Source organism: Anastrepha obliqua, chromosome 3 (assembly GCF_027943255.1).
Source record: "Anastrepha obliqua isolate idAnaObli1 chromosome 3, idAnaObli1_1.0, whole genome shotgun sequence".
NCBI classification, from domain to species: Eukaryota; Metazoa; Arthropoda; class Insecta; order Diptera; family Tephritidae; genus Anastrepha; species Anastrepha obliqua.
In genome coordinates, this window is record NC_072894.1 from 129,016,109 (window position 1) to 129,160,287 (window position 144,179).

The 144,179-nt window shown below is 37.8% G+C and overlaps 1 protein-coding gene across 3 annotated transcripts; it reads left to right on the forward strand.

Annotated features, from left to right (window-relative positions):
- The first annotated feature begins 44,298 nt into the window (after positions 1 to 44,298).
- LOC129242687 (uncharacterized) lies at positions 44,299 to 88,912 on the forward strand. Of its 3 annotated transcripts, XM_054879478.1 has the most exons (3): positions 44,299 to 46,688; positions 85,784 to 86,023; positions 87,286 to 88,912. In XM_054879478.1, exons 1-3 carry the CDS (start codon positions 44,441 to 44,443, stop codon positions 87,402 to 87,404), a joined length of 2,607 nt encoding a protein of 868 aa, XP_054735453.1. In that variant the 5' UTR covers positions 44,299 to 44,440; the 3' UTR covers positions 87,405 to 88,912. The 3 variants fall into 3 exon arrangements, with proteins under 3 accessions (XP_054735453.1, XP_054735455.1, XP_054735454.1); XM_054879480.1 differs by lacking the exons at positions 85,784 to 86,023; positions 87,286 to 88,912 and adding an exon at positions 46,737 to 46,829 and having other exon boundaries at positions 44,303 to 46,688; XM_054879479.1 differs by lacking the exon at positions 85,784 to 86,023 and having other exon boundaries at positions 44,305 to 46,688.
- The last annotated feature ends 55,267 nt before the right edge of the window (positions 88,913 to 144,179 follow it).

Below are 144,179 nucleotides of genomic sequence, written 5' to 3' on the forward strand. Positions count from 1 at the left end.
TTTCCATAAACACACATGTTTTGTACATCAAAAATAATTTTCAAGGTTATTTAGTTGATAATTTTATTGGCTGTCGAGTGAATTTACTGTCGTACGCATAATATTTCTAAAAAAAAGATATATTCTTTTTTAGACGAAAAAATGGCTGCCACTCTCAGGGTGTTCGAGTTGGACCTTGGACCGCTACCTTTAAGTCTCTTGTGTGGTTGAAATTTGACACAGGATGTAACCTTAAGGGGGGGGGGGCGGGGGGGGGGGGGGGGTTCTAGGGTCACAAAATCGAAATTTTTTTCTTCACTCATCTTATAGTAAATCATTTCAGGAATGTTGTGTCAAAATTTTAAGTGGATCGGAGCAGAACTCTCAAAGTTATAGCCTTTGTAGGCACTCTACCTCGAATGCGGAGCATAGATAATTTTTCAGAGTCATTTTTTCAAACGCGTTTTTCCCGAAACGACTTCTTAAAAGTCGGTGCCAATCACAACTCCGAAACTATTCAACCGATTCTTTTCAAATTTGGCACACGTTTTCTAAATCAAAAATACCTCCCCCCCCCCACACTGTTTTTTTTTATTTTTTTTTTTAAGGTTGTTTTTCACTTACAAATATGGCGAAATTTTTCGCCAAAAATGCTCGTTTTACGTTTTTTTGCCACCAAAACTAATTACAAAAATGAAAAAAAAAATTGTATTCATGGGGGGGGGGGGGGAGCATTACGTCATACTTTAACTGAAAAATTGGACTTTTTTAGTTTCAGATGATTCTACGACGAATGCCGATTGGCACCGCAGAGCACCTCTCGAAAAACATATCTCCAAAAAAACTCTGTCATGGGCTTATTTGTCAATATTTTATTATTAATATTTTTTAAAAACTTATTGAAAAGATGTACAATAACATGCAACTGATTTTATTAAAGTATCTTAAGCCATATTTCTGTAAAAAATTAAAAAAAAAAGTGTTTTTTTAGCGCTAAACCCTACCACCCCCTTAAAGTCTTTGCAGTTGGTAACGAAACACCCTGTATATTTGCTCTATATTTTTTTTATGTACGTGAATAAATTCCTATAGTCAATGACAACTGCTATAATTAGTAATATTTGCTCACATTTTTTGAATCGAAAGTATTAGGGGCGCACACTTTTAAGCCGCATTTCCAGATTCGACAGGATTTGGTTAGAAGTTAGAGTGAAATTGCCCCTTAACGCTAGAAAGCTTTAACTCAGAGCGTTTTTGTCAGAGTATTATAGCCCCGCTCTCTTTCCTCGTCAGAAGTTGCAGGATTTATTTGTATTCCGAAGTTGGATTTTATTTAGACAAAAATTATGAAAATTATGAAACAATCAGTCGTGTTGCATTGGAAGCAGTAAAATTAGAAACAAAGAGTATTCAACATTATCTTGCATTTTTCTGCGCAAAATGCGTACGTAAATAACAAAATTTGTGATGGTCATTACCCTTACTTGCTTATGTTTTGCTAATAAAAAAAATTGTTTGTTGAGGCAAATGGTGGAACAGGTGATTTACTACTTTTGAACAGGCACGTAGTGTGGATATTTTGTGGAGAATGCACTCGGTCATAGAACCACTGAAAGTATAATCCACAAGATGCTAAGTAGCGAGGAAACGTGGGAGATGATCAGTATTTTCGCGGAAGGAATTCTGCGTATGAAAAAGCGGGACCTGGACGCAGGTATAGGTATAGACCTATGTAATGAGGAAGATGAAACAACACTCTGAAGTAATGCGAAAGCGGTTCCAGAATGGGCGACAGTTCCAAACGGTTCCAGCTTAGATGATGCATTAGAAATTTTAAGCCTCCTCATCCGCAAAAAAACACAATCTCTCCTCCTCTGCTGAGTTGACTCCCTTCCCGGGATTAGCCTTACTTCGGAAGGGCCCAGATCAACGTCCATGAAATGGGCCAGTTCTATTTGCCCACGTCTGGGTCCACCATACTTGTAGCCAGCTTCATGATATCTTGTCTTTTTATGTCTCTGTCGGTGAGACTGCGTTTATTGTACTGCGTAGAGGTCTACTTTTTTTTCTTTGTAATACACCTTCAAGATATCTTTTAACTTCATTCCAGATCACATTGGTCGGCGCGATGTTGCGGTATAAGTATTTCCGGTATTAGCCATGGCCCGAGAGGAACTGAGTCATGAAATAGCCCACCGCCTCGAAGTTCCTTTCAGTCCATTTGCTAAATGTAGGAATCAGTTGTCCATTTGCTACTCGATTCGGTGTTGCCACTGTTGCATGGATTGGCATTTCCGTTCCACGGCGTTAGTGGTGACGTATTTTTTCCTGGAACTCCACGCATTCACTCCATGTTCCAGGTCCATGAAGTCGATAGGTATCTTCCCGCTGATCACAAAAACTTCTGCGCCTAGCGTAATGTGCGGTAGCTGAAGCAATCCTGAGTACTGCTATTTTTGCACAGCCTCCAGTGCTTTGCGCTTAGTTTTGCAGTTTAGCACGTCTCGCCCAGAAAATTTAACTAACGGATGCTGATTAGAACTTAATACAACTGGGTTGTTAATCTTAAGGGAAAGCTGATACAAATTCTTTAATAAATGCTCAGACTGCAGCGTTATTTTTTATCACTACCTCTTTTCAATTGTCTGATAGAGTAATTTGGTTACTGGGCAACCATACAACAACTTTTCAGATTTACAGACTTAGCTCTAGTTGGTCAGCTTTACATTCAAGCGCCTTATCCATACATTTCGACTGGTATACGAGCAGTTACAGGCCCTCCCTACTGTTTAGCTGTTTCTTACGGATAACGGATGTGTTGTTAATAACAAAAGTGAAACCAAATTACGAGTATACTTCAAATTAAGTCGAATTTTTCATTTCATTTCTACAATAATGTATGTGATTCTTTTATAAATAAAGATACTCCGTTGAGACGCTGGAAATTTCATATTCGCAATTTTGAAATTCCCAATGGACGGGTGATAAATTGCCAATTAGAATAGCGTGAGAAGAACCAAATAAGCACTAAATTATTCATTTGGAACAAATGGAGAGAATATGAATTATTCAGAAAATAAACGCATGCATACATATATTATGTAGCACCAATGTGTACATACAAGTAAATACAAGCACACGTTTGCCCAAAAAATAGTTTGAAAAAGTTAATAAAAATGAATAAATAAACAATTATTCAAAATAGATACCTAAAGCAGCTGATTTTTATTTTAAGCCTCGTCGCCATGCTATAACAATATTTCTGCACTAAATAAATAATCGGGGCCTATATTTTCACTCAATGGAATTCGGTTGCTTGCATGCCAGTTGCCATTATTAATCTGCACTGTATTAAATTTATTTCGATAAAAACGTGATTTATTAAGCAAATTTTAATTACCACAGTACCTGAGCTGATTTAAAATTCAATCGAATGACGGAATTGGAGCTTGACATGCAAGTTGATAACTCACAATGGCAGAGCTTTTTTGGAGCAGCCGTTGGTGGCTACTAAGTGGAGTACGGTGGAGCAGTGATGTTTGCTGCTTTTTGCCTTTCACGTTCCGCATAATCCAAAAGAAATGTCTTTTAATCGCTGTTGGAGCAGACCTGAGCCAAAATGAGTTGCAGTGACTTGTAGAAGAGTTGACGGGTTTTTACTTGACATGAGAGTCAATTTTGTTATTTTTCGAAAAAATAATGCCTACAAACTGTTTTAAATGTTTCAATGTAGGTTCAAAAAAGGTGATCTCGCGAAATGCAGCAAACGGAGAGACATCACCCTTCTAAACATGGCGAACAAAGTAATCGCACATGCAATAAACAAACGTTTAGCTACGCACGTAAATATAAGGAAAGAACAGGCAGGTTTTAGACAGCACAAATCATGCGTGGATCATATGAATAGCATACGAATATCCGTTGAGCAATCAAATGAACGGCGATCCCCACTCTATCTTATGTATTGATTTCGAAAAAGCATTTGATTGCGTAGAACGCATTGAAATTTGGGAAGCGATGAGATGCAAAGGCGCACCACCAAAGCTAATAAAGTTAGTAAAGGCACTCTAAGCAGACGACAGCTGCAAAGCTCTAAGCAAAGGCGGATGACCAGTGAACGAATCCAAACTGAAAAAGGCGTACACCAGGGATGCGTACTTTCCCCCATACTATTTAAATGTGTATGCAAATCCAAAAAATCTGATGCTGTTGCAGTAAGAGGTTTATGTAGTTGACGCTAGAGTGTTTGGATTGGAACCGAGTACTTTTATTGTACTTTATGTTATCAATTTTAGTATTGAGGACACTTGCATGACCTCGGAGGATATTCCAGTCTTCACTAACCTAATTTCTGATTTCATAGCTTCCTTAATCCATCTCTGAAAAAAGCATGAACCAAATTAACTAACAAGCACAAATTTCTTCATCTCTACTGTGAAGCTTCAGCTTTTCAGTGATCGACCAATAAGTAGATCACAGTAAGGGGCTCCAAATTTTAATGTGGTCCGACGTGCTCTGCTTATTCCTATGTTAAAGATGAGTACATTGTATGATTGTTTGTGGAATTCTAAAGTCTCAGATACTTTTGAGGCCAATTGACACTGAGTTTATTATATGCGATCCATTTCTGGAAAGTCACATCATCACATCTTACGTTTCCTTATTTGATTAAAAAAGAACTCTCAAAAGCGCATTTGCCCTTAGTGAACATAGACAGCTTTTTTTTTTTTAATGGAAATACTTTATTTGCAATCTATCTTAGAATACAGATATTCAGCAAAAGAAATCTTATTACCTAATGACAGCATAGTATTTGCACTGGTGCAAAACTACATAGAAAGCTATAGAATTTTTTCTTTTTACAATTCTTATGCATATTTTATGTTATTAGATTTAATTTTTACTCGAAAATTGTATAACTTATATTAGAATTTTAAAATTGATTGGAGCATTTTAACAATTTCATATTTAGCTCTTTTTTTTTGTTTTTTTTTTTATTATTTTTATTAAATTGACAAATTTAAAGGAATGGCAAGTATAAGACATGATTGCGTTTTAATCGTCTAATTTCATTGGTTGTGTTCAACAAGTAAATAGCATTTGTGTTTACATGATTTGGCAATCGTTCAATGTATCTGTTAGAATATACTAAGATTTCTCTCTTAACAAATGGAATACTTAGATCCATGTGTATGGCTTCGTTTGTGATAAACCAAGGTGCATTAACAAGTGTTCGTAAGGTCTTTGACTGGTAGCGTTGCAAAATCTCCACATTGGACTTACTAGCACTTCCCCAAAGCTGTATACCGTAGGTCCATATAGGCTTCAATATAGCTTTATACAATCTAACCTTGTTTTCTAGACTAAGTTGAGATTTGCCACCAAGTAGCCGCCAGTACATTCTTTTGGTTTTATTTTTAAGCTGTTGATTTTTCCATGTGAGGCGTCTATCAAGATGCATTCCCAAGTACAGGGTGGCGCACGAATCGTGCTACAAAAACAAAACGTAATAACTTTGTTTCTGTGTGAGTAATCGGCTTTTTTTTATTTTGCAGATTAGTATTTAGATTTACAAAAAATGGAGGCTTGGGATACCGAAAAGAGGATTTGGATAGTGCAGCGGTACCATGCTTTGCAGTCCATCATTTCCGTCCAAAGGGAATTTAGGCGGGAGTTTGGCGGCACTCCCCCGAGCAGATGGACCATTATGAGGCTGGTGAACATGTTTGCTGAATCTGGAAGCATCGCACGCAGACCGTACCATCGAGATCCCCATGTTCGGGTCGAAGCCACAATCGCGGCTGTAGCATCGTCAATTCAGGCAAATCCAAGAGTTTCGACTCGTATCTTGTCGGCGCAAATTGGAGTTAGCAGACGGTCATTGCAGCGGATAGTTCATGATGACTTAAACTTGTTTCCGTACAAAGTTCAAATCACAAGCAAATTAAACCCTCTGGATTTGCCTATTCGCCTGGAATTTTGCCAAAAAATTATTGAAATGGCCGAAGAAGACAACAACTTCATAAATTGCTTGTTTATGTCTGATGAGGCCCATTTTGATCTAAACGGCAATGTAAACAAGCAAAATTGCCGTATATGGAGTCAATCAAATCCGCAAATACTCCATGAGATGGAACTGCACCCAGAACGAGTCACAGTGTGGTGCGCAGTTTCATCAAGGTGCATTGTCGGGCCATACTTCTTCGAAGAAAACGGTGTACCAGCGACTGTAAATGGGGACCGTTATTTAAACATGTTGAAGGAGTTTTTTTATCCAGAACTGCGGCGAAGACGTATCCCTTTTAACAGCATTTCGTTCCAGCAAGATGGAGCAACTGCACATATAGCCAGACCGGTTATGGAGGAGCTCCAACGAAAATTTAGAAATAAATTGATATCCAGAAATTCCACTTTCCGCTGGCCCCCAAGGTCACCTGACCTCGCTGCACCAGATTTTTTTTTATGGGGTTATCTCAAACAAGAGGTGTATAAAACAAAACCTAGTAATTTGGCTGAATTGAAGCAGTCCATCACAACAATAATTGAGGCGATCCCGACTTCAACCCTTCAGTGCGCAATGAACAATTTTCTCATCAGGTGTCGCATATGCGTGAATGAGCATGGAGGTCATTTACGTTCTATTATTTTCAAAACTAATATAATTAGTTGCATAAAATAAAATTGAATTATCTATACAATAAAAAAACAAAAAGTTAAATACATTGATTAGAAAAAAAGTTATTACGTTTTGTTTTTGTAGCACGATTCGTGCGCCACCCTGTACTTGACTGTGTCGCTAGTAGGAATTTGATGACCATTTAAATACACTGGAGGACATTGTTTTCTTCTTAGTGTAAATGTAACATGAATAGACTTTTCATGATTAATATTAGTTTTCCATTTATTGAGCCAAGTTTCCAAAGTGTGTAAGGGATTTTGTAGTAGGGAGGAGGCCTCTGCAGGGGACTCACTAGATGCGATGAAGGCTGTATCATCAGCAAAAGTCGCCACTTCTACCTTTTCTGTTGTCGGCATGTCGTAAGTAAATATCGTATACAAGACTGGGCCTAAAACGCTACCCTGAGGCATACCTGCGTTGATACTATAAATTTCAGATGACGCATCTTGGTGCTTTACATAAAAGTGCCTGTCGCTTAGATAAGATTTAAGCACTAAGTAAAAATGTGCTGGTAAAAGTTTTTTAATTTTAAAGAGTAGTCTCATATGCCAAACTCTGTCGAATGCTTGTTGTACGTCAAGAAAGGTTGCAGAACAGTATTCTTTTCTTTCAATCGCATCTGTAATAACATTCACAATTCAGTGGCATTGTTCTGGTGTGCCATGCTCAACTCTAAACCCAAACTGATGTTCAGGAATGATATTTTGATCCTCAATTACAGGTAACATTCTTTTCAAAAATATTCTTTCGAATATCTTCGAGAATGTTACGAGCAAACTAATGAGGAGGTAGGACTTGACGTTATTTTCAGGTTTGTTTGGTTTTGGGACCATTACTACGACAGCACACTTCCACTGTGTGGAGTAACGATTTACATTCAAGATACCATTATATATTTGTGTGAGTAACTTTATAGCATTTTGTCGTAAACCCTTCACAACTCTACTATCAATACAGTCATATCCAGGACTTTTACAGTTATTTAGTCGGGAAACTTCTTCAGTAACTTCGTCATCTGATATTTATGTGATCGGGAGGTCCATTTGGTCGGAGATTCGATGAAGTTTAGAGTATCTGTATTGTTATTATTCCTATTCGAAGTATTAGGCTGAAAAGTCAGATAGAGGTGTTTGGCAAAAGCCTCTGCTTTTGTTTCATCACTCCTACACCATAATCCATCAAGATTTTTAATGGCAACATTACCTTTCATCGGTCGTTTTAGATACTTAGTAGCTCTCCAAAGTTTGTGCTCATCATATTTTGTGGGCTCCAATTGTTTCAAAAATGAATTAAAAGACTGGTTTTTCAAGTCAGCTAGCTTCGATTTTAGTTCTTTTGTTGCTTTATTTAGAGCCCTTTTATTGTTTGAATATCTATTTTCCTGCCAGATTTTTCTTAGCCTTCTCTTGGTATTTATGAGCATTATTACATCAGCAGGGACGTGTATTTGATCGTTGGGAGGTGACTGCTCAGTCGAACTTGACATATAGGCGGCCTCGTGATTAAGGTTTGTTAATGATTCAACTGCTGCATCTATATCGGTGTCTGTATATATCGGCACATTTAAGTTAATATGATTTTCGATCCAGTTTTGAAAGGATTTGAGGTCAGTTTTTGTGTTTAGGACCTTGTACTTTTTGGAGGTATGGTGGACATTATCATCAAAAGTTACTATTAAAGGTGAGTGGTCGGAGCTAAGATCATTACTATGCTCTATGCTTAATTTGTGACTGGGGATACCAAAATATACTGCAAAATCAAGAAGATCTGGAATTTTTCTTAGGTCGCTAGGCCAATATGTCGGTGTGCCTGTCGATAAAATGGAGTAATTTTTTTGCGAAATGCATTTCTGCAGCTCTCTTCCTTTTGGGTTTATGAGCCTAGAGCCCCACCAAGGATGTTTTGCATTAAAATCGCCACCTACAATAAATTTCGATCCAAAACGTTTAAAAATATCGACGTATTGGTCAGCTTTTATGGTATAGACAGCTTAAAATTATTTCAATAATCTCCAGCAAAGAATCGTCCAATTTTTCACAAGCGTTGTTTTAGTCCCTTGTCAGGAATGTTGAAACTCACTGTAGCGGTCACTAAGAATCAACCAGTGCGGCTTTTTCTGTTTAAATTCTGAAAAGAACAATGAAGCCCAATCCCCCCCATTCAGATAGAAGAAGTCAGTCACAGAAGTTGAGTTGTCTATCTGTGAAAAAAAGCAATGTTTTCGCTTCAGAAAGGCAACGCAAGTGCCTATGAACTGGTTACTTCATGGTGCATAATTTACGTTTAATACTCGTATCCCTTTGACGCTGTGCCCCTCCCTCTCAGCTGCCATGGGGCTGTCAAAAATATGACTCTGTGACTGGGTAAAAAAGTACAATCGGCAAATCAACGTAACAAAAGTGCAAAAATGTATTAAACGACACCTTCCATTACACTAACAATAACAACAATAATGAGTATCTAAAGTGCGAATGCAAATACTACGCACATAGAGGAATCCCATTATGTAAATATATGCACTTAAAGTTATGTAAGTAAGTCTGCTCATAATACACACAAACACATGTGGCTAGATAATTTTTATAGTAGCAATAACAACAACATAAATTTGCTTCTGATATGAAATTATGTGGCAGGCGGCATAAAAAATCATAAATTATGGATTTTTATTAAGGCGCAAGAGTGCAAGCGCAACGGTGTGGCATGCCACAGCAGGGGGACACTCGTATGTATTTACTGCGAAGTGAGAATTGTGTAAAAGTGTTTAAAGCAAAGTGTGAACGGCATTCCAACTTACTTACTTACGTCATATAAGTGGAAGTACTTATTTATTTTGCACTCACATACAAACGCAAACACACAGCTATAGAGATTTGCATTGACTGTAGCACGAAGGGAAGTAGGTGCTGGTCTCTGTGCTGGAGCTGTAAGTTGTAAATTCGCATTAGTTAACAATTTAATGCGTTCGTGGAATTTCAATTGTTGTGCGCGTTTAGTTACGACAATTTGCTGCATTCAATGATTTTGATGAAACTTCTAAGCGATTTGCATGAAAACTGAAACGGTCAGAGGCCTGGGTGAGTTTAATATTTCTTCAATTAGCTTGAACAGCTACACAGTTTTACAAAACAGAAAACTTTCTATACCGTTTGGACATGGGGGTGAATAAATGAGTAAATTAATGCGGAAGATTAAAAACAAATGAAAATTTATGTAAAATGACATTTAATAATATTTTAAAAGCCTTCGTAACAACACAAATTCAAAAAGCATTTGCAGCCTTAACTACGCCATCTTTATGACGTCAATAAATAAATGGCGTACATTTTTTTATATTTCGGTTAGTCCCGCGTTCGTTTGATATTCAGCTGCCAATTACAAGCATCCGAGTGTGTTTCTATCAACCAAACTCTCATAAAATCCATTCACCACTTGAGTTGCTGACATAAAATAAAATTAGTTTTGGTATTTAATTAGAGACTTCAGCTTTTTAGCGGACACTTATCCACATTAATAAGGCTCCTGAAGTGACAAATATATATATTTTTTTAGATGTACACATCGATCTAAATTTGTAAAGGCTATAAGCTGCGCTCTCTCATACGCTCGCACGCCTAAGTGTAATCTGTTTTATAATTCTTTCATATGTATGGGTGTATGTGCAAGCATTTTAATCCTTGGCAGCTGCAGTTGCTCATGCCAACATCTCCCACAAGTCGCGCTTGTAGCTTCAACACTGCACTTCGAGGAAAATATATTTTTATTGCCGTAGGTGGGTACGCAAAGCAATTGAAAAATCATTTTAACACTTTGCCGCCTGTGCCCCTACCTTGGCTTACATCGCTTAGCATTTTGTCAGAGACAGAAGACTTGATATTTTCGTCAACATATTGCATAGGGAATTTTTTTGTCAAAATATGCCAACTTCAAGTGCTGGCGTCTGTTATTCGGCACGCCAACTGCTATCGGAGGTTCGTAGTGGGCGATTTACTCTGATAATTAACTAAAGTGACATTCATAACTGTGGCGCAGGTACTTAATGGCAAATTTTGAGAATTTATTTGTTTCTTTTAAGTATAAATAATTTTTGAATACAAATACAGTGCATGAATTCATCGAAATTTCAAACTTCTTAATCAGAACTTTTATACATATTTCGAGTATGCGGAGTTATAGTCGACTCAATTTTGAGATAATAAAGACCAAGTTTTAATAACTAAAAATCGCGCTGTAATTTTTATTTTGCAAATGGTATGGGGTGTTTTCTTACACGTAAAAATGTCGAAATTTCTAAATGTCTAAGTGGGAAATGCACAGTGTCCATGCTTAAACATCGGGAATGAGTAAACGGTCGATGTTTGATGCGTTCAGGGACCGCCGAGCACACTTACGTAGCGAACCGCTTGATTCAAGTCAGAGGTCCGCTCCAGCAACATCTAAAGTGATGCAACGGACGCTGAAGTTTTGAATGGTTTTTCCCCGATGTTTTCTTTCTAGGCGTGTTTGATGAGCGGTAGATATTTCATTTCTCTCCTACCACCTATATCTGGTAAGAATTCGCTATATACCTTCTGCGACGCGGCTTCTAGGACTTAGAGCTTCCCCCGAGTGGACTAGGATACCAGTAAGCGCTGTTTAAGTGGCTAAAAAATTCATTTGATTGATTCCCTCCTCTTTCGGCCTATACCATACTTTATTTTTCAAACGACTGGTCGTGACTGGTTCTAACGTTGAGCATGTAAGCTTTCTTGAACTGTGATATATATGTATATAAAGGGTCCGCCATATAACTTTACGGAATTAAAAATGCTATAAAAAAGAAACTACTTAATATTTTTCCAAACTGTTTGTTTTTTATTTTGAAGTACAATCGTTTCGGTTAATGGTAGAACACAACTTCATTCATATGCCTGCCTCGGCTAGTCATGCACCATTCCATACGATCGGTCAAATTTTTCAACACATTTTCGATTGTATGCGGCTGTATTTCAGCTATGACATCGCGTATGTTGGTCTTCAGTGCATCAATTGTTGCTGGTTTGTTGGTATAACACTGGTCTTTGACGGCACACCAAAGATAATAATCCAACGGCGTCAAATCGCAGCTCCGAGGCGGCCAAACGATATCAGAATTTCGGGTGATAATGCGATCTTCGAAGACAGTGCGCAAAAGATTGATCGTAGCATTCGCTGTGTGGCAAGTAGCGGCATCTTGTTGGAACCAAATGCCACCAATATCCTCCTCTTCAATTTCTCGGAACAAAAATTCGTTCAACATGGCCCGGTAACGCTCTCCATTGACGGTTACGGCCACTCCTCACTCATTTTCGAAGAAAAATGGACCAATGATGCCTCTCGACCAAAATCCGCACCAAACAGTGGCTCGTTGTGAATGCATCGGCTTTTCTTCGAGTATGTGCGGGTTTTCTGAGCCCCAAATGCGGCAATTTTGCTTGTTAACATACCCGCCGAGATGGAAACGAGCTTCATCCGAAAAGATGATTTTTCGGTAAAAGTCTTCATCTTCTTCAAGTCGATCCCAAGCCCATGAAGCGAAGCGAAGCGGTCCTTTGAGCGTATACACAACCATTTTCGTTCAGCGGAAGAATAAAACTAATTTTCTGTCAAATCAGATGACAGCTAAGTGTTACCATTCTTCAAATAATACCTAGTTCAAATCCGTAACGATAGATGGCGGGCCCTGCATAATTGGCCCTTTCTGGGTGTTTTGCCGAGCTCCTCCTCCTATTTGTGGCAGGCGTCTTGATGTTGTTCCACAAATAGGGGGACCTACAGTTTCAAGCCGATTCCGAACGGCAGATATTTTTATGAGGAGCTTTTTCATGGCAGAAATACACTCGGAGGCTTGCCATTGCCTGCCGAGGGGCGACCGCTATTAGAAAAATGTTTTTCTTAATTTTGGTATTTCGCCGAGATGCGAACCTACGTCCTCTCTGTGAATTCCGAATGGTAGTCACGCACCAATCCATTCGGCTACGGCGGCCGTCAAATTGAACTAATGAGCTTTTCATTTTGAAGTGGCATTAAAACAGACTTTTCTACCTGAAGGAACTGCAAAAACAGATTTACGTTTTCTCTGCTTTCCTTTCTGTCCCTTCTGGCCTCACACCAGCTATTCAGTGAGTTTAGTGGAATGACTGGTTGTAAATAAAAGCTGTTTTTTATATGATGCTGCTTACTCTATGGTGTTTTATAATTTCTTAACATGCTTTAAGGTAATGGTTGAAGCTGGTAAAAGATTGGAGGCAAAAGGTTGGAGGAAACATTGACTGCCTCTTAGTTATGGGAAGACCTCAAGCCATATAAAACCGTTTTATTTCGGTTATTTTACGTAATTTTTAAAAATTTGTATTTATAAACCGAAATTCTTACAAAATTATAATCAAATCATTGTAATTTAAAAAAAAGAATTTACCTGAAGACTAAACTTCTATACAAAAACGAAGTCCATCTAACTTTTACTTCCGAACTGCTAAGCATCTTCAGTCAATGCGCATGCATCCATACTGTTAATCCATTTATGCTTCGTTGCTTCTCTACTAAATCCATAAAATCTTCTTAATTTCGCTGCCATCCTCACTTCATAAATTCCACATATGGCTCAATCGCGTTCAGCGCCTATTCAGCTGGCAGAAGGTCCAACCCGCCGTCAACAGAATCTGCTGCCGCTGAGGGCACACACAAGCTGAGCAAGGTGTAAGATGTTGGGACGAGTTAGTTGGAGTGGCATAGCCGAACAGTGATGGGATGGGATGGACACATTGCAAAATTCATAAAGCGGTAAACGCCCATTAGCACTTTGGCACTCAATCGATCGTGTTTGGGGCATAAAATTTAAGATGTTGAATTACTATGTACAATAATAACAACAATCTTAATAGTTGCAACAGCAACACACCCAGATGGCAAAAGGAAACGACAACGACATGCCACAGTAGATGTGGTGAGAAAAGGAAGACCACAAGACAAGAGCCAAGCGCGAAGCAGGTTGACTTGGGAAGTGTTGCAGCAAATAGTGACTCACAACAAAAGCCACACGTAACTAACAATTTATTTAATGCGATGTACGTGCGCGCTTTGATGTTGCGGGCGAATGCGACAGACACCACGGCAGATGGCACACGGACAGTTAGCTACAGCGCAAAGCAAATGAGCTTCATTGGCGGAGAGGAGCAGTCCGATTTGAGTTATCACGAGGCTTTGCAGCCTCACGTGTCCTTCTGCGCTGGTCAGAAGGAAGGCGAACGGTCGCGCATGCGCAGACAGTGTGGCGAATTGCGTGCACAGACATTGTAGTGGATGCTGTTGCATGCAAGCGCACTGTTGCATTCGGTGTGCGGGTGTTTCAAAGCGTGTTTTCATAGCACTGCACTGGCGGAAAGCCGTTGCACTAATGAAGCCATAAAGACACGTTGTCGTCATCGGCGTTGCCAATGCCAAATAGTCAGTCTGTTAGCAGGCTAGCAGAGCGTGCGTCATTCTCTCGCGTACATCAAATTAAATAAAGCCGTGCAGTACCGCCCACATGAACGTACAGTGCCCAGGCGATTATTTGTCTATTCCAATGGGAGAGGATATGAGGACGTAGTTTTTTTAAATTCCGCTAATAAATGACGAGTGGAGTACACAAGCACATAAATGTAGACAAACTAGTCAAAACTATTACGCACTTATAATTAGTTGTAACTCCTAACTAAACCATTTGAGAGCTGAGGAAGTAGCAGCGTAAATTACATTCGAAAATTGCAATTTCTTGAAATTTAATTTCTACTTAAAATTGGTTATCTCTCACTTCTTATATATTTATTGCAATTACAAGTATTTCACAATTTATGAATGATAAATAATATCATCCTATAGGTGGATATTCACAGTAGGGTGGTTGGTTAGTTTAATAGCTGATTCACCAAGAAACCAATTTAGCACTACCGCACCATTTTGTTGCCACATCCTCGCTCCCAATAACTTATACGGGTTATTGCTAGACGACTTTATCCAGTCTGTGCGATTGAGAAACAACAGAGGTTGTTTATGTCTGTATTAGTCAGCTCTTCAAGGTTCTCAAAAAGCGGTTTGCCAAGGGTTAACACCCAGAGGAAGTGGAAGTAGTTGTCTTCGGTTGACTACAGCTACGACAGTATGAAATGTGAGGGATGCCCATTTTGGCTGCTTGCTCACCTATACGCCAAAAGTCAGTTATCGATACCGTGAATCTGTAGGCATCCCTTCGTTTCATATTTATTAATGTTGACGTTTGTTTGTGGTTGTAGTTGGACCATAATGTTCTGCTAACTGATCTCTCCATCTACAATCTGCGATTCGTAGGTAATTTGAGGTATTCACACTCAGTGGTGTGAATACCGATTCTGCAGATCCCCCAAGTCTGCCATGCGCTCGCTCTTGCCAGTGCGTCTGCTTTTTCGTTTCCTTCAATGTTGCGATGTCCTGGGACCCAGATTAAGGTAATGTTATGGTTTCGTGGCAAGGACATTCTTGCTTTGTTCCACCAGTTAAGGGGTTGTTTTAGGCAAATCCAGTGGCTGGATTGCAGCTTGACCATCCGAAAGAATACCGAGATTGTCCGTAAAAGAGAAGTCTGCTAATACTCACGCCTGGAAGTCAATGCAAGTATTAGGAGTGGAGTGGATTTTGTTTTATCGCTTTTCGCAGACTTGCAGAAAATTGGTTGCAATAAGATTGCAAAATATTATTTACCTCATCGTATTTTAAAAGCTGCCCCCAAAACCACTAATTTTTGCAAAAACATTCAACCTTTCCATTTTCGCTTCTCATATATATGTACGCACATTCACACACACAGCTGTATTCACTTTTGGTGGTTATTATTAATTTTTGGATTGATTTCAAAGTGTTTTTATGACCTTCTCAGGTAATTTCTAACGATATTTGGTATTACTAATGGATTTGATTCAGTGACGAGCCATATGGAAGATAATTTCTTACGGTTTTTACTATTAATTATTTGAATAATTTAAATAATTATTATTTTTTTTCTATACTGAAGTTAAAAACAAGTTTCAAACATACAACTTAAAATGTTTGATACATGAAATTTATTAGCAGCTGTGAAAAATTGCGTTTATTTTTCCAAATTTGATTTTGCTGGGGGCCTCTCAAAATGCTCTCCTAAGAACATTATTTCATTGATACACCAATAAAAAAATATATAAAAAAATTAAAAAATCTCATTCTATTATCTAAAATTTGCACTTATGTGTACTTGGACATCTTCTAGTTTAGGCAATTTAAAATTGAGAAAAAAATTTGCTGAAGTTTTCCAAATTTTGTATCAAATTTGAAAGTTTGATATATATAAAGCAAATAAAAAAAAATTCTTAACTCGTAAACCTTTGTAAATATGAAAAAAGATCATCATGCACTTTTGACGTGATAACGTCTTATAATTCGATTTAGCCGGCTGCACGCACGAAAAAATGTGTCGTTATCTTGCTCATTCGTCGTTATCTTGCTCATTCGTCGTTATCTTGCTCAATCGTCATTATCTTGCTCATGGTCGTTACCTTGCATGAACTGCAAGCGAAAGCGCGGAACGAACCACAAAGAGCACAACGTTCGGCAACGTTCGACATCTTGCTCTATCCTACTTAAGTGAGCATATGTATATACTATATGTATGTATATGCGCATTTGTATATAAATTCACATATTTGTATTTGCATATACCTTCTTCCTTTGTGCATGGTAATGAACTATTTCTCTGTTGAGAATAGGACGATGATAGGAAAAGTAGGAAATGAAAGGGAGTGTTTCGAATGTAAAGTGTCTTGAAAAAGGCAAATCGATGATGGTGTCTCTTAGTGTTGTTGACTTATTAACGTTTGATGCACAATCGAAATTGTACATATCTTTCATGAATTTGATAAATGTTTCGTCATTTTTCACGTTTGTGTAAATGTAACTTGACCTATTCCATTGCGATTCCATTTACCTTCTCCTCTATATCCATTAGGGCGTCCGTTATTTACCAATTTGATTATTTTTCTTGCGATGCCCCCTATACTTTTAGTTTTCCGTCAGCTCTTAATATTCAGAATAAACCTTGCCCCAAACACGATATATTTCCCATTTACATAACATGGGATTTTGCTACTTTTTGTCTACAAAAAAGATCTCTAATAATTTTTCGATAAATTGACTCCTTTAAAAGTTATTCGAAGTTAAAGTTGAACTGTTAAAATTTTGTTTTGAAAATTGCAACCATTACATCAGTATTTTTCTATGACGTTGTCACGTTAAACTATCGTCAGTAAACCGACTTTACAGACCACCTCTTTTTTCACAAAGTGAATACACATTTACATACATGCAAATAAAGCGCAAATGCAGCCATTCCATTTTTTTAACCACTTCACTCCTAAAGAGTGAGTGAGTTAGCCAGAAACATGATGGGGCCACCTATCAACACTACTACAAATTAAATAATCCCCGTGGAACTAATCCGATCTTCCCATCTGACTCTCCTTACAGAGGTATCAGAACTTTTGTGCGTCTAAGAATTGGACATTCAATTCCCTCTCTTAGTCATTTACTATATGGGCCCTTGAAGCCGCCATGCTCTTACTGCAATAGACCAGATTTATCAGTGCAACGTCTCCTTAACGAATGCCCTGGCATAAGCCAGCTCGGAACAACAGTTTTTGGTAGCAGCAAACCCTTTGACCATCTGAAATTAGTAGACTCAAATAATATTAAAGCTTTCCTTATATTTCAAGTCTTAGCTAAAATAAATATATACAACTATTGTTACTTTCATCCGACATATCACCAAGTTTTTTGTTTATACTTAATGTAAATTATCTCTAAAATAGGCTTATAAGAATCTCGATCCGAAGGCCTTAGTAGTCAGAGTTCTTGTTAAATTTTAGTGTATTGCTTATTTATAACTACTACTCTTACATATAAATGAATAAATAAATTTACATGCATACACACATACATTCTCTATGTGGTCGCTCTACTATACTCACATCCCTGCATATTCTATTCCACGCTCACCTAACGAGGTGTCAGTATCGGTGGATTTTAATCGCCGACACAATGGACCGACGCGGCCTTTTTTAGAAGCGCACAAACATAAGCTTTAGCGGATCACAGTAAATTTGTGCAAGACAAAGGCCAAAAGGAGCAGAAACCTAAAGGAAAAAAAAAAAGAAAGCGGAAAATTCAAAAAACAAATCAAAATAAAATCACCAAAGCAGCAAAAGAAGGATTCTTTTGGCGATCAGCGCGCAGTGATTAAAGTGCTCGCTCGAACTGACTAAATATAAGTACATACAACAACAAAGTAGTGCTCAAAATACCAATTCCGCTTTACGCATGCGTGCGCCTATGCGCGCTGCTCAGCGCGATCCGCCACGGCAAATTGCACTTTCCGCCAACTTTGTTGCTGCTTACTTCGCCGATTCGCTGATTTACTGCGATTCATTTGAGTTTTATGTGCGCATTGTGCAGGCTTTTTGTAGTTGTTGTTGTGATTTAAAAGCATTGATATTGACACCTTGTTAGGCTGCAGCGTTCAAAGTTTTGTGCATTGGAAAATTCTTGAGATGCTTTATTTTCGTTTGGTCGTTTGGTACTATTCTGCTGTTTTACTCTTTTCTGCTTTTCATTCTGCTCGTTTTTGGTTCTGCTTATGGAATCGCGTAAAAAGTGCAATTTCGTGATTTACGTTGAATGATAAAATGTTAGCGCGCACTTTTATGACTTTATTGAAAAAAGCTAAAGGTGAAAGTACTAAAATGCTTGCTGCCAGCCAATTGCATTGTTTCGCTGTGATTTTGCTGTGGGCTGTGCTAAGTCTATGGTTTGCTATATAATTTTTTGTGTGAAAGCCGCAAATTTGCAAGTGTAAAAAATGATTTTTGAAAGATCGCGGGACAGCGTAGAATTGCTCGCAGACATTCTTTTGATGACTTCCTTATGAATATGAACAGAGTTTTTTAGAGTCATTATACTGAAAGAGTGGATTTGTGAGTAGATTTATTTAGGAAAAATTGTTATTTTGTGAAACGCGATTCTTTAGTCTAATGGTCGATTGCTATGTCACATACTGATGGCAAAAGATGCGGCATTTAATGCACCCGGTATTTGAGGGCATGCATTTGAGTGGCTGTAACTTCCCGAAACTATCATTTTACTTTTTGCTCTTCTGCAGATAAGACGTGGGAAACTACAATTTAACTCAAGAAATGAAGAGGCATGCAATTATCGTCTTTAGAATGTGCAAATCATACCGATTTAGAAATCTCTAATTTTCTTACGTGCGCGCTTTTATTCATTCATAAGGTTCGCTGTGAATTGGAAGCATTAGAATTGCAAAATTTATTCAACAAGTGCAGGCCATCATTGACGGGGCAGCTTAATTTTTCTGAGGGTCTTATCCGTCGAGTTGTGTATAAAGATTTTCGGTTTGGTTGGTTGGTGGGTTAAAGTGGTGATCCTTCCAGAATCCAACTAGCGCTTCCGCGCCATTTTGTTGCCACATCCTCGTTACCAACTTGTTTAACGGTTATTTACAGCATAACTATATCCAGTCTGTGCGGTTAAGGAACCTTATTAGGTTGTTAACGTCTAAGTCAGATAGTTGTTCGAGATTCTCGAACAGCGGTTGGTCCAGGTTTAACATTATGTCCTTCCATAGGGCAGGGCATTCACAGAGGAAATGGAAGATTGTCTCCTTTTTCTCCGATTGTTTGCAACTGTGACAGTATGTATTGTGAGGGATACCCATTTTGGCGGCTTGTTCTCCGATAGACCAGAAGCCAGTTATGACTGCCGTAAGTCTACAGGTGTCCCGTCGTTTCATGTTTATTAATGTCGACGATTGCTTGAGGTTGTAGGTGGGCCATAACGTTCTGCTAATTTTGCATTTCGTCTGGACTTTCCACCTACAGTCTGCGATTCGGAGGTATTTTTGGGAAATTGTGCTCTTGACTGCACCTAATTGTGTGAGTACCGATTTTGCAAGAGCGTTATTCATGGCAGATCCCCCTCTTGCCAGTTCATCAGCTTTTTCGTTACCTTCAATGTTCCGAAGTCCTGGGACCCAAATTAAGGTTACTCTGTGGTTTTCACTCAAGTTGGTGAGGCTACTCCTGCTTTGCTCCACCACTTTAGAGGTTGTTATAGTCGCGTCCAGCGCCTGGATTGCAGCTTGGCTATCCGAAAGAATAGCGATATTGCCCTTGAAAGAGAAATCTGCGATTAGTAACCTACAGGCTTCCCCAATTGCTAGTACTTCCGCTTGGAAGACGCTGCTGGTATTAGGGAGACGCACAGATTTTTCAATTCCAAGTCTATGAGAATATATACCAGCTCCAACACCACAGCCCATTTTACTTTCATCCGTATAGACTGTAGGGTCGAAGTTGGTTAGAGAGAATCCCTTATTCCATTCTTCCTTAGTTGGAAAGATAGGGGCAAAATTCCTATTGAAAGTTACCGTCGGGACGATGTAGTCAGTTCTCACCGAGATTAACTGAGTTTGTCGCAATAATAGACTAGCATGACCATAAGTTTTTTCTTTCCAGCGACCAGCTTCATTTAACCTAAATGCACTCATGGTTGCCGTCTTCTTTATATGTAGGTCTATTGGAATAACGTGTGTCAGTGCATTGAGAGCCTCTCTAGGACATGATCTGATTGCACCGACCGTTATTGCACAGGCTGATCTTTGTATTCTGCCGAGTAGTTTGGTATTGTACACTCTCCCTAGAGCCATACGATAACCGTCTTATACAGCCATAATGTATGTTTAGGTTGAAGACCCCATCTTCTTCCAAGCATACGTTTACAGGCATATAAAGCAATTTCTGCCTTCCTTATCCGTTCTTCAACATTTAATTTCCAGCTTAGTTTGGAGTCCAGAATTACCCCTAAGTACTTTGCGCTGGGTGATAGTGAGAGAGTTTGTCCGTTAATATTTGGTAGGGTAAAAGTTGGTACCTTATATCTGGTGGTGAAAAGCATAAGCTCTGTTTTACGTGGATTTAAACCTAGGCCACAGCCTGTGGCCCAAGAGTTAAGCTCGCCTAATGCCCTTTGGATGATCCCACTGATCGTATTAGGACACAGTCCTGACGCCATTAACACCACATCATCAGCGTACGCCACCGCTTTTACCCCACCTCTATTAAGTTTTGTTAAGACTTTGCTAATAACGCATAACCAGAGAAGTGGAGACAATACTCCCCCCTGTGGGGTGCCTCTGTGGACCTTCTTGGTTATACTGATATTACCCATATTAGCTTTGATGATCCTGGTTTCTAGCATAGAGATGACCCAATTACTGATGCAATTGTCCACCTCTAAGTCTATCAACGCCCGTTGGATCGCATCTGTACTAACATTGTTAAAGGTGCCTTCTATATCCAAGAATGCCGCCATAGTATAATGTTTGTTCTCTAGAGAGCCCTCTATTGTTCGGATTACCTCGTGAAGCGAGGTAACATAACATAACATAACATAAAATAACATAACAAATTACCCCGTATTAAAGCACTTATCAACAGCTTTCATTTGATACCCATATTGTACATACACAACCAAAGGTTACCCGGGTCCACGTTTTGACCTATATCTCGAGACCCCAGTCACGGAGCGGCATGAATAATACTCTGTACTAAAGCATTCACCAACAGCTTTCATTTGATACCCATATTGTACATACACGTCCGAAGGTTACCCGGGTCCACGTTTTGACCTATATCTTAAGACCCTATCTACCAATAGGTATTCAAACTATACGGAAATCATCTTCAATACCTCCTTAACAATGTGTGTAAGTTTGGTTTAATTCGGTTCAAAGACACGGCGGATCCACGTTTCGGCATATATTTCGAGACCCTAGTCATCAATAGGTATGAAAATTACCCTGTATTAAAGCACTTATCAACAGCTTTCATTTGATATCCATATTGTACAAACACATTCTAGGGTCCACGTTTTGGTCTCTATCTCGAGACCCTAGTCACGGAGCGGATGGAAATACTCTGAACTAAAGCATTCACCAACAGCTTCCATTTGATACCCATATTGTACATACACATCCGAAGGTTACCCGGGTCCACGTTTTGACCTATATCTCGAGACCCTATCTACCAATAGGTATTCAAACTATACGGAAACCTTCTTTAATACCTCCTTAACAATGTGTGTAAGTTTGGTTTAATTCGGTGCAAAGACACGGCGGGTCCACGTTTTGACCTATATCTCGAGACTCCAGTCACGGAGCGGCATGAAAAATACTCTGTACTAAAGCATTCACCAACAGCTTTCATTTGATACCCATATTGTACAAACAGATTCTAGGGTTCACGTTTTGGTCTCTATCTCGAGACCCTAGTCACGGAGCGGCATGAAAAATACTCTGGACTAAAGCATTCACCAACAGCTTCCATTTGATACCCATATTGCACATACACATCCGAAGGTTACCCGGGTCCACGTTTTGACCTATATCTCGAGCCCTATTTCCAAAATAAAATATAATCCATGTTACTCGTGGATGATGTAGCTTTCGAATGGTGAGAGAATTTTTAAAATCGGTCCAGTAGTTTTGAGCCAAACAAACAAAGTTTTCCTCTTTATAATAATAGTATAGACAACATATCTTATAAGGTATATGGTAAATATTACCATACATTTTTTCCTTCAGATATAATAAAATAATAATAATAATAACATTAAAACAACAGGTATTATTAACAAACTTGGTTTTATTTTAAATTCTTCAAGTAAATCAAATTAATAATAATCAATAAGAAGGCATATGCCAATACAAATACGTGAATTTATATATGTACATATGCGCATATACATACATATATACGCTCACTTAAGTAGGAGAGAGCAAGATGTCGAACGTTGCCGTTCGTTTGCTTTGTTTGCTTTGTCGTTCGTTCCGCGCTTTCGCTTGCAGTTCATTCAATGCAATGAGCAAGGTAACGACACATGAGCAAGGTAACGGCAATGAGCAAGGTAACACTAATGAACAAGGTAACGGCAATGAGCAAGGTAACGACACATTTTTTCGTGCGTGCAGCCTGTTAAATCGAATTATAAGACGTTATCACGTCAAAAAATAACAATGGAATCTTTGCTGCAAGAACGTGAGGGAACAAGGAAAGGTATATGGACCGGCTCTATCCTCCATCTGGAAAGATCTGCTCTCTTAGTCGGTTAGGTTAGTGCGAGTGTATGCGCCGACTTTGAATTCAATCAGAGGTTTTACATAAAACAACTACTCAAACTAGTTTATCAAAATAGCTTCCCTTATATCAATAAGTAAAACAGTTGATCAGTAAACATGACCGACAAAACCATGATACTGTTACAAATAAACTCAACAATATAATTAACACTTTCGAAAACCTTCAACACATAATGCAATGTAATTTAACTTGTTTTGCTATGTAATTTGGCTCTTTCATGTTAACATTCCGATTAATTAATTCATTACCTAAATGCTATCCATTCATTTGATTCACAAATTGCCGTATTTAGACTACCTCCCTCAATCACGCGTCCATTGTTTGCAGAGATTTTGCTAAATCATAAAGCGGAAAAACCGGCAGCATCTGTAATTTTCTCTTAAATAATAACACAACTGACCATTTAATCATTAGCAACAGCAAATAGCAGCATTACTACTTGCCTTGTCTTTATTATCGGTGAATTATCGGCATTTAGGTTTTGCGTTATGTGGCAATCATAGCGGTGTGAACCCTATAACTTTGACTTAATTACTTACATACAACCTTAACCTTCTTTAATTTTTCTAACGAGTGAACTCATTTGTTTCACTTCCTTCTTTGGCTTTTTCTTATGGTTGATAGTTTTTTCCTTAATATTTTCATACCTTAATTTTTTCAGCTTTTTTTGCTTGCAGTGAAACTGAAAGCATTTGAGAAATTAATATTAAAGAAAGCAACAAATTTTACACAATAGCAACATCTTCATGCACAGCGAAATAATTGGAATGGCTACGTACTGACTTGAAGGCTGAAAAAGTGGGTACAAAGCAATATTTTTACATTGCGTTTAGAGCGATTTGCTGATTTTGTTACTTACGACTTTTGTTTGCATTGATATTAATTTGTTTTACACCTTTGATTTGTGGTCTCTGTGGGTAAATGCGTTAATTTGTGTTTATATTTAAAAAAAATCATATTTGAAAAATTACACTCTGCGGGCTACTGCAGTTATGATTGAGGAAGGCAATCCACCTGCGGTTTATTTACCCGGAACTATGTGGATTTCGTGTTGTAATGTGTAGATGCTATAATTAGCATTGCATTTGCGGATCTTCCATGCCTATATATCGCATTTTTTTAAATAAAAATATATTATATTAACATTTACAAAAAAATTTGTATTTATTGCTTGAATTATTACTATTTATAATATAATTTTTGTACTTCCCTGATTTCTGTGCCAGAAAAATAACCTTTTGCGTAATGAGATTATGCACGAGTATATTTATATAAATTTCATGGACGTGGCACAACTTTTTTATATAGTGAGGTAGCTGACGCGAATTGCTTAGGCCATCTGAAAAGAAGCAAAAAAGCGTGGATTAGTTATTAAGTAAGACAACTCGACGTACTCTTAGAGACAATATGCTCCTTCGCAGGGTCCTTGATCGATTTTGAAGGCCTACTGAGGGGGAATATAGTGCGTCAGTTTTATTTGCAATAGTTTTAAATAATTTTTTCTCACTCTTGCACTCCTTGTATTCATAGTAATTATTGTCTGTAGTGCTAATAGAAACTTATCTCACATCTTGTTTTTCCTTTTTATGAAGTTGACAGTATTTTTCTACGTATCCTTCAATTATATCTTTAAATCATAGTTTTACTGTATCATACTTTGTTGTGGAACTATTTGCTATCAGCCCTGGTGTATTTGATTGTATATATTGCCTTTTTTAAATGTGAAATTAGTTTCCACAGAAATAGAAGCTTTCACTACAGAAAGTATATTAGAAAAAAATTCACCATTGCTCCCCCAACAGCAATAACAACTGCCTTTTGTTCATTTTTCTAATCAACTAAAACATATGCGCAACATTTTTGAAATCTTACATATTTACGTGCTCATTTTGTATTCACATGTATGTATGTCGCACATATACATACAAAACTATTTACAAAGCTCAAACGCTAAGCCAATTTGCCTGCTCCATATTTTTGCTGTGATGGATTTTCGGTAATATTCTGGTGTACTTTATAACTTTTCTTCGTGCCCAACAAAACAGAAAAAACAAATAAAATAAATAAAAGAAACTAACCCAATAGTGTTGCAACCTAACCTCTGTGAGCACATCAGCCTCTCTTATAGGTAGACCCAAACAGGACAAGCGGTGGACAAGCAGTTTTAAGTTTGAGTACAAAGAATCGCAGAATGTTTGCTTGCAAAAATAATAAATTAAAAGCACAAAATGTTCTATAATTTGTTCACCCTGGTTCCCAGCGAAAAAGGGGTTCTTGCTGTTGGCGGCATCTGCATTCACGCAAAGAGTCGGCTTCTATTGTTATTTGTGTGGTTTATTTCGCGCTACGGATGCTCTGCGATGGCGTCAACGTCTGCAGCATCATCTTCGGCGGCAAATGTCGTCGCTGTGGGACATCATGAACTGCTAATTTATTTTATACCCGACCGCTATTCATCTACCGCGCGGTGGCGTTGCGCTCTTCTCACTCCCTTGCAAAAAATGTATATATTTATAAAAATACAGCAACAAAAATAAAAAGGGAATGAAAAAATAACTACAAAATCTGGTCCATGCGTCGCTAAATTAAGAAAAAAAATTTAAAAAAACCAAGGTAAGTAACGAAAATTGTTTTACAAAATCTTTGCAAGTAAAAATAGGAATAAGGCAGAGGGTCAGATGTCAGCTTATTTTCTTGGTCGCGTTGCTGTTTTGCTGCCTTTTGCTGCCTTTTGGCGCATTTCACCCACTCACTGGACAATGTTGGTGATTTTGTTGCCGCTCTAACGCTGTAATGCGCAATGCACCCTGCGGCATTTGGAGCTTTCCAATTCTTAATTTGTTTTGCCTTGGCAATTTGCGCACAACCAAAACTATTAAAAAAAATTTTCTTTAACAAATGCGCACCATCGATCGTTCTTCATTTTATTTTCTTCCTTCTACTATTTTTGTTGTTGCACTGTCGTTGTTGCTCGCTTGTAGTTGAAGTTATGACATCAAAGACGGCGAACTTTATGGTAATATCGCTTGAGTATTTATTGCTGAGCGAATAATTGATTTTAAATTTTTACTTCCCGGTTGAATTATTCTCAAACGCCTTGCAAATTTATGCCCACTCGTATGAATGTATTACATATACCATATTTTCAGGCACTACAATAGATAAATACACATAAAATATTTAATGGCTTTCAATTTATTAATGAAAGAGTAACATTTTGGTATCGAACGGGAAACAAAATATTCCAGATCATGCGCGCGCTATAATCAATTTATGCCCACCAACACACACTTCCTTACCTCTCCTACTTATACTCTCACATCTGTTCTCACGCTTCTTAATTTTATCCCTTCTTAACTGAAGGATGGTTCCACATGTAGAAGTGCACGCAAGTGGGGAAAGTTACAAATCGCCATTCACTTGGGAGTGGCCAGGACGATTATTCTACATATGGGTCGAACAGCTCTGGGATTAGCCCAAGTATCCTCTGGGTAGCTTCCGAACACCCATTCGAGAGCGAGCCAAAGCATCCCAGGATAGCTGGTTGTGCACTGGGTTTGGCACTCGCCACAAATCGGGTTCCGGCGAGCTCGAAAAAACAGTTGGTACGACGAGGAATGTCATGCTGCCGCAGAAAGAAAAGATGCTGCCTATAGAGCCACGCTGCAATCGGGCGCAATGCGAGTCATGTGTCAGAGCTAAGAAAGGGAGAGAGACGTATTATCAGAAAGAAGAAACGGGAGGCCGAAATACATGAGTGGGAGGAGCTTGAGATGCTGACCAATAGGAAAAACGCCCGAAATTTCTAAAGCTATCTTCGAAAAGAACGGATTATTATTATGAACTTTCGCGCCAATCAAGTCGAAACCCATCAAGCTCGAACATCTTCAGTCCATGATGCCGACTATGAAATGCACGTAGCAAGTTCGAAGGAAAATGTAGCGGTATTTCATCCATCCAATGGCAAAAAGCCGACTTGGGTTTAATATTGAGTGGTGAGAGGCGAATACAGAATATTCTATTTATGTAGTCGTAAGGACAGTTAAAATGCTAAATTCAGGGTGTTATCAACACAATTACCGCGAATCATGGTACATCCAATCTTTGTTTCGGTGAGTTTGTACCATGAAAACTTAGATTATTCAATTATTTTGAATTGATTTATGGTAGACGACCCTTGAGTTTCTCGGCTTAACTGCTGCCCACTATTATCATGTCATTTCTTCCATTTTTCTCAATGAAGACGTTATCTTCCAATGAATTGGAGTATCAAACGCTACTATGGCTTCGGATGCAGAAAAGAGGTTCGAAATAAATAGGGGTTTTCAAAAATGACGCCTAGATGTCAAAGTGAATAATGGCACCTTTCTTTATGTCATCACTGACATTTGTCAAGTAGACGGAACTTATTATGAAATGCTCGATCAGTAAGAACAAAATGTCGTGGAATTTGTGATATTTTTAGTGTGAATAATCGTCCGAATGAGTCGGCAATACAAAGGTTGGTGAAAAAATTTCAAGAAACTGGTTCTGTCGAAGATAGAAAAAGGACTGTCAGTGCAGAAACTGGACGTTCTCTTTAGAGTGGCGCAAAGTGTTGCTGCACAACCGTCAACATCGATATCTCGACGTTCTCAACAATTCGGCATTCATGAATTGACTGTTTGGCGGATTTTACCTACAGACGTGCTCATAATTATCATCATCGTTTCCTGTGTTTCCCAATGGAGCATAAGGCGTCAGTAGATGCCAATTTTCCATATAATTTTAAAGAGCTGTGTTTTGAACAAAAATAGTGAAGTCTGAAAGAATCTAAATTTTTGAAGGTCTTATTTTAAAACAACATTTAGGCGGGTCTTTTGAAAGACCTTTTACCTCTGCCACTTCTTGCAAATGAATTTGTTTTCAGAAAGGTTGAAAGCAGCCATTGGTTTTGCTTCCTGTCTCTTCTATCTACATACATATACATATTTAATTGTAAAATAGAGTTTGCTTTATATTTATTCTCTCGCGCTTTTTACGAGTTTCATTTACGAATTTTTATAAAAAATTTTTAGAATAATTAATTTGTTTGGAATGATTGATTAAGTTGTAAACTGGAAAACGTGATTAAATTTGAATTTCTATTCAGTGATGTAAATTTTGATATAGGGTTTTTTGAAGTCAAATCTCTTCTTTTATTTTTATCATTTTTATAATTTTTTTAAATAAAATTTATGTTTTACGAAAACAGTTTTTGGAGAAAAATTACATTTTTTAGTTAAAATTTTTGGGTAGCATTTGATTGCCATTTAAAAAAAAAAGTTTTCTTCTTATTTTTTATTGATAGCTGCGACTACGCTTAATAACTTCGCAAAGTCTTCATGAACTTACTCTGACTGCTAGTGACCATAGCTTCGGGCATCAGCGCGGGCATTGCGAGTGAAGTATGTATACTTGCAGTCCCTAATTTTCCATCCAACTCCTTGTTTCACTCCAATGATAATCAGACCGATTTCACTATTCTACATTTCCTTTTCTTGACAGTTTGATCCACATTTTTCTTACAAACGAGTTTTACTTTAAGTGTGAAATCAAAACAACAACGTTGATAAAAGCCATCTCAAGTTCACTGACCTTTATATTTGGCCTGCATGAAAGTATCGCTCTTTCGCAATTACAGTGAAACATAAAATCAATTGTTTCATAAAAAGTTGTTACGTCAAGAAAAGTAAAAAAAGAACATTTTTTTTATTATAATGAGCTATAAACAAATAGCCGCACATTTAACACTATAAATACTTATATACATACATATATATATATATATATATATAGGCATACATATACATATATATGTATGTATAGTATATAGGCGAACGCTTAATTTTCGGTCATGCAGGCTTAGTTGTGATCTTCAAAGCACTTAGGCTCTGCCCACATATAGAGATGAGATGAGAGTTGAACAAGCGTCATTCTGTCTACTCCTACATTTTTTTCCTGATGTAACAACAATTTGCATTTGTATGTTTTAGCGGCTCATGGAATATAACTGTGCCTGCGGCTGAATGTGAGCTTTTGCCGATACAGCTGTGCCCTCAAGCCAACCCAGCAGGGAAATCTCAAATGAATTGTAAGTTCCTAGTTTATTTACATATTTATTTATTTACATTAACGTCAACGGACAAAGTTTATACTAATTTAAAACTCAAGTGAACGCTTGTATGTTACAAAGAGAAAAGGAAAAATATGCAGTATGCAGCAAAGCCATATGTGTTCCTGAGCCATATGTGTGTCAGGGGGTATATGAAACTTCTAAAGCAAATTATTCGACTGGACGTAACTTAACTGTACAGTTTCTGCACTGGACGTGCTGGTACGATAATAAAGTAAAGAAAAACGTCGGGACATACGAAAAAATATTTTTATTTTACGCAGAAATCACAAATTATTTTTAATTATTTCTTATTACGACACTCCCAGGATTATGCAAATCAGCAATCTCGGGGTCACGCCCTATGTAAATACCATAATTCCAGACAAACCCCTCTTCTGTGCACAGTTTATAGATTTTCAACCCGTATTTATGAGCTTGTATTGATGGAAAGATATCCTGACTCTAAACTGCATCATCGATTCGTCAATGACGATACATTCACCAGGTGTTAGTAAGCTCTTTCAGTTATTGATAACAAGGTCCAAAAGTGGTTTTATTTTGTATAGACGTTCGTTTTGATCCCTCGGAGCTTCATTATCAACCAAGTGCTAGCAACGTAATATTGACGAGAACCGATTATAAGTATGACATGTTTACGTTGTGAAATATTGGACTTGTCGGTCAATTTTGCATTTTTGTATTGGGACAGGGAACGTGTTAAGAAAGACAGAACCAGAGAACTCATTGAATTCCGAAAGTGCATTTGCAAAAGCAGCATTCATGGCACAATTAGTCCTGACAATGTAAATTTAGCTTACAACTTTAGTTATTTTTACAGATGCGAACCAGCCACATCTGCCACCAATTTTGTAAATAAATAAAATAGGTCCACATTTCTTGAATTCGGAAATAAACCGCTTATTTACGAACTTCAGATATTTACAATGCGCCAAGCCTTGGAAAAGATCCATCTTTCTGTCAATCTTAAAGCTGCATGTGATAGTAATTAAAGGAGTTGGCTATATGCTGCGATGTCTGAATTTGGTAGCCCGGTAAACTAATACGAATATGCGAGATGACGCTGTCCAATACCAGCAGCGCCATCAGAATTAATTAGAAGATTCAGACAGGATGACTCGCTGACGTGTCACTTCTTTGACCTGATGATAGAAAAGATCGCGCGAGTCGCAGCTTTACGATCACATATACATAGCGCAGTGAATAAAGATCCCGCGGCTTCGTTGGCGGAGTCATGTCGTCCGAATGGAAACAAACGCTCCGGCTCTGAAAGTATGCGATGCGTTACCAGCTGGAGGAAAGAGAAAGAGAAAGAGAAAAAGAAAGAGAAAGAGAAAGAGAGAACGAGCTGACGCACTTTGCTAAGCTCGGTCAAAATCGCTTAAGCGGTTACCGCACCATTCAAGTAGAAGAAAAATGGCGAACTCCATGTGGGCAAATTATCACGTAAATTGCAAGACAAAAAAAAAGAAACAAATTAGTTTTTGCACAATTTTTTATATATCGGGTATATCGCTCTTTTGCTAGAGGAATAACGTAACAAAATTTTATTTTTAGATAAGTATGCAGAAATGACCACGAGCTCGTCTCTTGCAAGCTGTGTGAAAAACTCATGGGCAATATGTGTTAATGGTATCTCATTAAATGAAAATGTGGCATAGCAAATTGAAAAATCGTTTGAAATCGTTTTTTCTCAAATTCAAATTTTTTTGAATTATGTCATTTTTCCTGCAAACAAGTGATAACTACAATAGCAAATTGTGTTTGTTTTGTTTTATTTTGGACTGCATTATAATTAATGGAAATGACTTAGTCATACGAAGTTCGAGATAATTCTGAATAGCTTTTTTAATTTGCGCTTTTTAAATAAAATAAATTATGCATGGACTTTAATGTTTTTTTAATAGATTTTAGAAATTATTCATTATTTTGAACATTTGAACTCTAGCGATAAAGCTTTTATAAAAATAAAAATTGAAATAAGTAATTACTTACAGAAATGATTTAACTCTAAAGAGATTCTAACATTTTAAGCGAACGAAAACGTGTTTATATTGGAACAAAAGGGCTTGTGATGAGATTGCCTTCCATACATTCTAGGAGAGCATCATTTGGAAATTCATATCAGAGACTTTCCTGCAGGGTTATTATGCATATGTGTGCGTGTGCGTGCCGAGGTGTGTTTGAATAGAAAATTGGCTTGGACACGCGTTTGCTGCGCCTATAATCTATCAAAAAATGTGTATATTGTTTCATAAATGGATCGCACACTTTGATTAACACGCAATAGGCATCCGAGCCTGGGGCTAACGGTGCTTGACATTGTTTTTTCAATGCGAATGCGAAAGTGCTTAGCGTATTTTGTATGTTCTACATTTTGTATTATTAAATTTTATTTTCTATAAATAACGATTAAAATGGGTTTTGTCATGGTGTGTGTTTGAATTTCTATTCTATTTATCGGAACACTTAAAAGGAAGGCTAATGAAGACATAAAAAATCATTTGCCATTCCATGTACATACACAGATACACCCATGCATATACTTGGACATAAATCGGGTGTTTTTTTAGCTGCAAGATAACTATCGATATCGATAATTATGGTTTGCCAGCTGCGAATGGCGAGCTGTGTTGACATTTCTGTTCAGTAAAGTTTGGTCATTAATTGTTTAAAGCCAGAACAACGCTTCCGAATTGTGGAAATTTACTTTGAAAACAAAAATCTTATCGCGAAGTTCATAGAGCACTGGAAACATCATCGGTCCTTATTTCTTTCGAAATGAGAAAGGAGCTGTCATTACGGTGACTGACAAGACGATCGAGCCTTGTTAACTGAATCTTTGTTTGCAAAAATTAGTCAGCTAAACACCGACACTTGGTTCCAACAAGATGGAGCAACGTGCCATACAGTGCGCTTAAAACTCGAGTTATTGCACAAATAAATTGGAGACAACTTTCTTTCCAGAAATGGTCCTTTTCACCAGTCCCTCGTTCGTGCGATTTAACGCCTCTGGATTACTTTTTATGGGGCTATGTTAAGTCATTGGTTTATGCCGACAAACCAGCAACTCTTAAAACATTGGGAGCTTCCATTGACACCATACGGCCAGATTTATTGAAAAAAGTAGTAAAAAATTGGACCATGAAACTCGAAGTCTCGGTAGACATATGCCGGATATCATATGCAAAAAAAAGTAATATGAGATTATCTATCAGATTATAATAAAAATATATATAAGACTTATATTATTATCAAGTTCAGAAGCTCTTAAAAAAACAGCCTATACTATACCCATGCAAGTATTTATTTTTGTTATTCTTCTAAGCAAAATCCAATTAAATCTGCATACAAATAGTGCTTTAAACGTTGAGCTTATTAGTGATATAATAGACAAGTAATTTTTACTTAATCTTCACACACTCTCTTGCGGCATGTTGTACAACTCCTAAACTTCTTAAACTACTAATTGAATGGGGCAATTAAGTGCATAATAACCACATAATCACTAAATTTTCCAAGTGGCCAACAACCGCCTTGCCCTTGAAACCTCGAGGCTGCAGCATCAGCTACACATTAACTGCCACAATTTCTTATTTGCGTATAAATTTTCGTTTTCCCTCACAGCAGGACGCAAGAAATCATTTTGTTACTTATTTGAATTAACTAACTTTGCCCTGCCAGCCTATCCAGCCCGCTTTCTCGAATTCCTTGAAGTTAGTTTTTTTTTTTGAAACTAATATATTTCTTGCAATATATTCGCATAAATTTGAAAGAAATTCGCAAACATTTTATGAATAAAACCTTCGCTATTTTAATTGCTTTAATAACTAAAATGCGTTGCTACCGCATGGAAATGGTAGCTTCTAATAAATGCATCTCATAGTAATAAGCAGTGCGGCATGGCGGCGGGTTAATTTGCAATAAAGCTTAGCGGGGGCTTCGCAGAGTTTGCGTGCAGGCGTATTTTATTAGCCATATTTGCAAGAATTAGACGTGACATAAACTGGTTGGAGTCAAATTCAGTGCATTCAGCAAATAAACTAAACTATATTGAAATTTACGGCGGCCAAGGGGCGTCTATGGAGTTTCGGAAAACATATATTGACCAGTAATCTATAGTCAATATTCGGGTAATACGATAACAGCATTACTAACCCATATTTTTCTATAATCTAATCTTATACATCCCTTAAAGTATCAAAATTAACAAAAATGTTATGGCCCCAAGAAAAAAAAGTTCAAATAAAAGGTTGTATTCATTAAACTGCCAAATCATTTAAACTGTCTAGGCTATGCCTCTCAAGCTTATGATTTATAAGGCTGAAGGGTAAAGAAAAAATATTTGTTTAATAATTTTTTTATGAGTAGAACAACATTTTGCGAAGAAACTAAGACGAATATCTGCAACACTGTCGCTATTAATTCAGGCTTCCAAAATTGTCATCATAACTTGAGTTCTTTGCTGGTAAAGTTGAATTGTTAAGTTCGCTTTCATTAAAACATAGGGTATATTCCTTAACCGAGAAAGATTCCTCAAGAGCACACACAAGTGGGTGCAGTGCAGTATACTCGTAGGTTCGCCTACTCTTAGTGTAAGGATGTTGGGCTGCCGAGAAGGTGCCACTGTTCAAGCTTCAACCTTTTATGTGAAGATCGATCAAACGCTCCAGAGTTTTTAGAAGCGACAATGACAAGTTGATTGGTTTAAAGTCCTCCGGAAGCAAATGTGAAACCTTCCCTGCTTTGGGAATAAAAACTACATTGGCTACATAAGTTTTAAAGTTGAGTGTGAAATCTGAGATGAGCGTCTTGTAGTTGTGTCACAAATTGAAAGCTCTATATTTTTTGGCTCCCTTTGCCCGAATAAATACACCAATCAAAATCGTGCTGTAGTAGACTAAATGACATAGTCAGTGCCTCAAAGTGCAAAATCCAAGAAAATTTTAGAAAAAAATATAAAATAGTTATTTAGAAAAAAAATTTAGAAAAAAATATATAAAAAATTTAGAAAAAAAATAGAAAAATTATTTTCGAACTCGTTCTTTAATGGTCAAAAAGAGTTAAAATGCGAATGAAAAAAAAAACATTTACAGGAATTATAGAAAAAAACTTTTTTTAATCGCACCAAAATGATAAACTCGATGCCTAAAAATGTAGAAGTGAAACGAGTTTTGGAAAAAATAGGAACACTTTTTCGAAATCGTACATTCATGGTCAAAAAAGTTAAAATGCGAATTTAAAAAAAGGAATTTTTCAAGAAATACAGAAAAAAGACTATTTTTGAAATCCTATCAAAATTATATATTTGGTGCCTCAAAATATAAAATTGAATACAATTTTGAATTGAAAAAAACTAAAGGGTGATTTTTTAAGAGCTATAGGAAAGTTTTTCAAAAAAACACACGTAAAATTCAGAAAAATGCATGAAATTTTTATTAAATCCATATACAGGGTGGCTGATGAATTTTGCTACATTAAGACACTCAAATAACTTTTTTTTAGTGTATGGAATTCATTTATTTTTTTTTTTCAAGTTGAAGGTCATTAAATTTTATTAAATGTAGCTTAACTAGTTTTAAAAATAATTGAATTTAAATGCCCCCCATGCTCGTTGAAACAAGTGCGGCATCTTAGTAAAAAGTTGTTCATTGCTGCTTTGAGAGTTGCGACAGGAATAGCCGCAATTGTTGCCCGAATGGATTGTTTTAGTTCATCCAAATTTGTTGGCTTTGTTTTATAAACTTCTTGTTTACATAAACCCCACAAGAAAAAGTCAGGTGCAGTAAGGTCAGGCGACCTGGGGGGCCAACGAAATTCGGAGTTTCTTGAAATCAGTTTATTGGGAAATTTTCGTCGCAACTCTGTCATAACAGTCTGGGCTATGTGAGACGTTGCCCCATCTTGTTGAAACCACACAGAGTTGAAAGGAATTCTCTTTCGGCGTAGTTCTGGATAAAAAAATTCTTTCAGCATTTTCAAATAACGGTCTCCAGTAACCGTAACGGTGTGACCATTTTCTTCAAAAAAATAAGGCCCGACAATACAGCGTGAAGAACCGCACACCACACTGTTACGCGAAGAGGATGCAATTCCGTCTCGTGGAGTATCTGTGGGTTAGAAGTACTCCATATTCGACAATTTTGTTTGTTCACATTGCCGTTTGAATCGAAATGGGCCTCATCAGACATGAAAAGGCAGTTTAACATGTTTTGGTCTTCTTCCACCATTTGCAGGATCTTCTGGCAAAATTCCAAGCGAATCGGCAAGTCTGCTGCATTCAGTGTGTTAACCATTTGAATTTTGTAGGGAAATAAGTCTAAATCTTTGTGCATTATTGTTTGCAAAGACTGTCGGCTGACACCAAGTTGAGCAGATAAGCTTCTTGTTGAAACCCTTGGATTGCTTTGTATAGCTGCAGCTACAGCAGCGATCGTTTCCTCCGTCCGAACTGGTGGGTTTCGATGATAAGGCCTTCTTGCGACTGTTCCTTGCTCAGCAAAATTATTCACCAGTCTCATTATGGTCCATCTGCTCGGGGGATCGCCGCCAAACATCCGCCTGTACTCTCTCTGTACCAAAACTACGGACTCCAGTGCGTGATAGCGGCGGACTATCCAAATTCTTGTTTGCGTGTCCCAGTTATCCATTTTAATAAATTCTAAAGATCAATCTGCAAATTAAAACAAAAATGGAACAGATAACTTAAAAAGAAAAAAAGTTATTCAATTTTTTTTTGGTAGCGGCTTTCATCAGCCACCCTGTAATTTAATGTTTGAAGATTATTTCATGGAAATGTTGGCCGCGACTGCGCTTCAAATTTTCCATCCTCTTAGTCCAATTTTGGCATACTCTTTCCAATGTTTCGGCCGGTATCTCACATATAAATGCTTTAATGTTGTCTTCCAATGCGTTAATTGAAGCAGGCCTGTCTGATTAGACATGAGCTTTAACATAGCCCCACAAAAAATAATCTAAAGGCGTTATATCGCACGATCTGAGTGGCCAATTGACAGGTCCCGAACGAGAAATAAAATGTTCACCGAACTCGCCTCTCAACAAGTCCATTTTTACGCGTGCTGTGTGGCATGTGGCACCGTCTTGCTGAAACCACATGTTATGCAAGTCAAGCTCTTGCATTTTCGGCAAAAAAAAGTTGGATATCATTTCAGGGTAGCGCTCACCATTCCCAGTTACGTTACGATTCGCAGCATCTTTGAAGAAGTACGGTCCAATGATACCTCTAGCCCATAAACCGCACCAAACTGTGATTTTTTCTGGATACATTGGTAGCTCTTGCAATTCTTCTGGCTGATCTTCACTCCAAAATCGACAATTCTGCTTATTTACGTACCCATTGATCCAAAAATGAGCTTCGTCGCTGAACACAATTTTTCGATAAAAAAGTGGATCTTAAACTTTCTTAACGGAACACGCATTTTTATAATAAATTCAATGATTTGCAAGCGTTGTTCGTTTGTAAGACGATTCATAGTTAAATTACAGACCAAACTGAAGATGTTTGACAGTGAAACAAAACACGAAACGTGCGGCAGCTGTTAAACAGTTGGTTTAAGGGGTTAGGGGTAGTCAGAGGCCCGAAAAAATGATGATTTTCACGAATTTTTTTTCGCTACTTAATTAATTTATTTAACAAAAATAAAAACATAGCATAAAAACATCATGTTTTAACTTGACTTCACCAAAATTTCAAAAAAAAAAAATTAATAATTGCAAAAGTTATCGCTGTTAGTGTGAAGCCCGTTTCTCCAGAAGTCCCTTGCGGTGAACATCACAAGTCCTTGCAGATTCATCTAAAACCAATCGGACAAGAAAAATTAGTTTTATTAATAGATAATCTTGTGCCTGATCGAAGCTTTTTTTTTTCAAAATGAACAAAATGGCGGCCTCAGAAATTTTTTTCCAGATTTTAGAAAAAAAACCAACAGTTAATTGTTAAAAAAAATCGAAATTTTTGAAAAAAAAAAAAATCCTTCGATCAGGCACAAGTTTTTTATGTTTTTCAAAAGCTGTATAAATTTTATTGAAATCTACGTAGCGGTTTTTAAGTTACAGTGTTCACCAGTTTGAAAAACATAGTTTTGAGAAAAACGCATTTAAAGTTTTGCTATCGGCTCCGGAGCGGCCGAGCGCCCTTTGTTAATTGTTGAATAACTTGAAAAGTATTTGTCGGATTCACTTCAAATTTTTACACAATATTTTTAAAACATTATACTTTAAGAAAATGCAAAACAAAAAAATCGATTTTTTGAAAATTCTGACTACCCCTAACCGATTAAAAAGGTAATAGCTAATAAATCACCCGTTAGAAACCCTTCTTTTGAAGTCGTGATCCATTCTTCTTCTTACTATTACTATCTTTCGAGTACCTTAAGTGCAAAATTCAAACAAAATATTGCACAAAAAATGTAGAGAAAAGCCGTTTTTGAAATCGTGCCAAAATTATATGTTCCGTACTTTAAAATGCAATGCTCCAAAGAAATGGTATAAAAAAGGAATGGGAGAGTGAAAACGCGATGTGCAAAAATCTGAGCGACCACCGAAATTCGTATAAAATTGTTTACTAAAAATGTTTTAAGAAGATGTAAGGGTTTACCAAAAAATCATTGCAATCATTAGCAATTTGTGCTACCATCTTTTGTGTTTTTTAGTTCAATTACGACGACTGAATGAATGTTTTACTAAATTTTTAGTCACGGTCTCACTTATAAATTCGCAAATTTCCTGATTTATTGCCACATCTACACCAATGCGACTCAGAGATTTTTTTCTTCCTACCAAATCAAAGCTTAGTTCAATAATTTAAATAATTTTTAGCGAATAGGAGTTCAAATATTTTTTGCCATGACATATAAAAGGGAATTGTCAAAATGCAACTAGCCAAACAAAAATTCAATTGGCTTGTTAATTATTAATTTATTATCTCCCTTTCGAATTTTCGAAATACCAACAGCAAATTTAAGTGATTTCGCGATTTTCTCGGCTAAAGTTTCGATACAAAAGATGCGCTTGGCTTGCTTTGAATGCAGTTTTGGCATTGAGTGATAAAATTTATAGCCTTATCGATTTGCCTCTTCAATAAATATGTATTAGTGTATTTCCGAAGACTTAAGCCACTTAAAGTAAACAAAGCGTTGCATCATTACAGGTTATAAAAAACATCTTTACATTCGCAAGGTGGTTGCTCAAGTCTTTGTATGCTATTAATTAATTCACTGATTATCTTTATAGAAAAAGTTTTATTCGCTAAATTTTATGCACGAATCGCTCTTTAATTGGGTTCACAGGCAATGCGTGCAATATTAAATTTATTTCAAAACTTAACAAATGTAAGGTGGCATGGGGAAATAACGTTGAAAATTAAAAAAAATAAAAAATATAAAATCTAAAGAGCTGGTGAAAAAATTGTTCACCTACAATTTTTAACAATTAATAAATACAAATAGCTCATATATATATTTTTTAAAATAACTCAAGAAATAATAAGTAATTTATTGTAATTAATATTAGATAGTGATTTTTTCGGACCAAAAGCCAAAGTTATTAAAAGGAAGTAAAAAGTTCGGAACATTTTTCGCCAGATGTCTTTAGAGAGCCATATTTCCTGTACCACTACTAGACCAATATGAAAAGTCGTAGCGTTAAGCGAAAACTATTTTTCTACCCAATACAGTTTGGAATGCAAAATCAAAGCTGTGGCTCCAATGATCCGATTGTGTCAATGTACCAGTCGAAGATGAGACGCTCACTGGAAGACCTGTCGTTGTTGTTGTTTTAGCAGCATAAACATTCCACATACAATGCAGCTATAATCCTTGGCCAGAAATAAATCCGTGTCGTTCCGGTGAAGTAGAATCGACTGCCGTGGGAATGCTTGTTGTCGAAAATGTGGAGAAATTATGGAAATCGTGAAGGTATGTGAACATCTATTGCATTGTCTACGAGTTGAAGATTAGCCGGAAAACCCTTTACAGATATTTGTATAAAGCTTGTCCCAATGATAGGCTCAAGTTTTTGATCGAAATGAGGACAGCGTACTCATTTTGAAAACTTCGAAAGCGTTTGGTAGCTGGCATTGAAAAGGGGGTTAGAGAGTCGAATAGTCAACTTCAATTTTTTCATTAAAGCAAAAAACTGAAAATTTGTATCAATCCCTGACTTTCATATGTACTTTTTTACTTTCTTCCACCTTTACATTACTCCATTGTTTCCCGTGCCTCTATGCTCGTTTTTGTACACGCGTTGGCTCGCTTTGTTATTTGTATTTTAATTATTCGCAACATAGTGATTTCTTATCTGTTTTCACATGAATTGCTGATTGACTGCTTTGATTCACAAACGCATAGTGCCGCTATTCGCTTGCCGCTAGCCGCCACCCGCGCACAAAGAGTCTGGGGCTTGCGCTGTTCTAGAAAGTACATTCAACTTCCTAACTGTCTGCGCACACCGTCCAACCAAACCAATCGTGCTCAAAGCATGCAGACATTTGCCTATAAATATATACAATTTTATTACTTTTTTATCTTTATATTTTGCTCTGCTAACTAATCATGATAAACCTGCTTACATAATCATCCCCCTAACATTACTCTGCCTATTACGTATGATGCGATTTTTCGATTTCTGCACTCAGCATATTTGGATAATTTCTTGTATGCTGAGTTGCTCTGATATTCATCCGCCAAAAGTCAGTGTCATTGGCATTGGCTGCACGCGCTCATCATCATCACGATCATCATTATTGTCACCTCCACAGCAGGTAAACTCATAATCGGCGTACATAAACCGCAACATTTTACCACCTGGTGGGACATTGCCATCGCTACCGTCAATGCTGGCATGGCACGTAGCAGCGACCGGCTGGCTGTCACCTGCTTTGGCGGCAAATCTTGTACGTAATATCTGCGCGTTTTTCCATCTTGTTCTTTCCATTCGGCACGTTTCGGGGTATTTCCATGCCTTCTGGGATCTTTTACTCGTATTTGTCTTAATGTAATTTTTCGGTAAATTTCTGTATGTATGTAGACCTCGGCGGCTGCTCACTTACATTTTGTGCCGGCAATGAATCAACTCCATCGCTATTACGTACGTACATTTCAAAAGCTTCGTACTTATACACCCTCTACCTTTGCTTCTGCAGGTACTTACGGCTTCATAACAACTGACTTTCAGTACACACTCGCGCATAGCGTCGCCGTAAAGAGCGCTTGTTCTAGTTTTCTGCAGTCTAAATACTTCTTTTTTGCCGATTCATGCTTTGCCCGGCTTTTTAACAGTTATTAATTGCTTGTAGCCAATAAATTGTGTAAATGCAAATTCTCTAACTGCCGCATGCCCTACCGCACCGCTTAACGCACGCGCCTTTACCGCCGACCAACTACAAGTACGAGTGCGCGTATCGTTTGGAATTCGTTTAATACGCAACTTTGTGTCCACCTATATGTGTATGTAGTGGTGTGCTTCTACAATTTATGGCTAGTGACGATCTTTATTTGGCGGCCGCTGTGCCAAATTGCGTGTTTTTCATACGCAAACGACGAGTATTATGGGGTCATTAGATTTTGATTCGTTATGAGTTCTTCCTTATTAGATTCACTTCTAGTCAATTTTTTGTTGTTTTTGCCATATATTTATGTAGAAATTTAAGTAAGACACGAAGTTAACTGCGGAAAGGTGATTAATGGCGGCCGCAGAAATACCTGCGAAATTTGAATTATAGTGGAATTCTAGGTATACATAGTGTAAAGCTTCTTAGGATTGAAGTCTGTAACTTTGGAATTTGGCTTTAATAGTGTCCAGATATGTGTTGGATATGAATCACGATGTTTTGGTTTCGTGTTGATAATTGAAAAAATATAAGAAAATTACACCCACACAGCTTTTCTACAACGTAGAATTTTTCAAAGGACAGGGGGTCGGGACAACCGCATCTGCAACCGGCGCGCAAAACAGAAAAAAATGTGAACAGAACAGAAACTAAATGTGAAAAATTGAAGATATGTATAGTCATAGAACAAAAGAATTGTGATACATACATTTTTTTCAAAAGCGGATGTTTTCAAAAAATATTTTCAAAATTAAAAAAAAAAAATATTCGCGGCTAGTTTGTACAAAACCTACATGCATATATATATATATATATATATATATATATGTAATCTATATATAATTGGCGTTTACAGCCTTGTGGGGTATTTGGTCGAGCTCCTCCTCCTATTTGTGGCGTGCGTCTTGATGTTATTCCACAAATGGAGAGATCTACAGTTTTAAGCCGATTCCGAATGGCACTCGGAGGTTTGCCATTGGCTGCCGAGGAGCGATCGCTATTAGAAAAAACTGTTTATAATATTTGGTGTTTCACGGTGGTTCGAACCTACGCACTTCTGAATGGTAGTCGCGCACGAAACAGTTCGGCTACAGCGGCCGAATACCTATGAAATATATCGACAAAATCCATTCATTTTCGATGAAGAATTTATTTAATACTTCTATGTAAAACAAAATTTCAAGACAGCCGGTCAAAATTTCTTCGAGTTATCAATCCAGTGGATCTGAAAAATTTGGTTTCGGGAAAAATGCGTTTAAAGTTTTCGGCAAGGTACGCGAAAAATAGTGTTTGAACATTTTTCATACCTAAATCGTTCGATTGACCTATGTATATCCTTTTTACGAGGGGTGCCTTTTATATGTCGGGATTAGAGAACAAAAACAAATTTTAATCATCGAAAATCACTTTATTGTTTTTCAAAATATTCTCCATGAAGATCTATACACTTTTGTATGAGTTTGAACCAATTGTCGAAGCACTTTTGCCACTCTGAATGATGTACCTCCAAAACTTGCATTCTGAATGCCGCAACCGCTTCTTCAGGTGTCGAAAAACGTTGACCTCTCAGTTTGTTTTTTACGTACGGGAATAAAAAGAAGTTATTTGGTGCCAAGTCAGGACTATACGGCGAATGACCCATTAATTCGATGTTTCGGGTGCTCAAAAATGCAGTTGTTTGAGCCGATGTGTGAGAGCTCGCATTGTCCTGGTGAAGAGTGGTCCGTCTTTGGCGATTGGTTTTCCTAATTTCTTGGAAGACAACTGGCAAACAAATGGTTGTGTACCACTCAAAATTTACTGTTCTGCGTTGTTCTAGTGGTACGGTTGCGACATGTCCAATTTTCCGAAAAAACAGGCGACCATTTGCTTGGAAGTGCTTCGTGCGCGAACAACTTTTGTTGGATTTGGCTGATCTTGAAACACCCATACAGTCGACTGCTGTTTACTTTCAGGCTTATACGCGTAAATCCATGATTTATCACTTGTCACGATGTTATAGACGAGTTTCGAAGCACCGTGATCTTATTTTTTGAGCATTTCCTTCGACCAATCGACACGAGCCTTTTTTTGAGCGATTGACAAATTGTGTGGGATCCAACGCGAACAAATTTTTTTCACAGTCAAATGTTTATGCAATATTGAATGTATGCTGATCCCACTAATGCCTAAGATTGTCTCAATCTCACGATAGGTCACATGACGATCTTGCAATATCAGTTCGCGCACAGCATCAATGGTTTTCGGAACAAAAACTGATTTTGGACGACCTTCACGAAATTCGTCTTGGAGTGAACTACGACCACGATTGAATTCACCATACCATCGATAAACACTGGTCCTTGATGGAGCTTCATCACCAAAAAATGAATTAAGTTCATCCATGCAATGCTGCTGAGTTAATCCACGTCGAAATTTGTAAAAAATAATCGCACGAAAATGTTCACGATTTAATTCCATTTTTGGACCGAGATGAATCTTTTAAGTTACTGTAAACAACATAAATAGCGCTGGTATTTCAAAACGTTCTGAGTATGTAAAAGCCAAAAAATGTCAAACTTTGCGATACAGCTGTCAGTTGCCAGATTCCGACATATACAAGGCACCCCTCGTATTTATTCAATAATCGACAAAAAATTCGTTAAGTGGGGGGTTTTCAATCAGCAGGGACGCGATGAACCTTTGTGTTTATTAGTTTTTCTTAATAGTAGAATAATTAATTATCAAAATTGTGTTTATTTTAATTTTATTTGCAATAAATACTACTACTACCTTTACACTTGATGAAGCTTTAAGTCAAACTGCGGAATTGAATATATATGTACTGATAGAGCGCTAGTAAGCTTAGCATAAATTTTATTGGTCCGCAGCTTGCAGAGGACGTACTTACTTACGGCTGCCCTGATTCGGCATAGGGCGTCAGCCTGAGAGCATGCTTGTGCTTAAATTTACTCTCTTATAAAACCATACAAGTTGCAGTACCGAGAAGACACTGTGGAGCAACCTGAGTTTCTAGATTTGTTTTGACCAGTCAGGCTGCGTCCGTCAAATTGTTAAAGTATTTAGTGCCGGTCATCAAGAAAGAGCCAAAAAATTAACTCCAATTGACCATTACGACGTATGTATTTCAAGGTGTATTAAACTTTGGAGAATAAGGTCAAATGCCATCCTTTGGTAAGGACTAGACCTGAGCCAGCTAATTTTCGGGCTGCAAATTAGGCTTATCCTATAAGTTTGATTCAATGTTGGTCAATATTAGGATTTGACCCACTCAAAAGTGTATTTCGAGACTTGAACTGGCTGCCGGTTGGCTACTCTTTTAAGCATAGAAATTAGCTGGGCAATAAAAATGAATACAATGAAGAAAATACCGTTTTACTAATTGAATACGAAATTGGTTTTGGCGCATCTGCTGTGAGACCTCGTCATTGAATCCAAAACAAAAGGTTGAAGTTACCAACTCAATTAAAGGGTTTATGTGCTATAATTTTATCAGATGAATTCAACGTCTTCAACAAAAACAGTATTAAAACAAATTACTTCAAATAATTTTGGCTATCTCAGTTTTACGCACTCTGCGAATTTCAATACAAACAAAGTACCAAGTTGTAGAAACTTGGTTCGATTCGATCAACCATCTGCAACACCAAACAAGTTGGAGCTCAATTGGCCAAACACCAAGTTTCGAACGTCACGGCCTCAAAGTTGCTGGCAGCAGTGCAGAAGACCAATCGCCAACACCACCGACGACAGTCTGCGGCAGTTGAGCGAAGTGAATAGTTGTGTGAGACGGATAGTGTGCGATCTGTTATCGGCTGAAGAGATAAAAACTTAACCGTGGTGCGATATTAAAATAACGAAAACATAGAAGGCGTAGCAGTCAAAGTGGCAGCTTTATGAGAAATCGGTCTGCGTTTATAAAGTTCAAATACAAATTAAAAAAAAATATATGTATGAATATTTTAAAATAAAAATTTGCTGTTCTCATAGTGCAATCGTCGCTGCGTATGCTTGCAACCGATGCAACGACGAACGGCGTATGCGCGCACCAACAGTTGCGCATGGTCCGTCGAGTAGGACGGTTGTTGGCCGGCTGCCAGAACGAGAACCTAATTAGAAATTCAACGACCGGTGTTTGTGTATATTTGCAAAACGAAAATGTGTGCACGGCAACGCGGGATGCCGCAAAGCAGAAAGTGACTAGCGGCCAGACGATAACCCCGACTAAGCTTAAGATGACGTTGGTGATAAATGCGAAACCGCGTCGCGGCACTTGGAAACGATCCATATGGCCCTTGACCTTGCTGTGGTGTCTTTTAATAGCCGATTCGCAGGTAAACGGGTTAAACTATGTCGATGACACGACCGCAGCCTCGGGCACGGAAGCCATGGCACAGGCGATGGGCCTTTATGGCGCACGCGAACCGCGTTTTGGCGACCGTTTGCTGCCGTTGCGCAAAAAGGCTGGTGCGATAGTGAATGTGGCACCCAGTCAAAGGCAAGTTAATAGCCTTTTGAGTAAAAGTAATTATGTGGTGAGTTATGTGAGTGCAAATACAAATAATGCCGCCATTAACGGGAAAGTTATGGCACGTGGCACAACTATAAACACGACTACTGAAGTGAATGCATCGCGTAATAATAGCGACAGTGACACAAAAGTCGTCAGTGTTAGTGTTGAACCGAAAACCGACTTGTATACAATGGGCCTAGACATCGAGCATGCCCATTATACGGATCCACTCACGTCTATGCAACGACACGCCAAGCAGTTAAGTCGACGTGAGGACACCAATATCGGCGGGCTATTGCTGGATTCCCCTACCACCAGCTTCAGCAGCAAGGATGCAAATATCTCTAAAGCAGATCGTCTCGTTGTCATGTCCACTGAGTTCTTCGTAGTACCGACGAGCACGCCGTTACCGCACAGTGCTCATGCTCCTGGTGTACCTGCGCGCACAGGTGCCAAGGCCGCTGTATTACCCGCCTACATACAACCACCCTCTTCTGGCGCGCCCAATTCTGGACCACGTTCGGTGCTGATTGTGGCGCCGAAAGCGGGAAATACGTCCAACATAGGGCACACGACCAATATTGGTATTTCACCGTCCATAATACCTACGCACCTGCCCTTCACCGGCTTGCGCAAGGAGCCGTGGGTAGTGCCGGTGCTGGTATTGGCCGCCCTTACCATGCTAATGATGACCGCCTTTGAGATTTTCGTGTTGTTTAAGGCGTGGCGCACATCACCATCTCGTCGTCATCTCTTTCTCGGCCAGATGTTGTTGTTGGGCCTTTTCGCCTGCGCTGGCCTGGGTGCTGTATTGACGGCACAACCTTCTCTGTTGAGTTGTGGCACCATCCGATTTGGCGTGGGCGTTGCTTATGCGCTGGTATTTGCCGCACTGCTTGTCAAATGCGTCTTCCTCATTAGTCTCAATGGTGGCGTTTATCTGCCAGCGCCCTACCAGGGGCTGCTGCTTCTATTCGCTGTACTCATACAGGTAGCCATAGGCACACAGTGGCTGCTCACACAGCCGCCCGAGATTCATACGCAAAGTGTACCCATTTTGGGCAATAGTCTCTTGGCACCAACAATAGCTTCCAGCGGAGCTTCATCGGCAGCACAGACTTTTGCTGCACTTTTTCAATCACACCACCCCACGCCAACTAACGCTCCAGTTACCACAGTGGTTGGTTCGAGCCTTGGCGCCGATCTGTATACGCGCATAACCACTGCCGGTACGGTGCTGATACCGCTTTGCAAAACACAATTTTCGGAGCTGCTCTTCTCGCTTATCTACATCGTCTTTCTGATTGTGTTCGTCGCCGTGCTAGCAATCAAATCACGCGGCATACGTGACAACTATCGTGAGGCCACCTATATTGGACTGGCCATTGGTGGTGCCATACCCATTTGGCTGGGTTGGATGCTGTGCGGCTTGGCAGTGGCGGAACGACACAAAGATGCCTGCATCGCTTTTGGGCTCATCGCAACATCGGCAACTGTTTTTCTGGTGATGTTCATGCCAAAGGGTCGACAATTGGCCGCTATGGGCAAGGAGGGCCTCTATGTTGAGGATCGCGAGGAACAATTCAGCTCGCTGAGTCGTGCTGGGTCCGGCTATTCGCCCTCATTCTTTCACTTTAAGCCGATTAAATACGGAGTGATGGGCGGCGGCATGCAAAATTCGGCGACAAACACAGGGAACGGTGCTAGTATGAAGCACTGCTCGAATGGGCTGGGAGGAGGAGGTGAGTGATAGATTGAGAAATTCTTAATTTGTTTTAAATGAATTGTAGGTAAAATTAGATGAAACTCATCACGGCAGTGCCCAGAAATTCATCTATTCTGAACTGATTTCACGGGTCTGAAGAAGCTCTTAAAGAATGTGATAAAAGAAGGTTTAGAAAAAGTATCCAAGAGATTTACATTTTTTGCGAGGTTAAAAAGTGTAGAAGCTTTAGTAAATATTCCTTAAAAATTTAATAATAATAATAATAAAAGTCATTCAGTCTCTTATTGGATTGCTTGCTTAAGCCTGCTTGGCACTTGCCGAGTGCAGTGAAGCGGAGAAAAATGAAAGTGTAAATGATTTCTTATTTGTCAACAATGACAATTCACAAATTGCAAATCGCATTACCAGATAGCAATCACATCTGCTTGTGCTTTGTCACTCACACTTATAGGTGTGTATGTATGTGTGCATGTCCTAACATAAACTTCATAAGTAAGTAACCTAAGTAACCAGTGGCGGAAAAATATTAAATATTTTATTATGACGGCCGAAAGTGAAAAGAAAAATGCTCAGATTGCAGAAAGTAGACCAAAAGAAAAAAATAAGGCTCAAACGAATCAAAATAAAAAAGAGGCTAAATTAAAATAAATTAAATAAAATTAGAAAAGAAAATAATAAAAAGATAAAATACAGTAAAATAAAATTAGATTAGGAAAAAACTAAAAAAAAAAAAACAAAAACAATATATAATACTGTAAAATAAGATTATAAAAAAAATTAAAATAAAAGCAAATAAAATAATTTTAAGTAAAAGAAAACTAGAAAAAAATAAAGAAACAACAAAAGTAAGATAAATATATTTAACATAACATAAAAAAAATTAGAAATAAAAAAAAATTGTTTCGATACAATAAAGGAAAAAAATTAGAAGAAGAACAAAATGGAATAGAATAAAATAAAATAAAGCTGGATGTAATAAAGGAAAAAAATTTAAAAAAAGAACAAGTAAAAAAATAGAGTGAAATAAAATGCAGCAAAAAAATGAAATAATAACCTACCAAATTGCATTGAGCGCCTTTGAAGTATTTTCTATTCAGTTAAGCTTGCCGTGCTGTTGTTCATTTGCATTATTCAAATTTGCAACAAGGCAAAACATGTCACTCACACGTTGCGTCTACGTCACAGCGCAGCGTCAAGCGCCTCGTCAAAATAGAAAGATTTCGTTGTCGGAAAGATGGAAAATCAGTAAGAGCTACAGATTCAAACGTGCCCGCATAAGCATTAAAATACGTAAATATGTATGTACATATGTAGGCATGTATAAATGAATCTACAACTATACAACATGCTTACTTCAGAGGCATGCATGCATTATGCCTGCACGCGGGGCCGTTGTCTTGTACTGCCGTGTTACATGCGCAGCCAAGCATGGCCAAGAGTTTGCCATTGCCAGCGGCTCACGCTCAGAAACGCTTGTATGTGCATATGTATGCATATGAACACATGAGTATGTCTATGGCAATTTGAATGCGTGCGTGCGTTGCCTGAAAATGCGCGCTTTTCCGCATTTTAAAGAGATTTTCCCACTCCACACACATGCCCGTGTGCGCTCCACCGAAACCCATTGTCTCTGACAAAAATTGTTAAGACACTTCCAGTCATACAGGCCCACCTCACCCCGACTGTGTTTTGAGTGCCTTAAAGCGCGTAATTTCCCATTCCACACCACGCAATGCCACTTTACTTTTCTTTACTTGCGCTGCTTGGCATGCGTACGAAGGCTCTAAGTCACTTGCGCATGCGCAAAGTTACATTTAATTATAATAAATGAAAGTATACACACATGATTTAGGTTTTTTGTTTGTTTTTATTCGGTTTGCTGCGTATGAATGAGTCTGTGCACAAACATGACAGCTGTCGTGTTGTTGATATTGCTTAAGTTTTTTTTTCCTTCTTCTTAATTCGTATCTATCTTTACTCGCTTTTTCCTATGCATTTGTTAGACGTTAGATAAATATAATATAAATTAAAAACTCTGTACGTCTCACATCTATTTTTTATTTATCTCGAGCTGCGTGGTGAGGAATTAAATGATTTGTTTTTGCTTTTTCACGTCTCAAATTCGTTTAATAAGCCCTCGGCACATTTTAATATCATCGCTGCCGCTTATGTATATAAAAACATATGTATGAGTACAAACACACATGCGCAAAATATTTATTATTTCTAATATCCGACATGCGTCAGAACCAAGAACTTATCTTAAGCTCTTTGGCTTATTGTTTTGCAGTTTCATTAAGTGATAAATGCTTTTTGCAACAAGAATTTATTTCAAAACAAAATTAGCCGTCCGTTTTCCACATTTTACAGAAGCCAAAAACAGCAAACTGGAAAAGATACAATGAATGTCTTTCAGTTAAGCTTAATAACAGCGTTAAAGCCTCGTTAGGCCAAGCTGAACTTAATGTAACAACAGTAAAGGGATGCCCGCAAGGAGGAGTTCTTTCTCCACTGCTATGGTCTCTACTAGTTGATGACTTGGTGCAGCACCTAAACAATAAGGGATTAATAACCATTGGTTATGCAGATGATATATCTGTTATAATAAAAGACAATCATGAAAGGACACTAAAAGACTTAATGCAAAATGCCTTGAACGCAACATGGGAATGGTGAAAACAGGAGGGGCTGTCGATCAACCCTAACAAAACCACAATTATCCCCTTCACAAGAAAAAGAAAGTTGGAGTTTCCTTTATTGAAAATAAATGAAACAGTGATAGAACTAAAGGAAGAGGTCAAGTATCTAGGTTTAACCTTACATAAAAAACTCACTTGGGAATCACATATAAATAATGTAACAAAAAAAGCCACGAAATCTTTGTGGACAACCAAACAATTACTAGGGAGATTCTGGGGCCTCAGCCCTAGTATGGCCCTCTGGATATACACCCAAATGGTTGGACCAATCATACTGTATGGGGCACTAATATGGTGGAGCAAATCTATTCAAAAAACAGCGACAACCAAACTGTGAAAAGTACAAAGGCTTGCTTGCCTATGCATCACAGGGGCTATGAGAACTACCTCAACAGCTGGCATGGAAACACTCCTTAATCTCCCACCACTTCATAGAGCAATCCAAGAGGAAGCAGCTACGCAAGCACTCATGCTACACATGAAAGAAAATTTCAAATTAGGCAACCTCACCGGCCACCTAAGTATCCTAAATAAAATCAAGTTTCAGAACACATTGACCCAACCCTCTGTTTCACAAAACGATACACAGTTACCTTTCCTGAGTGGATCGAGTGGAAAACAAACCCAAAATAGATGAATGATGATTCACAAAAATGGTACACTGATGGATCAAAAACACCGTATGGTGTAGGAGCAGGAGTAGTGGGACCCAGAACCCACAAATCATTCACTCTCACCAGGGACACCACCATCTTCCAAGCGGAACTATACGCAATAATGGAAGCAGAAAACATCATGCAATGTAGAAACCACAAGAGAGTACAAGTTAGAATACTCTCGGACAGCCAATCAGTTCTAAAAGCTTTAGATAGCTATACCTACAATTCAAAAACTCTCTTAGAATGCCACAAGGCACTCAATAACCTGGCATCCAAAAAACAATGTCTCATTAATTTGGGTACCAGGACATGAGGGATATGACGGCAACGAAAAGGCAGATTTTCAAGCCAAAAAAGGGGCAGATGTAAATTTCATCGTTCATCATCATGTTTGGATTTAACAAAAACAGCCTAAAACAAAAAGTAAAATTCTGGGCCAAAACTCTAATAAACCAGCATTGGAACAACGTAGAGGGTCTTAGACACTCCAAAAAGTTCTTAAGTTTCAATGCTAAAAGAGCTAACATGGCCCTCACGTTAAACAAAAAGAGCATTCGCACTCTCACATGCGCCCTCACGGGTCACTTCACCTGCAACAAACACTTACATAAATTAGGCATAACTAACAGCAGCACCTGCATATTTTGCTGCGAAGATGAGGAGTCTATAGAACATCTCATCATCGAATGTCCGGGGTTGATGCATAGAAGGAAAAAGTTTTTAAACCAGTTTATGCTTATAGATGAAGACCTTCAATCACTCCCTCAGAAGGAGCTGGTACAATTCATAAGCATACTTAACAATTAACAGACAGCATAGGGTGCACAATAGATCACCCTTTACTACCATTAACCATTAACCATTAGCCGTCCAGTGACTTATGCTGTACTAGTCATTCAATGAACTTTCAAGGTTAATTTTCTTCTTCTTCTGCTTTTTTATTGGCTAAGCTAAGCAAATTACTTGTAGTTAGTTTAGATCAACGAAGCACACCAATCGTTTTCTCGTTCTCGTATTTGTGGTGTGCGCCTTGATGTTGTTCCACAAATGGAGGGACCTACAGTTTCAAGCCGACTTCGAACGGCAGATATTTTTATGAGGAGCTTTTTCATGGCAGAAATACACTCGGAGGTTTGCCATTGCCTGCCGAGGGGCGACCGCTATTAGAAAACTGTTTTTTCTTAATTTTTTGGTGTTTTCACCGATATTCGAACCTGCGTTCTCTCTGTGAATTCCGATTAGTAGTGGCGCACCAACCCATTCGACTACGGCGGCCATAGGTGGAGAAAAATTCACCTCTCTGCCACCATCAGCAGATGCTTTCGTATTCTTCTAGGATTTTTTAGATATACTTGCACAAAATTATTTCGGCCACTGCCTGAACTCAAATTACTCATTAAACAAAATATATCTCTTCGCAAAAACATGAAATGCAGCGCATAGCATTTGAAAAGTCTCTTATACTCAATTTTCTATGCACTTCAGCAGTTTTTATTATGCGAGATTTCTTGTTAGTCTAACACTATTTTCTACTACCTCAAAAGCGTGACTGTTGGCAATGCGGTGGATGCTAAGGCGCCAGTACACTAACACTTTTGTTTGCTGATAGCCAATACGCACCTTTGCTTATGCGCGTTCATCTACATTCAGAAATGTTTCTATTTTACAATTTTAACCCCAGAGCGGCTTTTAAATTAATATTTCATGATCTGCTATGCTATTTCATAAAATTTAGTTACTTCAACTTATTGAGCCACTTTACTATTTTAAGTGTTTTAAATTAGTAACGCTTTCAAACCAAATTATTATTCTGTTGACCTTGAGCTCAAATCACAACAGTCATCGCCAGTTCACATACAAATCTTTTAAATCCACTTTCCTTTCATTAATCTCATAATTGTTGATCTTTTATTATACACACAAATACCGGCGTTGGTGTATTTCTCCAAGTCTCGTAATTACATCGCTCTTCTAATACCAAATCATCCATTAATCTTTAGTTAACTTATTTAGTTTTTCAATAACCTCATCAGTGCCGCTTCAACAAAAACAAAGTGAAATACGCATTTATGTCGCTCGCAACAGCGCGCTTGTGAAAGTGAAAACTGCATTAATTCACTTGCAACTCGTGAATTCACCGGATTGTAACAGCCTAAAAGTTAAAATAAAAAAATAAAAAATCTAATAAATCTTTCGCATTCATTGCCCTACTTTTCAGGCTTCAATAAGTAGGAATTTCGAAAAATTGCATGCTTGAGTTTCAAAGCTTACAACCTAAGCAGAAAATATGAAAACAGCAAAGGGTATAAAGCATTTAGCCACTATTTCTGCGCCCAGTTGAGTTTATTGGTTATGTTTTGTGTTTTAAGCTTCATTGTTTTATGAATTTCTTTGCCAATGACGTCGGCGTGGATGCAGACACAACTCCACAACTTTCTGATTTGCACGCTAATATAGTAGACTTTTCGATTCGCTATTCGATTTTGACAACGAACAATGCACACAAGAAATCAACAATGGATTTCTTGTAAGTGTGTGTTAGATTGCCTGTAGAGGTGTTGGCAACTCTTTTCACATGAAAATGGTGCAAATATTTGCTTCAGTACAAAAGAATGCGACACAGCGTCGAAGATGAGCGCACTTTCTTTGTTTTGATGAGGCACATACAGCCAGCGTCAAAAAAAGGTGTTCAAGTGTGATAAGTTTTGACGAGATATTTATTTATTTTGCAAGTTCAACTATTTTTTTATAAAAATATGATACATACTGTAACAGGAACCATATAAGGTATAGTTTCGAACTTTGTATAAAATTTCAAAAAAATCGAAAATTGACTTACGGTCAACCACGTTTCAGGCATAAACTTCGTGATCCGAAAATTTGATAAAGAAAGTTGGGGTAAATATATTTTGTTGCAGGGGAACTACTTTGATGGGGCGGAATAGAATTTTAAAGGTAAATGCAAATTTCAAAATCTATTTTCGCTTTCATTGTGATTAAGTCAAACTTCATTCGGATGGGAAGCCAGTTTGGTCTACAACCCGACTAGCCTTTCGCATTACCAATCTTTGTATTTCGAATGTTTATGTGATTATTTGCCTAATTTGAAAAATTGCGCTGCGCTCTTTATGATTCCACAAATGAGAAAGTGAGAAAGCAGTTAAAGCTCAATTAGTGATATTTTTATAAGCGAACCTTGACCGCGCTTTTGAAAGCAATGGAGTTATTAAATAATTTTCGTAACAGATAAACTAAAACTAATTTAGTTTTTGTTTTGGCAAACAATCAACAAATTATAATATTAGCAGACAGTTCGAAGTATGAATAGTTCAGTTTACAATGGAATTCAGTTTTGTTGTAAAATAAAAAGTTATAAATATTTTTTTTCTTGCGCAGAAGCTGCCGTATTGAAGAAATAAATCTCACAGATTTTCTGCAAATTCTTCGCAAATCTTCTTTGCGCTATTCTAACTAAAGTGATTTTTTCCTCATTTTTGATGTTTTATGTTTAATTTAGTTTTTTTCTGCGCACGTTTGCGCATTTATTCCACAAGTACCTACGTGTGTGTGTTTATGTGTATGTCTATATGTTTATTGCTAAATTATTGGCAGCATTTGCAGCCCAACTTCAGACAACTAACCGCAAATGATGCTTATATAACTCTATTAAGTGCTCATATATTTCACTTATTACTTTTCTGGTGTAGCTTTGTGCTTGAATTGCGATGCGGCCGTAAGTTCATAAAGCCCATTGGAGTTACACATACAAACAAACGAGCAGATACAATGAAAGAGACGCTACATAACTGACTGTGCGCGCTGGTCTTAATGAACCCAGACGCCGTTTGTGTTTACTTTGTTGTTATCTTTTGAAATTTTTTTTTTTTGCTTGTGTTAATATTGCTTTGTTATTATTTTGGTCATCGTGCGGCTTATTTTTTTTTCTCTTTGTTGACGTAAAAAAGCATTTGCTGCTGGAAGTTATAATAATTTTTTTATTTTCATAAACACTTTAACGTTTGCCCGCTAAATAGCACAACAATTAACACGTCATTGTGTTGGGCGCTCTCACATCAGGGCACACGTTAAGGTCTTGCAAAAAGAAAACAAAATCATATTAAAACATTTTTTAATATTTACTTTAAGGGCTACTGATTAGTTACGTAAGCAGTTTTTGTTGTTTGAGTTTCGAACTTTTTTTTGTATTTTCTGTTCAGAAATCAGTCCAAATTGTGGTAAGTAGCGTGTATGCTTGCACATGCGTGGCTAACATAACTCGCCCTTTCTTCTCAGTACCTTACAGTTTGTACTTAGCAATAAATTTGTATTTTGATTTTTGATTTTTCTCGACTTGTGTCGCTTATGCTATGCTATGTCACTGAAGACATTGAATGTTGTTGAACATATTGACGTATTTTGCACCATTTACACTGTATTGACATTGCGAGTAGTGACGTACATAATACATTCTTTGCCTGTACAAGGCTTTTTGGAAAAACTTGGATACTGAGCCCCAGAATGACTTACTGGACATTCACTGCAGTTGTTAAAGCAGTAGACAATCATAGGCGTCTATTTCAGTATTACAGGAGCAATGCATACCCCCACTTCCCATTTTAATTGAAAAAGAAGCTGAGTTACATTACAACAGTCGAGTATGGCGTAAGGGCCGACCTCTTCAGGAACGTTCATGTTCTTATTAATGAACGTGCGGCCTGAACAAATAATTCTATCACCTACAACCTGCCTCCCAGATTTGGTTTATTGATTGCTCGAAATTAGAAGATGGTAGGATAGGGGCGAAAATCAATGAGTTTTTACCCAAAAATTTTCCAGGCAGAAATACATGCCGTCGAGATATGTGTGAGAGATTGTCTCCATAGGAAAATGAGTGCAACCAATATTTACATACGGCGGCTTTGAAAGCCGTTCTATTAACTGCAATCACCTCAAAAATAGTATATAACCTGGACCTGAACCTTCTTAGTAAAGGGTGTTTTTTTTAGAGGTTAGGTTTTCAAGTTGGCACTACTTTTTTCGTAGATGGTCTTTTTGACAGCTGTCACTTGATTTATGCTCAGTTTGGCTTGCCATTTCATAATGAATAGACTTACACCTGAACAACGTTTGCAAATCGTGCAAATTTATTACGAAAATAATGGTTCGGTTCGTGCGACGCATCGAAGAAAATTTTGTTCAGCGATGAAGCTCACTTTTGGTTGAATGGGTATGTCAATGAGCAAAATTGTCGCATTTGGAGTTAACATAATCCACAAGCCATTGCTGAGACGCCGTTACATCTTCAAAAAGTCACTGTTTGGTGTGCTCTATGGGCAGAGGGAATCATTGGTCCATATTTCTTTAAAAATGAAGCCGGCCATAATGTTACAGTCAATAGAGAGCGCTATAGAGCCATGATTAATGACTTTTTCGTGCCTGAATTGGACGATGTTGATGTGGACGACCTTTGGTTCCAACAAGACGGCGCTACATGCCATACAGCCAACGCAACAATCGATTTATTGAAGGAAACTTTTGGTGAGCGCATTATCTCGCGCCGTGGACCTGTGGCGTGGCCTCCAAGATCGTGCGATATAACACCGCTGGACTATTTCTTGTGGGGCTATGCGAAGTCGCTTGTCTAGGCAGATAAGCCCGAGACGATTGACGTCTTGGAAGAGAATATTCGGCGCGTTATTGCTGACATACGGTCCCAATTGCTGCAAAAAGTGGTCGAAAATTGGGCCTCTCGGCTGGAATTTATTCGAGCCAGCCGTGGCGGCCACTTGCCCGAAATTACTTTTAAAACATAATGGCAAACCCTTATCTTTATAATAAAGCTAAATTCTTGGCCATAACATTAAATTATATACGTTTTATTTCATCTTGAAAACCTAACCTCTAAAAAAACACCATTTACGTTAGAGAACTTCAAGTACCTATGGCCACGAGAAAACTAATAATCAAAAACAAAGGAACTGATTCGCCTTTCAAGAGAGGATATCTCGAAGGTCGTGACATGTATAATCCGTCATTGGCTATTTGGCAGGTATTCCTTGAGACTAGCAGTTTTCTCCTTTGAATATTATAGAGGTTGTAGAGTTGCGCTTCATAAGAGCTACAAAATGGTTTCAAAAAGATAAATAAATGAAGCTCCCGTATCGCACACTGGTATCCCAACGGACCTGTAAGGCATAAGTGAGTTGGTTATACAGACCCACTACCAGAGAACATCAGCATGGTATCGTTAGGTTGGGTTCTTGGACATGAGGAATACGAGGGAAATGAAATTCCTGATAAGTTACCTCAAAATTGGGTAACATGCCCCTAATTGGCCCTGAGCCTTCCTTTGGATTTACAAATCGCCACATTAACGAATTTATTAGAAAGTGGGAAGAGACAGAGGAATTTCTGATTAGCTACTTTCGCTCAGCAGAATAGACTTTTAACTGGTTACTTTATAGACCACTATACCACATGATATATCATATAAAAAAAAATTGGTCTTTCTGAGACCGTCAACTGCCGATTCTGTGAAAAAGTCGCTGAAAATTCCGTACACATTCCTTGTGAATATGCTGCACTAGGCAAAAAAAGGCTGCACCACCTTGGCAATCTTGCCGTGAATTAATAAAAATTATGAAACAGAAAACTCCAGAAAATTTTGAAATTGCCTTAAAATCTAGAGTAATTCAGCAGCTTTGCACAATAGGTATCTTTTGGTCGCAATGTGCAGCAGCCTAATAATAATAGTAATTAATAATAAATGGCGGCCGCCGTAGGCGAATGGGTTGGTGCGTGATCACCATTCGGAATTCACTGAGAGGTCGTTGATTCGAATCTCGGTGAAAGCAAAATTAATAAAAACATTTTTCTAACAGCGGTCGCCCCTCGGCAGGCAATGGCATACTTCCGAGTGTATTTCTGCCATGAAAAAGCTCCTCATAAAAATAATTGCCGTTCGGAGTCGGCTTGAAACTGTAGGTCCCTCCATTTGTGGAACAACACCAAGACGCACACCACAAATAGGAGGAGGAGCTCGGCCAAACACCTAACAGAAGTGTACGCGCCAATTATTTATTTTTTTAATTAATAATAAATTGACATACACATCTATAAGAATATAGCCGCAAGGTTATTGATATTCTTATTATTGTTGTACTACCTTCTCATACAAGCAAGAATGTATTGTCGAGAGTAACTTTAAATTTCCCTCCGGAGTTCATCTCGCCCTCTTCACCTTGATTCTTTTTGAGATCAAATCACCTTTCAGATTTTTTTATTTGAAATATAAAAATGAAAAATCATAAAAAATACTATCTCTCTACAAAATTCCGGAAAAAGGAACAGAAAGAGCAACAAATAACAGACAACAAATAAATGTCTATATGCATAACGGAAACTAACAACATTGCACATCACCTGAAATGGAATACGAGTATTAATACCAATTTACAAAGAAATTATTTAAAATTTGTGCCGATACGCCAAATGCACTAAAAACCTTTTTTTAATAAAAAGCATTAAGCTCAAGGCATTTCTTTTCCAACTTCATTTACGAAACGCTCTACTTTTGATAATATTGACTTCCTTATTTCTTACCAAACATTACAGCGTTTTACTTTTCCTTCAAAAATCCGTAATTGTTGACATTAAAAGACGGCCAACGGGCCAATACAATCATACACACACATATGCATAGAACTTAAAATTGCATAACCATTTTAATGCCCAATGGTTTACGATTGCGTTATGTTTGGTTAGACAGCCGTCTGTCTGGCGTGGTGTGCAGCGTAAATAACTTTTCATTTCAAGCAAAACAATTCTCTTTTTTCTCCTACTGTATTTATTTTCACACTTAAAAATTAAGCCAACAACAGTAGCGCGGTAGTGAAATAAGGCAACTCTCATGTAATGGGATAATGAAAAATAATGCAGAAACACAAAATGTGTGCAACCATGGGGAGTAGTTTTGCAGCGAATGAACGGAATGAGGTAGTGGAGCGAAGTGGAGCGGGGACTGCAGTGAATTGAATTCAGTGAAGTGAAGCGCAACAGGAAGACATTTGAAATGCATTTTCTGCGCCGTTGATGCAGTGAAAAGGCAGTGACTGTCGCTTACGCAATAACAAAACTTTGGATGTAAGACACGAACCTGCGCGGAGTGCTGAGTGGAAATAAACTTAAAAGCAGGCGTATTTATTTACTTATACTGCTGTACAAAATGCGCAAAGTCATTGCGACGCAAGACAATCTGAAAGGCAGGTGGGTTGGTGGGCGGTAATAGTGGACAATCATAAAGCCACTTATCCACTACTGCGGCTCGCTTGAGTTTCTAGACTGAACGACTGCGTGTCCGTTTTACTTTCAGTAGATAAATTTGTTTATGTTGAAAGCCTTAAAAGTTTAAAATAATTGCCACTAAAGAATTTAACGATCAACAATAACAGCGATTAATTAAATCAGGAGCTCTTAAAAACGCCAATAATAGAAAAGTGCCAATAGCAATCAAAAAATTATCCTATAAATTCCTACATTTTTTTGAAGACCCAAGTTCCAAAAGAAGGATATTGAGCGTTCGTTATGTGCAGAAAAAGTAAAGTAGCGCCAGCGACAAAAATTTCCAAAACTCAGCGCGATGTTTGAGTCACAGAAAAGTCAGAAAAACATTTTATTATATCAAAATTGAATGAGATAAAAAACCTCCAGAAGCTAACAACAAAAAAATTCCCATTATAAAATGTGAAATATTCACGAACATTTTTTTTTGTTCTTAATTTGCACAAAGTTAGACGCTTGGATTCATACGACTTTTGTAGGAAAACGAACCATATTTTCATAAAAGAGTCGTTCAAATTAAATGAGGAGAAAAGAAATTGGCAAAACTTGTCACTGAGGCCTACACTTATGCACCGCAGTGTATATTGAAATGTAATTTCAATAAATTCTGAAAGAACACTTTCTGTTCTTCTCAGCCCTTTATATTTTTACTTGAAATTTTTTGTTGCAACGACGGTTCTTGGGAACTACATACTTCACAGATTTAGGATAATTTAGACCGCATATTTTGAAATCCGAGTGTGGTTGAAAGAAAGAAGCAGTTTTCGGTCAAGTACTATCCCGTCAAAAATTAGTACCCTTACATTTTTAAATATGAAATATGAATTATAAACTAAAATGTGGCCAAACATTTCACAACCAAATATTAAAATATTTATATATATAACCGAATTTATAACCCCAACTTCACAATTTGTTCAGTTAATTTTCATAAGGCCCTATAAAAATGCTTTAAAATTCGTTAGGTGGCTCAGAGATGTGCTTGATTTTTTTGTGATGAGCTTGAAGATTAGCTCATTGTAGAGTTTTTGAAAGTTGCATACCGGCGCACGGTGCCGTATTCTATTCCTAAACATATTAAGCATCGTAAACAGTCACAGTTAAAGTCAAATATCTCTGCAAGTTCGTCGCCGATTTCCTTGAAATTTTGGCACAGTATTTTGGAAAAGTAATGCTTTAGAAGAAAATAAAAAACCAAATATCGATATTTTGAAAATAAACCCATAAACTCGCTTAAATTTTTCTTCTTTTAAGTTTCCCTAACTAGTCCACTTTGATTGAAGTCATATATCCCCGTAACTTTTTCTCTAATTTTCTTGAAATATTTACAAAATTTTCCACGAATATTATACTGTAGGAAAATGTTTGACTAAAAATTATATAAATGAAAAATATATTAATAAAAAATAAATTTCATACATTTTTCTCATTTCTTGTTTTTAGTGATTGCTGAAGAGGGTAGCAGGCTTTAAAAAATATATATAGGGTGGGCCATGTAAAATTTGCTTTTTGAATCAGCTATAAAAAAAACCAATCAATATTTTTTCAAACTTTTTTTATTATTTTGAAGATTAAAGATTGTCATTTATGAATGAAAAATAATATCGTTCAAATGACTGCCATGACTGGCTTTACAATAGACCATTCGATCAACCCAATTTTTAAGCACATTTTCGATTGTTTGGGCTCCAATTTCATGAATGCCAACTTCGATTTCGTGTTTTAAAGCATCAATCGTCTCTGGATGGTTTGCATAGCATTTGTCCTTAACGGCTCCCCTTCGAGTGTAACTTTGGCAGTGTGACAAGTTGCACCGTCCTGTTGAAACCAAATGTCGTCCATGTCATCCGCTTCAATTTTTGGAAACAAAAACTCGTTGAGCATGTCACGGTAACGCTCGCCATTTACTGTAACCGCGGAAGAAGAAGAAGACTCAGCACTTTGGAAATAGGTTTTCAATATTTCCCAATTTTGTTCAAGCGTATAGCGTCCCATTTCGTAAATATCAAACCTTTAAGTAAATTATGAACGCATTTGACATATCATTTGTGTTACCATTTTCAAAAAATAGGTGGTTCAAAAAGCAAACGCTACATGGCCCACCCTGTATTTATAATGAATCTTATGCGAATATTTAAATTTAGTTTGTAATATCCTACTATTTGAAAAGTTCATAAAACTTGTAATATTTGCAGTGTGAGTTTTCGTAGAAATTAATTTTAAAAACTTTTACAATATTTTGAAAATACATTTTTTGCACTGAATCCCCTTTTTCTTCATTTACGTCGTTGCTCTATTTGACAATTAGAGGTGAAAGCATTATAGTGTAAAAGGAAGGTGCCTTTAAATATGCCCTGTAGGAATACTTGAAGTAATTCGGGAAGATCTGCTCACTCAAACAAGGTTTATCGTAGAACCGAAGTCATCAATTTAAATACCCTTTAAGTGAAGTCATTCGTAAAATAAATACATTTTATTGAAAGAAGCATAACAAACTCAGTTCTGTACTCAGTACAGTCTGTACTCAGTACAGAAGAAATTATGTGCTGACTCGATGCAGGAGTTTAGCAAAGCCACGGTGCATTCAATTGCGATTGTACCGTAGTTGTACACTGCGTTTCTTATGCCTTTATTAGCTGATTTGTTCCACAATTTTGTTGATAATTTTGCCGCTAGCAAGCGCTATAAATGGTCAATGATTTTATGTTCTTTGTTGATATTTCGGAACCAATGGGAGAAATTTCAAATAGATTTCCTTGAATTCCTTCTCGCTTAATTTACTTGTAGGCAGTTGTTCGCTTGTCACAGCACAAAAAAAGTAGTGGATAAAAATGAAAAATTTTGTTGTAAAGATTATAAAATAAGTATTTAATAATTTAAGAAGTATTTGATAGTAAACAAAATTTTATTTAAGAAACGTGTAGAACTCTTCAATAAAATATTTGGTATACATAAATTTTTACTTCTTCGTTGAAATCACGTTTGCTGATACAAATTTTCCCCATTAACAAATTTTTTTCCAGCAGGGCTCATGAACGCTTAGTTCATGTGTAGGTAGCCGTATGTGAGTAAGAATGCAGTGCAGATAAGTGTAAAATATGGTCGTTGAACTAGTTCAAATTGCTATTGCATGCCACAAGGCAACAAAAACGATAACAAAGTCTGTTAGCTTTCGTAACAGCTGGTACGAACAATGCACACAAATAAGAAAATATTAGGAGCCGCAAAAGTGGAAAAAATAGGCGTTGAAATAGAAAAATATAAGTTGAACTCAAGTGAGTGCCACTGGAAGTCTCTTTTGTATTTTATATTGTCTCTGTTGTACCGTCGCAAGCATTTTTTGGTTGCTTGCTTCAATTTCTACAGTTGTAGGCGGCGTTGATAAGCGATGAACTGCCTGAGCTTTTAGTGATTTAAGTAGTGAAACAAAGTTTATTCGTTCGCCCAATAAATAAATTTACTTATACTTTCTTTGTGTCTTTTAATTCTTCATTGTGTAAAAAATGTTGTGTGTCTTTGTTTCATTTGGTTTTACATTAAAGAATCTTTTGACTTACGCAAGTTAACATAACAGGTGAAACCTGACAAATGACTACACAGGGCATAATAAATTCAAAGTTTAGTGGATAATATTTTTTCTTAATTCAATTATGGTTTTTTTTGTATATGTATACGTATAAAGGTGTGCAGTTTTATAGCCCATTCAATATAATATAAAGCCTCTTTCAAAAGACGCGTCTATATGTTGTTTTAAAATAAAAAAATTTAATTTATGTTGATAATTAATTTAATTGATTTTGATACTTTTTTTCATACTATATTCAGAATTTTCATCCATATAAATTACATTTTCGGAATTTTTTTAGATGGAAGAAAGTTCAGCATTTTCAGCATTTTCGTTGCATTATTTTGAACTCAATTGTACTTGCATATGCGAATCTGTCGCTTACTCCTTATGTAACTACTTAACTGCTGCTGCTCGTCGCCTTCCAACTCCATAAATCGTTTTGCACGCCGTTGCATTTCCTTTGAGCTACGTGGGCGTAAACTTTCATTGAGCCCATCAAATTTGACAGTTTGCTTTTAACACATTTTTCCTTAGCCGTTTTTAATCCTCTTATATCATAGTACACACCTCTTTTACTTAAGGAACTTATGTGTGGTTTCGTCATTAATAGTGCGAATGGCAGCATTTTATCGTGCCAGTGCGATCTTAAGCCGCTATTTGGGACTCAATTTTATTTATATATAAATAATAGTTTAACTCATATGAATACAATCTTAGCCTAAGCTTTTCCTTCAATGTTCATTGTCTTGTGGAATTGGTTTGTCACAGCAAACGGAAAGGTTTTTTTGTCCCAAGTCTTTGGGCTTGCCATTGCGTCAGAAGCGCCGGTTTCAAGTGTGACAGGAATCGAAACTATGAGCTTCGGATTAATAAGCAATATGCCACGCACAAGCTTTTTCAGTCGCGGTAGTTGTAATCGAATTTAATTTCAAACTCCGCAAAGTTGTATTGCGCTAAGTTAAAAAATGTAAGATATAAAATAAGCTAACAAGAAGTCATCAGACTGAGTGACGACTTTTCATAATTTTTTAAATATTTTTTTTGCTTAGTTGCCTGTGCGAGTATTAACATTTTTACAACATTTTTATTTCAAAATGTACTTATGTAAGCAACGATTTTACCTCATGCAATATTTTACTTTTGGAGATATTGGCAAATTGCAGTTGAAACGACACGAGTTACATCAGAATTATACAAATTTTGTATTTCATCGATATGAGGAAGTCATAAAAAAGATACAAAAAATAGCGAGTAAATATTGGTACGCGTTTGTTATTTAGATATTTACTTATTAGTAAGCATAGCAGTTTGTCGAACCCCTAACATATTTGGATGTGCGCTGCGTTAAATAACTAAAGCCCAGGGACTTGTTGACAAGCTGGAACATTTATTTTTACGAGTATTTTTATTTAATTCTAATAGTTTTTTTATAGAATTATAGTGCGCTTTTCTACAAAAACTATATCATTTTGATTTTCACACATTCTGCCAATTCATAAAAAAATTATACACATTTTCAATAAATATGTCAATATTTTTAATCAGAGTTTTTAAGAGGAATTACAAATATGTAGTTTGAAAACCTGTAGAATTTTAATATAATACGATAAGGATTTAAGTCGATAAAAAATTCCGTTAATTTTTGACAATATTTTCTTGCTGACGTTCTTGTGAATTTTCTCCATATATCCGACATTTGTTTTTAGCAATTTAGCAATATCGTCTATGAAATTCCTAGCAATATTTGTTGTGCCTATATATATATAACTAACTAAACATTTACGCTTCTTAAAGTCCTACGCTATAAGGAATCCAAAAACTTTTACTCTATTTATCCATCTTCTGTTCATCAATCTTGCTGCAATGCGAGATTGACTTAAAGCACAAAAGACTTAAGACACAAACCTAAATTTGTCTTTTGTCCAGCTCACTTACACTGACAAACAAATCATCCATTTAAACTGTCAAATGTTGACAAAACGTTGCTGCTGCCACTACTCAGAAATGTCAAACTGCGTATATTTTTCAAAATTAAATTCAAGGAATGTTTGAATTGACATTGCAGACATTTTCCTTACAGCGGCTGCTTACACTACCCCAGCAAAAGATAGGTAAGAGAGTATATAACAGACTTTGGCTAGTAAAACAACATACAGAAAAAATAAGTAAAACAAAATCGAAATCACTTGTAGCCTGCCACCTACTGCCTGCCGCATGCCGCCTGCCATCGTTTCATCGATTTGGTTTGCCGTAGTACAGGTCGTTGATGAGCGATCAATTTCAGTTGTGGTGCTCGAAAAGAAAAATACAATTTTTAAATTCTACTCGTGCACATACTCGTCTACACATATTTTTGCAAACAAAACATTTGGAGCAAAAATCAAAAAGAAAATAAAAACTGGTAGTTGAATTGGCGCGATTTGGCTGTTTGACTGATTGGCGCTCGCTGTTGTATGAATCAGCACAGAAGCTGCTAGGCAGGCAGCCTGCACTATAGCCACCACTGACCAAGTAGCCTGCAAAAGCAACGAGCTGCTAAACTCAATTGTGCGCCAACCAACCAAAAACGAAAGCTGTAACGACAAGGAGTAGCAAGTGGCCTACACATCCAACGTACACTACTCGGCGCAGCATGCAGCCAACGCTGGTTGGAACTGGCAACGGCGGCTCCGATGGCAGTGACAGTGGACACAGTGGCAATAGTGGTCGAAGCAGCAGAAATGACTTCGTCATGCCGACGGCGGAAGTTGTGCATGTCTGTGGTGCTGGCCACTAGCTCGGAAGGCAGATTGCAGCGGCCACATCGCAAATGTCGCTACCACTTTTGCTGTTTTTAGTTTTACTATTGTTGCCGCAGCGGCAGCTGTTGTAATAGCTGCTGCGATTGCTCGTTTTGCTGTCGCATTTTTTACGCTCCGTTTTATTTAAGATATGTCAGCGAGCAGGCAGCAGTCAGTAGCCAGCCGCCGCCGTTGTCTCCACTACAATTCGATTTGAAGTTGTTGTTTGCTGCTAACCTTGAACTCCTTGGAAATCATTTCGCTTCTGTTGTTTGCGCTAACTTTTGCACACTTTTTGCTTGCCACACAATGGCTTGTTTAATTGTTGTTGTGGCTGTTGTACTGTAGCGCAGCTGTGTGGCTTGCATGGCCACTTCAACTGGTTGCTTAATCGCGCTACGAGTTCTCCGCACATCTTTGGAAGCCAGTCAATTTTTGAGCAGTTCATCTTAACTATTACTATTGATTTGCTATATTTTTTATTATATAGGGATACTTGCATATTTCATTACCTTTTGCATGTATAGGTTTTTTTTATTTTATTATTATTGGCGCAATGTTTTTATTATTGCTTCAAATTTGCACCTCTTGGTTGTTCATAGCCTCACAGCTGCTGGCCTTTAAACGTTGATTTGATTGATTTTATTGATTCATAGTCACTCATTTTCCACAGACTAAGCCCTCAGCCGTTCAACCGGTCAGTCACTCAGCAGCTCACCATAATCACCAGCGTGTCATCAACGAACAACAGCATTCAATATTATCACCTTCAGCGATTTCATCAGCCTCATTGTCTTCATTGCCAGCGCATCACTTGTTGTTCGCTTGCTCTGTAATTTTGTGCATCCCATCAACAACAACGAGTGCTGGCTCGTCTCGTCTCGTCTTGATGCCAATAATATTTGATTCACTCCCTTAAGGACTCACCGCATACACTTTAAACACTTAAGAGTTCATTCGCTTTAATTATACGCTTTAATTTTTTATGATTATGGGGCGTTGTAACGTACCCGCACACATACATACGCATAGCGCTTGCATGAGCACCAACCCGTGCATGCTTCCGTACACGCAGGCGTATGAATGCGTATTTGGTTGCGGTTGTGTGTACGTACTTACGTGTGTATGTATATATGTATGTGTGCCGCGCATGTTTACTTTTATAAATACTCACGTTCACTGCGATGTACGGATCGTACGAGTATTTCTGTTCGAATATGGTTCGCTCCTAATGGGCCATCAATTAGTTCGACGTGCCTCATTTTTCCCTTTGGTGTTAATTTTATTTTCAGTAAAGTATTCGCTTAGCGTTAAATATGCGGATCAGCTTTGAATATAAATACGCACTACCGAAGCAGTTATTAGAAATAATTTACTGTGAGAAATGAAGGATTTTTTGTATATTTTTTAATGATTTTGAGAACTTTTATTTAGAGACGATTTGACAGGATACCAAGGCGCTTGGACGCCTCAGAAGCATTGTTTCTTCTTCGTCTTCTTCATCGGCGCGATAAACGCTGAAGCGATTTTAGGCGAATTTTACCAGCCGTTTCCTCCCCGTCTTACCTAGTGACAATTGGGCGCAGCACATGAAGCCAGATTTATAGAAATTCGACCAAGTTTCATCAAAATTTTGAACATTTTATTGAGAATTTAAACAAACTAACAAGTGTAGGCAGCTTATCTCGCTGCTTTCTGAATACTTGGCAGGCAAACAGAATTCAATCCAAGGTACGCTATGCATTGCGATCAATAAAGGCTAAGCGTATTTTGCTTTGCGCTGATCCTCATGTAAAAGCATGAGTGCATATGAGATGATATAACGAAGTGTGTCCTCATCTCATAAATCTTCCACTGAATCTCTCTCAAACACTCCAAAGGACGCCCCGAGGGCCTACTTACACTTCCACCCAGCTTCGAGTCATCTGTAAATATATTTGACATGCCAAATATTGCACATCGCCCACCCCCCTTCCCCCCCCATGAGGTAAATTGAACGGAAAAATGACCGCTCGGACTCTAATATCTAATTTCTAAAAATACTAAAGTGATCGTAGCTTAAGTCTAGCTTGTGGCCCGAACACCTCAATCTGATTGCGGCGCGTGTAGTGGCAGTTTTTCCTGCGATGTCCATGGGCACCACCTAATGTGTAGATTAGGTAGTTAGCTCGATGTCTATCTGACTTGATGATTTTTGCTTACGGCTCTTTTTGGAAGGTGCTTAAAAAACGTTTGTAGTCAGAATTACTTTTTAGATCCCGGGTATTACTCTGGTCGTTATGCGAAATGGCTTGCATCTGTTGCATATTTCAGTTTCCATACTTATATTTGTTAAAATACTTGACGGTGCTACTGGAAATAATTCCTATTTACATACTTGCCAGGCATGCCAGTGAAACCTTGAAGTATTTGGGTGTATTGAGTAAGGGAAGATATATTTGAGCGCTATTGGATCGCAAGGCAAGAAGTTTTACATTTTTGTATTTAAAATCGCTGCAGTACTGTCTGATAAAGATTCGTCTTGAAAAAGGGAATGCTCAGCCATTTTATGTTTTCATTCTGAAACGGGATTCCGTTTATGGATAGACACAAGTAGAACTAGAGAAGCTGTTTACAACTGAATACGAGTATGCCCAATTTTCTAGCTTACGCCTATGAAAAGAGAGCTCTTGTTTGTAATATTATACTCACATAAAAGTACCCTTGACTTCTAATCCCACGACCTGTATACTAAAAACCTCATCATTAACAACCATTCGTGGTGATTTTACTCATCACTTAAAGGTAGCATATAGTGAGTTTAAGAAAATTTCAGAAACATTTCCGCCCAGATATTACCCTTTTTCCTAGCTCTTAGCTACATGCGCTTCATTAAACTCTGTTAGCCTAAATATTTTTTCACGCCAAAGTTAATTCAAAAACTTTTCCGCTCTAAATTCTTACCTCTGAATGCTGGCAACCTTGGGTTAAAATTGGATGTGTCTTCAAAGAAATGAAGTTAGAAGAGGTTTTGATAAAATTTGATGCTTCCAGACAGAGTTCTATACCACCTTATCGTTGAGTATTAGAAAAAATTTGGCGCTTTAATGAAAATATAGAAGCTGCAAAGCAGTTGAGTGTGGCAGCGGTAATAAACATATCCGAGCTAACCTCTCCTAGTTCAAAATGTGTTAGAAGAAATAATATATTGTGTTAGAATGTGTATTGCCTTGAACGCTGAAGGCAGTGACAAATGTTTAAATCTCCAATCTCAATCTTACTAAAAGTTCAGTTGCCCTTAAAGCTTCGCCTTATTGCGATTTAAGTCCACACTTAATGAGCTCGTGCTTAGTTCTTTTGAGCTCCTGAACTCTAAACACGCACTTTCAAGTTCATTCAAACTGAAAAGAGGGTTATTTTTTCAGCTGTGAAACTCTATTCCAATTAAAATAAATTGCTTTTAAAAAGTATCAAATTCGCTATAAATAACTGAAACCGAATGGCAAGAAAAAAAGGCCCTCAATATCACGTATCAATCAAATTAAGCAAGAAAAATCTTAATCGCCTGAGCGAACGGCCGCACCAGCCAAGTGCTGACATCCGCATATACAGATGGGCGCAGTCATACAAGGCATAAGTGAGTACAAGCATCTGTGTGTGTGTTCGACTTCATCAGAAGAACACGTGCTGCCGATGTGAAAAGGTTTTGTTGTTATTGTTGTTAGTATTTCAGCGGCTCTTTAGCTGCTACTGCACACAACGCGACTGCATATGCGTGTGTGTGTATATTCATGAGCGCGAGCCTGTATGGGTGCATTTAAACTAAAGCGACTAAGTGGCAGGAAATTTAATACTTGCACTAACTTATAATAACAGCAACAGCAACAACAACATCGGTAGCGGCAAAACGCACAACCACAGCAAACATATGGACACACACACACACGCGCTCCTTCGTGTGAGTAAATAAATAAATAAGAGCCAACTATAACAAGTTGTAGGCACAAGGAGCAGAAAAATTCGCAAAATGAAATTGAAAACGCGGCCAATAGCGGTGGTTTGTGAGCGCCGACCATCAGCAAGTGGCAGTACAGTTTTTGTTGGTGCTTGCCGCAAAGCTGAAATCCAATAGGCGAACAGGTTACACCGGCTGCCAAGAAGAAGCTACCATTCACCTCTCCACCAACCCCCACGTTGCCTTCCGTGTGCTGCTTTTGCGACGCATAAACGTGGTTCGGCCGAGATGAGCAAGCAAGCAGACTGTCTGCTGCAGCAGACGACTACCGGCAATGTCAAGTGCACATGCGCAGCACCGGACTGTCATGCAACCAAGTGGCCGAGCAATCAAGCGAGCGGCGAGCGACCAGCGGAAAAATTAATGAATGAACAAATGCATTCAATGACGAAATAAAACGGCAGTTGGCGACTGCCAGGCAGCAACGTCCAACTAAAAACAAGCAACACATTTGCTGCTAGCAACATGTTGTTACTGTTGCTTGCTGTTGTAGTTGCGTGTTGGTGTTTAAACTTGATTTATTAGTTTATGATTGCCAATTGATAAAGTGAATTCAAAAAGTGGCTCTGGCAACCACCAACAGCACAGGCGCTTGTGCGGATGAATGCGCAGCTATTCACATTCAGTGTTGTTGTTGTGGCTCATATGCACAACATTTTTATGCTTGTAGAAGCGTGGAAAAGCTGGAGCGACAGTGAGCTAGAAAATTGATGCTAATATTGATGTTGCAGATGAGGAAGAGGATATCTTCATCGTTTAGCAGGTCGCTGTGCTGCAATGCTGCCCCATCCGCTCCATCAATGGCACTGCTGGCACATATGTTGTAATCGTCGCTGGCCAACTTGTGTGCGAGCCAATGCAGCCACTACAACCGGTTAAGTGTTTTTCGCACCTAACCGCTATTGCCGCCAATCAACCGGTGAACCGGTTGAACTGCCGGCCCGTCAGCCACTCGTCTACTATTCATGCAATTCAATTCAATTCAATTGTAACAAAGTTATTGACTATGACCAGCGCAACAGAAGCAGCGGCATTAGCGGAAACAACAACAATAAAATTTGTCTTAGCAGCGGGTCTTATGCAACTGCCTAATTAAGCGCAACGGCCACAGATTAAAAATGTTTATTTTCACAGTCTCGATTTTATGACTTTGGCGCTTGCCAATCATGCACGTACACATGCGCGTTTTTGCTGCACTCGCCTACCCGCCCATGGATGCAATAATGCCGTCATAACGGAAGTGTTGTAGTATTTCCAGCAGTTGCTGTGGTTGTTGCCGCCGTTATACTCAGCATTTGAAAAGTTGCCTTACGCCAGTCAGCGTTGTTGATAGCTTTTAACTAATCTGGCGGTGTTGTTCGTATTTATTACTCGCGGTTTTTATTGCATTTTGTGTTTATGATTAAATGGAAATTTTCGTGAATGGGGCTTTAGCTAAGAACTCACTAGGCATACCAAAGTGGTTTTTTCCAATCGATTGCAATAATGAGGTTTTATTTGGCAAATACGCGCGGGTATTACTTAAGTTACTGGATGTAGAACTCCTTGCGATTTTATTTATGTGCTTCGGTACTTCCTCTTCAATTAATTCGGTGCGAATGGCACATTAGAAAACAGATAGCGCTAACTAATTTTATTCAGTCAATTTTTGTATAATATTTGCCACAGTTCAAAAATGTTTTTTTAAGTTTTTTTGCAAAATATCGAAAATTGAGCGACTGACAGTGAAACTCGGAAGGTGCCTTGAAACAAAGTAGTTCTGCGGTGTATATCATAACTCGCAACAAAATCAACTGAAACAAAAGAATCAAAAAACATTTGTTGAAGCGTTAAGTTACGCCGATTGCCACTTTCCACGAGAATGTTTAGGGGCTCACTTAGGGCTGTTGGCCCACTTGTTTGGCATACCACACTTTGCCTGTGGGCAGTTGGAGATTCCAAGTCTGTCAGACATATTGGGTGTGCAACTAAGTTTTAAAGGATTTAAAACATATAGTAATACTAGTGTTAAATTGTACTGAGTATTTGTGTAAAGAGTTTCATGTGAAAGCGTCATCATTAAGTGTCGTTTCTTAGTTTGTGTCATTTCGTCGAAGTGTAAACAAAAAATTTTTTTATACAAAGACTATGTCAGCTTTTGTGCCTACAAAACTTCATTCGCGGGAAGCATTGCTATTTTGCTTCCATCTGAAGAAAAGTGCAGCGGAAAGTTATCGGATGCTGTGTGAGGCTTACGGTGAGAATGCTATATCAATTTCAACCTGCGAGTACTGGTTCCGACGATTCAAAAGTCCCGGACCATCGACGCCAAAGCCAAATATCCATGGCAGCAAGGTAATGCTCTGCGTTTGGTGGGACCAGAAGGGAATCGTTTACCACGAACTACTGAAAAGTGGTCAGACGATAAACGGAGCACTCTACAGACAACAACTTATGCGAAACGAAGCGAGCAATTGCGGAAAAACGTCCGGAATGGGAAACCAGACATGAGACATTGATCATTCATCATGACAATGCTCGGCCGCATGTCGCACAAGTGGTCAAAACCTATCTCGATGGTAGCGGATGGGAAGTTCTACCCCACCCGCCTTATAGCCCAAATCTTGCACCATCAGATTACCATTTGTTTCGGTCGATGCAGAATGCCCTTACGGGAGTGCATTTCACTTCGGTTGAAGGTATCCAAAATTGGCTTGATGAGTTCTTCGCCTTCAAAAGCGAGCAGTTTTATTGGGACGGAATCCATGCATTACCAGAGAAGTGGGAAAGAGTTATAGCTAGTGATGCACAGTATTTTGGATAAAATAGGTTGTACCAATTTTTAACAATAAATTTTCGAAATAAAAAAAAAAATCTTTAAAACTTAGTTGCACAACCAATACAAAGAAGTAAACGCGTAGTCACTGGTGGAATCGGGATAGTGGCAGAGAAAGCTTTTCGGGGCGTCCCGAGGTTTTTAAATTTTTCGTAACACTTAAAGGTCACAACCCGTTAAAAAAATGTACATTATTTTAGAATTAATAATTACTAAACCAAAAAAAAACAACAAAAAAATATAAAGATGAGCCCGTTGATATCTGTTGAAATTTAAATTTTTTGAAATTTGAAAACGGCGAGCCAAGAAGCACCGAGAGAATGGTAACTCTAAACCACTCAGGCTAAAACCCCATTGTGTTCAAAGCTCTGGAAAGTTAAAGGGTAGAATAATATCGACCATCGACCGAACGTCTGTTCCACCCATTTTTTGAAGAAAGTTCGACAGTGCTCGACGGCAATTGACAGTTCGACAACTGTATTCAAGATGAATCTAAGGAAACAGTCTTTCATTTGGCTTAAATTTATTTGCCTACTTTAGCGGTGCGGTCGTTACAAATAAATTAAGTAGGAAAATGAAACTATCACTGTGTTTATTTTCTAGATGAACAAAACCAATTCTGTTTGTAATTCATAACTCTTCCGATTTTGCCAGCAGCTCTTTAAATTTATTTGCACCGCAAAAGGGGCTAGCTGACCTCTTTTCACATTTTCATATATTTGCTGAAGTCTTCATTTCCTCCGTTTGGCATTAAGGAGCTCTACTATTTTATTTTTTTACTATATTACCTCTTGTATTTGATTTCCATAGGCTTCGCATTAATTACTATTTTAGACAAAAGTTGAACTTTACTTAGAATGCAACAACAATTGCAATAACTAAGAGCATTGAATGAAACGGTCGCAATAAAGCTCGCGTGCTTGCCAATAAAGTTGTTAAATATATCGATGTCGACTGAGGATGCTGCTAACTCCACCGTCGCTGCCATCGCTAGCAATAACTCAGCCTTTTGCTTTAATCTTGTACCGGCTGTTACGCTGATCGATCGAATGTAAATGCCGTCAGACATGCAGATTGTTCGGTGGTCTGTTGGGCTGCTGGTACGCTGGTACCGATGCGCGCCGTTGGCTAGAGAAATTTTATGTGCCGAAAATGGCCACCCAGTTGTTGGGTGGATGGCACACAGAGCTTGTTACAACTGCGCAACTGGGTTAATTTTCTCTTTATTCTCCAAGTAATTGCTAAGGATTGCATGCAGATTTTGATTGCAAAATTGTTAAAAGTTGTTTATATTCTGTGTAGTAAAATGAGTACTTTAAGGTAAATTATTAAAATAGTCGTTTTATTTACAGCCGATATTCACGCTGCTGATTTGCCTTGGGCTTTACTGATATGAAGTGAACTATTTGCTTTGGCATGAGAGTGTCCTTGATGTTAATGAATAAGAAATACTAGCAAGTAAATGGAAGTAGGTTACACAAATTTTTTCTAATAAAAATTAAAAAGTTTGCAAGTAAAATAATATTTATAAATGCTTTCTTTTTAAAAGTATAGTAATTTATAGCGTTGCTTAATTTTGTCAAAGGATAAGGATAAGGATGGTCTAAGAATTAAGTCAGAAAAAATAGAAAAAAATATATATATTTCAGCGTTCGCAAAGCCATGGAAAGAATTTAATTTTGAAGGACTAAAATCGTGGGCTAGTAATGCTTTTTCACCCAGGAGTGACCATTTTTCCATTCACACATACAGAAGTGTACTCAATAATAGCCATTTTGCCAAGTTTGGACTATTTTTTTATTTTTTTTATTTTTATATCTTATACCCTTTTTATAAAAATATGCGTTAGATTACAATAAAAACAAGTATTAAAAAAATTCAACAAAAATTAAATTTTTATAAAAATTTTCAACTCCTCAGTTAGAATCTTCAGAAAACTTGCGTGCTTGCCCGCTTATAGGTTATTAAAATTTAGTATAATATTCTGCAATTCTAAAGTATAATTGATACAAAAAAACAAGATTTCGTTGCATGACAGAAACAAAAATCTATATTTAGGGACATATGAAAGCCAGTCTTTCCATAATTATGTGACCAAATTATTTCCGTTTGATTTTTATAGCGATAGCAAACCAAATGAATGCCTCAATAAGTTTTAAATAGGCCGCAACAAGAGCCACGGTGACAATGTTTATTTTGCCGCTAAGTGCAAAGAAACATCAACAATGAGGAGGCAAAAAGTAACAAAAACAAAAAAAAAAACTAAAATGAGTTGCTTACGAACCTATACCCATATAGCGCCAAAAACGAGTAAATACCAATTGTCCTTGACAATGAACTCCGGCCAGCCATGGATACACTCACGGTAAAATACAGAAAATAAAAGAACAAAAAAATCAAAAAATAACTACAGCATTATATATGTATATAATACTTTTGAAATAAGAAAAAAATTATCTTTGTCATGTCATTCTCGAGTAACGTGAGACCACAGCCGAGATATATCGCACGTTTCGCCATCAACTCTGCTTCCTCTTCTCCTTGGGCTTCTGCTTGGCTGCTCTCAGCATCGCTTTTCTTTAAAGATCCACAATGGCAGTCTTTACGTTTTTATTTGTATGCATACATACATACGTACATGTATGTAAGAAAAATAACATTAATGATATTGTAAATATCAATTCTGTCAGCCCCGAAGTGTTTTATAAAGGGTTGGTTTTTTTTCGATTTTTTTCTTTGGGGTTTTTCAATAATTAAAAGCGCTTGTTTTATTGTTGTTCGCATGGGCTGCTGGGTGCAGAATATTTTCATGTAATTTTTGTTAACTAATTTAGTAAAATAGTGAATGTCCATCAATGGAGGAAACTTATACAGTTTGATTTCTTGAAATATGATATTTGAAAAATGGGCGTGTCACTGTTTATAAACTTTAAAACTTGTGCGATGTGCCAGCACCCATTTTCAGCACATTTGTTGCAGAAATTTCGAAATACTAAAAAATTTTACCATTCAACCAGCGCTGGTTTTAAAAAGTTTGGCGTCAACAGAGCTTAACAACTTTTTGAGATTTGTTTTTTTTTTTTGGCCTTTTGTTTTCGAAGCGGAATTGCATGAGTTTGTGTTTTCAAGTATTTTGAATTGTTTTAAGTATGTTTATGTATTTGAAGTGTGCGCTTTGTCAAAGAGTAGCTCTCATGTATTTTCAAGCCATGACAATATCACTGCGCACAAGGCCATTTGGATAAGTGATTTAGTAGTAGTTGAATAAACCACATAATTTTATATCTAAATATTTTTCTTGCGCATTGAATGCAGTAAATTAGCTCACAAAAGGTGTGCTTTGTAGTTTAAATAATTTATATATTTCTTCGACTGATAAGCTTACGGAATCTTGACAAAGTCCTTAAGAAGAACTATTTAAATCCGCAGCTTTTAAAAGTCATTGAGTGGTACATATTTTCTGTCTCAAATTTATTTTCTGGTTCATAACGATATAAATTTTTAAGCTGCGTAAATCTGAAATACTGTATTAAGTCATAATGAGATAAAAATAATTGCCAGTGTTCCGTATTAAAGAAAAGAACAATTAAAACCCCCCTTTTGTGGACAAAGAATAAAAGTAAAAACTAGAAATAAAGAAGAAAAATAAATCCTCAGCAGTGCAAAACATAGCATAGTTGAATTTTGAAATATATAAAAAAAGTTGTTTAATGACATTTCAGTCAGTTGTTTTATAAGTCGTTGTTTATTTACATTTTACCCTCTCTTTTTATTTAAATACCTAATTTTCTAATTTCTTTCCGCACGCGTCACCGCAACCAAAGACTTAAGCAGCGAACTTGAAAACTAAAAGGCAATAATAGTCCAGAGTAAATCACTAATTACCAAATTGCACATTTCTCCATGAAATTTTTAATTTTAGGCAAAAAATTGTTAAAAAAGTCAGAAGAAAAACTGCTATGACACAGGTAAAGCAAATTTTAGTGCTCGGTTTGCCGCGTGGCCAAGCTCGCCAGTTGAAAAATGACAACGCCGATAAAGTTTATAAGAAAAGCAAAACGCGGAAAATTCATCACTAAAACACTGTACAAAAAAAAAATTTTGAGCTTTAGTCACGCTTACTTGTGCTGGTGGCGGCGGTATGGAACACCCTGCAGACACTCACCTTTTGATTGCAATTGACATTATTTTACCTTTTTTATTGTTGATGTTGCTGTTGTTTGAAGCGCCACGAAAAAGTACTAAGTTTGTCTGCATCGAGGAATTTCTTATTGCTTTTTGTTTGTCAGGAACCAAAAATTGATGACGACCGCGACCGCGACTCTGATGACGACAACGACCTTAAAGCGTGGCCAATTAGCGGCGATGCTGATGCCGCAGCTGTGATAGTTTGGCTAAAATGAAAAACTGGGCGAAAACTTGAAAAAAAAACTATTACACTATTAAAAAAAATTGAAAATAAATAAAGCGAAAACTTATAACTGCTGAGCCAAACGAGCGGAGATGAGGTGTGTGTGTATTTGACTCACTCGGTTTTAAAATGTAGAAAAGAAGTACTCAGATATGCAGCCGTGAAGTACCATTTACACTATTTATATTAAACATTTCGGTCATCAATGAAGATAAGATGAAAATTAACCCATTATTGTACGCAATTTTTTGGACTATTTTCTTTCTAGATGGCAGTCTTATAAATATTAAGAATATGTTTTCATTTGAAGAGAACAGAGTGCGCCAATTCTAAGCAATGGGACGATTTTTAATGCGATAAATTGTCTTAGATATCTGCTCATCTTAAAATTCTTTGGCTCTTGCGGGGCGACCGACATTCTAAAACTTCTACCAAAAGCCCCAACACTGTCAGAGTTTCTATCAATTTATTTCTATTTTTAATGTCGTTGTTGTCAGTTTCAAGATTTTCATTGGTTTATAAACAGCTTACAAAAATAGATTTTGTATTATTGGGCAACTATAATTCACAAATACATGAAATGACAAATAAATGAAATGAAATTCCAAATCATGGGATACTCTAAAACGTGAAGCAACAGAAATATAAGTGTATTGTGTGTGTTTGTTTTGTATAGGTCTTTGCGAATATAATAGTATATTTTTTGTAGATTTGAATATTTATTTTCCCTGTTATTCTTTTGACCATCCACACCTACACTCAAGCATTTCAAATTACAAAATAATTGCAACATCACTATTGTTAAAGGCTGTTGATTTGCATGCCACTACAGCACTGCATCACCCGCAATCGCCCTCACCATCAAGTAAGTCCACCACTTTTGCTGTGCGCTTGTTTGTTGCTGCAGAATTGCATTTTAAATTGTTTTTTAAGTAGTAATTTTCAACTCGCCATTATTCTACTGTTTCTTATAGTTGCTAGTATTTTTCAGCTTGCCATCGTCATGGAAATTGTTGTGAAATTGTTGCAACTCATTGTTTGGCTGTTAATTTCCTCCTTTCACCCACACAAGTGCGCACACACAAATGCTGCCAGTATCCGAATGCGACCAGTCGCTACTCAACTGTCAAACTCCCACTCGCTGTAGTCAAAATAGTCGAAAATTACCCGTTTTGGCCTGAGGACGGGCAGCGGCCAACAAAGCGACCATAGCAATATCAGCAGCAAAGTGCCAGCGGCGACCAAGGCAATGCTGAACGTTCGGTCAACCTGTCCGAGTGACTTTGACTTTGATGTTCTATCTGATTTGTTGCACATTTGTTGCTGGTTGCTGTCGTTACTTAGTTATTGTTGTTATTTTTGTTCTTCCAGTGGTAGTTGCTTATGCTGCAGATCACTTCTTGCCTGTTTCGTTAGCTATTTTTTCTTCATCTTCTTCCTTTTTAGTTGGGTTTTCACTTAGATTTCCATGAAAATGTTTTATGTCATGTTGTTGATGTTTTTCGCCTGTTGCTGATGTTGTAGTCGCTGTCTTTTTTTATTTGCTGATAGTTGTCACTGTTGACGTTTTGCAGACAGCGACAACTGCTCCAACTGACAGCTACAATTACACGCGCACGTGAAGAGCGATGACCAGAAAGACGGACACATAGATCGGTGATTGGCGTACGTTGGTAGAGGAATAGAAAAATTTGTTTAGTGTGGAAAATAATAAAAGTATGAGTTACCAAAAATAGACTATGAATACTAAAGAAAAAATATCACTGATTGTGATTGAAAAATTCCCAAAGCAACACAGACGTTCTGCAGGTAGAAATGAAATTGCGCCAACGAGAAGCTTTTAGCATAGGATGGAAATGTTTTATAAGTAGTTTTTTTTTTTTTGTTTTTTTTTTTTTTGGGTAGGAGGTTAAAATCAAAATGTCAAAAACATCATCAAAGGCGCCGTCGCACCAGTGGTATGTGAGGCATGCTCCCACTAACACTATAACATTCCTCCTCCTCGGCTGATTTATAAGTAGTTTGGAAGAGGGTATGTCTGAAGTACTATAAGTAAGGGATTTAATACCAGACTCTACCGAGGCAATATGAGGCAAAAAGGTAACATCTGGGTACAGCTTCCTAAAGTAGGTCCCCCGAAAACCTACTCGTTTTGCGTTTCGTTGCCAATCGGCACTTCGTTAGATTTTCAACTCCTACATTCATACACCAAAGGATTTTGATTTAAAAGATTTTTGCTAATTTTATTGTTTCGTTGGGAGCTCGGGTGTCGTCTGCTGTTCCGAGGCATCGTAAAACTATAGGTGCCTCCATTTGTAGAAAATGTCAAGACACACACCACAAATGGGAAGAACAGCTCGACGAAACACCCAAACAGAATGCAAGCACCAATTATATAGGGTCCGCCATATAACTTTACGGAATTAAAAATGCTATAAAAAATAAACTACTCAACATTTTTCCAAACTGTTTTTTTATTTTGAAGTAAAATCCTTCCGGTTAATGATGAAATACAACTTTATTCATATGGCTGCCTCGGCTAGCCATGCACCATCCCATACGATCGGTCCAATTTTTCAACACATTTTCGATTGTATACGGCTGTATTTCAGCTATGACATCGCGTATGTTGGTCTTCAGTGCATCAATTGTTGCTGGTTCGTTGGCCTAACACTGGTCTTTGACGGCACGGTTTTTGGTCGGCCACGCGTTGGTTTGTCAATAAGCAACCCAGTTTCTCTTACTTTTTTCGCAAAGTAACGCACATACGCTTCATTTGGTGCTTTTCTTCTTCCCATTGCCGTACGTAATTTTCGTACACATTCTGCAACATTACCATGATTTTCAAAGTAATGTCGCAATATTTCCACACAACCATTTTCGTTCAGCGGAAGAATAAAACTAATTTTCTGTCAAATCAGATGACAGCTAAGTGTTACCATTCTTCAAATAATACCTAATTCAAATCCGTAACGATAGATGGCGGGCCCTATATATATACCGTCCGCGCCAAAATAAAGTGTGCGACACATATTGATGAATTTTGAAGATTATTTATTTATTTTATATCGATTTTTTTTTTAAATATAGCTCGTACAACAACAAGAACCATATAGAGAAAAGTTTTGAGCTTTGTATACAATTTTTCAAAATTCATAAAATTTTCATCCAAATTTCAAAATTTTTGCTTAAAATTTTTAGAAAAATATCGCATAAGCAGTTTTGTCTTTGAATTTTGTTATGTGAGTGCAAGTTTCAAGTGGTTTAAAATTCACGTGGATTTTTGGCAATTTTTCCTGCTGACGGTGTTGGGTGTTTTCCTCCATATAAAAAAATGTGTAGTAGACGTTAAATGCAGCAAATACACGAGACTGCGTCCGAAGGAAATTCTGAAAACTCTCAGTGAGATTTTTCATTTTTAATATAACAAAATTCTTTTAGGTCCTTTGATTTGTCTGCCTTTTATTAGGATTAGGTCCTTTGAATTTCGCTGCTAATAGCGGTCAGCTCTAGTTTAGAAGTAAAAATTGAATCCACTGACCTACCTCAATGTTTGCATTCTGTGTACTATACGTACTATACGAATACTTAAGTACGAATTTGTATAGAAAAAATGTAGGCATTTCCGTTTTTGACTTTTACATCCTGTCCAGTGAAATCAACTATAATAACCTTTACAAATTCATTTTGGGGTTCAAACTGAGCTCCAATAATCTCTGTAAAATTTCTTTCAAATATACGTAAATATTTCCTTTTTTCATTTTGTCTTATTATTTATCTCTTTACCACTCAAAGTTAAGTATGTAAGCGCCTATGTCAAGTTTGTTGTCCAAGTCTTTTGTTATGTCATTGAATTACACGTTTTTCTGCACCCATTCGAATTCCATAAGTATTTTTGACCCACAAAATATAAATCTGGTTTTCCACACTGACATAACAAATTATAAACGCTAACGAATGCAACCAATAAATTGTGGCATATGCGCAAATGGAATAAGAAAACGCACACACACACACAAAATAAACTCAAAAGCCACAGCGTGCAACATTAAGTATTGAGTGCTCTAAACTAGTTCGCATAGAAATACAGCAATCCAAACATCAGCTGCACATTTGCTAACCACACATGCATACATATGTGTGTGTATGTATGTCGCACGGTCAGCAGGCCGACGGCGTCAGATTTTCGTTTTCTGGCACATATGTGGTGCCACATACGCCAGCAACTGAGTAACCGACTGAAAGCTGCTGCAGTCGGCCGCACAAAAAGAATGGCAAAGAAAAATGTACAATGGAAAGCGAAGAATGGCCGGAGAATTTCAAATAGTTATATGATAGTAAAAGAAATAAAAGCAGCAGCAACAAAAAATACCTTTGCTGGTGTGCATTGGTGTGTATGTGTGTGTGTTCTTTTAAACACTTAGGAGCTATGTTGGCTAGAAACTGTCTGGAGAAAACTGTGCTTAATTGCATTAGAAGCTTGTGGGTAGTCAGTTGGCACAAAGCTAACGAACGAACAAGTCAGTATATTATTTCGCGTGTGTATGCCTATGGGGTGTGCAAAATGCCATGGCGCACGGCGGCGCTTGCATACCGCAATGAGGTGCTAATGACTGGAAAGAAAATCAAAAGAAAAGTGCAGCTGCAAATTTGTAATGAAATCCTGAAGCAAAAATCAAGTAAGATGTGCTCTGTGCTTAGCATACATATACGTATGTACGCCAGCGCAGTAGGCAATCGCACATTTCCATATATAATCACATATGTGTGCGTGTGTATGCGCCACCCTTGCGGTTCTTGCTGTAGCAATCAACTGCAATGCATTGAGATAACAGATGCCAATGCTGTTGTTTGTTACTGTACGCCTTATTATGTTGTTGTATGTTTGATTACGCTATTTGTGTATGTGTGCGCGCGTGCTTGTGCGCTAGCGGTCAATAAATGTGCCATTAACACAATTTAATGTAAATTGCGAAATTTCACTGCTACGGCCTTTGGCACTCTGGCTGCTGGCTGCTGTCAATGACGTGTGAATGTGGTTGTTTGTTCACAACAACGAGCAGCAACCTCGCTCCAGGCGCTCAGTTTGTAGCCGCTGTTTTTAATTTTTTTAATGCTCATTATTTGGTCATCGCAATTACGCTCTGTTGTGAGCTGCCTTATTGCGTTGTGTGTGGAAAATGCTTGAGAAATTAAAAGCTCATTTTCTTTGGAACTTAAGCAAAAAATACTTATGCAAGGGGGCACATATGAGCGTACATGACCTCACACATATCAACATGCACATGTTGCAATGAAAATAGCGACTCAGAGGCTGATGTTGAGCAATTTAAATACTGAAAAATACTAAATTACTAAATTTAAATTTAAGGTAGTAGTCTGGTAACTTACACGTTTTTTGAGGCCATGTTTGGGACATTTTCTGGAAGGAAAAATAAAATTCAATCGGTTTGATTTTCTGATATGTTATTAAAGGTATCAGAAGGTGTACAAAAAATTTTTTTTTTAATGTTTTGATACTATTTTTGTACACTGCAGCAAGCGGCAAAAAAAGAGGTACAGTGGCTGGCCGGCGTGATTTCGTCACTTGTGGTCATCTGAAACAGAAAAAAAAAATTGCTTATTAATCAGTGTTCTTGTCGTTCTGGCGGATAGTAAGATCAAATGATTTTGACAAAAAATAACAAAATGGCGGACTTCGTAAGAAAATTGCCTTTTTTTAAAGTGGAAATCGGACTAAAAAATGGAAAGTTAGGGACGAAATAAATTAAATATACTATCCGCCAGAACTATTCATGTGTAGGAAAACATATCTAATTTTCAGCTCAATCCATTAGATAGAAAACTTGTTTTCACGACGGCCATCCGGAAAAACGTTGTTTTGAGAAAAACGCGTTTAAAGTTTTAGCGGCTTAGTGCGCGCAAGTACGAGCCGCTCTCATGTATGTGCTATAATTTCGTCAATATTTCGAATTTCGGTCTAAAATTTGTACAGTATATTACCAATATATTGCACTTTCAAAATATGTAAGAAACCGAAATTCGAAATTTTCAAAATAAGTTACCAGACTACTACCTTAAATAAATTCAGCCAGATGAATTTTTTTCTTTTGTTTCATATCACTTAAAACTCTGAATGTGAGTGAATTGTCTTAAATAAATTGCCTTAAAAAATAGTTTGAAATACTAACGAACAATTTTTATCACTCAGTTTCTGTTTTCCAGTCTTTAAAAAATACATAAATCCATAAGCAAATGTAAAAAGAAAATTTTTTGAATTTTGAAAAACAACTTAAATAATTTTCTTTCAGTGCATTATGGCTTTAAATAAGTCAATAAATAAATTAATTAATTGATGAACTGGCTTCCTTCTCTTTAAATTAAAAAAAAAAATGTTTTCCAATCGCTTCTCTAAATCTCATGATATTCTACAATCATCTTATTATATCTTTAATAATGTCCGCCAATCTGTGGATGGCAGCCGCCGTAGCCGAATGGCTTGGTGCGTGACTACCATTCGGAATTCACAGAGAGAACGTTGGTTCGAATCTCGGTGAAACACCAAAATTAAGAAAAAGATTTTCCTAATAGCGGTCACCCCTCGGCAGGCAATGGCAAACCTCCGAGTGTATTTCTGCCATGAAAAAGCTCCTCACAAAAATATCTGCCGTTCGGAGTCGGCTTAAAACTGTAGGTCCCTCCATTTGTGGAACAACATCAAGACGCACACCACAAATAGAAGGAGGAGCTCGGCCAAACACCCAAAGGATGTACGTGCAAATTACATATATATAATCTGTGGATGAGCTCAAAGACCTTGGAGTAATTTTTCACTTTAATTTTTCATTCTGGAGTCATATCAGTTAGTTATAATATAAGCTTGGGAAAAATAAATCCAGCTTGAAAAAGAATTAAACCGTAATGAGAACTGTTACAAAATCTGCACGGCACTGTTACTCCATTTTATGTTTCCGGTTCCGAGAAAGGAACATTTCTTTGCTGAACCTAGCTGCGAAGATGAAGATGCTTTTCACCAAAGTGACACCCAATTCGAGTCATTCTCAGACCTGAATGAAAATGGAGTCAATGATCCCGGTTCTTATTTGCGCACTCTCAATCAGGGCAGCTGTTGATTTTTCATAAGCGCTCAGCACAGCAATGACTTAGGAAACCAAATATTTTCGAATCATATTCAGGCATAAACATCTTCTTATCGTAGGCCCATAATACCGACTGGCAGTCAATTGAGAACAATTTTTGATTCCTAAGGAAACAGCGTGCATATGAAAAGCAATGTGTGAATATTTCATAGTTATGGCGCGCTTCAGAAGTATAGCATTTAACAGCTTTTCTGCCTTTTTTTGTATAAAAAGTGGCAAGCCTTAACAATTTTAATCAAATAATCCAATATTCCAATCAGTGTTTGTAGTGGTAACAAAAGCAATATTAAATGAGCATTAAAGCCACAACAACAAAAATTGTTTATAATATGCTAATGAAAGTGTATTTTTTTTTTCATTTACATTGAACTAAATAATTAATACAAGTTTACCACTTTTATCCATGCTTCCCATAACCCACATAAAAGCGTTGTTTGAACTTGTCAATCGTCTCATTAATCTTCATCAGCTTTCCCAGTCTGTTTGAGTAAAGCGAAATACTTTTAAATTCAACCTATTAATTTGACTACGCGGCATTCAGTTGCTTTGAACAGACTTGTTAACACTTTCCTCCTCTTGAACATCTTGCGAGATAATTTTCTAAAGAGCAAACAAGCAGATAACTAATTGATGTAGGTACGTACTGTGTCAAAATCGCTTCAGCCACTTAATGAGATTTACTTTTCGAATATTTGAACAACAACTCGGCTAATGTGTTAGTGTGTCGGCGCATCGCTGCACCATTAACCCAATTTCGTTGGGAGAACTGAAAAAACTGATTTCACTAAATATATTTTAATTACACCAGTAGACACAGGTGGACGCATCTTTCCTTCGGGGCACCGCACGGCACTTACCTTAATTTAGTGTAAGAAACGCGATCTTCTTACTCGTACCACAACTTGCGGCTTGCCAGTCGGTGGATGTAACTACTGTAGTTAAGAAATTAGTTAGTTAAGAAAGCAAGTAAGTGGTCATTATGTTAAAGGTTTAGCTAAAGCGAAATTATGTTGTTATCTAAGTTTTATTTTGATGTTTTCTGCGTATAATTGCTCTGCTTAGTGTGAGTTGGCCAAACAAAAGACTTAAGCAGCGAACTCCACGTAAGTAATAGGTAAAGTAGTATAAATGTATATGTATGTGTATATCTGCACATGAGAAGAGTTTTAGTTGAAAGATATTTGTTTAAAATCCTTTTTGTTGCTGGATTAACAACGATTAACATCAATGTTTTGGAATTTATTTTCAGTGCTTGAAGGGCGTAGGAAAATAAGACCCGCACTATTTGCGTTTACTTGTCATCTGTTCTTCTACTAATATAATAATAAGGCTTCGTAAGGAAAACTTAATACTTTAATTTCGTAATAGTCCTTTTGAAAAATTAAAAAAATGTATACATTTTGAAAAGGTTGTTGTTGTTGTCGTAGCAGCATAAGTGCTACATAAATTTATGCTCGTAGTAGTAGCCATGCTAGGGAAATACTGAGACTGCAAGGTTGAATTGGCACAAAATAGTAGCTTAGGTACTTCAACTTCCATAGAAGACGCAGAGCAATGAATTTATGGACACTAGCAATTTTAATTGAAAATTTACGCATTAAATAAAAGCAAGAACACGCCAGCACGTATGCAGGCTAAGTTACGACCGAGCTCAGAGTGTTTAATTTAGATGCGCTTAGCCCTAGATTGCCTACCTAAAAACCATGGTAAAGCAAATAGTCATTAAATAGTCAAATACCTCAAATGAATGAGTATTAAACTGCTGTGATGAGTTTCCTTTATTAGGCTAATTAGCATTTTATAAGCTTTTAATTTATTTTATTTATAATAAAAGTATTCATCAAGCCGATTACGTCCACATTTGTATATTTACTCACTCATTTGTTTCATATTTTCCATCTTATCTGCCACACCACTCATTTTGCCATCACCAACATCCCAAATCCATCAATACTCACTGGTTTAATGCGCACTACACAAAAATCAACAACATCCATCAAATCTTGTAACTTTAATTAAAATGACACATGTCAATTTAAAAACCAACAACAACTCGTTAAATAAACTATACATTATTTAAACGGAAACTCATTAAAAATTTTAAATACAAACAATTATCATTAATTGGCAACCTTGGTTCAAAACACGAATAACTGATTTGATAACTCAACACGTGTCATTCAATAAATTCAATTAAATAAAAAACCGTAAATTCAAACAAATAAAAATATTCATTTAAACGGATTTACATGCTTGCATTTGTAAATAAAAATCATCCTCAATCCATCATCATACCCATATCAATCAAAATGTGCGTAAATACTTATGTTTGTGTGTGTTTGCTTGTATTTTCATATGTCTGTACCACCACTCCTCGCGAATTGCTTTGGTTAATTGAACGCGCGCGCCTACTCGCCACAAAAAAATTTATATAAATAATAACAACAAAAACCAAACAAAAAAACTAAAAACAAAAACAAAACCATGGTGTTTGTTCGGTGTTATTTCGGATTTTATATTTTTATGGTATTTGTCAAAAACTCACGCAACACAAAATATCTAATACATCCTGTGTACAAAAATGCCAAACGATAAATAATTATTTTGTAATAAAACAATACAAAAAACCAAAAATTTAAAAATAAAAAAATCATGTGAAAATCTCTGAACAAACGCAACGTACAGATCGCGTTGCCTTGGTTACCGCTGCCCCACCGAGCTATACACGTATGTATCACTATTTTCCAGCACATTTATCAGCGCACCCGTTTTGTTTTTATCCACAACCCCCACCACCACCACCGCCACCACCAATACCACCGCCAACGTTGACACAATTGCCCTCACCACCGACACTCAAACAATTGGGCAATTCCCTATCGTCAATGACACAAGCACATATCGCACAGACACTCCGGTATCCAGGTAAGGTTTGTATTGGATTTTTACAATATTTCTACATACATACCTTTTACATATATATACTTAACTAAGTGTAAGTGCATGGGGTTTAGTTTCGGTGAAGAAATTTCAATACAGAAAGAAAAAAAAACATTAAATTAAACATATAATAAAAAAGAAAATTTAAAAAGGAAATAAAAAAATTTGTATTTTTAACAATTTTTTTTTAAATTAAAAAAAACATCTTGTTCAAATATTACAATATGTTATATGGAATTGTATACACTTTACACCTATCATATTTTTGTAATTTTCCCATGATTCTACACGCTTACTTACATATCTAGTAGCTTAAGGGGTTTGTAGATGTTCATATTTTTTATGATTAACTATAAGTATATCCCTGTTGATTATAGTTACTAACACAACTATCTTAGCTACTAGTGCCTTTAGTAATGTTATATAATTATTCAGAATTATATTCTAATAAATAAATAAATAAAAAATATTTCTATATTTTGTTAATAAATTTAAAAAACTTAGCTCTACGAAGAAACTAATATTTACTCATACTTTAAAAAGCTAAACCGTTTGAGTTTTCATCTACATAATGCTCCAATACATCTTATCGAAGGGGCCGAGCTCAGGTCGGTAATAAAGTAGCGAAGTCTTCTCTTTAATTCGCTTGCAGATGAGTTAAAAATGCACTCGAATTATTTTGAAGTTGTTTGAAAAATTTACGTGCTTTTCTCTACTTAGAACCAAAGACTCGCATAACTAAAAATAAAAATTGTGATTCAAACTAAAAACATGCAACTTAAAACCGCAATTTTCAAGGAAAAACACAAAGAGACAGCCCCACCTATTCGTAAGTTAGTTAAAAAAGCAAACTTAAATCTGTAAAGTGTTAAAATGCGCCTCATGCAGATCGACCTGATCCATGTAATTCAGGATATTCACACCTTTCGCTTTGATAAAAATATTGTTGAAAGAACCGATTGCAATTTTTTAGCAGAATTACACTTTTCACTTACAGTAGTCTATATTTAACACGACTCCTACAACACTGGTAACTCTAAGGACCCTTGTGGTCTATGTGAGATCAATTCAGATCAGCCAGATATACATAACCTAACCTACAGTAGTCGATATTGCTCAAAGATTATGTCACAAAATGCTTATTTCAGTCTTTCATTAGAAAATGTTTCCCCTTCATATTCTTTACGTTTTCATCATATCATTCAATTAATGCGTTTTTGTTTTTTTACTGTTATCCATTCATTCAGGTTTATTTATACGACCCGATGAGACCAATCTTTACACGACGTTGGAACCAACACTAAGCAGTAATCCGAACGTGTACTTCCAGCGAGGCGGTGCAGTGCATCCGGGTATGATGTACTAAACACTGCCTAATTGGAGATCGTACGAAAACTCACTAATTAAATAGTGGATGGGAGTATACCATAAAAACAGTTGGCAGCAGAGTCAAGCAGACGCTCGACAGCCGAGCACTGAACAAACTCAAAGTATAAAAGTATAACTTAATATGCAATACGAAACACTAAACGAAGTTATAAACTATAAAAATAAATATCTTTTATAAAACTAAGAAAAATTACGAAAACATTTATAGAGTAGTTTAAGAACTAAGATAATTCTTTATCAGTTTATGAACTCCACGTGCACATCTGCTCCCAAGGAGTGTATTTTAAAACAGTTTTCATAAGCAAAACTTAAACTTAATTGCCAACTACAATTTAAGTGAAACCTTAACTTAAGACAAAATCGAAATATAAGAAATATTTTTTAAAACTTAATTTTATAGGTAAATAAGGAAGCGAAAATTCTGCGAAGGCAAATATGTGAAAAGAAACGTTCGCTCAAAGCTGAAGACTTAAACTTTATTTTTAAGTGAGCACAGACATATATACACACGTGCTTAAGTAGAGATTTAAGAGCAAAAACGAGCACTCATAGTATATTAAGCGCAATAAAGACAGAGAACGCTACCGCCGCAAGCCTCATATAAGGAAGTTGGTTAAATAAAACACAGAGCTAGAAATTAAATTAAGCTCATTTATTGTTCCATAATTTACACGCGATTATTAGCGCGCTGCCCAATTAGTGATGGGCGATTAATAGCATAGCGAGCGAAACGAAAATCGGTGCGCTGTTGCAGCGAAATGCGTAAATGAGCAACCAGCAAAAAAACAAACAAACAAATAATCGGCCGTTGAGGAGCTTACTTAGCGCCGTAGTGAAAGTATTTAATTGCATAAGCTGATGGGCAATTTGAAGGCAAAACAAATTAACAAAAAATAAATAAAGCGAAGGGGAAGACGAAGCAGAGAAAAACGTACGCCAAATCACGTTCGGTTTTTATTTTAATTGGCAATTTCTAAATATAATCACACCACCTCAGGCACTCGCTCCCTAATCTCTGCTCACGCGTTGCTTCTCATGCATAATTTGGTACACGAAGCGCCACCAAATACGCAGTGCAGAAGTAAAAAAATAAAAAATAGAGAAACAAATGTTTTGTGCACTTTATTAAATTTGTTCGCACTTAATAGGAGTTGAAAGGCGCAATTGTTATATTTCGTATCGAGTTTTTAGGCTTAGTTCACCCCAACTATATTACATACATGCACACATACATACATATGTACGCTTAAGTATATGTTTAGTGGCAAGTGATTGCTTGTAAATACATAATAGTAATAAGTGTTTAATTATAACGGGAAATTTTAGATTTGCTGCATAACAGTAAGTAAGTGTCTGTGTATTTCAATAAGCGCTTCCATGTTCGTATATGTGTTTGTACGCCTTCTATAAGTATTAAATATCTAAATAAGTATGTAAGTTGGATGAAGTTGTGTTTGTGTAAGAATTCATCAAATCAAAAATCGTACGACTTTTTTATGCTGTAATATTGTATAAAAAGAAGAAAATTGGAAATAAAATATCAAAATACAATTTAGAAAAGAACTAAGCTTTTTTAAATAAATAATAAAACAAGGTAAGTTTCGGCGTCTCAAAGTTCGTTTATTTAATAATTGCAGCAGATACTCGTAGTTCTTGCCACAAGAGTGCACGGGGACTTACAAATATTAATTTGGGAAAAATCTCAGAAATAAACGAAATTACCTGGCATGCTAGTCGTAGCATCGCACATGAGCTAAAGAGCGACCATAAAACCGTTTCAAGCCATTTGCGCAAAAATGTTACGCAAAATCAACGGATTTATTTTTCCCCAAGACATCCATTGATTTGAGCTATTAAATTTCAGTCGAAAAAGGGGTGTCCAATCTGTTTTGAAAGTGTATTTTCAGTGTTTAATATTGCATTAAATAAGGTGAGCACGTAAGTAAATCATTGTGTTTTGTGTTTTGTTAAATTATTTAAAAAATAGGTGAGACTTGTAAGTCACTGATAATTATCGGTAAGCGATAACATTTTAATGAAAATTGTGTCCTAAGACAATTTTCTTTAAAAAAAACATAAACTAAAAAAATAAATAACAAATATTTAATATAGGGTTATGCAATATGTGCGCTTCAACTTTTTTCCGATAGGGAGGGCGAACGACGCAATATTTTTTTATTTTTCGCTTCTCATTTGTAAACTTCATTAGTATACATTTCATCATGGAACGCTACACACTTGAGCAACGATTGCAAATCGTGCAAATTTTTTATGAAAATAATCGTTCTGTTGCTGCTACTTTAAGAGCATTACGGCCATTTTACGGTCCATTTAACAAGCCGTCCCGTTTTGGGGTTATGTGAAGTCATTGGCCTACAGTAACAAGCCGGCGACGATTTGCGAGCTCAGAGCCAATATTGAACGCGAAATTGCTGGAATTTCGGTCGATTTATGCAAAAGAGTGGTCGAAAATTGGGTTCAACGATTGGACTTCGTAAAACGTGCACGCGGTGGTCATGCAAAAGAAATCGAATTTCATACTTAAATGTATATGTTCAAACTCGATAATAAAAAAAAAATGAGTTAAAAAAGTCAAACCGTTTGTGTTTTATTCAAAAAAGTTCAAAAGTTGAAGCGCTCTTACTGAAAAACCCTATATATTGTTTTAAGTTTCTTTATTTTGGATTTAGTTTTAAAATTTTTTTAGCACAAACATTTTTTTTGTGTTTTTCCCTATTTTGAATGTCTACTGGAGTAAGCCGGTGGAATTATTAGTATTACCTAAGCTTACGGTCCGACCCAAGCTTGTATCTGCACTTACACCTGCATATAATCACTACCGGGGTGATTCACTCAAAAGAGTTGGCATCAAGCACAGAATCCAGCTGCAGAATCTGAGTTCGCGCAACTGCTTGCTGCTTTACAGAACGCAAATGTTTTGTGCCCTAGATAATACATAAATTTTGTTGCATAATTTCACACATCATAATTTCATATATTAAGGCTTGAGAACCTTTTAGTAGAAAAGGGAATTGAATATTGGTATGAAAGTATTTATTTCCCTGCAGAAATTGCTTAAAAGGGTAATGACTATTACGGAAGAAAAAGCATGCGAGTATTTGAATGTGGCCTCAATTCATTTTGTATGACTCACTGTTGTTATTTCCTCTTTAAGTACTTTCTAATAACTTTTCTACTCGAACGGTTTTCGAACACAATTAGCAGTAAAATATTTGTACAGAATAGAAGGAATGGCCAACATTTCATGGACTTGAAAGGATTGGGAAAATTAGTTTTCTTGATTAAATGCACAACCAATTTGTAAGAAGTCTAACTAATAGAAATGGCACTTAGAATACTTATTAGAAGGCATGAAAATGATGGATGTAAGTGCTACTTTTCTAAATCACAAAAGCACATTATATATTTAACTACAAATGCATAAATATATAGACTTATAAGTGAGCATTTATGCCCACCAAAAATCTATTGCGAAGCATGGCATTTTCTTATACTCCTCAAAAACACTTTTTTCCGCTATGACTGGAACTCAACTTAGTATAAAAACATGCCACCACCGCAATCATTGCAGACAAAAAATTACTTTGCTATTATGCGATCTTACCAAATTAAGTGCAGGGTTCAGAATTGAAAGCGGATTCCTGTCACCAGGTTATCCGCTGTCCGCTGCAATTCCGTTCAAGCGGTAATGCACTGTTAAGGTACTTTATGTTCGATCAAAGCACAGTTTTTGTCATTGCATTGTGTTTTGCCGCATGCCACTGCTCACTCTGCCATGCAGTTAAATGAGTGGTCGTTTGAACACCGGAAACACGGCATTTTTTTGCAGTTATCTAGTAAGTTCAAGTACATGTCTGGAAGCCTTTTATATGGAAGAAAATGCTCAACGTCGAATACAAAAGAAAAAACAACGGTAAAATATGAACGCAATTTTTGAGCGGCCTCAATTTACATTTTATTACATTAAAATGTTAACTGTAGTTGAAAAGTTGAAATTTTTAAAGGCAATGTTTTGAAAATTCTTAAATTTTTCTGATTTTTGTGCAAAGTATGGAAGTTTGGTTTATAAGATTTTTGTCATACAAAGAAATCATTAAATAAATTAAAGAAAAAATTCTGAAAAATATTTTGATTATTGTAAAATTCGTGGCTTAATTATCTGAGCACAGGTGCCTATTGTATCGGGTGTTTTTTAAGAACTTGAGAACTTAAAATGTGAATGCAAAACAGAAATATAGAATATTTTTTTTTATTATAACCAAGTAGATCATTTCATGGCATTTATTTTTTTAATATGATATCCGGCACTTCCCTGGACATGATTTTCTGCTTTCCAAGGGAATTTCTACGAATTCTTTGCTTTTGTGGTTGCACCACGCGAGAACGACCACTTATTTTTCTGTCTGTGACTTCAGACGTTTGAGAAAAACGGACGTTTTTGTGTAGTAAACAATCATTATCAAAATATTAAGTTTTTTGAGCAGTTCGTAAATTTCACTTGCACTTTTACCACATTTATGTAATGCAATCACGGCAATGCGAATTTCCTTAGCTCCCCACTCCATTGTTAACAATCGAAATGTGCCACGAAACTGAGTATAATTTACAAGTAGACAATGCATGTGAAAAAAGCAAAAATAACGGAACTTTTTGCTTCGAAAAATTTGAAAAATTGAAAAATTCGCCGCAGAATTTATGACAGGACTAAGTAACGGGTGATTTTTTAGCTATTATCTTTTTAAACAGTTGGTTTAAACAGCTGACGCACGTTTCGTGTTTTGTTTCACTGTCAAACATCTTCAGTTTGGTCTATAATTTAACCATGAATCGTCTTACAAACGAACAACGCTTGCAAATCATTGAATTTTATTATAAAAAGCGTGTTTATCGCGCGCTTCTTCCATTTTATGGTCAGTTTAATCGAGCCACTGAAGTGGCTTTAGAACCAAATTTACATTATTGGACATCAAACCACCAACACGCTTACGTAGAGTGCGAACTGCAGAAAATATCGCAGCTGTATCGGCAAGTGTTAATGATGACCACCAATTATCTATTCGTCGCCGTTCGCAGCAATTGGGCCTGTGTTACTCAACAACGTGGAAAATTTTGCAAAAGGATTTAGGTGTGAAGCCTTTCACAATACAGCTGCTGCAAGAGTTGAAGCCGAACGACCTAACGCAACGCAGAATTTTTGGTGAATGGGCTCTTGGAAAGTTGGTGGAAAATCCACTTTTTTAGCGAAAAATTGTGTTCGGCGACGAAGCTCATTCTTGGATCAATGGGTACGGAAATAAGCAGAATTGTCGATTTTGGAATGAAGATCAGCTAGAAGAATTGCAAGAGCTACCAATGTATCCAGAAAACTCTAATGTATCCACAGTTTGGTGCGGTTTATGGGCTGGAGCTATCATTGGACCGTACTTCTTCAAAGATGCTGCGAATCGTAACGTAACTGTGAATGGTGAGCGCTACCGTGAAATGATATCCAACTTTTTTTGCCCAAAATGCAAAAGCTTGACTTGCATGACATGTGGTTTCAGCAAGACGGTGCCACATGCCACACAGCACGCGTAACAATGAACTTGTTGAAAGGCGAGTTCGGTGAACATTTTATTTCACGTTCGGGACCAGTCAATTGGATACCCAGATCGTGTGACATAACGGCTTTAGATTATTTTTTGTGGGGCTATGTTAAAGCTCATGTCTATTCAGACAAGCCTGCTTCAATTAACGCATTGGAAGACAACATTAAAGCATTTATATGTGAGATACCGGCCGAAACATTGGAAAGAGTATGCCAAAATTGGACTAAGCGGATGGACCATTTGAAGCGCAGTCGCGGTCAACATTTGCATGAAATAATACTGTGGGCAAAAAGTAAAGTGAATTTATTTATCAAACTTCGCGGGATTAAAATTTCGCTCTAGTTATTTATTTCATGAGTTGGCAGCACTGTTAATAACATCTGGGCCAACTTTCATGTGAATTTCATTATCAGTAATATATTTTCGCTTGTGTTTACCAAACGACCAAGAGTGCATTTTTCGATTTTTACAATATTTGATTTGATTGAGCAGAGAAGTGCCATCAAATTTTGTTTGCGGAATGAAATTTCGACCATGTCGCAGAAAAATGTTTATAAGTGGTACAAAGACTTCAAAGAGAGTCGAGAACGTGTTGATGACTTGGAGCGCTCCAGACGACCATCGACGTCAACAGATGACCAACACGTCAATAAAGTGAAGGAGTTAGTGCTCAAAAATCGTCGGTTGACTGTTAAAGACCTTACTGATATGATCGGAATATCAGAAGGATCTGTGAAAACCATTTTGAAAGACCATTTGGGCCTACGAAAAGTCAAATCTCGTTTGGTACCGAAAACTCTCAATTTCTTGGAAAAAAGTTGTCGCGCTGATGTGTGTGAAACAATGCTTTCAGACTATCAGAACATGCTCAAATGCATCATTACGGGAGATGAGACTTGGATTTATGCTTACGACCCTGAAACAACCGACCAATCAAGCGAATATCGTGCTAAAGGCGAGGCCAGACCGAAAAGAGCACGTCAAAGTCGTTCAAAAATAAAGGTCATGATGACAGTTTTTTTCGATTTTCGTGGTGTGGTGCACTATGAATTCCTTCCACCTGGCCAAACTGTTAATAAGGAATATTATTTGAGCGTTACGCTTCGTTTACGTGAAGCAATTCGTTTAAAAAGACCAGAATTATGGGCCAACAACTCTTGGTTTTTGCATCACGAAAATGCACCGTCTCACACTGCACTCGTTCTTCGTGACCATTTCGCCAAAAATTCCACGCATATCGTTCCGCAACCACCGTATTCGCCTGATTTGGCTTCGTATGGCTTCTGGCTACTCCCAAAACTCAAGAGACCACTCCAGGGAACGCGTTTCGAGTCGATTGAGGAGATAAAAGCTGAATTGAAGAAGGTGCTGATGGCTATACCGGAAATGGACTATTTGGCATGTTTCGGGGATTGGAAAAATCGTTGTCATAACCCTTTCCGACCTATGGCAAATCTAGCCAACCAATCGGTTTGCATTTTTGTTCCCTATCACTTTGGTCAGTGTAGAAAATAGCTAAAAAGTTTATTTCGCCGAATCTTATGTGTATCCTTTATTTCCAGGATACGCACAATTGTTGCGTTTCGGCCTGAATACAAAAAAAAATCTATAAATAAATACAAATGCACGTTGCCAGAAATGTTAATTTATTTTATTTTTATTAGGCACTTTTATTATTTTTGTGTATGATATTTTGCAAAACAATTTTGTCTTTTATTTAAACACAAATAAACTTTACATTTGGTACAAAATAAACGTGTGCGGGATTTACAACCAACACGCCGGCAAAATCTTGCTGATGACAAATCATGCTCCTCTGGTATATGATTGTACCTATCAAGCCTCTTATCAATGCATGGCTGTTCAGATGGTCGATATTTTTTAGATACACTTGGAGTTTCTTCTTCTTCGGTATCGGAGATATACTCTTCACTCTTCAGCTATCAGTTGCTCAGCTAATGCTAATCTAAAACTTAGTAAGTCATGAGAATCTGCTCGAGATTTCGAATTTATTTTGCAAGGTTCTCTGTACTGTACCCAAGAGTTGCAGCATGCAAGATCAATAAAATGAATTAAAACTTTCAACGTCCACTTATGAGTTTTGAAAAACGAACGGTATGCCTCCATTAATTGATCACACATATCTACCCCTCCCATAGACTTGTTGTATTCTCGCACTATCCTTGGAGCCGGTACTTCAGCATACCTCTTTTTCTTTTTTTTCCACCGTTTTACTTTGGAAACGGGCCCGCAACCATAAGCTGATGATGCCAATATTACCGCTTTGGAATCCTTCCACTGGACCACGACAATATTATCCTCGCTATGACAAAATTCTTCCATATCACTTTCATTGGTAAGGTAAAGCTTGAAGGAGTGGTATTGTCGTAAAGTATCGGTCAAAAACACTTTTGAACCTTCTGGAAGTGTTTCAACCAAACATAAAACAAAGGCTGGACCTACGCCTAAGTTCGTATTGAAAAGTGGTGTCGTCTTTCCTTGGTAGATTTCAAAATCGAGTACCAGCCCTTCAGATATCGTTAATACTTCGTTCTTTAATCCCTTCTTTAATTTGTTAAGAAAACGTTGTCTCACGGGGCAACGACCAGTAAATGGGATCATTTGCTCATCTATGGAATAATTATCTCTTGGCTTTCCAGGAATGCTCCGACATGCCGATCTTACAGCTTCAATTAATGGATTAATCCTCCAAAAAACATTTGATTGTTTCCCTGCTTCTGTCACTTCATTTTCGTCCATAACATGGAGGCACATTCGCAAAAGAAAAAAGCGATCACGAGACATTGTATCAGCAAGAATTGGAAGCCTCGTTTTGGTCTCCCAGCACATGCAATCTTGGATAACGTATGCAGCCCATCACAATATTTATGCCAAAGAAATTCTTTATTTAACCAATTGTAGTCCCCAGTGGTTTTCCTTTCGAAAACTGTTTAATCTGTTTGTGTATTCCGCAACGCGTTTGAAAAAGTGGTCATTAAAATATTTATAAAAATAGTATTTAGGGGAGTCCACATCTATGTTAACTTCCACAGAAATGGAAGCACTCTCTTCCAGATTTATTTGAAATGGTCTTTTCCTCCAAACTTCGCGGCGATTGCTGTTTTCATATGGTGGTTCCTCAGTACCTTCGCCCTTCCCTTCGTCATTGTCATCACTTTCATCATTTGCAGATTCACTGTGCGCGCCAGGTAACTCCCAAGTAGCATCTCGAAGATCATCATCGCTACTAAAGTCCTCCAAATCCGAGTCTAATAGTGCACCCAATATTTCGTCTTCAGTCAATTACTCTGATTGAAAAAAAAAACAAATATTTCGTTAAACAAGTCCTAACACGCACAATTGTGTCACTTCAAACTAAACTGGCTGTACATTAATTAACGTCACAAAAATACACTTCATTTCACTTTTTAATTAAAACTTCTTTTGTTATTATTATGACAACACATTTTTTAAAAATAAATTTCTCGGTTTACACAATTTAAATAATTTTTCTAACTTACTCTTTCGATTCATTTTTGCAAATGATTGAAATGCAACATCAAAATAGCGAAATTCGCGAAAAATAACGGACACCAATAACTGTTCGTTGTGTTTTTATTAAGAAAATAGCTCGCAGAGTTGTGTATATCAGGTTGAATTGCACTAGCGCAGATATTTTCGGAAATATTAAGATTTAAATTTATACGCACAATTGTGCGTACACGGTCGGAAAGGGATAAGTGTATTTCATCGAGAGGGGATTATTTTGAAGGGGATGAAATTGATTTACAAGAATAAATAAAGATTTTACATTTTACAACCAAATTCACCTTACTTTTTGCCCACAGTAGTAATCTTTAAAGATTAAATTATATGGACTGTACTATCGATTTAAATAAAAATGTCATGCTTTTTTCTGAATTTTACGAGTGTTTTTTTGAAAAACTTTCCTATAGCTCTTAAAAAATCACCCTTTATATTCATAAATATTGTAGTTAGAATGAAAACCTCCGGGAAGAAGAAGTCGAAATAGAAGATGCCGGCCCTTAAGCGTAAGTATTAACTGGAAAAACAGCAACAGCCCCAGGATTGTAAATTTAAGATGCCACATGACCAAAACGTTTACCTCATAATATTTGTTGGTTTTGAGTTGATCAAATGTAGGAACATATTTTTTTCTGTGATCTTTTACTATATCTAAGAAACGTGCCCTGTATCCTAAGCTTTACTATTAATTGAATTTAAACCAAATTCTATCCGGCTTTAATGTCGTTGATTTGCATTCTTATTATGTTCGCCAAGCAGTCGTCAGGCAGCGTTTAAAATCCAGACGACTTTCAGCCAAGCATTTTATTGGTTTTCGTTGCTAATCCGTACGCGCCGAGCGAATTCGCGCGAATGATTGACATGTGGCAGCAGTGCCGTTCGCAGAGCGTTGCACACAAATGCACGCAAATACAAGCAACCAAATCCTGGATGGAGATTACAAAAGGGCCATGGCGTAATAGCATGAGGAATTGGAGAAGGCAAAGTAGCCGTCACAGCAAATTAGCATCAGAATTAATTATGCGTCACTAATCAAAGCGATAACAAATGTCAAATTAAGGTAACATGGCAGCTGAAGCGACAACGGCACACACAATGGCAGCCAGCAAAACGCGCTGAGCGGACGACACAGGCGATTGATGGCGAGGTTGATTGGTAGGCAGCAACGCTGCCGCGAATAATTAGAACGGAAGGACTGCCATCTAGTTAGGTCGACTGCCATCGGAAAGGTAACACACGCACACACAAACGTGACCAGCTCCTGCCCACATTGCTGATGGGCACGCACTTTGTAACTCCAACTCCACCACTCCACTTTATCCACACCTAATCCACTTAAGCTGGTGCATATGACTGCAATTCATCAACGTATTATCGTAGTGAAAAACATGTTGCATGCCTCAACAATGTTGCTGGTGGCGCGACCAAAACTAATTTAATTTATACAACAACAATAAGCTGGTATGCAGACATGGCACTGAGGAGACAAATAGTAGAGCAGAAATTTGTATGTAAAAAAAATTAGATTACCATCCCTGAGCGCCGGCAACGGGCGAAGATGTGTCGGCAATGCCGATTTAGATGCCGCAACACCGGCTGCGGCGCATGTGTTAAATTCACCATTTATGGCAATCGATTTAAATTAATTTCAAAAATGCAACACAAGCCAAGGACTTGGCACAGCATTTGTGGCACGCGCTGACAGTGGGTGGGTAGCGGCGGAGGGCAAGCGCGCGAAAAAATGGAGCAAACTAAAGCTACGACTACTTTTTTGTGTTGGCTGCTGCAAGCGAGTGAGCGAGGTTGAGTGTTTACGAGGGAACGGGAGTTACGTCGTCGGCTTGGCGCCAGTGCAACGCCTTCAACCACGTTTTGAATTATGACGTGTGTTTTGCCGCAAAATTTGCTGGCACTTGGCAGTGGCGAACAGTGCGGCTCGTAGCTGGAAATTACCATTTGTAGCAGTGCAATCGACAACAGCCAAAGGGCGTACACGTCTCGAGTATACAATCTGTACCAGTCCCAGCCTGAGCTATGGCGCGTTTATCTCAATTTTAAAGCAAGCGCCAGTAGCTGCAATTGCTTTTACTAAAAATACCGAATGGAATAACGGACAATGCCGCCGCAGCTTCTATTGCATAGCGGTAAAATGTTGAAGACCTTGGCGTGTGCTTTTTTTGTGTATGTTTTTGAAAGTGTCAATTGGAATAGACAAATGGGTTGCAAACCGCTCGTTTCTTTTGGAGTGGACCATAGTTTGGAAGCAATGCAAGCTGTTTTTGTCATTGCAAGCTGAGCTTTTCTCTATCTGCTGGGTCATAGATATAGGCAAAAACAAGTAGTTATTCCGAGTGTCTCTCGTCTCATTCTGCATGGAAGTAAAAAGCCCCGGCATAATTAGTAAAGGGTCTGTGGCGATCTTCATTAATGGGTCAAAACTTAATTATAAGGCAGTGGCGTTTACTCAGCAGTGCTGCAGCGGAATCTAAGTCCACAGCTACCTGACCACTGCAATGCTTTCCAAACTAAACTAATAGCTATAAAAGAGGTGGTTTGTGGTTGAGGAACTAGCGCAAGAAAGCTCCACCGATCAACACTACGCTGCATGTCAACCTGCCATTAAATCTCTACACTGCCGTAATTCTTCTTCTAAAGGAAGTAACAGTTGAGTTTATAATTATTCTGAAAGAACTGGTAAGCGGTGCATCATGAATGTTCTTAGGGTTCTTGGACAAACAGACATCGTGGAAATTGCATCACGAAACAGCAGGCTCAACAGGAACTGAGCCGTCTTATGAGGTTACTATACAGGTCTGGTTTAGAATGAATGAAAACAGATCTTGTAGCCCCTCATCTAAGTCAGCCCACCTTTCACTAGCGCATCAGAAATGTCCATATCGATTGTTTAACCTTTTTTTTTTTATAATGGATTGCAGTTTTATTCCTAGTGAAAATTCTGCGTCTTTGAAAGAAAATAATTCTGCGGAAAGTTTTTGGACCTTTGCACGTTGGAGATGGCGAGTATCGTAGGCGATGGAACAATGAGCTGTATGAGCTTTACGATGTTATATACAAAGCGCAGCGAATAAGGATCCAGAGGCTTCGTTGTCTGGGTCATGTCGTCGAATGCGCTACAAGCTGGTGGTAGCAGTACTGGTAGTCTTCTCTGCGTTAGAAAGGTCAGGGGGAGAAGGACTTGGCTCCACTTTGTGTATGCAACTGGCGCCGGTTAGCACGAGAAAGAAATGGTTAGCGCGCTTTTTTAAACTGAAAATCGTGTAAACGGTTATCGCGCCATTCAAGAAGAAGAAGATAATTCTTTAAAAAGCTCACTTCCCTCCCTATCTTCACAGCTTCCTCAGGTGCACACAAATACAAGTGATTCTCAGCACTCAATTTTTAAGAAACAAAGTTGAAGTTTGTTTTTCAGCATTTTTAGTTTTTTGTGCGAACTTCTCTGAAATATACCAACGATTGGCGTCTCTTGCCAACAATGTGGGCGCCACACTCTTCTGCTAAGAACCGTGGTCGACGTAAATAAAATTGTTACACCAGCCAATGCTGCTAATTGTTGCCATAATGAGACTGTAGTCAATTTACTGCTCGGCTACCCTGCAGGAAAATCCAGTAGTACCAAACCTTTTCTTTTTTTTCAAAGTAAGCAACTGTCTATTATTACGGCAGTGCTCTAGGATGGTTCCGTTGTCCTCCTGTGCACCCCTATTTTGGGTTTTTGGGACTAGTGCTAAATTGTGTAGATGAGATGTCGTGTGCTTTGTTTTACCTTCTCGATACTTGAAAATCAATGCTAAATTTGAGAAGTAATTTGTACGAGAAAACATTGTAACTTAGCTTGCATTGCTGCTGCTGTCGTAATAGTTGATGGGTTAGATCATAGAAATGCCAGTACGGTTCGATCATTTGGGCAGGCATAGACATTTTCAGTTTTTGTAAAATGTTTTTCCTATTTAATCAATTTTGTTTTAATAAAACTCAAATGCGTCACTGAAACTTTTTACAATTTTGTTTTACTTTATTCTTTGGCTATAAAATTGTCTTTGAGAGCAAAGAACTCTAGTTACTCGTCACTTGCTCGGATTTTTCCAATGGGGTATATGTATGTGTACCTGTATTTGTGTGTGTGCTGCATTTTCAGGCGTGGATTTCAAATAATTCTGCCGCTTGTAATGGTCAATCAACTAAGCGTCGTAATTGAACGCTGGGGAGCGCAGCCGAAGAATTTAAAATGCGCGCCGAAGTGAAGAAATGTCTCGCAAGGGGAGCCAAACGCAATGGCGGCCAGTGCGATCAATATGGGCAAGTGACACTTGGTTGAAAAACACTACATGCGAAATACCAAGCAAACAAAGTAATAAACTTCGTAGAAAATGTACTGAGTATAAAAAGTAGATCCCTAGCGGCGTTTGCGGCGACCGCGAGCGACTAATAACGCGGCGACATTGATGTGTTTGCTCATTTTCAGTTGTTTTTGTGCAATTGTTGATGAAGTAGCGATTGTGGCGAATATGGAGCTGGCGTTGGACTTGCTGACGTTCTTGTCGGTTTTTTACCTCTTGTTGGCTGGCGAAACTAGCAAAGCATTTCACGCTGAGCTGTCAGTGTCACACAATAAATGATACCGCAACTGATAAGATTGACAGGGTGCACAAAGTACAGCAAAGTGGTGTAGGGCGGCGGCGGCAGAGGCAAGCAACGCGTATCAAGCAAATGGCAAACCCATCTCAAAATTCGTCTGGCGGAGTAAAAATGAAAAAGGAAACGAATGCGCCAACTAATAGAACTGCCAGCGCTGCTGTCAAGTGACGACCGGCTGAAAAGGCAACAAGTACTAGAAAATAGCAAGCAATGTCCGCTGGCCGCTTTTGATTGGCATTTAACAGCCACAGCAACTGCAAAAAATGTAGCAATAAAGAATTGTGAAAAATGTTCAAATCTCTAACAAGAGCGGAATATTTGTGTGCCATTCATTAAAAAAAGGGTTGTGACGCCCAGCGCCAACTGCGAGCAAAGGTAATCACACTAAAATTTGATTGACTTGTGATACGTGGCCAAAGCTGTTTTGCTGAAAGAGAACATAGAACCGGGCAGTTGTATATTTTACTCGCTTAAACTTTTTATGTTGCTATTCCTTTTTATTTTTGTGCTAAACTGCGGGCGTTTCTTTAATTGAGCAACGAGGGGAATTTACACAAAGTTCATTAAGAATATACAAAAACACGCGCACATACATAGAGATATATATATTTAAAGATTAAATGAGGAATAGGAAGGAGTTGAGTAAATATAATACATTGGACTTTAAGTTCATCTGATGGGTTATGAAGACAAAAATTTGTGAATATTTGGCTAGGTCTTAGTTTCTTCGTTTGTTGCTTAACTAGTTGCTGAGCAAGCCTACGCTCTTATAAAGGTTATGTGTGCACAGTGGCTTCATCTAAGTTACTTCAAACTTCATACAGATACCATCATTTCGGCAATCTCTGCCAATTCCTCGGTGTTTAAATTTCCCATACGTTTACCCGGTTTTAACCGGCCATTGGCCACTGAGATCATTCTGGACTACTATGGAACTCATGATGTTAAAACAGTGTGATTTTCTACAAGAACCAAATTCTGTACTTCTGCTGGATCATAGGGACACTAACCAATTTTTGGGAGATGGAAGATCATTTTGAATATATTTTTGTTGCTCACATTTTTTTATCTTTTCATAGAATCAAAGGATCCAACTAACGCATTTGTGCTACATTGAAATTACATACAAAAATGAAAATGGAGCATTAAGTGCTGCTCGCCTAAAAAAGTATAATATTTCCAGTAAATAACACATGGGGTGAAAAGTGTCGGGCCTAACAAAGAAAACACGTTTTTTTTTGTTCAAAATTAGCTTTGTTCATGAACGTATTGTCCATCGAGAACAACGCAATCATTCCACCGCTCTAACATTTCAATACCACTTTTGTAGAACGATAGAACGATTTATCTTTTGCCTCAAAATAGGCAGATTTCTTACCGGTGAGCATTTTTTTAAATCTGCGAACACGGTGGATGTAGGAGCAATTCGAAGTTCAATTCATGTATTTTTGCTACGTCACTTTCTGATCATTCAAAAAGATTTTGTGGTTTTTTTTATGTTGTCTGGTGTTATCGCCTCATCTGGACGGTCACTGCGTTGGTGTCTCTACGACCAGGTTTGAGATCAGCAAACCATCGTTTTATTGTTGTTTCTGATGGAGCGGAGCCCCATAACACTTTTCAAGCCATTGCTTCAATTGAACGGTATTTTATCCCATCAAGAAGCTGTAGAAAATTAAAACACGAAATTCTTTTTGACCCATTGTTTTAAAAATAACGAGGTGAATGCAATAAAACTAGTGGACTTTTAACCCATTAGTTATAAAATTGTCACCAAGAGTAAGTTTTAGCTTATCGCTATTACGCTTTAATTGTCAAATACTTTTATGCGGCTTAAGTCTTTCTCGGTTTTAAAAATAATTGTTTTTGTTGGCTGCCCATAGTGGATCACCTCCTTCACCAGCAGCATCTCTCATTCCTTAAAAAAAAAAAACAAAAAAAAAACAAAGAAAAGAAACAAAGTTTTCTTCTCTTTAACGCTTTTGTTGCAGCTTTAATTGTTGGTCACTGGGCATTAGGCCGGGTCGATTTGTTGGGAGGCAAAAAAATTGCCAATTGCTCTGTGAAAATCATATTCTAGGGATCAAAATAAGAAACTTTGCCGAAGGAACCATACCTCTAAAACGAGTTCTAATGTCCCCCAATTTGGGTCGAACTTTTTAGTTTCTTTTCTTTAACTCACTTAAATTAATTTTTTCATTTACATATGTTCTGACTAAATAATTTCTTAAGAGAAAAAATAGATACTATTATAAACAAGTAATAAATATTATTATAAATAAATAAAAATAAAGAAAAAACATAGCCATTTAGCTGATTTTTTCATGTAAATGCCAAAAATGGTGATATTTTTAAATTGGAGAACATCAGAATTCGTTTTAGAGGTATGGTTCCTTCGGCAAAGTTTCTTATTTTGATCTCTAGAATACGATTTTCACAGAGCAATGCGCGATTTTCAAATCGACCCGCCTTACTGGACATACACCAATGCACTTTAATTGAAATAGATGTACGCAGTGTTTAGTAGTGGCAATTGATAACTCCAACAAATGAGCTTACGGGTGTTGGGCAGCTGTTGTTGGTATTGCTGCTTAAGCAGTCATTTCCATTAACGTATAAAAGCACCGCATTATCTGCATATATTTATATATATATATGTTGTAAAGTAAAGTCGGGCGGCCGCCGTAGCCGAATGGGTTGGTGCGTGATTACCATTCGGAATTCACAGAGAGGTCGTTGGTTCGAATCTCGGTGAAAGCAAAATTAATAAAAAAAAAAACAAAACATTTCCCTAATAGCGGTCGCCCCTCGGCAGGCAATGGCAAACCTCCGAGTGTATTTCTGCCATGAAAAAGCTCCTCATAAAAATATTTGCCGTTCGGAGTCGGCTTGAAACTGTAGGTCCCTCCATTTGTGTAACAACATCAAGACGCACACCACAAATAGGAGGAGGAGCTCGGCCAAACACCTAACAGAAGTGTACGCGCCAATTATTTTATTTTTTTTTTTATATGTTGTAAAAAATATCGGGAATTGTTCATTTAAAAAGCGCGCGTTGCACATATGGCTAAATTTTGTTTGCTGGGATGTTGGTACAACTATCCTCTATAGGGACGCAGAGTTTGAGCATGATCTCTGAATTAGCTTGTTTTTGGCGATTTTCACTATGAATAAACATATCAAACAAAGAATTTGTCTTAAATTTTGTGTTTTGAACTTGATTTCGTGTGCCGAATCATTGAAAATGTTGCAGAGAGCCTATGACGAATGTGTTTTATCAAAAACACGTGTGTTCGAGCGGTATAATGCTTTTGCAGAGGGCCGAGAAGTCGAGGAAGATTTGCTCCGATCTGGTCATCCATCAACGTCTTCAACGGATGAAAACGTTGACAAAGTCAAGGAAATGGTGCTGGAAAACCATCATTTAAATTTTGAGGAGGTAGCTCCTGACCTTATCGTGTCTTACGAATCGATTCGCAACATTTTACATGATCAATTGGCCATGAGATGCGTGGCTGCTCGACTCGTTCCAATAGAGTTGAATTTCTTTCAAAAAATTCATCGGCAGAAGGTGGCTGAAGGCATGCTTGAAGATGTGAATTAGTACCCAAAAGACCACGTCAAAGTCGGTCAGGAGTGAAAGCCATGCTATTCGTTTTCTTTGATTATCATGGTGTTGTGTACTTGGAATTCGTTCCAAATGTTTCTACGGTAAATAAAGAATATTATTGGGAAGTTATGCGACGTTTGAGAGAGAATGCACGTAGGAAAGGGCCCAATTTGTGGAAAGAGAACTCATGGATCTTGCACCATGATAACGTACCGTCTCACAAGATTCATATTGTGAACACTTGTTCGACCAAAAACTCGACAAACATCATCGAACAATTCACCGGATTTAGCCCCATGTGCCTTTTTCCGTTTCCCAAAACTTAAATTGTCACTCCGCGATATGGGCCATTGGAGAATTCGCTGAAGGAGCTGAAGAAAATCTCTTCAAACGTATTTCAAAGTTGCTATGATGGCTGGACTAATCATTGTCATATGTGTATTGCTTCGAATGGAGCCTATTCTGAAAGCGACAAAATAAATTTTATATAAAATTTATTGAACATTTCCCAGTACTTTTTTGAGAGAATGTATACACAGTGGGTACCAAAATAAAAGCAGCGCATCATATCACATTGTGCACGTCTAAAGTGCCTCACAATTTACGTTGATTTTCGAATGTGCGAAATTTTTTTATAGAAAAAGAAATCACGAATTAAAGGGATTTTTTATTCACTTCGAACTTTCGCAATATGATATTAAAATTTAATGGTGTTTTTTGAATTCAGAATTTTTTGTAATTTTTTCCAAAGCTTGACATTTTGAGTTATATGGTTTAATTGCAGTATAAACTATATTTTTGTAAAGATTAAGAAACGCTTATTAAAAAAAGTTAAACGTTGCTATTGTTTCGCTCGCCACAATAGGTAGTATATCGAATTGTTTGTGTGTGCATAGGCATCTGTGGCACTCTGTAAATGTGTCACTATTCTACGACTGTAGCGGTGTGTTGTATGAAAGTGTCGAACATGCAACATTCTTCGTTGTTGCTGCAACATCATTGCAGTTGCACATTGCAGACATAGCATTTCGTGTTGTATGCAACGCATTCGCATTCCTCCGTTTGAAGTTCAGTGCTGTGCTGGTTGTTGCTGAAGAGTAGCAGTCATTTATGTAGTTGCTGTAGTCTTTATGGCTTCCTTATGTTTTTGTTGTTTGTGGCTGTGTGAAACATCGATTTGTCGCATGAGTGTGTCTGGCGCTTCAATTGCAATTGATTGAGTATTTTGTTGCACTTAACGAACGCATTTGATTTACCAACTACTTAATTACCTCTCAAAATGTCTATTGAAGCGTTAATTGGCCTACCATTGGCTTTGGTGGAGGGGTAAAATTGTATTGAATTAATTGTTGCTTTTCAGTAGGCAGTAGTGCGCGTCGTTGTTGTGTGCTGCAAGGGTGTATAATTACAGCAACCGGAAAGTTAGAGGGCCAAGAAGGTTTTGCTGTTTGTTTGATACGATTGGAAGAAATCCGTCACTATTGGCTGCTGTCATCGAGGCCCACTCGGACCTCTACTGTCAACAATTGGCTGGATTGAAGCAGGCAACCCACGAACAGCGATCAGAATTCCTGATTAACAAACGGTTATCCTCTCTTTAAACATCTCAAACGGGCCTCTTGTCAAAAGAAGCCGACCATTTTTTTCCGACAATAGAGACGAGGACTTTTTCATCTAAATGGAATGGAACAATTCTAAAATCTTTTTACTTTTCCTAATACATACACATACATGTTTCCATTTATTGCAGATTTGTTTTTTTTTTTTTTGCTATTGTGGAATGCTTTTTACTCGCTGCGCAAAATAACTGTTGGCATCATGGAAAAGTTCCCCAGAACGCACTCCAGCTCAGCGCTAGGCGAATGGTCATGGACTCATAAATAAAACTGTCCAAATCATAAATTATGTTTTCCCCACTCCCACAATACAATTAAAATTCCACTGCTGTGGTAAATCTTTTAATTGCACTCATAAAAAATCCTTGCTTGCAGTGGACTTATTTTTGTAGCTGCACAGGAGAGCTTATTTCATTTTGTGTTTTACTCTACCCACAAAAAATTCTAAAAAAAAAACAAAGCAAAACAAACAAAAACAAAAACAAATCAACGAAAGTACCTACCATAAATATTATATTGCGAACGCAGCTGCTAGGAACCCTTTTACTTCTTCGCTATCTCTTTGCTGTCAAATTTAAATCATAAAAGTCATATTTGTAAATTTACTTGCCACACGCCGCCACATTTTACGGAAATGATAAGGAAATAACAAATTTCAACAAGCGGCTAATAGTTAGCAGCAACCGATATAGGCAAGGCCCGCAGCAAGCACTTCAGGCAAAAATTTGTTGGCTAATAAAGAAGAAGTGGAGGCATAGGAATTATCTGCAGAAATTTGACCATTGCCTTGAAACATAAATTTGCACATATTGTGCAACGTAAGGAAGCTGAAGAGATTCGAGTAAATGCGTTATCGATGATGAAGCTGTGGGTATTTGCGCAGAAACGTGACTTATGGTTAAACGCCCAACGGAAAGTGGTTCTGCTGGGGGCAAATGCAAGCAATTCGAGATGAGCCTTAATGAATAACATTACTTATGTACGTACGAACACATATATATATATATATATAAACACAATGGCGCACAAGAAGATACAAATCGAAATAGAAACAAGGCAATTGGAAGGAACTCAACAAAGACGCGGCAAATAAACGTAAGTAGCAGAATGAAATATTCAAGTGTATAAGGCAAACGGTTTTTGAACTTTTATTATAAGTTGATCGATATGTCCTTAATTTTTGTTTCGGTGTAAATTATTACAAAAGAATAATAAACTCAACGATTAACCTTACCCCACCCAAACGACGAGACAGACGTGTCCTTTTTGATTCGCTGCCGAGTCGAGACTTTTTAAACGTCGAAGTCAACAGTTGCTTAGCAAGGCAAAATACTCGATGTCTGAAGAAAAGGAGCGAGATCTATCATTCCAAAAATTGTTGAAAGTGTATAGCGAGTCCGATTTATCAAAACTGCTGAACTACACTCTTGCCATAAGCATCGGAATGGTTCATTAAATTCATAATTTGCTTACATGACTTAAAAAGAGTGTTTTGGCTGAAGACAGGAACATGAATTGACCTTGATGGGCATAGAATTTGTAAAAGATCCAAATTTTTATTATCTGTCAAATCTACATTATTCAATCATGGCCAATCATTGTAAAAAGAACCTATGCTTTCAAAACTGCTGGTAGTGCTTTTGATATGGAAAACAGTGGAAGCGTCGAGCTTTGAACTTCATTGCAAGATTTAAGTATCACGAACAACTCTTCCTCGAAAAGACCGGTAGGGATGCGCGAACGGAAAAGCGGTAATTTTTCGGGCCCGAATCTATTATGGCAGAGATTTTCATTTTGGTTCTACCGACTTCGGCAGAAATAGGTTCCTTGCAAACTGGCACATTGACTCCCTTGATCTGTTAGCTGACTCCGCAACAGCTGGATTTGAGTAGATGGATATTTGTTGATAATTCAATGGCAAGGCTTGCCGTACTGAAGGGAAGGTGGATTTTGTGAGTGGTTTTCAAGGTAACTTCAAGGTAATAACCTTTGACCACCTCACTTGTTCGTGCCTAGAAAATGAAAATCTCTAATTTTCCATTTTTTCGGCAAATGTGAAATATGAAGTTTTCAGATATGTCCTCAGTTAAAAGCAAACATCGCAGAGTGGTTTGAATACTTTAATAGTTAATAATTATATTTGCATCTACATTACAACATTTACATAACTTTACGTAAGTCTCTCCAAAGGACACATAGACACATTTGTAAGATTTGTTTTGTGTTTGGCGATAACTTCCTGCTATCGTTTGACATGTCAGCCTACGCCACCAACGCACTTACAAAAGCCACGCGCCTGAATTCCCCACAATCCCTTCAAGTGACATACCTACCGGCATAGAAATGTGGATATGTACACACACATACATAAGTACACATGTAATTGCTTATATGAACAGCCAAATATGTGATATGTACTTTTGTGTGCACTTATAAAATCACATGCGTACATATGTACATACCTACATAGATGTGTGAGCATACAAAAATATCTCAAGCAGAAACTCAATAAATTTACGCCACTGTTATCGTAAATTCACTTTTGCTGAAAAATGCAATTTTTCTTTCTTCCACAAACAGACGGACATCTAAATGGGCTGTTGCAGCACCAGTAGAAAAGGAGGGAATATCATAAAATGCTAAGTAGACACATATGCCACGCACACACACACCAACATACATTGAAAACATGAAACGAAAAATAAAACATCGTAGGTGCGCAGCTTGCAGTCACAGATGGTCATTGAAGTGTTGTAAGTACCGCGCGCCCAGTACTCCCCTCAACTCAGTCGGGGCACACTGCTGCAGTGAATTGAACACGCTGGGCTTTAATCGCCAAATGTCAACATAAAACACCCAATGCAATAAGTAATATGGTGCAATAGTGAAGTAGTGAAATAGGAAAGATTATTGTGTTTTGCAGCCCTTTGCGCTTTGTCTGCTTGGATTTCTTGTATTGCCTGCCATTCTCATTGGGTAGCCCACAATCCTCGCTAAAAAGCCTACGAAGCCTTGCACGATGCTTTTGGGCAAATGCGTGGGATTCCCGCACTAACTCATTGCTGAATTTTGTTCGTTTGCACAGCATCATCGCTGGGTGTGTGCGTGTGTGCAAGTGCTGTGGAGTATTTTACTTTCGTTACTGATGTGCTGCTAATCTCATTACGCCTCTGTGCGGATAGGTACACATACATACATATTCATGTTTTGTAATCGTATACTCGAGTGCTGTGTGCACATGGAGGCATTTTCAATATTTATTTTCTTGACTTTAGCTAACTTTTCACTCGCTGGCGTATATGGAGCAGAAAAATACACTTTTGCTTTTAAATTTCTAAGAAGAAGAAATGTAAGATTTGAGCGTTAGGAATGAGACTACTTTTTCGTATGCGAGTGTATAGTGTTTAAGTATACATAAATGCACGGACGATTTGAAGTATTACGTCTCAGAATTTTACACTTATGTATCTTAAAATGAGGCTAGAAGCCAAATGTTGAAGCCAAAATAGTCTTAAAACCTACATTACTAAGTAAAATGACGCTTTGAATGCAAAGAATAGACTGAGCGACGCTGTAACCTTTTTGAGATATTTACCTATATATTGTATTTAACACACAACTCTGACTCTCCAAAGCATTTTCCGTCTTTCTATACACAATAAAACGCCTTAGATATATAAAAAAGCAATAGCAGATCAACGATGTATGTAACTCTAATCTGAGTTTGCTTACTCATTTATTACTACCACCGGTACTGGACAATCACTTTAAACTACTTTTGGATTTTGGATGAGGATGAACGTAGTCGTTTGCGGCTATCCAGCCACACTCAGGTAAGAAGTGGGTCTTTGACTTTCCTTTCTAAAAACCACAGGACGCATGATTTAGAATATCTATACAACTTTTTTTGTGATGTATTTCTGCCTGAAGTCTCTCCAGCTGAAAATATACCTATGCATAAATTCTAAATGAGGCCCAAAACTTTGAGCCAGAAAACTCTTTATTCCTCTCTCACAAACTCACTGACATGCAAGCGAAAGCGGGCAGACTATGTAGTCACGCTGATACGTACTGTCCAACTGGAGTCCAATATACCCAAGACGAAGACTATGAAAGTCAATCACAATAACGGAAAACTTATTATGGTGGACGAGTGCCGGGTGAAATTTGTTGGCTGAATATCAGGGCAGATGCAGATGTCATCTGCAGGTTAAACAAAGCAAAGGCGTCGTTCGGGCGAATGCATATAGCATGGGCGAGTTCGCAAATCTCCAGGCGCTCTAAACTGTGGATATTCAACTCATATTTATGTATAGTCAGTATTGTTGTACGGAAGTGAAACATCTCAAACACCGCCACGCAGAACCTACAATCTTTCATCACCAGCATCTGTAGAATATTCTGGCCAAAACTCATCAGCAACAACGCGCTATAGAGAACAACGAACGGCAAGCCCATCCTAGGCAAATCAAACTTACAATGTGGCGATGGATAGGTCACTCGTTTAGAACACCACCACATAGTATCACGAGAATGTCATGGGACTAGAACCCGCAAGGGAGCAGAGATCGCGATCGGCCAAAGAGTACTTGGAGAATATCGATGTTGCCCGAGCCAGCAGATGCCGAAATCACATAGGACGGCGCAAAATCAACAGCTCAGAACCTGGTACGATGGAACAGCCTTGTTAAGAACCTATGCTCCCGAGCGGAGTTATCAAAGCAAACAAATAAGGGCTTAACAAAATTTGTCCACTTTGTGCAGGAAATGCTCCTCATGTTATTTAGATGCGACCTAAGTGCTATTAAGATCGGATAAAATCAGGCCCACTTTTTATAAGTTATCACTAAATTTCCGCTCATCCGTTTTATGTTACAAGATAGCTCTCGTTGTCTATGAGTTAATTTGATTCCAAAAACTAGCAGCCAGCCCAAAATCAATTTTACTAAAATGTGGGCATCTATGTATATAAAATTCGGTGCGGGCCGAATTTAGCACTTCCTTACTTGTTCTCCAGAATTTAGGTTTATCTTCACAATTTCAGCCAAATTCCAAGCAATCGCCAGCAGTTTTCAGGCTTAGGCTGTAAGGTAGCTGGTTTCGTGCTACTTCAAAATCGCATTTGTTGCTTGCGAAATTTTCTAAGTGGCGCGAATGTCACATGCCCGCTAAGTTATGTTCCATCAAGGTGGCTATTTCTTGTGTCCAAATGTTGAATAGCGGCAAAGGCGCGGCGGTACAGTTACGGCTAACAACAGCAACGTTATAAGATACCCACATCAGCTGCCGTTTGTTGCAGAATTTGAATTCCTTTTATGGGTGGTGGCCAGTATTGATTTTCGACTTTTCGTTTTGCAATTTAAGCAACTTCTTTACGCCACTTTACTTCCACTTCGTCTCTCTGTTCACGTCCCCTCTTGGGAGCGCTACCTTACAAATATTTATGGAATTTATGTACGTTTGTTAACAAAGCAGTTGCACAAAAAATACAAAATACTACAATAAAAAGCTTCAATAATAGGAAAAAAATACAAACCTGCAAGAAATTTATGTTCACATTGTTGGCATAATTCTAGCATGACTGGCTGACGTGTTTCCTTTCCGCTTACAGATTCAGCGGTATGTGTTGCTTTCTTGAGGTATAGAAATTTGCATAAAAAACTACTTCTTGCCGCAAAATTATGAGGATTCGAAGTTCTGTAGTTGGCACCGCTCACGACTGAGAGAATTCAGAAGGTCGCGCATGTTGAGCTACTGCTGCTTAGCTCTCGGACAGAATCAGTGGTTAAGCAGCCGCAATTTTCTTAATATCTTTTACTTAGCAAGCAAATCTTTTATCATTATTTTATATTCTCTTTTCGACTTTCTTCTATTTTTACATGTACTTATCCAAATTTTCGTTTTTGTTTATAAAAGTTCGTTATTTTGACTGCTTCCACCCAGTTCTGTGACAGGGGTGCCTTTTATATGTCGGGATTAGAGAACAAAAACAAATTTTAATCATCGAGAATCACTTTATTGTTTTTCAAAATATTCTCCATGAAGATCTATACACTTTTGCATGAGTTTGAACTAATTGTCGCAGCACTTTTGCCACTCTGAATGAGGTACCTCCAAAACATGCATTCTGAATGCCGCAACCGCTTCTTCAGGTGTCGAAAAACGTTGACCTCTCAGTTTGTTTTTTACGCACGGGAATAAAAAGAAGTCATTCGGTGCCAAGTCAGGACTATGGGTGCTCAAAAATGCAGTTGTTTGAGCCGATGTGTGAGAGCTCGCATTGTCCTGGTGAAGAGTGATCCGTCTTTGGCGATTGGTTTTCCTAATTTCTCGTAAGACAACTGGCAAACAAATGGTTGTGTACCACTCAGAATTTACTGTTCTGCGTTGTTCTAGTGGTACGGTTGCGACATGTCCAGTTTTTCCGAAAAAACAGGCGACCATTTGCTTGGAAGTGCTTCGTGCGCGAACAACTTTTGTTGGATTTGGCTCATCTTGAAACACCCATACAGTCGACTGTTGTTTACTTCCGGGCTCATACGCGTAAATCCATGATTCATCACCTGTCACGATGTCATAGATGTGTTTCGAAGCCCCGCGATCGTATTTGTTGAGCATTTCCTTCGACCAATCGACACGAGCCTATTTTTGAGCGATTGACAAATTGTATGGGATCCAACGCGAACAAATTTTTTTGACAGTCAAATGTTTATGCAATATTAAATGTATGCTGGTCCCACTAATGCCTAAGATTGTCTCAATCTCACTATAGGTCACATGACGATCTTGCAATATCAGTTCGCGCACAGCATCAATGGTTTTCGGAAAAATAACTGATTTTGGACGACCTTCACGAAATTCGTCTTGGAGTGAACTACGACCACGATTGAATTCACCATACCATCGATAAACACTGGTCCTTGATGGAGCTTCATCGCCCAAAAATGAATTAAGTTCATCCATGCATTGTTGCTGAGTTAATCCATGTCGAAAGTTGTAAAAAATAATCGCACGAAAATGTTCACGATTTAATTCCATTTTTGGATCGATATGAATCTTTTAAGTTACTGTAAACAACACAAATAGCGCTGGTATTTCAAAACGTTCTGAGTACGTAAAAGCCAAAAAATGTCAAACTTTGCAATACAGCTGTCAGTTGCCAGATTGCAACACCAGGGTTGCCAAATCCTGCCAAATAAAAGGCATCCCTCGTACCTCAAAATTCTACTTTGGTCTGCGTAATCTTGCATTTTACTTATGGGCATCTGCAATAAGACATCTTCGGTTAAAACATAATTTCATACTTGTCTAATGTAGTACCTCTTCGATCATTCTCATCGTTACTATAGGTTCTAGAGATCCTTGGATTTTTTCTCAATTTTCCAGGAATTTTGGCTGGGGTACACTAACTAACTACATTAGCTGAAGAAATGTGTTAGATAAATAAAGTGTGAAATAAGTTCTAAAAATGTAAGGGCCGAGTTAAGGCAACGAGGCTGTGTTTAGGTTTTCATCGCACTACGTAGCACATTCCAAATTGCGACTGCCCTAACAAAGAACAACAGGATGAGACCCGTGACTTGTATCAACGGATTATGAGGTTAAAGGTACGGATAGAGCCAATGCCAATGCTTTTAAAACTACCATTGAATTCCCAAATGAAAAATGAACTTTTGCGTAACTCCGGTATGTTCGTGGGTCGTTATAGATCGATATTATTTAATCTCCTGTTTTAATTTTCCTTAACAAATGTTCAAGAAATGATACCTTTATAATTTATTAACAAAACACAAAAAATTATTTAAACTGTATGGATCCAAGTATAATGAACTCACCTCTGGGTTGGTTATATAAGCAAAATGGATGCTGATAAAACTTCGCTCGGCGCCCGTCAATGAAATCTACTCGCGTTCAATAAAAATTGCTTAAGTCTTATGTAGCCAATACGAATTCAATACTTTTACTTATGAGAAGCAAGAAAGTTAAAAGATCTTTAATTGGCTATTTTGTGCGCCATTTCCTTAAGTTTCTTAAGTCATCATATTTCCTTCAAGCTGATGCGCAACACAATTGCTTCTTGATATTCCCAATGCATGTGTGTATGTAAGCAAATTAGGGTGGTTCAGTTGTAACCCAAACAAAAAGAAAACACCATAAATTCTATAATAAAGAAGCAATTCTACCGTGCATACATAAATTGTGGGCCATAACTCAGCTCTCAAATTACCGTTCAAAGACTTTCAAACTGGCTTTCACGGCTTTTGTGTTTTTTTTTTTTGTTCTTGTAAGGGTGACAGTGAAATCACTCTTCATTCGCCCTTTTACTGCCACTCTCTTTGCTCTGTTGCTGCCCGGCAATTTCGGTTTAAACATCAAATAGTTAAGGCATTGCCCCACCCTAATATTATAGAAAAACCTACATGCATGTGTTTGTTCAACTTGATACTGCTTGCGGCTGTAAAAAACGAATGGAAAATTAATTACATCCGTGAGACAACTTTTTTGTCACTTTCCTCAATGCAGGTCTCACCAACCAGGCTTATGCATATAGCCGAGCTTAGAAGCGCAAATGCAAGTACATTTACAAGAATATATAGTATCCCAAAGTAGAATGTGTGTTTGTACATATATGTTTGTATTGTGTGTGTTTGTCACTCTTGTTGTGCAACTAATAATTTCCACTTCATTTCTTACTCTCACTGCGGGCACGCCAATACAGGTTCTTGTTGTTGTTCCGTTTTAATATTCTTGTTATTGTTTTTGTTAGTGTGGCAACAGATATAATTTCTAATTTACATACATCAAAGTCAACGAGCATACCAAAGCGTATAGCAACGTGTATGCCACTTACGTAATCCTATCCATAATTGCTCCTGTACGAAGAGTCTGACTTTGCGCGCGCATTTGAGCCGTTGTTGCCGGTCCGCGTCTGCATAGAATCGTGCCACATCAACCGGCATTGCAGCTTTGAATAGAATATTTTCACACAAACACGCATGCAGGCACTAGACAGACGTAGCGCCTAAATGGCGAGCTGAGTTTGCCTCCAACTAACCGCCCGTTCGTGTGCTGCCCTCGAAGGCTGCAGCTATCGCTTTTTCCTTAACTCATCTTCCACCCGGTTGCTGTTAATAATTGCAATCCTGTTTTGCGGTAATTTCAATTAGTGAACGAGGCGCTCCATTCACACTGCTCAACGCTCAATGCGCAAGCGCACAACTGTTTTTAATCACCGTAGGCTAGAAGTGATTTGTACTGCATCAGTTGGGCGGAAGTATGTTGATCGCAAAGGAGCGAAAGCGTTAGTATTATTTGGTAGAAGACCTTGAAACAGTATAGTCCACAGCATATAAATAGTAAATCATAAATCTTGACTTATTGGAGTGTTCAAGGTCATATGCGAGTCTGCAATTTTTTTTAGAAGCACGGAGAGTTTAATGGTCAAGGTCAGACGTCACAAATCCAACTACATCCGAACAAAGCCCAAAGAAATTACTCATCAAAAAGGTCATTGATAGAAATTAGATCTGAGGATGCTTGCATTGTTCTTCCAGCGATGTCTCTACCGAGTGATGTTCATATTCTTCCTGACCTAACAACTCATCTTGTCTAAATTTATAAGCTTACGCGTGGTAGTAAACATGCACACCTATCCATATATCAAAGCTTTATGTGTGGCTCTGACCGCCATTCAAGCCCAAAACAACGGATTTGGTTTTATTGCACTAATCCGCAGCAAGTTTAACCTCATTTTCCTGCTGTCAACTGGATCTATTAACCACAAGAAGGAGCATCATTAAAAACTAGCTAAGTATGTGCACGTCCGTATGTATAGTTTACGCATTTGAATGCATCTTTAAGGAAAAGGTAACCACTAACTGCAGTGTAAATTGCAAAGCACCCAGTGAGAAATTATGCGCGTGAGATAACTGATGAAACGTTCTTCAAAACAGAGTTGGGTTGCGACTAAGTACCAAATCACAACATTGAGAGAAGATTTTTCTTTAGTTTCTAATTTTGTGGCTTTTATTTTAACGGAAGTTAGTTTTAAATGTCTTTTGTACCCTTGCAAATACTCATAAATGCACATTCCTGTCGGGTAATCTCGTCGCCGTGCGCAAATTAACGGTTTATCCCTGTTGCAGCAACATCAGCCATCAACGCTGACACCCCTGGCGTCTTCGCAGCGACAATATCTCGATTGCACGCAATCCCAGTCGACACAGTGCGAACATTAGTTTCCCAGTGCAGTTGGCGCTGTCACGCAGCCTCGAACATTTGTCACATCATAGCGGCCGTAGTAGTGGCCGAACTGCGTACGCAAATGCAGCGCATCGAGGCAGAGGTTTAACAGCTTAGAGGGCTGCTTTGGCAGATTCTTTGCATCGAGCGGCATTTGCGCAACTCCTCCTAACTGCAATTACAGCTTCTTGCACTGCACGATGTTGTTGCTACTAATTGTCAACTGGTTTCAGTGGTACGAGAAGTGCCGGTGCGTGTATGGGTGCGTGAGCACAGTACAAAGACTAACAGTGCGTGTGTGAAAAATGTGCCCATCGCCAGCGTACATCAACGGGCAACGGGTAATGGCCAACGGCATTTGGCAGCTGGCAACCGCAACAGCGGTAATCGAGAACCGCCTCGAACTGGGCGCACATGTCTCGCTGCATACTGACTCCAACTCGACGTAGCTAGTTTGACTGCCTAGTTGGCGGGTGTTGGCCGCATTGCTACCCAAGTTGTACAAGTTGTTGCCGGTGGCCGTCATTTATTTACCTCCTAGGCCAGCAGGCTATAATAATGGTATGCATGTAGATGTGGTGCAGCGGTAAGAAGCGGGGCGTGGTGGCAACCAATAGCTAGTTTACATCTCCACTCTATCCTCAGGCATTCAGCTCCAATAGCCAATTGGTGATAGCGGATGCGTAAACGCATTTTGTAGAAAATGCCGTTAGGCACGTTGCTGCGCCGCCGTCGCCATCATCATCGTCGCCGCAGCGGTAGTTGCCCTGCGCCACCTCAAGCGCACAATTCAATTAAATGCGATCGACCAATCTGACCAGAATGCAGCACTTTAATGCTCCACGTTGCATGCATCCGCGTTAGTTAACTATTTGTATTGGTTAAAAGGGATAACCAAAGACGTTTGAGCTGACTCGCTTGCTGGCTTTTCTTCTGATAAACGCAAAGCAGGAACCAGTTGTTGTTTACAACAAAGTTATTGCAACACTTTCAGTTACTATGAACGGCTGTTGTTTGCGATACTGCGTTATTTTCGTTGCTGGTTATAGAATTTCAATTGCTCGGCGTTGTGGCAACAATTACTTTTAGAGCAGACATCCATATCAATTTCCGAGGTCGAAGGAGCTCTAAATTTATTTTAGAACTTAACTGAGTGCACGTAGATATCGCCAGTTCTGTTAAAGTAAAAAAAGGACTGGAACTTATAAATCTTTACCTTAAATTAAGTTGAATTTTTGATATTGGCTATTTAATATTCGGAGCGTTTGCCAATTTTAATGCCAGGATAGACCGAAATGTGTCTAGGATGGTAAACTTCGCTGGAGGTTTAAGCGTGGAGACTTAACATCAATAGTTACATCTGCAAAAGAGGGAATATGCAAGTTGATTTAGTTTATTGGTTGATTTATCTTTTGAATACACTGGGGGCTTCTAACCGATGCTTGCTGCTTGAGTAATTTCACAACTTCACTTGTTGGCTGCTTGAATCTTACTAAATTTTATTCAAATTTTATTTTGACGCTAGACTTTTCAGATTTGCTTAAAACTAGGAGTACAATAAATGCTTGCTTAATTCTAGGAACTTAGTTGCAGCTGCACTTGCAGCCATAGCTGCTGCTGTCATTGCTTAACTCTAATGTAAACCAATATAGCGTGGGAGTCAAGTGTTTACTTATAGCATGGGAGTCAACTGTTGACTGCATGGGAGTCATGTATTAACTTGCATAGCGACATGATAAGATCGGTACCTTGAAAAGTCATATTACGAGCTTTCACGTGGACTGAGTCCGCAGTACGTGAGAAAAATTTAATTTTATAAAGAAAAGTAGTGAAATGAGAATTTCAGCATTATTTCCAGCAGCATTTTGCTTGGAGAAATGCTAAGGAATTAGCTGTCAATATTTTTAGGTACTGTTTTTTACAACGACAAGTATTTGCTTGCTGGTGGTTTTTAGTTTTTGTTTCTTCTACATGATAAAGAGAGATATTCTTGCTAGATGGCTTTTGAGATGGTTACTGAGAACGGTGGTGCGGGCTATCCGAAAAAATTCTTAATCGAATTCCTAAAATCTATTTATTTTAGGCTTATTATTCAACAAGTCCCAGTAATCCTAGCTACCTCATAAAAGAGAATGGCAATTGGACAACCAGCAGTGAAGAAACACTAGAATTACTAATGCAGACGCACTTTCCAGGTTGTCTCTGCAACGAAGACAGTAGAACCCACCCTATAGTTCACTACGAGAATCTCCCAATAGGTTTCATTACGGAGGACAACATAAAATTTGGCATTGGCAGCTTCAAACCTTACAAATCACTGGGACCTGATGGAATCATTCCCGCCGATTTGCAACACACAAAAGATATGATTGCACCTAACTCGCCTTAAGGGGGTGGTAGGGTTTAGCGCTAAAAAAAAAACACTTTTTTTTTTAATTTTTTACAGAAATATGGTTTAAGATACTTTAATAAAATCAGTTGCATGTTATTGTACATCTTTTCAATAAGTTTTTAAAAAATATTAATAATAAAATATTGACAAATAAGCCCATGACAGAGTTTTTTTGGAGATATGTTTTTCGAGAGGTGCTCTGCGGTGCCAATCGGCATTCGTCGTAGAATCATCTGAAACTAAAAAAGTCGAATTTTTCAATTAAATTATGACGTAATGTTCCCCCCCCCCACCATTAATAAAATTTTTTTTTTCATTTTTGTAGTTTTGGTGGCAAAAAAACGTAAAACGAGCATTTTTGGCGAAAAATTTCGCCATATTTGTAAGTGAAAAACAACCTTAAAAAAAAAAAAAAATAAAAAAAAAACAGTGTGGGGGGGAGGTATTTTTGATTTAGAAAACGTGTGCCACATTTGAAAAGAATCGGTTGAATAGTTTCGGAGTTGCGATTGGCACCGACTTTTAAGAAGTCGTTTCGGGAAAAACGCGTTTGAAAAAAATTTTAATAAAAATTTTGTTTTTTCATTTTTGTAGTTTTGGTGGCAAAAAAACGTAAAACGAGCATTTTTGGCGAAAAATTTCGCCATATTTGTAAGTGAAAAACAACCTTAAAAAAACAAAAAATAAAAAAAAAAACAGTGGAGGGGGGGGAGGTATTTTTGATTTAGAAAACGTGTGCCAAATTTGAAAAGAATCGGTTGAATAGTTTCGGAGTTGTGATTGGCACCGACTTTTAAGAAGTCGTTTCGGGAAAAACGCGTTTGAAAAAATGACTGAAAAATTATCTATGCTCCGCATTCGAGGTAGAGTGCCTACAAAGGCTATAACTTTGAGAGTTCTGGTCCGATCCACTTAAAATTTTGACACAACATTCTTGAAATGATTTACTATAAGATGAGGGAAGAAAAAAAATTTCGATTTTGTGACCCTACCCCCCCTTAATTTTTGAGGCAGCGATACGTCTTAACTATATCCCCAAGAAATGGGCAGAAGTAAAAGTGGTATTCATTCCCAAAGGAGAGAAAACCACACATACGAAACCGAAGGACTTCAGGCCAATTAGCCTATCATCCTTTTTGTTAAAATCTTTAGAGCGGTTGCTAGATGTGCATATCAAAGGAAGGATTAGCGACAAACTATCACCTTCCCAACATGCATACAGCAAAGGCAAATCAGTGCAAACAGTGCTCCATGAGCTAGTTCACACGGTCGAGAAATCACTTCACTACAAAGAATTTACCCTCGCTGCCTTTCTAGACATCGAGGGTGCTTTCAACAACGGAAATGTGAGTAAGCAATGCAATAGTCTCGTTTATAGAACGAACGCTAACTGGGCGAACGATAAGCGCAAATTTGGGTGACACATTTGTTAAAAAATTTCCGATCAGGGGTACACCCCAAGGTGGGGTAATTTCTCCACTTCTGTGGAACCTAACTGTCAATAATCTTCTACAAGAACTTGGAAAAATTGGAGGTAAAATAATATTATATGCCGATGATATTGTAATAGCAATCTCGGAGAAACACCTTCCAACATTATGTGACCTCCAACAAAGATCTCTCCACAGACTATCACTTTGGTGTAAAAGTCGAGGACTAGAGGTAAATCCGGAAAAAACGGATCTGATACTTTTTAGTAGGAAACACAAAACACCTACTCTTCAACAAATATTCCTAGGAGGGAAACCATTTAGAGTAATAGAAAGGGCAAAATATCTAGGACTTATACTAGATAGGAAGCTAAATTGGGGGCTCACAGTCGCAGACAGAGCACGTAAAGCTATGACCGCAGATTAAGGAAAGTTGCAACGTCTTCACTAATTTTACCGCCCAAAATTCAGTCAAATTTAATTTTTTGAGCCATTTAATATTTAACGCATTTATCTCTTCCTTACGCCGCAATTGAAACATGCAGTAATGTTTACATTTCGTGCCCATTCTCGAGTTTTTTACCCAATTTATGGTTTTACCTAGACTTCGCACCACAGTTGACAGAGAAGCTGGTGTGACAGATATGCAGGAGGTTTGCGATTACTTGCCGAGTGACGACCTCAATTAGAAAAAACGTTTAGTGTTTCATGCCGTGGGCATCGAACCTGAATGGAAACCGAGTAGTAGTCATGCACACACCCACTATTCCATGGCAATCACCTTCGTGAGAACAAGAAAATATGGATAACTCTTACAAAGCATAAAAAAATGCTATTTAAAATAACTGTATACATCGAAAATGCACATCAAGCGTTGAAGTCAAAATTTTGTCTGCCTATATGTACATCATTTTTTGTTGTAATTTTTCATAGTAAATGGCGGTAATGTAACGCGCAGCAACATCTTCAATTAAGAGCTTCATATTCTGTAAAAATCAAACTAAAATCTACAATTCATCATTCAATTAAGCGCTCAACAAAAAAAATATAACAAAGCAAAATTTTCATTACAATTACAATGCAGTAAATGCATTTGTGGGATAAACAGTGCGGCAAGAAAAGGCACTTGAAATGCCACACGTTTTAGTTGATCGAGTGGATAACGGTGTAAATGCAATAAAGTACCATTAATTGTGCGATCATTCAGCTTCTTGAAGCAGCCTCGCGGTGATGGTGCAATGCGGTGAATAAAAAAGTAGCCAACAATTACCAACACAAAATTATTGTTTTTTCTTCATAAAAATTAGAAATACGCGTTAGATGCATTTGTTCAAAATTTTATATTTTCTGACCCAATCTTCCATTAGCGCTTTGGCGTGTGCAGCTCAACTGACAGCTGCTGAGCTGGATGTGTGGGTATACTGCTCGAAAAGCGGTCTTCAAATTAGGTCAATTGCATTTGAATGATTTTTGAAATTGAATCGGAGCTCAGGTTACCACGACGCATCAACAGCTGCAACGCCTCTACAAAATCCTGACTTTCTTCTGCCATACAAAGTGGCAATGCTTACCCGTCAAAGTGTGGATGTTCATGGTTGTCTATTGTCTTGCAACAAGCGCTTGGTTCAGATATTTTGGTAACTCTTCTTGTTTTTTTTTCTTTTAGTCGCTGAATCTCTATTGGATATTCCACCAACACCTGAGTGATTGAACACCAAACTGGCTGGTTGCCTGTTAATGATAACTGCCGCCTAAGTGTTTTACTTCTTCGATAAATTGTCTGTTTTAACACTTTTCCAAAGTGTACAATTTTCCTTAATTTTTTTTGTTTGAAATGTTTCACTTTATAGTTGTGTTCGTGAATGCGTTTTTAACGATTGAGTGTAGATGGGTTGATATGAACGCTTTGTAATTTCTTTGTAAAAACTATTCAAAGCTGAATGATGACCTGATGCCTATGACTTCAGTGGAAAGTGTACAAAAAACGAAAAATGTTTACTACCAGCAATTAAAATTAACATTTTCTTATTTAAAAAGCACAACATTTTCATAGTTGACAGCTATGAGGTTCGAATACGCTTATGAATGTTCGCGTGAAAGGAAAAAAATCCCAAGTTAATGAATTTGTAAAAACTGACTCAGACTTCTGTATTAGAATTTACCTGGGACATGAGTAGGTTCGTGCTTTTTAAATAAATTTCATTTCAATGTTTGTAATATTTAAAAGGAAAAACTCTACTTTAGCGCAGAAATAATACAGTTGAATCATTTTCGCTCACTTCGATTTAATTGATTTTGTATAACTTTTGCGCTCTAGTCAACATTTAAGGGAAAATGTAAGTAAATCCACGAAACCTTAAATTTTCTCGATTTTTTTGGCACTGTAGGCAAAAATAAGCAGAAGAACATCACGACACATTTCGTTTTTTATGCTACTTTATTTTTATCGCGTGCTCACGACATTTCACTTTCGCATTTACTTACAAAACGTACTCATTCATATTGCAATTGCGAATAAACCACTCGACAAGCAGCTGCTGCCTCGGCAACAACTACAATAATAGCGCAGAAAGCAACATTAGCCCAGAAAGAATCCTGAGTTTAACGAAGAAGCATTTCAGCTGGCAAATGCAACTTTTTATAATAAGCCATAAAAATGAGAAACAATAAAAACAACTACAACAACTACAACTACAATGTATGTGCTAGTTTTTTATAGCCGAACCCATAAAAAATTGCTTTGTTCACAACAATGGCATTGGCAATGAATGGCAAATGTGTAGATCACGTTGATCATGCACCATTTAACAAAAAGAAGCAAACAAAAAGAACTAAAATAGCAGTAATTTGAATGTAGAAAAAAAAATCCTAGGTAGGGTGGTAACACTGGAGTCCAAAACAGGATGGTAGTGTCAGTGCCAAAATATAGTAAATGCAGCGCTTAAGAGCTTAAGAAGTTCAGCAAGTTTAGTTTGACGTTATAGCTCGGATTATTGGTGCTTTGATGGGCAGTCTGCGCTTGAGGCAAGCGAGCAACAAATTTCAGCTAAATCAAAAGTTTGTTCCAAACGGAAAACCTAACCTGCCTGTCTTTCTTAACATTCAATTTTAACCACCACTAATTTCGTTTAAGTTTCCAGGGCCAACTAGAGTTCTGCCAAAGGCGAACCATAGAACTACAAATTTCCCAAATGAAATCTAAGCGAGTTCACAAGCGTGGTTTTAAAAACACTTCCAAGCCGTTTTTTATCGCACAATCTAACACTAAGTGGAGCGATCAAGAGATGTAAAATTTTGTTCCAAACAACTATTCGACTAACAAAGCCGCAGCACTCAGCTTGGTGGGTGGCCTTATGGGCATTTTCCTTTAAATGTCTATGCGCTGAGACTTCGTATTGCCTTCAGTTCTTTCTGCAGAAGCTGTTTGGAGAACGAGGCAGCGGCAGCGTCTCCTCAGCTGCTCTGCTCTCGTCGGGCTAAGATTGAGATAACTGTGCTCTCACTTTTTGCTACACTTATGGTTAAAGCAGGCTTAATCATTACGCACCTGGTAAATTTCACCAGTAGATTTCATCACTATTTGGTTGTCCTCCTCCTATTTATGTAATTGGCGATTACACCCTTTATAGGGAGTTTAGTCGAGCTCCTCCTCCTATTTGTGGTATGCGTCCTGATATTTTTCCACAAATAGAGGGCCCTACAATTTTATGCCTGGAAAATCGAGCGCGTTCACTTCTAAAAGGTAGTCACGCAGAAACCCACGTCACCCGAAATAAAGTAAAAAAATAAAACCTTTTTTTGAGTGTATGAGAGATGGAGCAAAATTAATCGTCCAATATTGCTTTTGAATAACATTTTTCGATACAAAAAAAAACAATTTTTAGTAACAGAAATCTTTATTTTGAACTTTATGCGCTACATTGCTTGTCTGTTTGTGTACGGCAGGTCTCTAGTTCACAAGCATCAAATACCACTGACGTAAGACACCATTTGCAGCAGTTATAAACCTACCGATAGGGTGAATAATTTTGCGCCACCTTGTATGAATATTTTGTATCCTGCATTACAACCATAATCTAGCATTGGGTCTACTAAAGTTGTAAAATGCGCTTCAGTATTGTAACTTTTCACGATTGCGGCGCTACAACAACAAGCTGCTTTTATTTGCATTTTTCTAACCATTGCTGCTGGTGCATTTGCCCTAATAGTTGTGCAACACGTGCATCACTTTGAAGATATTTATTATTGTTCTTATTACAAATGGGCTTTTTGTTCAAATTAAAGCCATAGGATTTCCTAAAACTCAGAACCTCGTTTATTTTCCTTAATTTTTCAGAGAAAATTTTGCATTCAGTGTAATTTTTATTGTTGCTGCTGCTTCTTGTGCTCCATCAATGCGCTTACATACAAACTAAGTGCTGACCTTTTATTTGAGTCTATCTTTTGCTTATTTTCCCCTTTTTCCTTTCATGACAGAACCAGAAAAGTCGTGATACTGCCTTTTAAAGCATAATAAAAAATAATCGCAAAGATTTAGCCAAAAATAATGTCTTGCGAGTTCGCTTTTAATGATTCCATACTTACATTTTCCGTTTGGCAAATTATGGATGGTGAAATGCTTGCTGATGACATTGCGAGACTCTTCGCGGTGTCTATTGAAATAAATTTAATCTATACTAATATTATAAAGAGGAAAACTTTGTTTGTTTGGTTGTAATGAATAGGCTCAAAAACTACTGGACCGATTTTAAAAATTTGTTCACCATTCGAAAGCTACATCATCCACGAGTAACATGGACTATATTTTATTTTGGAAGTAGGGCTCGAGATATAGGTCAAAACGTGGACCCATGTAACCTTTGGTTGTGTATGTACAATATGGGTATCAAATGAAAGCTGTTGATAAGTGCTTTAATACGGGGTAATTTTCATACCTATTGATGACTAGGGTCTCGAAATATATGCCAAAACGTGGACCCGCCGTGTCTTTGCACCGAATTAAAGCAAACTTATGCACATTGTTAAGTAAGTATTGAAAATGGGTTTCGTAAAGTTTGGTTGTAATTCGGAGCACTGGCAACGAGTACAGCGTTCTTTTGAACCAGCCGTAATGTCACTTACTTTTTTAATGCTTGGGGCGGAACTGAACTGTCAAATTGACAGTGTGAGTTACAATGTGTCAATATTTATTTCTGATTTGGATGCCATAAGGAAAAAACGTAAGTGCAACATGTAAAAATTGTTTGTGAATTTTTTTGGAGTGGATTTTGGAACAGTGAATAATTTCTTACGAAATTTGAGAATTTAAGGTGAAATCCGAATGAAATTATGTGTTCGTGGAAAAAAAATTGTTTTCGTTTTTTTTTTTTTGAAAAATATAAATGGATAATGGTTAAAAAAGCTCCAATGCTTAATAAAACATATAAATTGAAACGAAAAATTCATGGATGATCAGGAAAAAAGACGATTTTTTCTTAGTTATTCATATGCGTTGATTTGAAATTTAAAAACAATCTTCTTTTTTCTGATTTTCAATTTATATTTTATATTTACTCAAAAACAAATAGAAAAACAAAAAATATTGTTTATGCCAAAGCGCTTGTATAAAGAATAAAGAAATAAATAATATGAAAACCATATATTTTCTGTTCTAAACCATATCTATTCTATTTTAGTGTGCCCAGCGAAGGGGGCCGGGTTTGCTAGTGTAAAATAATAAGGCTGCAGTAAATTTGTATGCATTCTCAACCTCCATTACGTCTCTCTCTTGGATACAATGGATTTGCTTACCTCTTCATATTCCGTCTAAAGTGAAGGTGGTTTTTTATCATTATTTTTATTGTTATTATTAAAATTATTAGTTTTCTTCAAATTTCGCATCTTCGAACTGTAAAATTAATTCAGCAAAAGCAAAATGAGTAGAAAAATAACGGATTTTTATCAAAAGCGATTTTTGTAATTACGCAACTGCCACACATTCAACAGCAACGCACGACTCCACTACAATGGTAGTCAATCAGCTGGCGCATGCAACATCAACCTTAACCATGCCAAGCCAATAATTGCCCGACAAGAATGTGCAACACTAAAGAAAAAACAACAATTACTATAACGACGTAGGCAATTGTTGTTCTTCTTTTGGCACAGCGCAAAGTGTGAAACTCACGTTGTGGCATTTAACTGGTAGCAAAAATGAATTAACTTTCACGTTATGGGGCGGACAGGCAGTCGAACAGACAGAAACAGAAGTTCGCAGGCGGAGGGCAAAACCAAGCCGAGCGGCTGAGGCCAAGGAGGCAACTACGTATGCGCCGCATAAATAGACAAATGAAGCGTTGCGAGTTCGCGCCTTACTTGTCTACTTAATGCTCGAGCCATAATGCTTATGTAGCATGCAGATGTGCCCACACACACACATATGCCCGTACATGGAACGGTAGCAAAAAAGCAGCGAAACACTTTCATTTCACTCTCTGCCATTCGTGCACAGTTGTGTGCGTCTGTTGCTTGCAACACTGCTGCTTTGTCTGTGTTTGGGCTGTAAATGCGTTTGTTTGTTTGAGACAAAGGCTGTGTTGCATGCTGTGAGGAATGGTGTTAATTCTATGCTGAGCAAATAATGCAAGATTCTATCAAATCAACATTGCAGAGAAGAGATTGTTCGTATCTTTAATACCGCATTGTGTGTGTGTATGTATGCGTATACGTAAAAATTTAGTGAAGTTTAACTTATTTATTTGTTGGAAGAAATTACACGCGCACAAAAGACTTAAGCGACAAACCTGGTCAATGAAGATATTAACTCAATACAATAACTTACTTGCAATAAAAAATAAGAATTATGAGACACACGTGGAATTGTAAAATATATTAAATCTTCCTTGCAGAAAAATGGGAACACAACTTTTCAAACAAGAAACTGCATGTCTGAAATGGGTACCTGAATGGGATAGTGCATGACAACCATTTAGAAGGGCACAGATTCGAAGCTCAGGGCTTGAAACACCAAATGATAGAAACAGTAAGGTAAGCAATTGCGAACCTCCGATCATATTTCTGTCTTGAAATTTCCGCATAAAAAAACTATCTGATGCTCGGAGGCGACATAAAACTACAGACACATTCTTTTGTGGAAAAGCATTCAGACGCACACCACAAATAGGAGGAGGAGCTCAGCCAAACACCCAATAAAGGTGTAAGAAGCAATTAAGTGCATATGCATGCATAGCAAATAAGATTGGCTTACAATTTGAAATGGGACGAAAACTTTTAAATTTCATGGATTTTTAAAGCCACAAATAATTGCATAAAGTTCTTTTCACGTGCTAACACGTGCTATGGAGCAAAATAAAGAGAAAATACAGCATATTTTACAGTACTACTACGATAAAGGCAAAAATGCATCTCATGCTGCCAAGAAAATTTGTGCAGTTTATGGACCCGATACAGTTTCCATTTCCACCACACAACGATGGTTTCAACGTTTTCGTTCTGGTGCAGAGGTGATCGAAGATACGCCACGGTCCGGAAGGCCTGTCGTCGAAAATTGCGATAAAATCGCTGAATTGATCGAAAGAGACCGGCATAGTAGCAGCCGTAGCATCGGCCAAGAGCTGGGCATGAGTCATCAAACCGTTATAAACCATTTGAAGAAGCTTGGATTCAAAAAGAAGCTCGATGTATGGGTGCCACACGACTTGACGCAAAAAAACATTTTTGCCCGTATGGATGCATGCGAATCGCTTCTGAATCGCAACAAAATCGACCCGTTTTTGAAGCGGATGGTGACTGGCAATGAAAAGTGGGTCACTTACGACAACGTGAAGCGCAAACGGTCGTGGTCGAAAAGCGGTGAAGCTGCCCAGACGGTGGCCAAGCCTGGATTGACGGGCAGGAAGGTTCTTCTGTGTGTTTGGTGGGATTGGCAGGGAATCATCCACTATGAACTGCTCCCCTATGGTCAAACGCTCAATTCGGACCTGTACTGCCAACAACTGGGCCGCTTGAATGCAGCACTCATGCAGAAGAGGCCATCTTTGATCAACAGAGGCCGAATTGTCTTCCATCAGGACAACGCCAGGCCACACACATCTTTGGTGACGCGCCAGAAGCTCCGGGAGGTTCTTTTGCATCAACCGTATAGTAGGGATCTCGCACCAAGTGATTACCACCTATTTCTGTCCATGGCGAACGAGCTTGGTAGTCGGAAGTTGTCCGCAAGAGAGTCCTGTGAAAATGGGCTCTCCGAGTTTTTTGACAATAGGGAAGCGAGCTTCTATAAGAGGGGCATTATGAAGTTGGCATCTCGTTGGGAACTCGTCATCGAACAAAACGGCGCATATTTGACTTAAATCGCATTATTATAACCAATTTTATGAACAATTGAAAATTCGATAAAAAATACCGCAAGACTTTTTTGACAACCTTATATATCTATCGCATAGTTAGATTTCTAAAGAGGCCATTTGGCTCGCATACGGACTTATCGGAAACAAAATATTGCCCAAACATATCTCTTAACCGAGCCAGCTATTACTGAATTCAGACAAACATTACAATTACATTACTATATCTAGTCTATCCAACTATGCAAAGGAAGGGAATTCTAGAATCCGAAATGTTCTACTTAAGGTGTGTACTCAAGCGAGATAGTCTTTGTGTCCCTTTGGTATCCTCAAGAATAATGGTAAGTTTGTTTTTGAAGTTCTGGTTAAGTTTCCTATTACTCGTTCACGAAGAGCTAGCCCTAATGAGCGCGCTCCTATGACTGTGGTTAGCGGATAGCTAGTCCAGCCTTTTTCAAAACTTGTGTGCGCAGCAGTACCACCCAAAAAAATCTACAAATTACCAGGGTTTATCACTTTATTTCTATTTCATTTCTACCCCAAACTGTACTTGTCTGTCCGTTTTTACGGCAGGTTGTGCTAATTTTACCCGCATGCCCGTTTGTACAGCAGCTCCTTATTAAACTAGCGAATTTCCAAAACGGCGGGTAGGTGCGTACGCTATACCCGACTGTCACTTCGCGATTCGTTCGTTTCTTTGCCTTGTGTTTCTTTTTTATTTATTCTTTTATAAAGAATAAATTTGTTTCATGGTCAAAATATTATTTTTAAATTGTTCCAACTTTTTTCTCGTGCTGCCAACGCTTTGAAAATTACTACTAAAATTCTATTAAGAAAATGCAGTTTTCCGTAAATTCGAAAAAAGGCTGACGGATCGATATAGCTTCATCTACTTTTCTTTTTCTTCTACTCCATAATCGCCTGACACAGGTCCGCATCTTCACCTTGTCACAATTATTCACAAAATATTACAAAAAAAAAAGACATGATAATTGTTAGTTTTGGTGTGCTTTTGCGGTCACTGTAAAAAAATCAAATTTTTATGTTTCCTCATGGAGTATTTTTGGAAAGATATTTTTAGATACTAAAATTCCACAGCACGTCCAATAATATTTGAGTTTGAGTCCCTTCAGACGTTAACTACACTTTAAATTTGTAAAAAAGTGGCTCTCCAAAATTTGCAAATTAATTGAGGAGCACAAAACAAAGAAACAACAGGGGCAGCTGCAGTTTAATTGGAGGCTCCGGTTTAAATGTTCATTTATCTGAAACTTTTTACCACTAAATTCTTAACCCATTAAGCGTTGTTTAAATTTAGCAGAATATAACAATTATGACCAATTTGGAAGGAAGCTGTAAAAACCTCTTAACTGCTTAAATATTCCTTAAATGTACCATAAAAATGTTGAAGAAAATTTCATTTTTTAGTGCCCTAATTACGCTACGCAACTGTCTATAAAATTTTTATTTGAAATAAACTCTACAAGCAATGAATATTAAAATTTTTACAGGTATATAAAAAAGATTAGTTACATAAACAACATCGTAGCGGTCCATTTACTGCAGAAAAAGGAGATTGTAGTGCAGCCAAGTAATTGGGAACTCAGCAACTTTGATTCTACGCAAGAATAGGTTGTGAAAAACTTAAAAACATTAAATTATACGATACCAAAAATGGTAAAAAGGTAAATATATATATTGTATATCTTCTGAAAGCTTGGCTCCCAATGTTTCGTTTTTGTGTACTATAACACCAAATAATAGAAAAAGTTTGTCTAATAGCTGTCGCTCCTCGGCAGGCAACGGCAAACCTCCGAATGTATTTCTGCCACGACAAAGCTTCTCATAAAAACCTCATAATCGATCAATTCTAGCGGCATTATAATGTTTTGCGAAAAAGATGACACAAGTTTTTGATTCTTTATATTTGCAACAAAAAAATTTTAATCGAAATCCTTTGGTATATGAAGGCAGGGGCTAAAGACAACTAGAATAGCTTTTTGCAACGAAAACGAGACCTGAAAATTTGTGGGTGGCCCTTTCAGGAGTTTCCATTTATATAAAAAGTTGTAGCAATTTAGTAAAACATTAAATATTAAAAACTAACTAATTGTCTTGCCTCTGCAGAACCCATTACTTGCACAGAAAGCGATTGGCTCACTCGACACACATCAAATGACATGCAAATTCTGTATGCAACTTGAATTCTTCGCTTCACTGCTGTAAATCTTTCACTTTGCCATAACTTTTGCCATTTGTGTCTCGCTTCATTTCAGTTTCAATTGACTGACTGTCATTGGTCTTTGCTTGGCACAAACGAATAAGCTGCTTACCACCAGACAGTCATTCAGCGCGCCAGCAGCCATCAGTAGGTAAAATTCATTTGGTATTTCATTCTTGGCATCAGCCTTCGTTACTCTTTAGAAGCATTTCCTTTTTCAACGTCCCAACATGCAAATGAGCAGGGGCACCATTTCAAGTTCAAGTTCAGTATGCGCCCATCTACATACGTATGTGTATGCGTGGTTGCATGATACAGCAGCTGGTGCAGATGCAGATGCTGCTCGTCGACTCGCTGCACCCAAAGGTAATATGCCATAAAAATGCATTTAAACTTAAATGACATATGAAAATTATGTTCCTTCTTTGTGGCTAAAAGCCAAACGTATTTCGCTTCTCGCACGCTCACCTCTCCACGCCTCACTGTGCCTCAGTTGAGAGAGACGTGGCTTACAAATAGCTTCTACAGCCTGATGCATAGTTACACATCCGCTGTTTGCACTTCATTTCATTTAATTTTACTCGATAGCAGATAAATAGGCATGTCACCTCTACTTCACTTATTTCTGCGAAAGCTATTTATGCTGACTTTTAGAACAGTCGCAAGCGAAAAGGGTTTTGTCCAGAGAGTATTATTCACCTAATATTATTTAAGGATGTTTTTTACTGAGGTTTCAACTCACAAGCTGTCGGTAAATAACTACTCTTCTTTAAAAAGGTAAAAAAAAGGTAAAAGGTAGATGAAAAAAGGTAAAAAAAAACAATATTTTAATAACGTTGGGATTTGTTCAGTGTTGTTCAGCTATTTTATCAAAAAGTAGCCTAAAGTAGGCCTAAGAAATTTCACTTCAAAAATTTTGAATAAAAAAAAATAAGATATTACACCGCGTTACACACATTCTGTCCTATGAACCAAATATACTTTTTCGGAAAGGGGATAAAAAATAAAAACACACGTATATTATATCGGCGATTTTCATGTACACGTCACAATTTTTTTTTTTTTTGTATTTTATAACTTTAAACGAGCAATTCTTGTATGCATATCTGTATAGCCACACGATCTCAGGATTAGCTTAACGGGTTTGAATAAAATTGGGTACACAGATAGTGTATCACATTTCTAGATATTTCACCTAGGTGTTCGAAATTAAAAAAAAAATTGCATGAGATATGCCGATGCGGGTATCAAAAGAAAGGTATTTCACTCCACATCACAATAGAGATATAACACCCCCAATTTTTTTTATTAATTTTATTATATTAAAATTAAAAATTGTTACATTAAAAATTTTAATGCTTTTAAAGAAACTTAGGCCTTTTATTTTTGCGTTTGTAAGCATTTGTGTCAGGATCGCGACAAATAGACCAACAGTATTCACCAAGCATATGCGTAATGTCTTGTCCTTTAAAGCGCTTTTCAATAGTCGCAATGTCCTGATGGAACCTTTCGCCATGTTAATCGCACCAAGCTCCTAAATCACCAGGGAAACAATCTAAATGATTGTGAAGGAAATGGATCTTTAGCGACATTAATATGCCCATTTCGCTGTGCCTTTCCATGCACGTTGTTCGATAGCATTCAATTTTGATGAAAACTCATAACTTGCAACTACTTTTTTTATCTGCGGACCACCGAAAACACCTTAAATTATACACATCATTAAAAAATAAAGTTACTAAAAGCCTTCGTAAAATAAAATACCTGCATGAATCTTTGCGCCGCTCAGTTTCGGAAAAATATTGCGCAAACTTGCAATCGCCTCGCCCTCACGATCCAGTTTTTTAACAAAATTTGATACGACACCGAGCTTAATGTGTAGTGATGGCAAAATGATTTGAGATGGCTGCACTAATGTTAGATTTTCTATACTTTCTACGCCTACTTTGTAGCATGTTCGCGGCTTCCACTTAAATGCAGTGTAATGCTGATCTCTTTTGCGACCTTCCCATGTACACAAAAAGCACTGGTGGGTTGGAAATCCACGCTTAACACCCATGAGTAATCCGACCACTTTTAGATCGCAGCATATTTTCCAATTATGCTCTTGGTAGTTTATCAGCTGTAATATTAATTCCATGCCTTCGTATGTTTCTTTGAGGTTGGGGGCATATGCGATCGGGACAGCTGGATGTTTGTTACCGATATGAAGCAGCACTACTTTAAGGCTGTTGATCGATGAAAAGTCGCCACTCCTCTGAAATATGAGGGTAACCAATTTTTTCAAACATCGAATCAATATCACAACAATAAGCCAGGTTTTTTCCCGATCTTCGTGCAATTTAAAAAATTCGTCATATGGAATACTGCTACGTCGATCACGAGCGGCTGTTATTTTAAAATCAGCCGCCACTATATTCCATTGCTTAAAGCGGGATGCAAAGAGTTCGGATGTTCTCTTTGACAAATTTCCTTCTCGCACAAGGTCATTGAAGTCGGCTTGCGTTACTAAATGCGGCACTGCAGTCCCAAGTTCACTGGGTGTTGGTACAAATTCCGATACTTCTGGTTCCCCGCATCTCGCATTCGATGCAAGAAATGTTGATAGCATTGTTGGTACTACTGTTGGTTCTCCATCCCTTAATTCGGGAACATCATCAAAAATCTCCATTGAAGCCGCTATACGTTCTTCTGGTGAGTACAGAACCGCTGGAATAACCGATTCTACATTAGCGTAGCGAATTTTGTTGCGGCGTGTACTAAAGGGTACCAATTAGTTTGAGTAAAAGTTACGCAAAAGTAGCACAGTTCACTGCAGTGCTCCGTACGTGGTAGCCAAATTGTTGGTATAGAGTACTTTATTGTTGACCTTCCATCAGTAAATTTGCATAAATTTCTATAGCAATAGCCGCACACGACTTCCAGAGTATACCACAAGTAAGGAACATAAGGAGTCTTGAATATTTTCTGAAACGAATTAACCACTGTTTTCGTAATATTTTTAAAATTTTTACTTGGTGCGAATAAGCCACAAACGTAACAAAAGTTATTTCGAGTCGGGCACTGCATTTTTCGTAAGATGAAATATACAGAAAGACGTGCAGACGCGCAACAGAACTTAAAACAATTGTCAAAGTATACGTCTCCTAGTAGCGCAACTGTCAGATGATCGGAACTTCCGGAACTGTAACAAACAGACAAACGGCACAGAGTGTGTCGTATGAAACAATAAATTAAAAGTTAATAAGTTGTTTAAAAATTTGGAGTCCCTTCAAGAAAATTTAGAAAAAAAATTTTTTTTTAGAAAAAAAAATTCAAGAAAATCTGAGAATTCATAAATTTTTTTTTTTTTAATTTTACATAATAAAAACATTTCAACGAGTCTGCCTGCAGAAATTCAGCGCGATTGGATCACGGAAAAAGGGTTAAAAATTGATCCAAAGTTTTTCACACAGGCGGACTACGAGCTCTATATTTTATACATAAAAAAAAATTCTGACGTGTACATGAAAATCGCCGATACACGTGTATTTTTATTTTTTCTCCCCTTTCCGAAAAAGTATATTTGGTTCATAGGACAGAAAAAAAGTTCGTTTTTGTAACGCAGTGTTATAATTAAATTTCTTTTATTGTTTAAACATTTCAAGACTTATTCAATGTTGAACTTTAGGCGTATTTTTTTTTTTAAATGATATCTTTTTTTTAACATTTCTACAATTTTTTTAACTACTTTCAAATTACTAATTTTTAAAAATTTCTTTCAGCTACTTTTCCCATACTAAAGCCTAGAAATGAAGTAATTTTTAGAAAAATTGGCTTCAATGGACATAACGTGGAATCGCCCTATGTTAAAATTTCACAGAATTTAATAAGGCCACATCCATACGCGGGTTTCGGCGATTAAATTAAAAATATTCCGAAATTCCGGTATCAACAGTTACCCCACCGTTATTGCAATTCCATGGCCGTCGTTGTATGTGTAAAATATATGTAATATCACAAAACAATAATAGAAATGGCTTCAAAATGAGCGGAAATCATTAATTCGTAATCAGAAATCGTTGATTATCGATTATCTTCCATAAATAATTTATAGCGCGATAAGTTTACTTGCTTATATTCTCTATTCTACCCTCTTCTACCCGCTCAAATGTATTACCTAAAATTTCACTATCCTAGCGTACACTAACATAGTTATTTTTCGTTAAGTGACAATGGGTCAGAAACAGCCTAGATGCGGTCATCAATGCAACCCAGAGCACATAAATTCATGTACACGCACACATAGCCGTACATGCATATGAATCACAAGAATTCGCCAACTTGTGGCTGGTTTTGCCCACTTCAGCCTGCTCTGCGAGTTTAGCGGCTTGGTCACACTTCTTATGTTCTTTCTTAAACACCATTTTGTTGCGGTGCATTGAATTTATTTCGCATCATTTGCCACAAAACCCCATCATCATTAAGCATAATCGCAAAAATAAAATGAAATGAAAAACGAAAATGTCAGTAAAGCAGTTCAAACAGCAGACGGCGAGCCAAGAACTCCATCAAGAATAGCAAACCAAAAATGCAAACATGAGTCCTTACAAATATAAAATTAACAAGCAAAAAAATACAACAAGGATACCCAACAGGAATCAGCAAAAGTGATTTTTTCTTTCAGCCACATATACAGCAATTGTAATGCATTGTGTTGTTGACTTTTTATGCTTTCCGGCAATTTTTTTCAGTTTGCTCGTCGATGAAAGGAGTCTCCGCTGCGACATACACAACGATTTTGAAGCGCGCGAACATCAGAAATTCCCCACAGGCGATACCCGCAGGTGATCGCCTCGTATGGGTATGTTCTTTTGCTTGAGGGCATACATGGGACCAGCCAGCAGGCAAGGAGGTGAGCGGTCGAGTGGGGGCACTCAGGCAGAAACATTCAGCATTTACATTTAAAAATGTCCGGCAAAAACCACAGACTCAATGCGACATGGCGTCGCGAGAAGCGCACAGTGGGTGAAGTCGCAATTGGTTCGAGGTGTTTACAAATTACAATTAGAAGCGTTAATATCACAGCTACTAGAAGAAAACTTTTTTGACGTTCCCACGGTCGTCGGTTATATTCGGCCAAGGACTGGCACTCTAGCAGCAGGCCCCATGGATTTACGCATTGTAGCACCACAACACCAACAACATAACAGCTAACAAAAGAAACTTTTCTCAATCAATCCTAATAAAGGAATGACCCTACGAAGAACGGCCGCAGAAGCTGATAAATGTTTGCTAAACCCGATGCTTCAAGGCTTTCATAAAGTTACGTCGACTATATTCATTCCAAATGCAGGCTAGCATCTCTTAACTCAGTGCCTCCATATTTTAGTTTTCTTTAAATTTTACAATCTGGCTACTAGTTTTAGCCTGAAGGATTTTCTTTCTAGCACCTCATCATTCAATGGGAGATCGCATAATATCCGTGCCATCATACAACTCGTCGTCTACTCTCGGTGCGCCAATCTTTGTCTGCTCACCCCACTGTACAAGTATCTGCCAGTTTTACTGCCTTATTCCATCTTAGTGCACGCAAAAGGTTTTTATTGTTCCAACAAAATTGCTTCTTGTTGTTTGTGTGCTTTTGCGGTTTGCTGTTTTTCATTCATTTTTCTTCCACGCATGTATGTAAAGTTCAAATGTGGCGGTGACCAGTTAACCTTGAAAATTACTTACAACAGCATCAGCAACAACAACACAAGCACACTACGCGCTTTATAGCTACAACGTGAAAGTCTCAACTGCGAATGCATTTGGTAGGGACACTGCTGATGTGACTACGGCGGAGCGCACTGCACCGTCGAGGGACCCAAAAAGGTCTCAGCCCCGTGCATGTGCTGCATTTTGCCCTTCGCCACGCGTGCAAACCACAATTGCCAAACGGCGAAAGGGCGACCAAACAACTGACTCGGACACAGCTCACAACACACAGCCTCAATCTCCAACTGCATGCCGCCGCCTGTGAATCAGCAAAGGAAAGCAAAGCTCAAGTGCATTTGCCGGCTGTCCCTCAACATGTCTGCGCAACCTATGCCGCTCCATCGCAATCCTTCATCTCAAGCCATACATACCTATGCATTTGTGTGCTTTGAGACCACTTGTCTATGCTAAGTAATGCGTTTATGCGCAGATGAATGACACTTCATCTGTCTAGCCATGAGCCTTCACTTCTATCTATCCAACAATCCAACCACTCAGCTTACGAGCATCTGTATGTCAGCTATGCATTTAGTGTCCGCGTCCAACTCTGCCTTTGCGACTTTACTGTTTGTACTTTTGCTATTCGAGTATCCGCTTGTATCTTCTCTTTTGCCGCACAACATCTGCGAAATGGCAGAATAATTAAAATTGCGCGTAAAAGCAACTGAAAACACGTATCATAAACAAATTTTACTTTAAACGGAAAACCACTTTACGATGTCGTTGCTGCAATTGGCGAAGTGATATTCTGGGTGTTGTCTGGATATTTCGTTGCAAGATCGTGTGCATAGCTTTGCAGCGTCAACGCACTTTATACTTTTAACTCGCGCACACGAATCCAAAAGTATTTCAGTTAAGAATCAGATCATATAAAAATATATTCTTAAAGGAATACACTTTCAAGATGCAATTGAAGTTCGAATTTCTTGTTTGGGCGATGTACAAAGGTGACTTATTTGTAGGAAATTGTGCCAAATTTCGGCTAATTTATTTAGACCAATAAAAGTATACCGGCTTTCAATAACCATTCCAGTTTCTATACCAACGCTTGGAAATCCAGTTTAAAGAATTAAGGGGTTGATAGAAGTTTTCGAGGTAGAACCAAAAATTCATCTTAATAGTTTGCAGATCTTATTAAACTGTTGGTTGTTTGGTGTTGATATCTGCCATTTATATTATATATCCAAAGTCAAAGTGTGTATGACTGACTTTCGGGATTGATTTCGATTGAGATCGTTAAGACCTTCCTAGAGGGCGAGAAAGAGTAAGGTAACAAGTTATGGAATCCTTTAGTTTGCCCGTTTATAAGTAGAGGGACTGATGATTTTCCTATTTTGCACTATTTCATCAGCATCAGCACTCCAGAAGACAATTGCCAAAATCGTTGACTATTCAATTTATTCTCAGGACACTACCGATTAGAGACCTCCTACCCGGGCATAGGCATTCCCTGACAGTTGTTAAAGGAAAGTCCTTTGGACACCTCGCCATTCAATTTACTCGTAGCTGTGTTTACCGGTCACTCGATGATCGGCACATACGCGGAAAAGCCAGGGTTACCATTAAACGGCACTGTCATTTAGTGATGAGGCCCGCTACTTAGGTCTAATACTAGACCGAAAACTAACTTGGAAGGCAAATGTCGAAGATAGAGTAAAAAAGGCGACAATAGCACTATACTCTTGCAAACAGCTGATAGGACTAAGTTGGGGTCTCTCCCCATCTATCGTATACTGGCTTTACACGGCAATTGTCAGACCAATCTTAACATACGGCATATTAGTATGGCGGCCAGCTCTAGATAAATTGTACATTAACCATTAGAACCATGGCACACGTACAAAGAATGGCCAGTCTTTGCATCTGCGGGGCCCTCAGAACCACACCCACAGATGCACTAAATATTATGCTTACTCAGAACGAACTAAAGAGGACACTCCTCAATTTTAGAACAATTCCCCTGCATTCCCAGCACAACGGACTTCTGTAGGACCAAGGACATCAATTTCGATAAATCCTTTGTCACAGTATTTCCTTACAAAGAGGAATGGGATAACGGGCTTATTGTTAAGAGAAATGACTTAAACATCTACACAGATGGCTCAAAACTGGACAACAAAGTAGGTGGAGGGGTCTACTCCGACAAACTCGGAGTATGCAAATCATTTCGCTTACCTGATAATTGCAGTGTATTTCAGGCGGAAGTCACTGCCATAAAAGAGGGACTTAAAGAAATAAAAACGAGAGTATTATCCACAAATAAAGTCTTCATTTACTCGGACAGTCAAGCTGCAATAAAAGCGCTTGAATCAAAAACGCACTCGTCAAAAACAGTTCTAGAATGTTTTAAACTACTAGATGACGTATCTAAGTGCTACAAGGTGCACCTTATCTGGGTACCAGGCCACAGGAACATTGCAGGAAACTGTAAGGCGGATGAACTTGCAAGAGCCGGTACAACGCTCGATCTCCAACCGGATAAGGCGCTGATACCCATGCCCATAGCCACTTGTAAATTACTTATAGACAGGGAAACCATCAAAAAGGTAAATATAAGCTGGCAAAACCTCACAACATGTGAACTAAGCAGACAGATATGGCCGAACTGGAACAGCGGTCGATCGAAGATCTTGCTAAGATTCAACAGAGAATCTATAAGAAAAATGATATGTGTATTAACTGGTCATTGTTTAATAGGCAGCCACGCTAGAAGGTTAGGACTCCCGTACTTCGATTTCTGTAGAAGCTGTCTTAATACAGAAGAAGAGGAAACAGTCAGACACCTTTTATGTGAGTGTGAAAGCCTAGCTATGAGAAGGCTGCGCACTCTCGATACAGCATTTCTAACCGATGTAGCGGACATAGCCCATCTAAAACTAACAAAGCTCTACTCGTTTATTAAAGCTACCGGATGGTTTGAAACGGAACACGTAGAGTAAGGATAAGCTCCAGTGGTATCACAATGGACCTGCGGAAGGTCTAAGTGTGTCTTATGACAACCACCCTACCTACCTACCTACCATTTAACCTCCATTGCAGAAGCTGTAGGGACCTGTCAGAGAAAAAGTCTGTTGAGCACTTTCTCTGTAAATGTCCGGATTTGGCCACTAGACGACTAAGGCCACTGAGAGCTCCTTTCTTCGACAGTTTGGGGCAGTGCGCAACCTAAATCCAATCAATTTCCCTCATTATATCAACAGCTCTGGCTGGCTGTAGATATCTACCTGTTGGAGGTCTCATAATGCTATTAAAACGGCGTTTTAGTGCTACTTGAGGAGTTATAGACTTATATTCAAAATTATAGTATAAGTAAACTAAGTTTACTAAGTAATGTACCTAATCGTTCGTGTGACAGTGACTCGATTTAGCTTATCGTTTTACTTGGACACATTTTTTATCCACAATGCCATGCATATGCGGTCAAAAGGTTGACCGTGGGGCAGCTACAATAAATAAAAAAATTCAGTGTGTTAAGTGCAGCGAATTTTATCATCTTACTTGCGAAAATTTATTGCTGAAAATAAATAAGCAGTATTGCTGTAAACAATGCACAAAAGCGCGCCGTAATTCGGTCTTACTGTCCCCTCGCTCAGTTTCTCCGTCAATAGTGCATCTATAATGAAAATATATCTGAGACCGCCAATGTCCCATCACTTCCAGCTACTTCGGTTACCGTGAAACCGAATTCATCAGCAGAGTGCAGAAAGCAAGAAATCAACCTGAAAGCAGTTTTTGATGAAATTAAATCTCTTAGAGATGCGATGTCATATTCATCGATTTTTCGAAAGCGTTCGATAGAGTCAGCCATAGTATACTACCTTAAAAGCTGGCTTCAATTGGCCTTCATCCTAGCTTACTCAAGTGGCTTGCATCTTATCTAACAGATAGAACTCAATTCGTTCGTACAAATAACATAAAATCTGATGAAATCCAAGTTACTTCAGGTGTACCTCAAGGTAACCATCTTTGGCCACTATTGTTCTTAATGATTGTTAATGACATTCCAGACGTTTTCGAGACATCACGTTGTCTGATGTATGCCAATGACCTGAAAATTTACAGTCGGATAGAGGACGTAACTGACTGCATAAGTCTTCAAGAAGACTTAACAAGATTGGAAGCTTGGTGGGATGATAACTCCTTACCTCTTAATGCTGGCAAACGCCAACACATGTCATTCAGTAGACGCAAAGATACGATTGATTTCGATCCCAAGTTGGGCACTACCACCCTAAAAAAAAAGACTTGGGGATCATATTTACATCGAAAATGTCGTTTTCTAAACATATAGACTTTATGATTGCCAAGTCTAGATCTATGCTTGGCTTTGTAATTAGGAATTCAAGGGAGTTGCAGGATATTTATACGCTGAGGAATTTATATTTTTCTCTTGTGAGATCAAACCTCGAACATTGCAGCACTATTTGGAATCCGTTTTATATGGGTTCATCTTTAAGAATTGAGAAAGTTCAACAACGTTTTACTAGATTTGCTATTCATTCACTTCGTTGACCTTGCAGTTTACCTGCATATAAAAGTAGATGTCTTTTGTTGGCTTTTCCAACTTTAGAAATGCGCGGAAACATTTTATCGGTAATGTTTATAAGGGACATAGTTACGAACTATATCAAATATCACTTCTTGCTGGAGCTAATACTTTTTAATTGTCCCACTCGTAACCTTACACTCAGCAGTATGTTCCATTTACCTTATCACAAGACCGATTTTAGTTGAAATGAACCGCTTGCACGTTGCAGTCTAACCAATTATGCAAAAATTTAGATATATTATCTAACTCACGAGAGACTTTCAAATCAAAACTTAATCTGGAGATATACTTTTTGAATTGAGACTAATGTATCTCACAGTATTGTTTACCATATATTATATTTAAGCTTTAGTATTAGTAATCTATTTGAGTTGTACTTTAATTGATGAAAGAATGAATAAATAAAATAAATGAAGTTTGAGTATCGACATTGTATGTAGCACTGAATTGCTTCCAAAAACTCCTTTCTCTGAAACTCTCTAAGGATCCCCCATATAAAAAATCAGTTGACGGGCCTTATATATAAGTATAGTAAATACCCCGTTTTTGGTAATGGTATCAAAAATCAAATACCTTGAAGTTCTAGTCAAGTCTCGAATTGCAAAAATATCTGCCATTCAGAGTCGGTTTAAAACTGTAGGTCTCTCCATTTGTTGAACAACATCGAGACGAAGGCCACAAATAGGACGAGGTGTTCGGCCAAACAACTATTTATTTATTAATCATTCGAGCGCTGAAATATAATTATTCCGTTTGATAAAAATTGCCACGGTTTTTGAGGAATACCTTTCGTCTCTTCGTTCTCATCTATGGGAGCGTGAACGAGCAGCTTTCTTTTGGGGCCATTTTGTCCAACGATTTCCACGGAGGAAGCTTTGACTTTTTTATTCACCACATTACGATCTTTGTTATAGAATGAATTATATACTTAAAAACATAATAATTTAAATTTAAAAAAAATTAATCAAAACCTGCCAATATATGCCTTTATAATAATTTGGGAGTGCATTTTCGTCTGTTAGCATCAATCGTAATTTTTTTCTGCTTTTTCTGAATTCATAAACAGTTGCGGTTGATATGAACCTAATTCCCTTAACTTGTTCAACTAATTGTGGTAAATATTTTTTAATTCAAGGAAGTCACAAAAATCCTCATAGCAACTCTGATTCTAGCAATAGTAAAAAATCCAGATACAATTATTTTTTTTTATTTTTAATGCACTTTCAATTTGCGTGCGAATTAAATTTTGAATAAAATGCAGAAAGTTAAGTTAGTTTCTAGTACGAAAGTAACTTCATTAATTTTCTGTAAATCCTCTGTTGTTTTCTCATCTCATGAAAATGTCTCATCAAGGCTTTCATTTCCAGCTGGTGTGAACATGCTGTATTTAACACAACAACAACACGTATTTTTGCATTGAGAAGCAAAAAACCACAAAGCAAAGCAGAGCAGAGCAGATAATTTACAGCTAACAATGCAAACTAATAATTTGTGCATTATTTTTATGGGCATTTTTAATAAAGCTGCGAGCAAATAAAACAGAGGTGGGACAGCCAATGGTGGAGCGACTAATTGAAAAAAGTTGAGAGAAAATTGAGCGGGCAGCGAAGAAGGCAATACAATTTGTGAATATGAGTGCGAGTGTGGCAAGTAGCGCAATTGAGTAGATGGATGAATGCGTTGCACGCGAGCTCAACTGAGCAACCGATAGCACCAGCAATAAAGCAAGAACAACCAAAGTGCAATAATAATGATGAAGAAGCATAATTGTGTGCAGTGGCGCATTTGTATGCTCAATACGGCTATGCGTTTCTGTGTGTGATCGTATGTTGCATGCAACAATCGACCGAAATGAATGAAGCGCGCTATTGAAGCGATTGTGGCGCGATGATGAGCATTACGTGGCGGTTTTAATTAATTGCAAGCTAATGTGCGATTAACACGCGATGCTGCAACAGCAGCAGCAACAACAATAACAATAACAAATACACTCATCATGCCGAGATTAGATGCTGCAGCAATGAAGGACAGAAATTCATGTGATTTCTCGTATATTGTTGTTGTTCGTCTAGCGAGGCAGGCGTTGAAAGAGTGAAACTTTGCAGCGGACGAGTTTCACTTTTATTGCAATGACAGTGTGCGAGTTAGGTATTTTATATGCTTCACAAACACAGGCACGCACACATACACACATGGGCACCATCACTTTCAGCACAAATCAGAAATAAATTTCACTCCATTAAATTGTAATTTAGCAATTCACCAGCGAGCGAAATTATATTTATATTCGCAAAAAAAAAATTGTTTCACAATAGCAAATCGCCAGCGCCCTAGCGCTGTCTTATGCACGCGGATAAATTGCCAGCAACAATAGCGCTAGCCACATCTTGGCATCCTCGGCTGTGGCTGCCTGTCGGCAAGAACGTGGCATGGCTCAAATTGATAAATACGCTGAAAAGTGACCGCCCAGAAATTTAACACCGTCAGTCGGTAGGCGGGCCGAAGTGCACAACCTGCGCATTCTTTTGTGCAATCTCATGCCTCTTCTGCCTTGTTAAGTCCCTACCTCTTCCACTGCTGCCCGCCGCGTCATTTGAGAACAATAAAACAAAATTCAATTGGTGCAATTTTTCAGCCACATTTCACAAATGTACCCCTGCCACTGCCATAGCGAAAGATAGAATGCTTTTTGTATGCCGTGTAGACAACATTGGATTCGCAGGCAACGCATCACACACACACACACACATGCACAGTCCTTGGTCTACCCGCCTTCCGGCAATGACGCTGCATTATT

Bases quoted from the DNA above. Each gene is read 5' to 3' on its own strand.
- LOC129242687 (XM_054879478.1), top strand. From the start codon at position 44,441: ATGCTTGCAACCGATGCAACGACGAACGGCGTATGCGCGCACCAACAG. The intron at 46,689-85,783 runs GTGAGTGATAGA...CGCAACGTACAG, and splicing joins GAATGGGCTGGGAGGAGGAG to ATCGCGTTGCCTTGGTTACC. The intron at 86,024-87,285 runs GTAAGGTTTGTA...CCATTCATTCAG, and splicing joins ACAGACACTCCGGTATCCAG to GTTTATTTATACGACCCGAT.